Here is a 144,179-nt window from a genome sequence, read left to right as displayed (position 1 = left end):
ATCAAGTTTTCTCTTGCAGCCACATCCAGGGAGGTTGGCTAGTGGCATGGGCCTTAAACTTCCGGATAACATTGCGTACGGTGGACACGGGAACATCAAGGTCTCTGGAGATGGACTTGTAGCCTTGAGATTGTCCATGCTTGGCTCGAACAATCCTTCACTGCAATGTTCGATCAAGTTTTCTCTTGCAGCCACGTCCAGGGTGGTTGGCTAGTGCCATGGGCCTTAAACCTCTGGATAACATTGCGTACGGTGGACACAGGAACATCAAGGTCTCTGGAGATGGACTTGTATCCTTGAGATTGTCCATGCTTGGCTCCAATCTTATGTCTGACCTCCTCAGACAATTCTCTGGTTTCCTTTCTTTTCTCCATGCTCATTGCGGTACACACAGTGACACAAAACAGCAGAATGACTCATTTTCTCTATTCAAACTGGTTGAATGAGTGATTTTTCTTTTGCAGGCACCTGCAACTCACCACAGGTGGAGTTCAATTCCAAAGTAAAGGAGAATAACCTGTTTGAAATCTAATGATTTCTAACAACTTCTAAATTGTGCCAATAATATTGTCTGGGCCATTTTAGGATTTCTGTGTGGAATAAGCTAAGATTTAGTAATTTATTCAGCTTTTTTTGTTTTGTTCCACCGCAAACCAAAGAAATACATTGTGGACACCAAAAGATTTTTTAATTGCAACAATTTTCTGGAAGAAATGGTGCATTATTTGAAAAAAGTGCAAGGATGCCAATATTTTTGGCCACGACAGTATAAGCTTGAGAATGGGAAATAAGCAAGGAAAGTCGGGCCACGTTGGCCCCCCGATAAGGGAACTTGTGCTCGACAAATGTATGATAATTACGAGCCGGAATCTGGAAGTGATATTGGAAAATGGTGTAAGTGGATGAAAGGTGAGATAAAATTAAATTTTCCCGAAGATGGTACTTTTGATAAGGAGAGACTGTAAAATCTGAGAAAATAATTGGAAAGTAGAGAGCGGAATACGAAAACCGCCAAGGAGGTAAATTGGAAAGAATTTATAATGTGGATCGAGGAAAGTACGAGAAGTGAAAAATCAAAATTATCTCGGCTAAAACATCATCTCGACAAAGCAGAGAGTTTGATTAGTGATATTTCGACTCGAATGCCGCTGAAAATGGGGAAGACAAGAAAATTTGAAGAATTCCTTTCAAGGAAAAACTTGAAGGAAAGATTTTGAAGGAAAGACTTTAAGAAGTCCTTTCATCCAATCTTCTGGATCTCACAATTTACCATGATGTTTCCTGGGAAAGCCACATTTCCAAACTGGCATCCAAAGCCAGTCGCCGATTGGGAATCCTCCATCGTGCAAAGTCCTTCCTCGGCACACCTGAGATCCTGACCACATACAAAGCTTTCGTCTGCAGCCTAATGGAGTATTGCTCTCCCCTCTGGGCTGGTGCTCCCGCTTCTCACCTTTCTCGGCTTCACGCTATGGAAACCAAGGCATTTAAGATCATTGGTATCTCCTGTGATGAGGCTGAGTCTTTGGGTCTCTTACTCTCTAAACGCACAGGTCGGTGGTCTTTTTGTCTTCTACTGTCTCCGATATGGCTTCCCCCTCCCCTTGCTCTGTCTAAGATATGCCACCCCCCACCCCCATATTTCCGCAGGGTGCTCAAGGTCCGTCAGCAACCCCCTTCTGGTAAAACTCCCAAAATATAGAATCACTGCTCACCTTCACTCTTTCATTCCTCCTTTTTCCCACCTTTGGAACAAACTCCCACACTCTCTTCAATCCCACTCTTCCCTCCAAGTCTTCAAAACAGCTGTTCACCACCATCTCTTATCCAAAATCATGATCTTTTCTCCCCCTGCAAATCCACCCCAAACCCACTTCCTTCAAATTCCCTGCTTTCCTTCCTGAAAGCCCATGTCGTGTAAAGACCTGAAAGTTCCTGTTGTGTCCATTTTGTTTACCGTATACCCCGCCCCATCCCTCTCCCTTCGGGGCGTTCCACGTCAAGTGGACACATTTTTCAGCGAAATTTTGACACATCATCTCAGATTTCATTCTTTTTTGTGCAAATGTTTGTATCCACGGTAAAACATTATGTGTCAATTTTCAGACCTGGGGGCCAATCGGGCCCCATTTAAGGGGGCTATCAAAGGCATTGCAGAATCTATTTCGACAGATGAGGACGAGGAGGTTTTTGAGCGAGAAGCAGAAGTTGACCTATTAAACCAGTCGTTATGGATGATAGGCAAAAGCCCATTCGACAAACGAAAGGCGGAACGGAACCCAGGGTACGTTCCTGAAAAGCGAAGTAAAGTGGAAGATTCTGTGCGAATGAAATTACGCACGCTGAAGCACGCTGGCATGCGTCGTAGTACGCCGAGCTTGTCGACAAATTTTAAAATGCTCAAAATTTTTCGACGTATGCCAGTGTATGACTCACACATTCCGCATATGCTGGACATAAGTTGTAGGCACATTACGCGATCGTTGACACACGTTACTTGTAAGTTACTCATAAGTCGAAACACGTCGAGGTAACGTTTAGCGTACCCGAAACTTATTTCTAACCTATGAGTAACGTGCTTTGAACCTATGTGTAATGTATCTCCAACGCATATTGACGTATTTGACGTCTTCCAGACGACCACAGAACTTACTGAACGTGTTTCTAACTTACAGCTACCATATAATGGCGTATTGGCAGCGTTTCGGGGAATTGGTATATTAAAATGGGCTTCACAGGAGGAACCCGTCAGTGTTCCAGACTCCATGGTTTTTTTATTTATTTATTTTTTCTTCGGCATGACGGTGATGTTGACACTTCAATTTCTAGTGCAGTTATGATTTAAATTGTTGAGCGGCAGCGATTTAAATCGTTGAGCAGAAGCCTATGAATAGCCTACGCCACGTGATCATCGACGATACGCTGCCGCACGCTATGCATACGTTAGACTATCGTTGGGCATACGTTGTGAATGCCGCCAACACGCTAAGCATTCGTTGGTACAAGTTATCGAAACTTTCTGTGTACATTACTAATACGTTATGCATACGTCCAACTCGTTATGAATACGCCAAAAACTTTAAAAAATAAAAAAAAATCAATAGTTCAGCATATAAAAACATTAACAAAATAAAAAAGGCCGAAGAAAACTTCGAAGAATGCTGCAAAGAAGTCTCTTGGCCGTGGCTGTGGACGCAGACGCAAGGAGGATCCATCATCAGCCACACCCTCCCCATCACACTCACCTACTACGACTAGTAATGCCACGCTCACCTACTACTACTGATACTACTGACATGGACATGTACTCACCATGGAGTCTGAAACACTGGCGGGTTCCTCCTGTGAAGACCATTTTTATATACCAATTCCCCGAAACGCTGCCAATACGCCATTATATGGTAGCTGTAAGTTAGAAACACGTTCAGTAAGTTCTGTGGTCGTCCGGAAGACGTCAATCAAATACATCTACATACGTCAATATGCGTTGGAGATACGTTACACATAGGTTCAAAGCACGTTACTCATAGGTTAGAAATAAGTTTCGGGTACGCTAGACATTACCTCGACGTGTTTCGACGTATGAGTAACTTACAAGTAACGTGTGTCGACGTGTGTCAACGATCGCATAACGTGCCTACAACTTATGTCCAGCGTATGTGGAACGTGTGAGTCATATGCTGGCATACGTCGAAAAATTTTGAGCATGCTTAAAATTTGTCGACGTGCTCGGCGTACTACGACGTATGCCGCGTGCTTCAGCGTGCTCTTAACATATACCAAACTTACCCATAACGTATTCTACGTGTGCCAGCGTATTCGGCAAATTTTTCATACGTCGGCATACGCTGGCTAAAACGTCAAGGTGTGACGGCATGACGGTGATGTTGACACTTCGATGTCTAGTGCGGTTATGATTTGAATCGTCGAGCGGCAGCCTTTTAATAGGCTACGCCACGTGATCGTCGGCGATACGCTGCCACGCGCTATGCATACGTAAGACTATCGTTGGGCATACGTTGTGAACGCCGACAACACGCGAAGCATTCGTTGGTATAAGTTATCTATAAGTTATCGAAACGTTATCTGTGTGGTACTAATACGTTATGCATACGCCAAAAACTTTTTTAAAAAACATCAATAGTTCAGCGTACGCCAGCGTTTTACCTACATTTTGATACGTTGCCATACGCTGGCTAAAACGTCAAGGTGTAACAGCCCCTTTACGACAGTCAAATGATTTCTCCAAAAGATCTTTTCGCCTTTGCTGAAAATGGTTTGAATGAAATGAAGTTCGGCTATGGGATGCAAGAGGCGTATGACAAAGAAGAACGAAATCTGGAAGAAAGGTTAAAAATGGCCAAAACCATAGCTAGAACTCAAAAACTTCATGCTTTCATCCCTATTTCTGAAACTGCTCTTCAAGTAAGCGAATTCAGCCTTAGCGAGGAACACCGTATCGAGTCAGCTATTTCAAAATCGACACCAACTTTTAACAGGAAACTCTCAGGTTATGTCACAGTACACTATGATGGAAGATGGTGGCTTGCCTGCATCATGGAAGCCTTTCAGGACACTCATGAAGTGAAAGTGAATTTTCTTCATCCAAACGGGCCCGCAAATAGTTTATTTTTCTCTTGACATTGAAGATCACTGCATTTTAGACATTTCTGATATACTTCTTTCTGTAGAACCAAAAACTGCTACAGGTAGAACCTACACAATCAGTAAAAAAGAAACACAGTTGTCAAATAAAACATTGGTTGGCAAAAAATCTTGACTACAATGTGCTGGGAAAAACTCTTACTCATACTAGTATCGCTTCCAGTTCCTGCATGTGCATGTGGAAAATGTATGTACAATATACTGATATAGTGTATTGGAAATCTTGTGTTCAAATATTGTGCTATGTATTGTGGCGTATTGTGTGTCCAGCACCCGAGTCCCCAAACAATAAAACCATCATCACACTTGAACCCATTGAGATCCCATTTTCATTTATGCTGAGGTGTTGGAGTAAATGAAGGGGTATTCTCACACGAAAAAAATCGGGACCATCGGTTTGGCTGGGGAGCGGGGGCCCAAGGTCAAAGGGCGCCCCAAACTATAACTTTTTAATTACTGTTTCGGAGTGATTTTCCTTTACGCGATTCGAAAGATCTCGCTTTTGCGAGCATTTTGATTCCAAGATCAGCCAAATCGGACCACGACAACCTGTGATATGGCCTCTGGAAGATTGTGGGGCAGTCGGGGGCACCCAAATTTGGGGGGCCCCTAAAATGGGCCCACAGGTCTAAAAGTTGGTATTTTCAGTTTTTTCACCCAAGTGAATAAATGACCAACATATGGGGAGAAAATGAGGTATTAGTGTCGGGAGAGTGTGCACACTTGACATGGAATCCCCCCTTCCACAGATCTCACGTCTGTTACACACTATTTTTCCTTCCCTCTCCCTCCCCTCTTGTCTCTTGCTACCCTTGTTGTGTGTTTCTGTGTGTTAGCTCTCAAACGAGCCTCGACAGTGTATACATAAAAAAATTTAAAAAGCAAAAAGCCATAACGGTAGAGCAAATTAAGGAGGAAAATGCGAATGACGATTGGTCACCACCTCCACCACCTTATGTTCCAGTGGTAGTGAGTGCACCGCTACCACATGGAGCATCAGGTGCGGTCGTGTCAGAACCTCTGTATGGAGAAGTATCGGGACAATCAACAGAGTTGGACCAGGCATCGTCAAATGCCACTGCGGCAAAGGGACTAATTGAAAACCCTGTGACACTGGGGGTAACTACGAGGTCTAAGACTCGCGTCAAAAGGACATAGCCCAAGCATTATATGTAATTTTAGTGATGGTAGTGTGAAACAGATGCCGCAAAGAGAATTCCCAGGACAGGGTGGTGGATCAGTGTACGTGCACCAACCCTGGTCAGCACCCGAATTAAGGGAAATTGTGAGTTCCATGCCCTCCATTCGAGATGATCCCCACAAATTTCACAAAGCATCGTCAATTATAGTGCAATGTCATAAACGAGCATACATTGATATGAATGTCCTATTGAATATGATTATACTCGATGGGTTGTTATTGCAATTAAAACAGAAAGCTCAATGGCCAGAGCCTGAAACAGGACTGCAAATGGTATCAGAAGCGTTACAAGCGGTAATGCAGAGAATGCTTGCACTTGTACTTGACCAATAATTGATTGGGGCAAATTGCAGTCATGTAAACAAAAAAAATAGGTGAGGACCCAACGGACTATTCAGAAAAATTCCGGGAAGTGTTTAAAAGACACTCAGGTCTGAAGGAGGTCCAATTAGAAATGCCCCTTTCACAAGCTTTCATAAACAGGCAAAATGCGAAATTACAGTCTGATGTAAAAAAAATAATAACAATGAATAAATAAATAAATAAATAAATATGCATGGATTGGGAGATAAAAGATACAGTGGTTCTTTTGCCAACAGTTTCCCATTACTATCGACAAATGGAACAAAAAGGAGCTGACACCACTGCAATATTGATGTAGTGTTGAAGCTGCCACTAAGTTAATGCAATTGCAAGTACAATGCAAGGGAAAGGAGGTCGAGGATACCGCAACCAAGAGAAGTATGCGAGCAAATATGCAAAAGCAGGGCATTCAAATATGCAAGTCAAGGATTCAACAACAGACCATAGCCTCAATGTGGGCAGGAACACATGCCATGTATGCGGCCAAGCAGTGTCCAAACAAAGGTATGCCAATACAATGGGAAATCCAAAACCCAGATTTTAACCCATGGCCCCAAAATCAGGCTACATGGACCATGAAAGAATCATCGTCGCAACAACAATAGGGGGGCCTGGACAAAACATCAACAGCATAACCACGAATAAACTTCAAAACCTTCTGATGAACCGACCCTTACTATGGAGGTAGCAGGACAAGAAATCCCCTTCCTAATATACAGGTGCCACTCGCTCGACAATTCAGCACAGTGACTTTTCGAATGTTCTGCCATCACAAACAGGTATGAATGTAATCGGAGTATCAGAAATCCCAATATCAACTCCTATAACAAAATAATTGTGTGTGGAATTGGCACCATCATCTGGACAGCATGCATTTCTGTTTGCAGCAGAAACTCCTGTGAACTTGTTAGTCAGAGATTTGTTATGCAGACTAAATTTCACAGTGAAATGTTCTCCTGATGGGGTTTATTTTGAAATGCCCCAGGCATCATGTGAAACCATTTTAAATTTCCTGCGAGCAACCACTGAAACCCTTGTGTCTTGGTGGAATTTGGATGACAGTCTTTCTAGTACTCTGAAAGTTCATTTTGCAAATTTGACAGATTATGTGTCTCAAGTACAGGACTGGATAATTAATTCATAACCAGATAGATCTTTCACAGTAGAAACCTCATCTGCACTGTACAGCATACTATGATGCAAAGGGTGATGATGCAGCTTATGCAGACAAAGCATCTCTACATCTACAACAAAGGTATGATGCAACAGTGGGATGATTGTGGATAGGACAACAGGCAATAGGTATGGAGCTACACATGTCAAAATAAAAATTGGAACTATTTAATCAACCACCTGAGATAACACACGTTACTTTGGCTGTGGGTGAGGGATATCGAACCAAGGATATAGGTCCAATGATCACGAGGTTAAAGACAGCCTCACAGGCAACAGCTTTAGGAACTCTTCATGATGCCCAGCTCTGGCAAATAGGCTCCAACAGATTTCGATGGGAAAAAGTGAGAGATGACTTTTTTCACCTTTATGGTGATTGACATCCCACATGTAGCTGCCATGAATGCCTCTCTTGACCAAATAGATCAGGTTCCGAACTATGGATAACGCATCAAAATGATGTAGGGTGAATTAAGAGTATGCGACCAGTCAAAGTTAGGAATAAAGGCCTAAAGCATGGCCTCGTAAGCCACAATACCAACTACAACTGGAGGTGGAAGCTGGTATAGCCCCTGTTATTCAGTCTTTGCTAAAACAAGGAATTATTGTCCCAATTACGAGCCCATGTAATACATCAATCTTACCTATTAAGAAACCAGGAAAGACGACGTGGTGTTTTACACAAGACTTAAGGACTGTAAATGACGTGTCATGCCTGCGTATCCCATAGTTACAAACCCTGTCATCATACTGTCAAGCATTCCGAGCGATAAAGTGTAACTCAGTTGTGGAGCTTTGCTCTGCCTTCTTTTCTGTTCCGATTCACTCAGATTACCAATTCCTTTTTTGCATTTATTTATCGAAGAAAACAGTACATGTGGATGGTACTGCCTGAAGGATACACAGAAAGTCCTATTTTATTTTCCCAGGCACTCCAAAAAGACAAGTGAGGTCACTTTTCCCAGAGGTTCCACACTGATACAGTACATGGATGACTTGCTTGTGTTCTCTCCTTCAGAAGAAGCGTGCATACAGAACACTGTGGTTTTGTTCACGGCATCAGCAAACAAAGGACACAAAGCTTCAAAAGATAAACTGCAGTTTTGCCAAAAGAAGGTCAAATATCTTAAAAGAAAGTACTCGGCCTTTCTCCAGAACGTGTAGCCGCAATACTGGCACTGCCAAAACCAACAACTGTGAAACAAATGAAGTCTTTTTTGGGGAGCAGCAGGCTACTGTTGACAGTGGATCATTGACTATGCTCTTTTATCTCAACTATTGTTGGATATTAATTCTACGAGCAGCCCAGACTCTTTAGTTTGGACATCAGAAGCAGAAGAAGCATTTGTAGTGTGAAACGCACCCTTTCCTCTGCTCCCGCATTACGATTGCCAGACTACAGCAAGCCTTTATATCTGTACTCCCACGAAATGCATGGCTTTGCTCAAGCGGTACTCGCACAAAATAATGGAGATAAGATGTGTCCCATTGCTTACTCCAGCACAAAACTAGACCCCATGGCTTGAGGATTTCTGCCGTGTTTGAGGGCAGTAGCAGCAGCCTACTATGCAGTACAAACTACAGAATCTATCGTTTTAAGCACAACGTTAATCCTTCAGATGCCACATGCCGTGGCCACTGTCCTATTAAGAGCAAAAACACAGCATTTGTCGGCTTCAAGAGCTACCAAATATGAACTTGTGTTAATAGCTGTGACTGATATCACAATTCAGCAATGTCTGCCATTGAACCCTGCTTCTCTCTTGCCTACCACTGAAGATTGAGAACCGCATGACTGAGGAGGTAGTGACGCATATGCTTATGCCACGACCTGATTTGAGACATTCCACTCCAAAATTCTAATTTGGCGTTGTATAGTGATGGGTCATCTTCACGTGCACCTGATAGCGAACTGCTGTCAGGGTATTAGACCATGTGGAGGTACTCCCTATTACCTTCAGAAAATTATTTTCGTTGTGCAGATCACCAATCTGGATGAAATTTGGCATACTTAAATTTTAGACGCCGAGTCCAAATCCACTTGTTTCCACGTCGAGGATGTGATACAATTGGTCATTTTTGGCAATTAAAGATACACCGAACATTAAAGCACAATTTTGACACAGAAATGAAGAATCAAGGTTAGACTGATATGTACGTCAAAGAAAACTCTTGTGAGGTCTTAAAATGATACAATATGTTTATACAGAGCCCTATTCACTGTTATTGAAGATGTTTATAATTAAAGGTCGTAAACCGAAGCAGTTACATATTTTTACCGGCCGAAAACGTCTGGACCGACCAGACAGGCCTTCGAGTTGACCAAGGCAACTTTTTGTTTAAAAGGCAGCCACACTGGCTATTAAAGGTAGTTACATTGACTATTGAAGGCAGTTACAGGTCTATTAAAGACAGTTAGATTGGCTATTTCGGATTAAATCAAAGACAAAGAGACTGCGCGACTCAGCCTGATGAAAAGTAGAACCGCCACAAGAGGATTACTGTCTTAGAACTCCAGTATTTCTTGCTCTGAAGCGGTTGCTGAACTAAGCAGGACAGTCCTTTTGACCGGCAAGAACACTGGTTGGTCTCGCATTTCATCTTCTTGCAATTACATTTTGGCGCCTCTAACAGTTCCTTCGGCGCTGGTGGTTTGCTCAGCCAGTGAACAGTCAGTGCTCCGTTGCGTTCCATCCATCTGTGAAATGTAGGAGAAGGGGCTTCTATAAACCTCTCAGTCACGTGGTGGTGGATCGCAGACTGATAGTTCACTCTTTTGCAATGCAGCATCAGAGCGTCGCTTGTAGGCGGCAACTTCTGTTCTCCCAGCGACTGGCTGCAGAATAGCTTGTAGCAAGCCTCATCCACACTCTTCATGGTCGGCTGATTGTACATGACGCAGACGAATTGTTCCAGGTCGTGAATGATATTCTGATCTCGCGTGAATTCTCGACCAATTCTCCCGAAACAGGTGATGAGATGGGGACCCTTCATCATCAAGTCAAATGGCCTTGTTTTGCCCTTACCGTGGAATGCACTGGTGGTATCACTTCCCGTGAAATTGTGCAAACCTATCAACGCATCGCAGACAGAACTTTCCAGGGCATTACTCAGCTTCCTAATGTCAACGACGATAATGTCCTTGGGACTTCTTGTGACCAGATGGAAATTTCGCGCCCGAATCGACTTCGAGTGAGCCAATGCCAACACAAACACATCGGTGTCGAAACTCTCTATGCGCACCGACTCTTCATTCTGTCCCGTGTGAGCGGCATGTAGCAGGAGCTTCGTGTCAGCTTCCTCATGGTCACATTCAAGTTCAGGTACTGACGACACAGTCATGACACCATTCGACTCCTTGATTTTCTCACATTTGTCGGCATGACTGACGTACAACAGTATGTCACCCAGTTTTGATGGCGAGATATTTCTCGTCCACGATGAACTCTATCAACGCCTCCTTGTTGGCTCCGCTCAGGAGATAATTGGCCCACTGTTTTGGAAGGGCGTGATCACGTCCGTAGATGGTTCGCACCTGAAGATCGCCCACCCTGCCCGCTCGTCTGGCATGCTCCAGGCACTTGATGCTGATACTTGGGTAAGTATCAAACACCACGTCCAGTCTCGAAGATTGGTCATGTCGTGCTTTGGCCACTACGATGTTCAGCACCATCTCTTCCAGTTTGCCGAAAGTGTTAGGCAGTGAACCAGCCTTTATCGCCCAAATAACGGCCATTCTATCCACAATTGTTGCACCTTAGATAGGCCGACCTTCCACACGGCAATCGGGCCACAGTTTCAGTATATGGTTGCGGAGTTTGGCTTTGTCCGTCTAGGCAATCGAACCATCACCGGATGCCAGCGGGAAAGATATGTTCGCCAGTGGGTATGCGAGCAGATCGTGGAGTGTTACATTGCTTTTCTCGCCAATCCAACAGCAGTCGTGTGAAAAGACGACGTTTATTCGCAATTTCAACCTTCGGCGTCTGCTGGTGGGGAGTCGCCGACTTGCCTCGCGCCTTCGAGAAAGTTGCCAATTTGGCCTTCAAAATCGGACTGAAGAATGGGACCTCACCCAAGAGAAGCCGATCACGTATGAATTGCACAACAGCATTCTCTCCCTTGATATACGCGTTCATCAAGTCCGCGGAAGTGGCTGGCGGTGCGATGACACCTGAACTAATATTGACGAGTTCAAGGTGAGCGCCAGAGAAAGGGTTAATCATTTGAAGTACTGTGTCCATCACTTGTACCACCACTGCTTCGTTCTTCTTCGAGCTCGACACATCCAAATCCTTTCTCGTTCGGGGCTCGTCGTGGATACCCGCCATGGACTCGCATTTCCTTGCGATTTCCGCACGTGCTAGTTGGGACAGGATCCACTTCTTCACAGCTGTGCTTTTCTGAGTGTAACCATGATGCCTCCACTGGTCTTGCTGTCCTTATTTAAAGTCTGCTCTATGATCTGATCACACGCAACACTACTAAATCCATAACGAGTATGCTGTTGGGCAGTCCATTTGCCATCCATGAACGCTTGATAGGTGTCTGGGTGGGATTGCTCTCGCTCGGCCATTTCCAGCCAGTAAAGGGGTAAGTACCTTGCATAGTTTAAGTGATCGCACGCAAAGTACCAGGGCATTGACGCTCTCGTGATCACAATTCGCAAGGTGTTTTGGCCAGTTCGAAGTACGAGTTGCCCGTAAAAGCTCTAGTGCAAGCTCCACCATTTCCAAGTCGGGCCATGTAATGTCCACACTTTGGTGTTTGTTCAGGTCATCCCTCACCATGAGTGCTCCAGAGTATAGAACATGTAAATTGAGGCCCGAGTCACCCTGCCGTGGACCCTGGCTGGCTTCATCCTCTGTAGTTGACTCTGTTTCTGTTGTAGAGCAACTGTCTACAACAGCAGCCTGAACAATGGAACCAATATCAATGTCCTTCATGTACACCACTTCGCTCTCAGACATTTTTGGTGGACGATAGAAAATCATGTCTGGGTACCGTTCCTGCAGTCTTTTCTTCAGTCTTGTTGCCTGGTAGTTAGCCTTATCCTGACTTTCGCATACTCTGAGTAGGTCATTGAACATCTCACACAACTTCTTCATATGTATAGATTGCTTTCCATCAATGAGTCTTACCTGGATTACTTTATCACAGAAAATGTCAAATGTTGAGTCATAGTTCACTTTCTGAGTTTGGAGTTTACTTTGACTCTGTCTGTGGTACGTGTCATTCACATACTCGTAATAACATTTACGGTGATAACAAACTGCCAGCGCCACACAGTCTTTATTCTTTATCGTTGTCATTATTCTCACATCACGTTCATCTCTCCTCTGCTCAGCAGTTTCCCTCCGCTTTCCTCCATCCTGTGTTTCTGCCAGGGACAACTGATCACGTTGAGATTTTCCTTTGACACGGATGAATTTGTCTTTTTTCTGGCATATCACACAAATTCTTGGCAGTACACCAGCTGATTTGCCAGCCACCCTTTCTACAGAGGTTCTGAGGGATTTTCTACGTGTTTTGTGGTATGAGTGCCCCTCTTCTTCGAGTCCACCCATCACCTCACTGGCTCTAGCAGAAACTGCAGTAGTGCTGGCTTCTGATTTCCTTTTCCTGGCTTCAGCACGTTTTATATGATCCTTGTTACAAAACAATGCAAAGCAGAACCGGTGACGGCCGGCATCCGCAGGAGGATCAGTCATTGGCAGCAGTTTCATAATTTTATCAGCCAGCAAACGGCATTTGTTGATAGTGAAACTATCTGTGGCGTCGCACCAAGCCTTCGCACACTCGCATACCTTACGCCAGCTCTTATCCGTGAATTGCGTCACTTTCTCATCATCCTCCCCGCCCAAGTGTATGAAACAACGCATATTTGGTTGTTGAAAGACCAAAAATCACTCGAAATCACACGACAACCATGGGCGCCGCCATCTTGATTTGTTGTTTCCTGGTCATTTCCTCCGCGATTACAAGCATGCCACGTCCACTTCACTGCGGTAATTTCAAATGGTAATAACTGTCGGTGTGTCAACTTGTGCATATGGAAACAAGTAGAAATTTCAATGGTGTGTTCTCATGAATGTACAGGGTGAATTTCGTTTAGATTGGTGATCTGCACAACGAAACTGAATGAACCCACCCACCTACACATGACCTATATGCTGTGTACACTGAATTCAAAATTGTACAAAGTGGAAAGTTGCCAAAAAATGCTCAGCACAAGCGTAAGTTTTTGCTCCAACACGAGCGTATTGTCTGGCACAGGGACAAACTGTCACTGTTTATACTGATTCCCATTATGCGTATGGCGTTGTGCATGACTTTGGCACTCTGGCACGAACGAAGGTTCCTAACCTCTTCGGGTGCCCCGATAAAGAATGCTTACCTCATTGCTAACCGACTCAAAGTTATCCTGTGACCTTCCGCTATCACCGTAATTAAATGTGATGCGCATACTGGAGGGTCTGATGATGTTTCAAAGGAAAAGCAAAAGCACATGAAGCTACAAAAGCAGCAGCAATTTCTCCTAGCACCCGATTGGTGTCTCAATATGTTGCCACGCCAGCCGACAATACCCCTCCTTAAAGGATATGGCGGCTTCACAAGCAGTCGTTGATGTAAAAGAAAAGGTTCTGTGTGTAGTGTCGGGATGTAAATATGACAATAACTCTCAGCTATGGACTTCCCACGATGGCCGTGTGGTGGCTCTGCAAGCTTTGTTGCCATGGCTTGCCATGGAGTTAGCCATATGAGCAAAGGGGGGATGTGCGCATTAATTTCAGCACATTGCTATGCTCCTGGATTCACACCGAAAGCTAAACAATACTGTAAAACTTGCTAAATTTGTCAGGAGCATAACTCAGGTTAAGGCCCAAAGATGACCTTTGCAGCACATCCACCTCCAACGGGCCCTTTTGTTCATATACAAATGGATTTTGTTCAAATGCCAAAAATGTTGTGGATATGAATGTACACTCGTAGTAGTTGATATGTTCTCCAAATGGGTTGAGGCGTATCTATGTAGAAAGGCAGACACAACCATTGTAGCCAAAGTGCTAATGAAAGATTTCATATGCAGATTTGGGATACCTCGTAAAAGTTCAAGTGATCAGGGAACTCATTTCATGGGACAAGTGGTGCAGGAATTGTATGAAGCCTTACAGGTAAAACAACATTTCCAATGCTCCTACTATCCGCAATCGGCCTGAGCTGAAAAAAGACAAAATGGGATGCTAAAAAAAAAAAAAAAAACCAGCAAAGATTTGCAGCCAAACTGGTCTAAAATGGCCAGATGCCTTACCCATAGTGTTAATGGCAATGTGATCTATTGCAAACTGGAAAACGGATCCCCCCACTAAATTATTATGGGACATCCAATGAGAGTACCATAATCAGTCCCGTTAACTGTAAAAGAAATGGATATCCATCAGATGGATGATACAATGCTCGCCTTTTGCATTGCCTTAACAAATTCAGTCAAAGCTTTCCATTTGCAGGTGAAAGAAGCGCTGCCAGAAGCAGCCACTGCTGAATGCCACACCTTTCAACTCGGAGACTTTGTTTTCACAAAGACTCATAAAAGAAACAACGCTCTGCAGCCAAGGTGGACGGGTCCTCACCAAGTTTTTTTTTCTGACGACCCACACAGCAGTAAAATGGCAAGGCAAAACCACTTGGATCCACTCCTCCCAGTGCAAGAAAGTTCACAGCAACAAAGGAAACTGCAACTGAAAGCTATGAACTTTGTTTTGCAGTTGCTGTGACTACTTCTTTTTGGCTGTGGTGCCATGGTCCTTGCAGCAAGATTCCATGTTAATTCTATGCTTACTGGACCGGGGGGAAATTGTACTATAAATTTCAAGAGAGACACCACGTAGAATCAAACAAACCAAGAACACATACATTCCAACATCCACGCTCACATGCTGCTATCATTCACACTCACCCCACTCTTACATGCATCCATACATCTGTACATTGCAATGCACACACGTGCATCAATGCCCACATGCATATATTTGTCAGTCACACTCAACAGCCACATAAGTGGAGATGTAAAAAAACAAAAACAATAAGCTGCTAAGGAGAGAGCACATTCACATCCAGATAGCTTCCATGGGATTAACACTTATTTAGCTATCTTCTGACAGCATGTCAAAAACAAGAATACAAGTACATCAAGTCAGGGATGGGAGTATGCGCAGGAGCAGCATGTCGCTGCATCGACTTTCCGCCGGTACTCCAGGGGCCTCTGTCTGGCCATCCCACAGCAGATGCCTGGCCCATCCCCATCTCCTCAAGATGCCGATCAACCTGCTGCAACCACGAGGCACGTGGTCGGCCCGTTTGCCTCCTCCACTCACGAGGCTCCCTCCCCGAGAGAATCTGGTGAGCAGGATCGGCCTCAGGAAATCGAGCCACATGTCCATACAGCCGCAGCTGACACTCACGGACTGAGCTGACTGATGCTCATGATCATAAAAGCCTTGGCTTCCACAGCATGAAGTCGAGCTAAGTGTGGGGCAGGATCACCACCCCAGAGGGAGAAGCAGTACTGCATCAGACTGCAGATGAAAGTTTTGCACGTGGACAGGAGCTCAGGTAAGCCAAGGACAGATTGCACGATGTAAGATGTCCAGTCGGCGACTGGCTTTGGAGGCCAGCTTGGAGATGTGGCTTTCACAGGAAAGATTGTGGCAGACAGTGAGACCCAAAGGCTTGAATGACAGGACTGCTTCAAGAGGATTGTTGAGAAAGTAGAGAAGGGGGGTTTCCAGACAGTTCTTTCGGAGAGACATGGTGAGGGTGTGAGATTTGTCAGGATGGAAAGACATTTTCCAAGTGTTTGACCAGCTTGTGATTTTATCCAAGTCTGTAGAGAGTGAAGAGGCTGCCTGCTGATCAGAGGGATGACAAATGGTATAGCAGAGGGTGGAGTCATCAGCAAAGAGATAGAGGATTTTCCAGGGAATCTGAGAGATCATTGAGGAAAACCAGAAAAAGCACAGGACTAAGAATACTGCCTTGAGGAACTTCAGCATGGATGGGAAGAGTTGATGAGAGAATTCCATTAAGAGCTACGCATTGACTGTGACAGGAGTGGAAGTCCATGAGCCATGAGTGGAGATTGCCTTGGATACCATAAGAAGAGAGCTTGGTGAGCAGTGCGGATGCCAGACCATATCGAAAGCTCATGATATGTCGAGGGAGATGGCTCTGATCTCATGTTTGGCATTTAAGACAAGACCATCATCCATTGTTGGGAAAGCAGAAGTAACATGTCAAGGGTTGAGTGACCTGGTCGAAATCCAAATTTATGGTCAGAAATAAAGTCATTGAAGAAGAGGAAGGATTTGATGTCGGAAGCGATGATGGATTCCGTGACATTGCTGATGATTGGGAGAAGGCTGATTGGTCTGTATTTGCAGGGATCTGTTTTTGCACCTTTTTTATGCAGGGCAGTGATGTTTGCTGATTTCCAAGCAGATGGCAGATGACCTTGAGCAAATGAGAGGGTGAATAGAACAGAGAGAGGGTGAGCAAGAGCAGCAGAGCAGGTTTTTAGAACACGAGGTCTGATGCCATCTGGACCGGTTGCAGAATCTGAGTGAAGGTTTGGTAGCAAGCTCTCCACCTTGTCAGGAGAAAAAGACAGAGTCCAGGAACAGCTTGGTGCAACTGGGTAAAATGGGCACATAAAGCGATGGGTTTGGGACACAAGATTTAGAAGCAAACAGAGTTTAGGCATTTAGCCTTTTCACATGCAGTGTCAGCTGTGCAGCCAATTGAGGAAAGGGAGGGGATGAAGAGGGAACATACACCAGAAACGGACTTAACTAGACGCCACCAGGATTTGGAGGAGGGAGACAGGTTTGAGAGTTCAGACTTGAGATGAGAAAGATGTTGTTTCCTGGCTCTCCTCAAGGTAGACACAACGAAGTTCCAAGCTTTGTGGAAGAATCTGAGATTGCCTTCAGTTGGATTTGCCTTCCATGAGGTGAAGGCAAGTCGTTTCCGGACAACAGCCTCGCCACAAGCTTCAGTGTACCATGGGTGGGAAGAAGGGTACGACAACTGAAGGCGAGAGAGGATAAACCTGTGCATCAGAGAGAGCAAATTTCTTTAAAAGAATTCCCAGGATGAGTTGATGTTGGAGAAAGTAGAAATGGGAGACCAGACTAGAAGTTTGATGACTGCTTGAAGACCCTACCAGTCAGCCTGAGTGAAGTGCCAAAATCGTCAGCGCTGAGGTGGTTCTCTAATACCAACCAGAAAGATGACCGTTTTAACAAGCATATGATCAGATGAACCGAATGGAGCAGAAGAACAGCAGATATTTTCTGGGAAATTGGTCAAATTAAATCCAGAAGAGATGGAGTACCGTTGGCTGAGATCTGGGTCGGGAAGTTGACAGTCAGTCCCAATAAGTCGCTTGAAGTGCCATGACAGGTGAGAGAGGTACCCACACCTAGCCAATTGGCATGATGGCAATTTAATTCACCGCATATGAAGAAGAGAGAGTTTGGATGAGTGGATAGAAGTTGGTCCATGTTTTCGGTGAGCGTGATGTAAAATAATTCATCACTGTTTAGTGGACAGTACAACACAAATATACAAGAGGTGGGAGTGGAGGGGAAGCCATAGCCAGAGGTATTCCTGGGGGTGTGGAAGAGTGAGGGCAGTGCATGGAGAGTGAGGAAGAGTTTTTGATGAAGAGAGCGACTCCGCCTCCAGGATTAAGCTCAGGTCTATCATTCCGGAGGAGGGAGTCACCACGAAGAGAGCGAGGGGGGAGAATCGAGGGAGAAAGGTGTGGTGGTAGAAAGAGCTTTATCGCAACAATGCAAGCATTCTTAATCTTGTACACTAAAATATCTTCTTTTATTTAAACCCTATAAGCTTGGGATCCAGACCTTGCTCACTGAGCAGTTATAGTAGTAGTTGGTGGTACCTCAAGTTTTGAATTTTCATCTCCCAAACAACAATGTTTTTTTTTTGTGATCTATCGAGAATGTTAAAATATTTACTACAAAAGCAAAATACAGTATTATTTGAAGAATGCAACAAAACTTATTTTGTTAAAAAAAAGTGGTCTACAGCTCACGGATCAACCAGTTTGTTCACCAACCAACCTCTCCGACGACCAACTGAACTATACTATGCTCCAATGCCCTTCATGCCCCAGTGCCAGCACTTTCCATGTCTCAGACCAATCAGTGGCATGATCCATAGGTCTTTGTTGATCAGACCACTCAGCTTCATATAACGGTCCATTAGGAGGGAGTGGAAGAGTGGCCTTCTGGCAAGTTCTTGAAAATGAAAGTCACTTTTACAGTATACTTTGCAGAACTAGATTTCCATGGAAACTCATGAGAACTTGGGCTGGTGGGTTTTGACTTGGATCAAATTCCCTGTTTGTACTGGTGTGGCTTCCACATTCTTAGTTGCTGGTTCCAAGAACCTCACAATAAATCTTGCCGAACCAAACCACATGAACATTCTTAACCTTGTACATCGATGTGTATTGATACAAACAATGAATCAAAAATCCATTTCTACCAAACACAGCAAACAAATAACAACAATTTTTTTTTTCTTTTTAAAGAAAAGCACTTTTGGGAAAAAAATAGGATATTTGGAATTATCACCTGGGATCCCAGCATCATGAAGCAACATCCCTGGAAGTCTGTTCAAATCCATCCTTCATTCCAGGGCTTCAACATGGGTGTTAACATGTTCACTTCAGGTCACCACTCCCTCCTCCCCCCCCCCTATTCTTACTCAAAATATTTTCAAACCCTCATTCTCCCGTCCCTCCACCACGAGGTCTTTCATGAACTTAGAGTTCATATACAAAAATAAAAAGATGCTCGGATGTGAACATCAGAAAGGCCTGTTTTTGTTTTCATCACTCCCTCCTGTAAACAGATAAAATTCATCGTTTTCTCTCCAAAGAAGAATAAAAAGATATGCAGCCCAATTTCAACTACACAGTCGGTGTACTCTAACTATATGTGAGAATAAAGTATGGAAAATGTCTCATCATTCAGTGTGGCATGCTTAAAGAACAAAAAAAATAAATATTCAACCTCAGGTAAACACATATCTGTACATGATTATAAAATGTCATAGTTCACCAAATACTGGTATCACCTTGATTTCCATAAACAAGGGCATCGATACAAGTCGGTATCTTCTTCCTCCTCAAATATGTACACCCTTCTCTCTTTGTAATTTCATCCCATTAGGTGCAATACTCCAGGGAATGGCAGGGAACATCTGCTGGGTCTAGTGAGCCGTGAACAATGGGCACGCACCATTTCGCTCATTGCAGTCAATTAACTGATTCATGAATAGATGGTACACCTTTAGAATTATTACACCTCCCCGGCACCACCCATTCGCACCCCGACCCCCATTTGTTGGCGCACAAAGTAATAAAGCAAGTAGATGAGGCCAACGATCTAAACAACACCGTTGGTAAGAAAATGGGTAGTCCATTGGGTAAAAGTGGGTACTGAAGCCCCATTACATTAAACGGCAGTTCCAAACGAGATGTAATTATTCGGAAAAACTCGACAGCACTCACAATCGATGTTATTCTGCAGGACGCGAATGCACTGCTCATAAAGAGAAGTCATTTTGGGAAGAAACGCAGACTTCGAACCGGAATACACGGCCATCTTCTTGTTCAGCCTCTTTCCAGTGAATCCGCATTCGTTGTCGTCGGAGAGTGGCATTTGAGGCCCCAGAGAGGCTGGGAAGGGAGAACGAACCGACAACAATTGCGACGCGTGTCGTCGTAAATCACTTCATTTTCATCCAATCAATCAATCCACCAAATCCCATCACATAGCATCCCAAAAAAAAAACACAATACCTCTTTTCCTTTCCTGCAAAGCATCCACAAACTCGCTGGATGGCAGAGGCCTGTAATTGGGCTGAATGCTCGGAAGAGCCATATCTGGGAGAGTTGGCAAGACTTCACATCGGACCTGATAAATCAAACACCCATCGATTTCTTTGACCACAAAAATAAAATTAAAAACTCACGATAGGGATAACAAATCTTTATTTTGTTATTCCGTATGCAGCCTACGGCTGCTGGCTGCATCATTGCTGGGAGTGCGGCTATGCCGATGATGCAGTGCCCACTGTTCCCAGTGAGCTGCTACTCATTTTGCCGACCTTGGAAGGATGACAGGCTGAGTCAACCCACCTGGTGTAATTTAACGGTGAAAAGGGGGCTCAAACTCAAGACCCAAAGATCTTAAGGCAGCCACCTTAACTGTTAAGCCGACTCCAGGCTTACAAATCTGTTTAAAAAGGCAGATAATTTCATCATAGTTCACACCACTCAACAACCGTGATGACCACGAGCGCTACCTTTTGAGGATGCATGCTCGATGAAGAAGTGTTCAACGATTCTTGATCCGTGGACATTGTTTGTATGGAAGGAGAGACGTGTTTTTCACTGCCTTCCCTCGATGACGTGTCCCTGCGCTTTACATCCGGAACGTCCCGTTTGTCTTTCAAATGCTGCACAAGCATCTTGTTCTTATGCAATTTGGTCTTCTTCTTCTTCTTTTTCTGTGGTTGGTCGTAACTCAAGTACGATTCGAATGACATCATTGGGTTTTCAAATTCTTCATTTGTCTTTTTTGAACTTTCTTTTAATTTTACTTTCTTTTTTGGATGTTGTGATTTGCTGTGCAAGCTTGAATGGTAGCTGTCGTCTGAATTACCACCCTTTCGTTTTTCGCTCTTATTCTCATGCAAAGCAGTTGAGCTGGTGGGTAAATTATCGCCACCGTAGATTCGTTCGTCATCTTCATTTGTGTCCACCATACCACCGTTGTTGTGCTTTGCTGCAGTCCTCTCCTCCTTTGTATTGTCCAGCGAAGTTTCTGTTTTATACATGTGTTTGGGATGATGGTGTCCTTCCTTGTTGCTGGAAGAGTGTTTGTGATCTTGCGACGTCTTGTACCCATGCAATTGTGTTGGAAATGCAGACTTGCTTGCAACCTTGGAGCATTTAGGCAGCACATCCTGCTCCAGGGGCCTATAACACAAAAGAAATTATAACAAATCAACATCAGCAATATCTTGTGCCACATGATATCAACATCTTGGATATCTCGGGTTTCACAAAAAACACTCTCCAATATCATGTTGATTAAAATAAAACAGGCACAACCACTGAATGGGACCGAGTGCCGGAATGGTCTCTGGGGTGGGTGGAGGGAGAGTGGAGTGGGTGGAGGGCGGGGGGGAGAGTGGAGTGGGTGGAGGGGGGGAGAGTGGAGTGGGTGGAGGGGGGAGAGTGGAGTGGGTGGAGGGGGGAGAGTGGAGTGGGTGGAGGGGGGAGAGTGGAGTCGGTGGAGGGGGGAGAGTGGAGTGGGTGGAGGGGGGGAGAGTGGAGTGGGTGGAGGGGGGAGAGTGGAGTGGGTGGAGGGGGGAGAGTGGAGGGGGAGAGTGGAGGGGGGAGAGTGGAGGGGGGAGAGTGGAGGGGGAGAGTGGAGGGGGGAGAGTGGAGGGGGAGAGTGGAGGGGGAGAGAGGGAGAGTGGAGGGGGGAGAGTGGAGGGGGGAGAGTGGAGGGGGAGAGTGGAGGGGGAGAGTGGAGGGAGGGGAGAGTGGAGGGAGGGAGAGTGGAGGGAGGGGAGAGTGGAGGGAGGGGAGAGTGGAGGGGGGAGAGTGGAGGGGGAGAGTGGAGGGGGGAGAGTGGAGGGGGAGAGTGGAGGGGGAGAGTGGGGGGGAGAGTGGAGGGAGAGTGGAGGGGGGGTGGGGGGGAGAGTGGAGGGAGAGTGGAGGGGAAAGTGGAGGGGAGAGTGGAGAGAGAGTGGAGGGAGAGTGGAGGGGAGAGTGGAGTGGGTGGAGGGGGAGAGTGGAGTGGGTGGAGGGGGAGAGTGGAGTGCGTGGAGGGGGGAGAGTGGAGTGGGTGGAGGGGGAGAGTGGAGTGGGTGGAGGGGGAGAGTGGAGTGGGTGGAGGGGGAGAGTGGAGTGGGTGGAGGGGGGAGAGTGGAGTGGGTGGAGGGGGAGAGTGGAGTGGGTGGAGGGGGGAGAGTGGAGTGGGTGGAGGGGGAGAGTGGAGTGGGTGGAGGGGGAGAGTGGAGTGGGTGGAGGGGGAGAGTGGAGTGGGTGGAGGGGGAGAGTGGAGTGCGTGGAGGGGGGAGAGTGGAGTGGGTGGAGGGGGAGAGTGGAGTGGGTGGAGGGGGAGAGTGGAGTGGGTGGAGGGGGAGTGGAGTGGGTGGAGGGGGAGAGTGGAGTGGGTGGAGGGGGAGAGTGGAGTGGGTGGAGGGGGAGAGTGGAGTGGGTGGAGGGGGAGAGTGGAGTGGGTGGAGGGGGGAGTGGAGTGGGTGGGTGGAGGGGCGGGGGGGAGAGTGGAGTGGGTGGAGGGGGGGCGGGGGGGAGAGTGGAATGCGAGGACGAGCGGCAGAACGGGCAGGGGTTGACAGCCGAGCAGTCACGGGGCGGGGTCGGCAGCCGGAGCAGTCGCCGGGCGGGGTCGGCAGCCGGAGCAGTCGCCGGGCGGGGTCGGCAGCCGGAGCAGTCGCCGGGCGGGGTCGGCAGCCGGAGCAGTCGCCGGGCGGGGTCGGCAGCCGGAGCAGTCGCCGGGCGGGGTCGGCAGCCGGAGCAGTCGCCGGGCGGGGTCGGCAGCCGGAGCAGTCGCCGGGCGGGGTCGGCAGCCGGAGCAGTCGCCGGGCGGGGTCGGCAGCCGGAGCAGTCGCGGGGCGGGGGCGGCAGCCGGTCGTTGGAGCATCCGCCGGAGCAGTCGGCAGTCGCCGGAGCAGTCGGCAGTCGCCGGAGCAGTCGGCAGTCGCCGGAAGTCGGCAGTCGCCGGAGCTGTCGGCAGTCGCCGGTTGCCGGAGCAGTCTCCGGGTGGAGTATTTGGCATACAAATCCCAAATAAAGACCAATAGTTCTTTTTCAAATAAAAGCCTGGTGTTGGCGTAGTGGTTAGGGTTGTGGCTTGGGATCCAAAAGGTCCTTAATTCAAGCCCCGTGGGCCGCTTGAATTAATACACACCAGGAGGTTGACTCAGCCTGTCATCCTTCCGAGGTCGGCGAAGTGAGTACCAGTGTACTGGGCCGGTGTATACCCCGGTTAAAATAGGTGTAGCATATCCCTGTGTCGTAAGAGGCGACCAGGGTTGCGTCAGGAAGGGCATCTGGCGTAAAACCTGTGCCAAATCATTATGCGGATCATAACGGATGATCCGCTGTGGCGACCCCTAATGGAAGCAGCCCAAAGAAGAAGAAGAAGAAGAAGAAGAAGAAGAAGAAGAAGAAGAAGAAGAGTTCTCTTTCAAATAAGCTCAATACACATTCCCAATGAACATGTCGAGATGTACCCGTCTGCAGTGCTTTGGTCACAGCCTTCCTGCGGCACCAACTTCTTCCACTTCAACACAAGCTCTCGAGCAAATTCTCCAACAACCTCGTGCTTCCGTAACGAGTTCACCGTTTTACCAATGCCAGTTTCCTGAGAAAAGGGGGAGAGAAAAATAAACAGTCAAAACAACTTTCCTTGTTCTCCCCAAGTTTTGTGAATATCTCGCAGATGATAAAACAATCAGGATGTCTCACGACTTTACCGCCAAAATCTCCACGGTCATCGATAAAAAATGGAGCCTTTTCAGGATGGCCACGATCTACAAAAACAAGGAATAGTGCTCAACATAAAGAATGCAAGGTGCAAGGAAGCACCGATCAATGAACACCTGGACACAGGTACGCATTTTGCCCCGTCACACCCGCGTCATTTCCAAACACCCCCCCCCCCCCATTGTTGAAAAATCAACATTCACATGGATTTGTAATTCATTCCAATCTCTTGCCAAAAGGTTTGTGTCCGGTAGGTTCGACTTCGGGCAACATTTTGATAAAATGCCAAAAACCAGGATTATTTTACCCACAATTGCAGGGAAGACAGCCGGCTTAAGGGGTCTTGTTGGAAATGAAGATTCGGCTCGGTTGGACATCAATCACCCTCCGAGACACACTCGTGGTGTTTAATGTGCCCACAACGAAACAAAGCATGTGCTTTGTAAGGATTGTAATGAGCACGCACAGGGTGAAGGTACGGTTTAAACCGGACACCACGTGGTTTAAACCGGACACCACGTGGTTTAAACCGGACACCACGTGGTTTCATACGGAGCCGTCACAGGACTCGCACTGCATTCCTGTTAGCTCCTCACAAACATCAGTGACTCGACTCGACACGTACGTAGGTGTGGACCCCTCTGTACAAACCGGTTCGACCGAACTCAGACCGTGTCAGGTCGACGAGACCCACGGCCACAGACCCTTTAAACAAGCCCAGCATCGTCTGGTCGCGGACAACACGACGGGGACAATCGGTGAGTGTAAAGTTATGATTTAAATAAAAACCCAAGAAGCGCCGAGGAACCAAAAACAGAGAAAGCACCTTCGCGGGCTCCTTTTCGTGGGTCAGCTTACGCTGCAAAACGACCACCTCTCCGGATACCGAGCCCATAGCAGACGATGCAACAACGGACGTTCAACCATCCGGAAGTGCGTCACCGTCGCGTCGCCTGACTGGTCACTCGGCCGCTTTCGATGCCGAGAAAGCGGGTGAAATTTTTCAAATTTAAATAATTGTCTCGTGAAAATGCAATCGAAATGTCCTTCTCCTCGACACGTCGTGTTGTCGGTGACGTTTAATCGGCGATTTAAAAAAAAAACTCCGAATGTTGAAGCGCCCGACGAACCCGAACGGCTACACCGCCCAACGGCTGTGAACGTGCCAAACACGTACGACGGGACAGTTTACCTCAGAGTTGAGAAGAAATCTCGTTTTCTCCTTTCTCCAAACGCAATGCCACATAATAGTTGCGGTAATAATTTGCCCGAGTTTATTTCGTTGATTTATTAATTTCTTATTCAATGACAGATCGATTATTATTCCCCAGGTTTGAAGATCCATGTTTCAGGTGGGGGTGGGGGCAAAAAAATTATTTATAAATTCGTATTACAAACTGTGATGGAATAGATGACTGGATCTCCTGAAGAGAATGGGCGATAAGTTGAGGGAAATGGGAGAACGACACTCGTGGAGCGCAGGTACCTCCGCCAGGATGAACTCTTTACGTTTTACATCCCACTGATAGGCTCTGGATCCCGACCTGAACAAAAATCGAATCACCTTGTTCTCGTCACCGACCTAACTCATCCACCAAGTTTCGTCCGAAAACGTCCACAACGTTTTGATATATCTCTTACTCACAGACCGACAGACAAACAGGTGTTAACCTCTGTCCGTCTGTCCACCTTCGGGAACAAGTCAACAATGGCAAGCAAGGCCCCAATGTAAGAACAATGGCAAACAAACAAAGCCTCATTGTAAGAACAATGACGAACAAAGCCTCATTGTAAGAACAATGGCAAACAAACAAGATCCAAAGTAAAAACAATGGCAAACAAAGCCTCATTGTAAGAACAATGGCAAACAAAGCCTCATTGTAAGAACAATGGCAAACAAACAAGGCCCCAATGTAAGAACAATGGCAAACAAAGGCTCCTTGTAAGAACAATGGCAAACAAAGCCTCATTGTAAGAACAATGGCAAACAAAACCTCATTGTAAGAACAATGGCAAACAAAACCTCATTATAAGAACAATGGCAAACAAAACCTCATTGTAAGAACAATGGCAAACAAAACCTCATTATAAGAACATTGGCAAACAAACAAGACCAAATGTAAGAACAATGGCAAACAAGGCCCAAATGTAAGAACAATGGCAAACAAACAAGGCCCCAATGTAAGAACAATGGCAAACAAACAAGGCCCCAATGTAAGAACAATGGCAAACAAAGACTCATTGTAAGAACAATTGCAAACAAAGCCTTTTTGTAAGAACAATGGCAAACAAACAAATCCTCATTGTAAGAACAATGGCAAACGAACAAAGCCTCATTGCAAGAACAATGGCGAACAAAGCCTCATTGTAAAAACAATGGCAAACAAACAAGACCTAATGTAACAACAATGGCAAACAAAGCCTCATTGTAAGAACAATGGCAAACAAACAAGGCCCCAATGTAAGAACAATGGCAAACAAAGCGTCATTGTAAGAACAATGGCAAACACGAAAAACAGCAATCAGAGATTGTAGACCCTCACCAGGACTTGCTTTGTGTGGTGTTTGTATAGTTTTGTGTGGTGTTTCTGAACTGGTGTGTTACATAATTAATAAGACACAATTAGAACTGCCATTCACTTTATAACTGCTGGCAGTGTTGACCGTGTACCAAGACGTCCCGCTTTGATCGGACCCCTGACCCTGACCCATGATGTTTAATATTATTCAATTGAATTTAGAATATGCCTGGTGTTGGCTTAATGGTTAGGGTGGTGGGCTTGGAATCCAAGGATCCTGAGTTCGAATCCCACTTGGTTGTTGAATTAATACCAGGTGGGGTTGACTCTGTCTGTCATCCCTCCAGAGTCAGCAAAATGAGTGCCAGCTTGCTGGTATCCTGTGTCGGAGTAGTGACCCGTCCAGGATTGTACCTAATAGCCAAGGAGACTGCTTCGGCAGTACCAACGCCCTGCACAGAGTATGGTTCCCATGGATGGATGGAATTCAGAATGGGATTAAAATAAATTCAAATCAAATGGGCGACCAAGTAGGTATAGTCGTGGATTGGAGGATACAGAAGGAACCCAAAAAAGCAAAAAGCAAAGATGAAGTCATCAGGAGGAACCTGGATAGGATTCACATTTCAGCTGCTACTCCTCGACCCTCAAACCCATCCAGGCATAACCACGTGACCTTATTGAAAAAAACAAATCAAAAAGAATGCAGATCAAAAAATTAAATAATTCTGGCTGCCAGACGACGTGTCTGATCAAGTTGAAATTTAAAACGTATTCCCCATCACTACGAGATCATAATTGTGAAGCTTTATGTCAATCTTTATGCCTCCCACCTTTCTCGGCTTCACGCTGTCGAAACCAGGGCATTTAAGATCATCGGCATCTCCCGCAATGAAGCTGAGTCTTTGGGCCTCTCACTCAATCACCGCAGGTTGGTCGGTGGTCTTTCTGTCTTCTACCGACTCCTCTCCAGCCTTGCCCCCCTGCTCTCTCTGCGATTTGTCCCCACCACATTTCCACAGGGCGCTCAAGGTCCGCCAACAACCCCCTTCTGGTAAAACTACCAAAATCACGAATCACTGCTCATCTTCACTCTTTCATTCCTCTTTTTTCCCGCCTTTGGAATAAACTTCCTCACTCTATTCTCTTCCCATTCTTCCCTCCAGGCTTTCAAAACAGCTGTTCACCACCACCTCTTATCTTCCCCCATCCAAATCCTCGATCTTTTCTACCCCCGATAATCCACCCAAGCCCACTTCCTTCATTTCTCCTGCTTTCCTTCCTGAAAGTCCCTGAAATGTCCATCTTCTCTTCGCCATGTTCCCCGTCCCATCCCCATCCCTCTCCCTTCCACAGTTCACCAAATGTGTCTGTTCCCCACTGTTTTGTCCCTTCCACTCCCGCCCCTCTTGTCTCATGCCTCCTTGCTGTGAGTTGTGTGTTAGCTCTCATACGAGCCTCGACCAAGGTATACAAAAAATAAAAAAAATCGATTAAACAGTTCCAGAGAAAACATTACTTAATATTTTTCTTCAATCCAATACGGCTGCCAAACCATGTGGCCTATCAAGTATTCCTTAACAAACTTGTCCACCCAAGGCTTGGGGAACATTTTTGTGAAATTTCCCCTTGATCTGTCCAGCTGTTCTGACGAAGATTTTTTATAGGTTTTTGGGTAAATCTAATATGGCTGCCACACTATGTGACCTATGACATCATATGTGTGAACCTTTTGTTCCTCATGGATAGGTGGTCATACATGTAAAGTTTCTCTTTGATCTGTTCAGCCACTTCAGAGAAGATTTTTACAGCGCATGCGCTGGTATATAATTGCACCGAGTTTGAAATGTCCCCGGTGTCTACCATGTCTCCGGTGTCCCCCCCCCCCACCCATGCACCTCAAGTGACAGCCATTGATGGACGTCCGGTAGATGGCAGTGCGTAACCCAGATGGAAATGGCGACAACTGACGGAAACAATTGACAGTTATATCGTTAGTGTATGTACCCAGACAGGCCCCCACCCATTGTCTAGAGGGGAACAGGACAAATGTGTTGTGCGGGCTGTTTTAGGTCTTCTTCCTCCATTCCCCTCCTGTCCTTCCTTTATTTCGCCTTCAAATCCTCTTTTTTTCATGTCTCACATACGGTGGTTGTCATTTCATACATCACACAGCACAATTCTGCTCTCTGTCTCGATCTCTCTCTCAAATTATCATTTAACAATCCTCACTTATATATCAGGTGCAACCCGCTATTCATAAATTTTCTTTCTTGCATTTATTAGCTCTCTCTCATACAGCACCACACACACCCACATAAAAAGACACCGCATCACAAACAACCTCAAATTCAGATGACAAGGGGGAGAACAACGTTCCTACTTTCAAATCATTTGGGTAGGAAAGACCGCTGGATGGGAAACCCCGTTAAAAAAGAAGTACCGTTCACTCGGGAGGGGGGGGGAGGATCTCAACTCGAGGATGATTGACAGCCAAAGAAGGTGTTGCCTGATGAGCGCATCAATGGGAATGTGCTGTCACAGTTCAAAGAGCCTGGGGACCCGAGTAAGAAGCTGCCTGCCTGTGCGTGCCGAGGAGAAGTTGCCTGCCATGACCAATCACACTGGAGCTGGGATAAGCTGCGCTAAGACTGGGCGAAGTAGCGCTGGGCAGGCGGCATTGTGACAAGGCGTGCACAGGGCAGAGGCACGAGACCGGACAAGCCGGGAGGTCCCCAGTGTGGGAAGATAGCTCCATACTGACATACACTATCTGCCTCTTGCTGTCCTCTAAAGAATCCCTATTCGTCAACGTCGACTCACAAAGGGAATCACGATTCTAAAAATTTGCTTCTTGACCCTTTCAGTGTTTTGCCTGTTGACCTGTCCCGGCGAGGCTTTACATACGCACCTCACATTTTTTTTCCTCTTTCAGCATACATCGCTCACATTGCATTTACACCTTTCAGCTTTTCCTCATTCCTAACTCATTTCATGATTGGGACACGTCCGTCGACGTGCCATGGTGATTCAAAGGCCGAACCTGCACCTTTCTCTACCTCTATCTTCTGCTCTTCCTCTCCAAGTTTCCAGGGTATGATCCTAATGGTGCCATGTTGTGCGTACAACTGGTTAAGATAAGATTGTATGAGCGGAATAAGTGCTCAGGATAATTTATTTACTCATGCGTCTTTGCCTGCCTGTACTGTTTCACTATTATTTGATTATTGCTTGCATATACATGCCACTGATTACATTGATTGCTTGGTTGTGTTCACAAATTAATGTCCTTGTTGAACTGTAAACCGATTTCAACCTGCTCACTTTGTTCTGTCCTACAATGGCTCAATTTAGTGTGTAAAGACTAGATCGATGGTAATTTCTGCCCCAATGATTGGCTCCACAACTAGCCAGTGCGTACTCACAGTTCCGCTTGGCTGTATGAATAAATAGATGGGTACACACTGAGGGTCGGAACCTCAATTGGTTGGCCAAGTCAATGGACAGGTAAACGTTTAAATAAGGTGGTGGACCCTGCCAGGCTTGGCTGTTCTAATCGACATTCGTACTTACTTCACAACCCAACAGGCCACAGACTTATCCGCGACATTGTGGCCTGCAGGACCGGAGGGTGGGAAGAGTCCAAGAAGTCTCCCTCATGGTGCTTCCCGAGCCCCGGTTCTGCAACAATATGCTAACACCAAGTTTGGTCAAAATTGGGCTTGGGATCTTAGGGCCCTGCGTTCAAATCCTGCTCGTCCATTGAATTAATACCAGGTGGGCTTGATTGACTCAGCCTGTTATCCTTCCAAGGTCACCAAAAATGAGTACCAGTTTGCTGGGATGTTTGAGCCATTTGAGTATCCTGCGTCGGAGTGGCGACCCGTCCAGGATTGTACCCACTCGCCAAGGAGACTGCTTCGGCAGCACCGACGCTCTGGACAGAGTATGGTCCCAATGGATGGATGGTCAAAATCCCATCATCGGTTCACAAGTTAGCATGGCAAGAGAATTTTTTTTTTACCGAATGGAACCTCTGACCTTTGACCCCATAATGTAATCAGTTCATCCTTACATCATCATACAGACTTTTACCTAGTTTGACTTCGATCCCTTCAGCCGTTCTTCGGTTATCACAGCAACGCAAACCTATCACGGACGCATAGATGGATGGACAACCCAAAAACAAAATGCTTCTGGTGACTTCATCAGCGGAAGTTTGCCGCCATTGATGCAGCGTCTTTTACACCACTGTTTCTAACACATTATATTAGTTCTTCATGCCCATTGTTTTTGTCCTTTGTGACGTTCCTACTAACAGTAAGTTTCCTGTTTGGAATGACAATCAATTTTGTTTGACTGCCAGACAGGCAGACAGAGAATGTAAGCATCTCACTCCTCTCTGCGCATGCGTGATTGGGAAGAATTCAGAGCCAGAGTACTACTGCTTTGCAGGTTCGTTTTCCAATTTATATTCAATTTAAATTAAGTTATTCCTCGATCATAAACTGACGTTTGGAGATAGACCAACGGTCAGACAGACAGACAGAAGTGAACCATTTGTCTTAGCCCGCTTTTTGTTTCGCGTACATAGGGTAAATACAAATGGGGTGCAGGGATCGTATTTTGTCCCCTGAGTTGTCGGGAAAGCGTGGCTGACATGGACTTGATGGGCTTGGTGGCTTCTTCTTACGTCTGGATTTCCTTATGCAACATCACATGGAAAAAAAAGGAGTTCACAACCACGTGGAAACTGCAGAGCAACAAAAATGGAAAAAAGAACAAACAACCCAATAGTGGGGCAACTTAGCTCAATATAGCATAACAATTGTGCATTTTGTGAGGAAAGCACCAAATTTGGCACACTAGTAGCCTAACATATTATGAACAGATTTGGATATTGGTCCATCTCAAATTCAGCCGCTGATGGCTGTGGCAGCCATTTTCCACTGCCATCAAAAATTTTGAGATGGCCCAATATCCAAATCTGTTCATAATATGATAGGCTACTAGTGTGCCAAATTTGGTGCTTTCCTCACAAAATGCACAATTGTTATGCTAAGTTGCCCCACAATAAGGTTTTGTTCAACAAAAATATACATATCAGCCATCGAGAAGTCTTCATCGAGGGATAAAGCGGGGTCATGTGCATCCATGATGTGTGAAATTCTTTACCAGGGTAGAGGATCAACGTAGGTCTGCATATGGATCACGAAACCAGATTAACTGAACAAATACAGTGTTTACAAACACAAATAATATCCATGTATGGGAGAGTTTTTTCGCGTCATGTGGACCATAAACGTCGCAGACTGCGATTTATATGTAGTGCCGTTGTCAAAAAGAGCACAACCGAGGCAGAATGCAGGAAATTATTTTTTAAATCCATGATTTTGCTGAAAAATGATGTCAAAACATCGGCCCAAACTGACAAATGGTGCTTTTTAGATCTTCGTGGATGATCTCCAAGTCTTACTCACGTTGTTCTTCTTGTGGACTTTTTAGATCCTCGGGGAGGATCTCTAAGTCTTACTCACGTTGTTGTTCTTCATCATCTTCGTGTGGACTCTTTTGTTTCACAGCCTACAGTGTTCATCGAAACTTCCTGAAACTTGGCGTATTTATGTAAAAATTCCCTGCGCAGACAGTAACCATCTCAGATTTTGAAAATTCCTCCTAGAAAAAAAAGTTATGATGTCAAAATATCTCCGCTAATGGAAATCGCTGAAAAAATTATCTCCGAAACTAGGCAAGCTTTTTGAATTCTGTTTGTGGGAATTGAACGGGGCATTAGGAGAGATGAATGACCGCACATATGATACATCACTATGACGTCATATCAATTTTTTTATGACGTCATTGCTATTTTTTTTGACATTTTTTGTTTCACAACACAGAGTTTTCATCGGATCTTCGTGAAACTTGCCATGTATATGCATAAAGCCCGCGCGCAGACAGTAACCATCTCCGATTTTGGAAATTCTTCCTAGAAAAAAAAAGTTGACGTCATAATATCGCCGCTAATGGAATCGCCTTTTACCATTATCTCCGAAACTCGGCAAGCTGTTTGAATTTTGTTTGCGGGAATCAAGCTGGGAATTAGCACAGATCATTTATCGCAAACCTGATACATCACAATGACGTCATATTCGTTTTTATGACGTCATCATTAAGAGGACGAGGATCTTAGCTCATTTGAGCTTCTTTTTTTTTTTCGTAAGAGTCCGTTAAATTGAAAAGTTCCACAAATACCTCCCATCGTCTTCCCGAAGGCTTATGAAAGAAGTCCTGTGGAAGTTGATATGCAGGCTTCGAAAGTAATTTTTCATCAGACAATTCATCATGGCATGGCTGTACTACTAATACGACTACTACTACTACTACTACTATAGCCCCAATTATTCCCACCTTCTTGTGTGGCGGTTGGGAGGGGAACGTTTTTGGCCCAAGTCCTTTATGAAACAGCTTGTCAGGCCTGACCGGCTGAAAGCGATTTGGGGAGGAAGAATTTGTACATTATTCAGGGTGCCAGCAATAACTTGTCTGATTTTCACAAAAGACAATGTCAGGTCTTTAAAATCCACCAACTAATGTTAGCGGACGGCACACCGAGCTTATCGTCTATCCGAGGTGTGGCTCATACATTGCGGATGGATTGCGATGCATGCAAAAACACCAAGATGGCAAGTTTATACCTGGGTGAAGATTCAAACCTTGGTGGAGTGGAGATTCACCCATGCTCAGTCTTCGTCCTGGTATTGATTTGGCGAGACGAGGATTCAAACACAAACTACTAATGGAACACAGACTATTTAATGATGTTGTGTGCTATATTTTCAACAGTTAAGGCTCGTGGAGGATCTTGTACGTACATCAGATGTGGAACAAAGATATTAAGAGTCATCGTGTATTCTACAGGTATTACAGGTACATTAGGAGACAATTCAATGCAGTGAGTAGGATTTGTATCTCAAACTCTTTGCTCAGCATCGATGGACATGTACTCAGATGGGAACAGCAAATCAGCCAACCCAATATTATTGAACTGAACAGTATACAGCAAGAGGCTATCGACTTATTATATAGCAGAAATGGTGGATTATTTAGACTATCTACCCCCAAAGGCTCTATACAAGTCCCCTTCTCACTCCTATGTCCTCTAAACGTTCTTTCCCCTTTCTCCCCAATCCTCCCACACTCCTCCTTTCCTCCTCTCACCATCTTCTGTGTTCTCTTTCTTTTCTCAATTTTAATTCTCTTTAAAAAAAATTTTTCTCTTAATTATTTTAATTTAATTTTAATTCTCTTATCAAGCAAGGAAGCAGCACCTACCATTTTTTAAAGTCTTTCTGATGACTTGGCCAGGGTTCGAAGCACCAACCTCCTGGACTCGGAGCGGACACTCCAACCATCATACCACCATTTCTGGTATATAATATAAAGACAGTCCTCAACCTTTTTCAAACCGAATTACTAAACAGACTTGTGCAATCCATCGTCATCAACACAGGTGTTTCAGTTTAAAAGTAATAGCAATAATAATAATTATAATAATGATAAAAAGACACAACATGTATATTAACTCACAAGTTAACGTGTGAGGTTCCACCAGAACCTGTGCCTAAATAAGAACAAACAGACAATACTGAGACAATCCATTGTGGAGTCAAGTCAAGGTGCTTCTCCTTGTTAGAGCTTTGTACACATTTGTTAACCTGATGAGGCAGTAGAAGGCTTCTTCTTTTTAACTGCCAGAATTGTTCCCACGTTATTGTGGGGTTGGCCAGGGAAAAGTTTTTGGCCCAAGTCTTTCACGAACCGTCTGGCCAGGACTGATGCTCGACTCAGTCGTTATGGCAGGAATTTGTAATTTGTTGAGGGTGCTGGCCATAGCTCACTGACTCCACGGGAAGGAGGACACCATGGGAACTTTAACGTCCGGCGACTAACTCTGGCAGATGGGACTCGAGTTTAACGTCCATCGGATGGGACGACACACACATTGATGAATCACCCTATCTGTGAAAGACCAGGATGCCAATTTATAGCTGGGTCGGGATTTGAACCCAGGCGAGACATCTTCGAGGCGGGTGTGCGTACCTCCAGGCCACACTGTTAACCCAGTCAGCAGAATAGCAAGATGCACAAAGGCCGCGCTGTACACATGGTTACAATGTAAATTTTTATCACTTGTGCGGAAAGGAAACAACGGACGGAAGAATGTTTCCACCACGAAGTGCACTCTAAGCTGGAACACGACACCAACCATGACTTCACCACCTTGCTTTCGGTCCCCTGGTTTCCACGGTGCATCTTTGCACGGATGTTCTGTGTATGAACTGCATCACAATCACAACGTGAGGATGTTTTTCAACACTTTGCTTCCAATTAGCCCGTCCCCCGCTCAGCAGGAGACGGGGTTTTGCAATTGCTTCTGTGTGTGCGTGTGTCTGTCTGTCTGCCTGTCTGTCGGTGTGTCTGTCCGTGCCATAAAATTTTCAGCATTTGAACTTTTGTGATCAAATTTTCAACAAAGCCTTTTTCCTGAGAATATGGAGAAAACAAATTAATAATTTGGTCACAAGGTCAAAAGGTTTATGCCTGGTGTTGGCTTAATGGTTAGGGTGGCAGGCTTTGGATCCGAGGGTCCTGAGTTCAAATCCCGCTCAGCAGTTGAATTAATACCAGGTGGAGTTAACTCGGCCTGTCATCCTTCCAAGGTCTGCAAAATGAGTGCCAGCTTGCTGGTATCTTGTGTCGGAATGGCGACCCGTCCAGGTTGTTGATGTTCTAACAGCTTAGGCAGCACCAACTCTCCGCACAGAGTATGGTCCCAATCTCCTCCTACTCCTCAAAAGGTGAAAGGTCAGCGTTACATAAAATTGTCAATTTTCATTATGAGCTGTTTTTGTCATCTTTCACACACCCAGGAAGAAGAAGTCTGACTACAAAGGGGACGAAGACGAGCTTTGCATTTTCAGATGCTTTCTGGTTATCACTGTGAGGTCTCTTAAAGAGCTTCAGAGCCACGTTGATGCTCTTTGTGCATTTGAGTTAATGGGCTCCTTGTCTAGTTCTCAATAACGTACCCCATTCCCACTATTTAATGCTGCACTGCTGAGAAGTAGTTAAAATCCAGTGCAGATTTTTGGCCTGTCCGGCGCGAAGTTTGCGACTGCGAAGGACTCCAACGATTGCACAAGGTCGGAAAGATCAAGGCCATTTGGCACATGTTGCCTGCGCCATATCCACAACAAGCCAAACTCCTCCACCCGGCAACAACTACTTCCCTGCTCAACGGTACCTAGGAGGCAATACGTGTTTAACGAAAGGGAGATTGGAATGTTGTCTCTGCACTGGCTGTGTACACATCGTGAAGAATTCTACACCGATGTCATGTCAAAGCTTCCTTTCTGACAAAGCAAGTGTCGTCCGAATCCGTCGGGTGCCTTGTAAAGTAATGCAAGCATCCTTTTACGATCACACATACAAACTTAGGGGTACCTTGTACAAAAAAAAACAAATGGCCAGGTCTAAGTTCCTTCCTTAATGCTATTAGAGGAAGTGCATTTTAGCTTAAACGAATATGGTTGAGTTCAGTTGAAAGGGGGTGTGGGAGGTGGGGAAGGACCACCTTTTCTCAAAAAGTGAATCATGTATGTTATCACGCAGACACCTCCATAAAGGTACCGATATATTTACCCAAGTGTGTACTGCATAGGTTACAAGTTTGTACGTTAAAATTGTGAAGAAAAGTAAAACTTGTCCGCAGTTTCTGTTTGCAGATCTTCAGCATCCAATGGTTACCCAAGTGCGAGGGATTTCAATGAGTCCATCGACGTCGTCGCCTCTTTCCCACTCAAATGACCTGATGAGGAAGGCCGGTTGAATCGCTTGACGTCCCATGCAGTCGGTTTTTCAGAAAGTACGTGATAAGTTCTCCTTTGCCCTTCACAAATACTGGGCCACGACGCACAAAATTGAAGCCAAAGTCTTTGAGTCCCAAATACACGTCTTCCACCACCTGCGATACCGCACACACACAAACACACACACACACACACACACACACACACACAACAAACTATTCTTCACTAGGAACCTCAGGCTAAAGGAGGTACATGCTGTAGTGGGAAATATTATAGCATCACTCATTATATTGTGCAAACTGAGGTTAATTCTATGTTCTTATCAGAGGTATTTACTGTCATGAAAATATTTATGATTCGGCGAAATGCGCCCGGCGTTGCCCGGGTTCTTTTTGAATGAATGTAATTTTCTGTACATAGGTCTGACATGAGCCCAGTATCAGTTCCCTATTGGGCCACAGCAGTCATAGCCTAAGGGGGTTGGTTGGTGAGGGGGAGAAACACCCCCCCCCCAGCCGAGGGGCCTCGCCACCGAGCCTATAACCTTATGGGGGCCCGTCCCAACATTTTTGGTTTCAGAGGTTTCCTCCTATCTTTCACCGTTCAGGAGATTAGCGCGTGCAGACAAACAAACAAACAAATAAACAAAAACTTCAAATTATATAAATACAGGGTGAGTCAGAAGTAGCGCCCGATTTCTGTTAGTTGATTGTTTGTTTGCCATTTGTATTACAGTGTACAAGAAGGTAGAAATAAACGAATGACATGTTTATCTAACTAGTTATTCAATAAAAAAAAGTTATTACGGAACTGTACCAAGCTGTTTTACTTGCAATTTTCGAAGTGCCCTCCCTCGTGATCGATGCACAATTGAAGCCGAGCAGGCACAGAGCGGCACACACGTCTTCAGAGCTCGATATCAATTTCCTCAAACCTTGCAGTGATTTGAGCCTTCAATTCCTGAATGGTACGAGGCTTTTCACGATAAGCAAGGTCTTTCATGAGCCCCCAAAGAAAGAAATCTGGAGGTGTAAGGTCTGGGGAGCGTGTCGGCCACTCGATCGGACCGCGGCGGCCGATCCACTTTCTGGGAAAGTTTTCATCAAGCCACTGACGAACATAATGTGCATTATGAGGTGGAGCTCCATCATGCTCGAAATAACAGTCCTGATCTTGTACCCTGGGCCAAAAGAAAGTTTGCAGCATATCCAGGTAAATTTCTGCAGTGACAGATCCCTCAAAGGAAAAGGGTCCAATTATCCCTAATGGAGATATGGCTGCCCAAACTGTCACTCCAGGTAAATTTACCTCCTTCTCAACTGTCATTCTTGGGTTATTCGCAGCCCAGTAGTCACAATTGTGTCTGTTAATTGTGTCATTAAGCTTAAAACATGCCTCATCTGACCACCAGATGTTGTCTAGCATTGTGTCCTCTTCGTGAAGTTTAGCTCAGAACTCTTCGCAAAATTGAAGACGGCGGTCGTCATCTCCATCAGGAAGGGCATGCAGTAAGCGTGGAATGTAAGGTTTCCATTTTTTCTGGTGAAGGATATGGAAAGCACTTGATTGGCTCACTTCCAACTCTGCAGATAAACGGCGAGTTGACTTTTGCGGACTTCGTTCCAGTCTTCTGATGGCTTCTTCAGCCTTAGCTACATTCGTTGCCGTTTTCGGACGACCGGACTTCTTTGCAGTGGCTACCGACCGTGTTGCTTCAAATTTCTCGACAATCAATCGTATGTTTCTTCCCTGAGGTGGGTTAATATAGAATTCCTTTCCAAACGGCGTGCCGCCATCGTTGGTTGTTCATTACATTTGTAGTAATGTTTCACGACCACAATGCGTTGATTCATTGAAAGGTGATTCATGGTTCGATTTGGTGCAAATTCAGTAACTTTCCAAACTCTCAGCAATAACCTACAAAACAAAATAAAAAAGTAAATAAATTATGAAAATTAATAATCTGCAAGACAATTATTAACAACATGACTTCCCAGAAAGAATCTGACAGCCAAAAAAACAGAAATTGGGCGCTACTTTTGACTCACCCTATATATATATATATATATATATATATATATCTATATATATATATATATATATATATATATATATATATAATAAGAAAAGGGAGTAATACGTGGATTTTGCCTGATATAGTATTTTGTCTGATGCAATAATCTACCCAATGGGCAAGGAAGTGGAACTGGAAGCACAGAGAGTAAGCTGTAAGCGTTTCTTTGAGTGTAAATGAGCTTGGAACGAGGAAAGTTGCATTAGTAATGAAATTTCACCAGTCATGTGTGGCCCAATTCCTGAACAGGCACAAGGAAACCAGCAGGGTGCGGTGACAATTAATGGGGACGATGATGAAAGAGGCTGAAATACAAGCTCAGATAATGAAGCGTCAAAGAGTCAGAGCAGCATCATTTCCCCTCTTAAAATGGACCTGAAAGGATGACTGTGAACTTGGATGACATCCATTCTTGGACGACTGTGAATGACCTTGTTGATTGTGGTCTCTGTGCCCGTCGGCCTCAAAAGAATCTGCTTCTGAACGACAACATTAAAATGAGGATTGTGTGCCTGAAACGAGCTCCGGAGCAGGCAGTTTGGAGAGAAAATCAGTGTGTGTGTGTGTGTGTGTGTGTGTGTGTGTGTGTGTGTGTGTGTGTGTGTGTGTGTGTGTGTGTGTGTGTGAGTGTGTGTGTGTGAGTGATTCAGTTGTTTTCTCAGAGGAGTCCAAGTTCAACATGTAAGGCTCAGAATGATTGTACTTTGTTTGGAAATTCGTTGATGAATTCCATCCTGACGGAGTGAGAGGTATTGTCCGACATCCTCAGGGCCAGAATAGTGTGCGAGTGCAATTCCAGCCTGGTGTGGGTGACTGTCAACGTTATACTGGCACTGAAACCTCGAAACGACATCCAAGTCCTGGAAGATCAGTTAAAAAAAACAACAAAGCCGACTATCCGTGACCACTTCAGAGAGGCAAAAAAAATCTCCATTTTCAACCCGATTCTGCTCCCTGCCACACGATCAAACCGCTGGGTGTCACGGAAAGGATTTCAATCAAAACAATCTGGCAAAACAAAGTTTTATGTCATTTCAAACTATTCTTTCTCTTATAAAAACACCAATTTCCAACTTTATTGATGCACCTTCTCCCAATTATGGTGAACGACTACCAACATGATAATGGCCTTCATATCCTATCTTTGCCTGGAAACAGCCCTGATCTCAACCCCCTTGAAAACTAGAACGGCACTCAGTGCAGTACATACCTCCGCCAGGGTGAACAGTTTACGTTTTGTATTCCTCTGAGGTTATGTTTTCACCCAAGTTTGTCTGTCTGTCTGTCTGTCTGTCTGTCTGTGAGCCGGATATCTCAAAACGTAGTGGACGGATTTGGATGAAACTTTGTGTCCAGGTTGGGTGTGTGACAAGGACGAATTGATTGAAGATCTGAATCCGGATAGTGAAATTAAAAGTTTTTTTTTTTAAGTGATTCTTCACAATTGAGAGATGGGGCCGAAAATGATTATGCAGAACGATATTTCAAACCGTTGTGGATGGATAATGACAACACTTGGTGGATGAGATAGGTAAGTGACAAGAACAAGCCACTGATCGCAAACAAGAACATCACAACACCAACTTATTGATGAGTCACGTTCGTAAACACAGAGATAATCTTATTGAAATTGCAAGAAACATTCAAAAAAAAATAATAAAAAAATAAAGAGCAGGCAATGCAATAATTGGATTGTTACTACTGTATTTATTTTTCATGGAAGTCAGATGGAAATTTTGACTCGCAATTCATATTGTCATGAATATATGGTTCCGACCTGCCTTCTCCAGGCACACAAGGTCAAGTGTATTTGGTTGGCTGCAAGAAGAGTCAGTTCCTTGGACGACATAACCAAATATCCAATGACCTCCAATTAGTTGACCCCACTGATCATCTTCCCACAACCCCCCACCCCCCCCCCCCAACCACCCTCTTTCACTTTTCAGAGCTGCATAATCACCTCTGTGCTTCAATGTAGTCCCCTCCATCTCGGCCTTCATCCCTATTGCGCGGTTAAAATTTCGTTCGACCCTTCAACCCAGATCATTGATCAACTCACATGCAAAGGATAATACTAAGAGCTCACCTTTAATGGTTATCCGGTTTTTTTTTTCTTTATTCTTTAACTCTTGAAAGAAATATCAAAGGGCCTCTTAGTACTACAGCCTATTGTCTATCAAACCTCATAACCATCCACTGCAAAAATAAATAAATATGTTCAACAACAAAATAAACCTCAGGGTTATTCCAGATAATGTAGCTGAAAGACATTCACAGACAAACACACAGAAACACAAATCTTCAAACCAATTGAGTGACCCAGCTCCACACCACTTTATCAGTTTTGCTAATAAAGGCCTGACCTGAATGTTTCCAACCCTCCCTGTAGACTCCATCCTGCTGGCAACGTTCACAGAATTCCCCCAAATATCATAATGCGGTTTCCGCACTCCAATGACTCCCGCCAACAGAGAGCCTCTGTTGAGTCCTGCAGAACCAGTCAACCATTTCAACCAACACTGATCAAGTGTGTCTTACATCATGTTATTACGAGTACTCGGATGTAAGTAAATCGTGCAGCTAATGCATACCTATTCGTAATACGAAGCTGTTGAATGATTGGTTGTTGATGTTCATTAGGGCGATTTTCAAAGCCAGGCAAAAATCCGCCAGGTCCACAATGTGCTGCCAACGTGTTGCATTGTCCACGTCGGTCACCTGTACAGAGAGATGGATGAAGGAGGACAATGCTGAGCACATAATGAAGACCCCAGGTGAGAGGGAGGGGTCATCATGTGAAATACAGAATTTGAGAAGTAGTACAACACTCGGCAGAGCGCATACCTCCGCCAGGCTGAACAGTTTACGTTTTGTATCCCCCTGATAGGCCGGATCTGGATCCGGAGCTTCCTTCACCTCGGAGCGGTCACGCTGAACACCGCCCGGAGACACACCCCCCTGGTGGAGTACTTTAGAGGTTATTAGGGGAGAGTTGTTTCCAAAACCCAAACTCATTGCAGATGCTGCAGGGAATTTAATGGCAGACGAAGGAACAGGAGGTGGGAACTCATTGATTCCTTGCACCTCGTGTTTCACTCAGAGATTGGAGTATCATGTGTTCATTAACAACTGTGGAACTTGCTCTGAATCCACTTTCCATCCCATCCATCCCTTCCCTTCATCCATCCATCCCTTCCCTTCATCCACCCCTTTCCTCCTTCTTTCATTCCTTTGTTTGTCCTCTCAATCCCCACCCCTCCTTCCTCTCTCTTCCCTCTCTCGCCCGTCTTCCAACTTTCAAGAAGTGGTTGTGATAAGTTCCCACAGGTGGTTGTGTTGTGGTCTGGAGGTGCTTTTGTTGTGTTTTGAGCATGGAGTGTCGGGTCATGTGCTGGTTGGGCAGATGGGCAATTTTTTGGTGCTCGGGGCTACTGCTAGGTTCGATTCCGCAGTTTGAACTTTGGGATTTGGCTCGGGTTGAGAGATTCTAGGGCTTATTGCATTTTGGTTGCAAAACATGTGCTGAAATTAAATAAAGGCACGAACACTGGCGTCTCCGGCCATTTATAAGCATTACAGCTGGGGTGCAATGGGCTCTAGGGTCTCTTGGCTTGAGTTGGGTTTCGGGGTTTGGACTGCGGGATTGGGCTTGGCAGCAGATCCGGCTGCTGGAGTGGTGTTCCTTTTTCTGGTTCACGCGTTCTTTGGCACTCCAGGTTGTGTGTGACCCCCTCGGAGAGATCCAGTTCCAGAGTGAGTAAACAGGGAGGCAGCTGCAGTTCGAGTCACATACCTTAAGGAAAGCCCATGTTATAAACTCTGAAAATGGTACATTGTGTGAAAGTGATGGGCGGTTTTGCTATCCTATTTGAACGTGCTGTTTTAACATACCCAATTTCGTTCAATCATGTACTAATGCTGGCAGACGTCACCATCACCCCCCCCCGCCCCCAGTTTCCCTCATGTCTCCCTCCAAAATGCAAATCGAATCCCCCTTCTTTCAAGCCCCACTACCAAACACAAGTTCAGAACACCCCCTTCCCCTCTCCACATCTCCCCTCCTCACTCCGCCACCCTCCCTGCTCACTCCCCACCCCCTCCCACCTCCTCCCACCTCTCTCTCCCACCCCTCATACACCTCTCTCCTCTCTTTCTCTGTCCCCCTCTCTTAGTATTCCCATCAGCAAAGCGACTGGTGGGTATTTGCTAGTATAGTACAAGTATAAGATACAGTAAATAGTGTCCCTTTACAAGCATTGTTGCACAATTTGTGACCAAATTGGGTCATCTGCCACATGAACTCATTGTCTAATCTATTGCCTTACTTTAGCACCGTTAAAAGGACACAATTTTGCGGTTGAGAATAAAGATGATTATAATCCGTTCTCAAACCGACAGCAACACCGCGACGCACATCACCTTTACATTGTGCAATACTGCGACCCCTAAGGGACGTCTCACATGGTGTGAATCAAGCTTTATGGACGGTGGTTCAAAATGGCACAAGCAGAGAAAATATCATAGCAGCAGACATGTTTCACCCTTATTCGGGCTCCTCAGTGCAGCGTAAATGTGTAAAATCATCTGCAAGGGTATTACTGAGTGGTTTGCTATTTCCTTCCCAGCAGTTTGTCGGTGTTCTATCCGATTAAATGCTGAGTGTCAAGCAAGGAAGCAGCACATACCATGTTTAAGTCTTTGGTATGACTCGGCTGGAGTTTGAGCCACTGACCTCCCAGACTCAGAGCGGACGCTCCAACCCAGTGTTTCTCAACCTTTTTTTGTCCCACGCCCCACTTTGATTTTCAAAAAAAAATCGTACGCCCCACCATGATTGGAGACACTACAGTATATACTACATATTATGTATTCAAAAGGCTTTATTAAAACTTTATTGCAAATTTTATTCAATTGCTACTCACTTCAATGGGAGCTCTGCCCTTGACGCTGGCTGCAAATTTTTTTGATTCGAGGAACCAATTTTGTCAGTTTCAGCCTTAAATCAGCACGTTTCGTGATTTCCAGTCGATTTCTCTTCGCTTGCAGCAAATCGGTAACAACACTAAATCCACATTCGACTAAATAAGATGATGGAAAATTTATCAATACTTCCCTTGCCAAAGTAGTCGAGTTTGGGTATTTCTTTTCGCTCCTCCTCAGACAGCCACATCATGGTTCCTTTGATCTTGAAAAGAGTTTTCACATACTCATCTTGTCGCAGCTCGCATAACTCCTCTTAGTATTGCTATGGTACTTGAGATAAATCCACCAGAAATGGCTGAGTCAACCAAGAAGGGAACTCATAGTAAAGCTATGAAAGTGATCAGATATTGATTCATTAATTCTGAATCCTCATGTCCCACCAAAATATTCCCACACCCCACCTTGAGAAACACTGCTCTAACCGTTACACCACTTCGTCTCGTACCGCCAGACTAAATTGGCTTTATTGGACCTTGCTTTGAAGTTAAATAGAATTGGATGTGATAAATTTCCGAAGTTTTCCTGATGACAATGTAGGATAAATAATGACAAGAATGTGAATATATCAATGAATCCTTTTTCTTTGGAGAGCGTGGCTTAAAGGTCGCTTTACCCCTCCCCAGCAAAGGATTAGTTCATAAACTCTTTAAATCTACAGGTTTTATTGTTCAGTAATTCCAATAATTAATCAGTAATTGTATCTGTATGTGCTCCATCATTCTCCTTGCACCAGTGAATTCGTCGCCAAGTCCTCGAGGACATCTTGCGTCTCACTTGTGGAGTCACCTGTGCGAAAGCGACCATGACTGCAGCGCACAATTCTTCAATCATCCTATACTGGTTTGTCGGCACTTTCCCCTTGATGAAGTATCACAAAGTCGTTAGACCTGGACTACGTGATAGCCATGGTCGAGGAGCTGCTGACGTCGGTGATCTATATCCAATCCATTGTTGAAGGAACGTTTCATTGAGATAGTCCCGAACATGCAACCCATATCATCAGGTGTGGAGGATGATACTCCAATTCCAATGTGAATTTTCCTTAGACCGGTCTGCACTATATTTCATAGTGCATTCTGGTCTACACCCGTCTACACTCAGCATTCTGTTGGTATCATATCCTCTACTTATCATTATTATTAGCCCGTCCTCCGTGCAGCAGAACACAAGGTTTTGCAATCACTTCTGTTTGTCTGTCTGTGTGTCCGTCTGTCCTTGTGTCTGTCCGGGCCATAACTGTTTTATTTTTTTTTTTTACCGTTTGAGCTTTTCTCATCAAATTTTCAAAAAAGCTTTATTATGAGAATATGGAGAAAGCAAATTAATAATTCTGTGAAAATAATTTTCATTGTTGCTTCCTAACAAAGTTACAAAAACTCAAACAATACAATAAGCAGTTTCTTTATGGCAAAATGTGTTGATGTGTTTTGTTTTAGTTTGTGTATGTATCTATGTTTCACCATCAGTGTTATAGTTTGGAGATAAAGCATTGTGGTGAAAAAATATTATCAGCAAGAAACAAGGAAAATGCTATTTCCTGCTTTTATTTATTTTAGTAGTAGTAGTAGTAGTAGTAGGAGAAGGAGTATTATTATTATTATTATTATTATTATTATTATTATTATATCACAACCCCCTGTCATTCCAGACAAAGAAGCTACATAAAGCAACCAAGAAAATCTATCTAAGATAAGTCATTTGCTGTTTCAAACCCCACCGGGGTTAGGGTCTCCACCTCTACACTGCACTCTACAAGGTGAGTAATCAGCAGCAGTGTAGACAGAAATATGCTCCACCGAGGCTCCCGAGGATGTACCACACCGGACAGCTCTCAACTGCAGTTCATTTGTAGTACTGTCCCCAGGGATGGTTTTTAAGATCTCCTTGAGGTTCTTATTTATCATTCCCCTTGCTCCAATAATTAATCAATGGTAAAATTTCGGATCTCTTCAACTTCCAGGATCTTTTCACTTCATTTTTGAGATCTTGGTATTTGGTCATTTTATTTATTTCTGTGTTGTTTTAGCCAAAATTGCTGGGTAGTAACACCTCAATTAGCAATGCCTTCTTTTCCTTTTTGTACCTCAGTCCTATATCCAGTCACAATGTTTTCTTTTCTATATTCACGCTCAATGGGATCATTAGTTTGCATGTGAGCATTACTTCCTTGTTTACAGTGATTGCTTTTGGTTCATGTTTCCATGAGTTTTCTGGGACTGGGATATTGAACTTTTTACAGATATGCCAGTGGATTACTGTACATACTTTGGTGTGCTCTTCTTTGTACAGCTGTTCTGACATGAGTGTTTCTTTTACATCCCAACAGGGGTGACTTGTGCTTTTTGTTTATATCTTGCAGAAGCAACACTTCTCTAATTCACTCAGTCTTGCCATTTTCTTAAAGCCATCCGTGTGGTGTCCCTCGTCTTTGGCATTTATGATTCATTCTCCATCCTAGTTGAGCTGACCTCTTCTTAGCTATTCCAGAGTCTTCTTTGTCTCTGCTCAATCTGCCCAACTCTTTTTATACCTTCCTGCTCTTTTATTGTTCTCCCAGTTGTCGGTGTATATCTGTTGATATTTCACTTTATGATTTATGGTATTTTGCAGTCGTTGGGGCTGTATTTGTTGCCGTTTCATTTTCATGTGTGACATCTTCCATTCGCACCTGTCTTTGGAATTTTTTTTGCTAGGTGGGTTAGGGATACCTTCTCTAGTTTGTTGTCTTCGTGTTTGCATACAAATTGGATTTGGTAGTCTGTTGAACTTTTCACGTATTCAGCCAATCTTAGAGTTGTCATTCTGTACACTTGATTGAGTTCCATCAGGCCGCTACCTCCTTCTTTCCTTGGCAGGTACATTCTCGGGATGCACTGATTTTTGTCGAACATTTTGTGGCTATATTGAGGAGTTTCAATGTTTTGATATCTAGAGTGTTGATTTCAGCTTGTGACCAGTTTATTATCCCACAACTGTATTGGAACTCTGGTACTGCGAGTTGGGTTATTGCTTTGCAAACCCAAACAAACTGTTATTGCAAACTACAAATCCCCTCAAGATATATTTATGAAATTTGGTACACATATCAAGCAAGTGGTGAACTGGTGCCTTTTGATATTTTCTGATTGATAGGTCACTTGGTTTGGCAGCCATGTTGGATTCAATAAAATATTAAATAATGTTTTCTCTGGAATCACATAGCCTAACGAAGCGAAAATTTGCAACTATCATCTTCCATCATGTCTGCATACATAGTAAAAATTGTGACGTCACAAGTCACATGGTTTGGCGGCCATCTTGGATAGAAAAACACACCTCATCCGATTAACACGAAACTTCACACACGTATTCCACTGGAGGGTTGGAGGCAGAATGTAAATTTATGATGTTATAGGTCACATGGTTTGTCAGCCATCTTGGATTGAAAATTAATAAATTTTAAAAATCTTCTTCTCCAGAACGGCTGGACAGATTGAGGCAAAATTTCACATACACTTTCCCCAACACATCCTTTCAGAAGTTTGTTAATTTCTAATTGATAGGTCACATGGTTTGGCAGCCATATTGAATTTACCCTAAAACCATCAAACATCTTCTCCAGAACGGCTGGTCAGATCAAGGGGAAACTTCACATACTTATTGCACACGCTTAGGGAATACAAGTTTGTTAAACCTCATTTACTATGGCGGGGGATATCGAAGACTATGGCTTCAACGGATGCTAGTTACTTCTTTCCTTGTCTGCCAATTTCCGAGTTGTATCTCAGAACTGACTTAATTTTGCAGCAATAATGGGAATAAAAAGTATGCGTGGTTGACATTTAAAAAAAATTCACCTCGACCTAAGTTTAAGGTCATGACACAATTATGAACATTTTCACACTTTTCACTGTAACTCGACCAAGGTTGACCCAATCGGAACAAAATTGCCCTCCATAGATAGCCCAGAGCAAGGCGTATTTACGCTTGATTTACATCAATGTAAATCAAGCTTTACACCTATGGATTTACACCCTCCGTGTTAAAGGTCAAGGTCAAATGGCAGTCTGAAAAAAACCATTAATGCGTTTTTTTTGTCATCATTCAATTTTGCCAATGCGGAATATCAGACCGTCTGGCCTTCCAAGAAGTTCTTGTATCATAATACTGCAATGTACCTGCATTGAAGTTGTGCACCCGATATTTGATGAGTGCCCTTGACCTACTTTTTTGTGATTGTGACCTAATTAACTAAAAACACCATTTTCATCATAACTTCAATTTTGATGATGTTGAGTTTTATGGATAGATTGTAGATGGGGACACATTTTCTTAATTTACACTACACCTAAACGTTGAAGGTCAAGGTGATATGACGGTCCGACAAAAAATATGGCCGTCATTGGATCGTGTGCGCCAGGGGAGACTTACCCTTGGCGATTGCTTTGCGATCGAAGACATCTCGCTTCAGTTGTTCTGCCAATTCTTTTGTCATTCAGTGCAAATAGTTTAAAATCATCCATCTAGAATAGATGTGTCACCTTTACTGTCTCCGTATTTGGACATTCTTTTGTTGGATGTTGGGGTATATCCTTGTCCTTGCTCATTAATGAAGCTGCTCAGTGGGTTCAGGAGGGGCGAAAAAAAACAGTAGGTCCATACAAAACAGGAGAGGCTGTTGCCCTGGAATATCCTGCGTCACATCTTCACCCCTGGTATTTCGATGCTTTCTTCCGAGTGCTGTAATATCAATGTGGTGTTCCAAATCTCTAATACTTTTTCAATCAGTTTGATTATTTGTGGGTTGATCTTGTACTTTACCCCATCCATCCAACACATACAAGGTCTGCCTCTTCCTTTTCCTCCATGAACTACACCCAGCATGGTTGACTTCTCCAGGCTTTCCTTTTCTGCTCACAGAATGTGTCCAAACTCTCACTTTCTGATTTGGCATCAGTGTTTCTCATGTACATGGTGGTCTAATTTCTTCAAATGCAGTCCATGGAATTTTTAGCTGATCTGGAATTTAAATTTCACATAAGGTATTGTCATCATGCACCGTCCGTCCGTCCATCTCCTATTTTGACTATTCCGGCCAAACCGCTCCGCCGATCCGGCTGAAATTCGGTGGCAATGTTCCTCTCCTGACTGGTAACAGGAATTGCAAAGCTCATTCCAGTCACATGACTTTAAGTTGGTCAAAATGGCCGACTCAGTAAATTTCTTCAAAAATCTTCTTTTCCAGACTCACCAGTCAGAATGCTACGAAATTTGGGTTACAACATTAGGCCAGGGTAGGGATATTAAATCACCGAAGTCATGTTGATCACGTGACCAGAAGTGTGTCAAAATAGCGGACTTGGTAAATGTTTTGGAAAATTGTGTAAATTCCTTCAAAAACCTTCCTCTCCAGACCCACCAGTCAGAATGCCACCAAATTTGGGTTACAACATTAGACCAGGGCCCGGATAACCTGCAGATCCAATGGTCCTGCTTTTAACATCAGTCTCGAAAACCACATTTCAAAACTGTCGATCTTCTTCCTTTCTTTTTCACTCGCCAAGACTCAGCTTCATAAATTGAAACTGGAAATACCAGAGCATTCACAATCCTCCTCTTGCTTTGTTTTGTCACATCTTTGTCTTTCCAGATCTTTATAAATCCTAACATTGCTTTTCTCACCAACACTAACTCCGTCTGTTAATTTCTCCTGCACATTCTCCACTTACATCAGTCTTAGAACTCAGGAAGATGAAACTTTACATTATTCCCACATGATCGTCTCCTGATCTGAACACATCAACCTTCTCGCAGTTAACAAGATTTTAGTCTTTTTTTCGGTTTAAATAAAATCCAGCTTTTTCAATTTCCTTCTTCACTGTCTGCAGCAATTTCATCAAGCCCTCTTTTCTTTCTGCCAACAGAGTGGTATCATCAGCATACCTTAGATTGTAGATACATCTTCCTCCAATCCTGACTCCAAGCTGGAGTTTGATGTCCTCATGATGTACTCATGCTACAGATTGAACAAGTAAGGGGAGAGAATGCCCCCCCTGTCTAACCTGTTATCCAATTCTCTCTCTCTCTCTCTCTCTCTCTCTCTCTCTCTCTCTCTCTCTCTCTCTCTCTCTCTCTCTCTCTCTCTCTCTCTCTCTCTCTCTCTCTCTCTCTCTGTCTCTCTCTCTCTCTCTCTCTCTCTCTCTCTCTCCATACTCTGTTCTTACTGTAGCTTCTTGTTTTGTGTACAGGCCTCTTATCAGACACATTAGGTTCTCCGACATCCCCATTTCTCTCAGCATATTCCACATCAATTCATGATCAACACAATCAAAAGCTCTGCTGTAATCTATAAAACAGAGATACACCTTCCTTTGATATTCATTTTCTTTTTCCATGATCCACCTCAGAGTTGCGATTTGATCTCTAGTACCTCTCCCTCTTCTGAAACCTGCTTACTCCATGAGCATATATTGTCAGCTAGCTATCGTGTGCTGCCTGTGGCTGTCGGTTGCATCATTTTCTGGGGGTGCCACTGTGCCGCTGCTGCTCTGCCCTCCATTACCAGGACACTGGTACTCATTTCGCCGACTTCGGAAAGATGACAGGCTGAGTCAACCCCCACCTGGTGTGAATTCAATGGCCGACGACCTCAAACTCAAGACCCTAAGATCTCAAGCCAGCCACCTTCACCGATAAACCAACACCAGGATTAGCATTTATCTTTCAATGAAGTCTTCTATTCTGTGTTGAATGATCTTTAGTAATATTGTGCTGGAATGTGAAATCAAGGCAAGAGTTCAGTTATTTGAGCATTGTATTGCATCCTTTTCTTTGGCAATGGTATGTACTGTGTCCACTGACTGTTTCCACCTTTTAGGCCATGCAAAGCTGCTCAAGATCTGTGTCGAGATAGCTGTCAAACTATGGATTGCCTCCTCCACAACTACCTTAAAGAGTCATATTGGCATTTCATCGGTACCCGGTGCTTTTCCATTTGCCAGCTCTTTATTGGTTCTACGTACCTCTCACTCTATCACTATTGATTCTTGATCATCCTCTTTCTTCGAAGGTTGTCATCATATTGCTGTCTCATTTGTGTCGAGTTTCGGTATCGTCCTTCCATCTTTCTTTCACCTGTGTTTCTTCTGTCAGATCTTTTCCTCTTCGACTCTTGAGGACCCCATTGACCTAAACTCTCCTGTGATCTCTCTGAGATTTAAGAAAAATATATCATCTTTTTCTCACTGTGTCGTCACATTGCCTCCTTGACATACAGTCCATGAGTTAGACCTCAAAATTTCGGGTTTCATTACCAAAAAGGGGAACAGACCAGACCCCACCATGATTTTTGGTTAGCTTGATACCTCAAGTGTTTGAAATCAGTTGATGGACTTGCAAGGAAGGTAGCTTAATGACCTTTTGGCGGCCATCTTTAAAAATGCCCGCCGTTATTTCACCAAAATGGAGGAAATTGGAAAAATACCCACAACTCACCTCCAGAATGTCCTATGGACATGCGGTTTGGCTTAAAATGATTGTAAGAACATTCTACATCTGGCAATATATAGATTTAGATAGTTATTTGCTACGGTATGTTCCAAAATTCGAAATTTCTCCCCAAAAAGTGGCATTTTTGGGGGTTTTTTTTGCTATATGTTATCAGAAGTTTTCTGCCAATTATTGTTCAAATATATCTAAGCTCATTTTTTACCTTGGTCACCTAGAGTGGTTCATAAGGCATTCAAAGAAAGTCAAATATCAAGTTATCTGAACTTCACAGGATTGTACAGATACGTTTTGTGGCATGCTCCTATTTGCTGTTTTCGGCTTTTTGGGGTAGCGGTAAACTGATATCAATAAAACTTTTCACAACACTCCACATAACAGTTTTTTATCGGAATAAAATGCAGGAGTTCATGCTCATGAATTCCCCTGTATGAACTGTTAACAGTCACTCATAGCTGGCAGCCCCTTGGCCTGGATTTCGGATGATGGAAGCCGGGAAGGTCCCCCACCACTGAAGCCGACCAACCTTTCAATGCCTTTAATTGCAGCGACGGCAAGGGCTTCTCAACATAATTTAATGTGGGTTCCTGCTCGTCTACATGATGTCGCCAACCAATCGATCTGCTCATGGACTGGTTTTAATATCAAAACTGGAGACAACATTCCAGTCAAACAAGATAGGATTGGCTACTTACCAACCATCAATGCACTTGCTACAGAGCTGTCGACTGTGCACGAGATCCTTTCTAAATCAGTGTCAATTCAGGAGCAATTGAGCCTTGCAAAAATTGCAGTAGTTATGGACCAAGCTCTGTACGCAAAGGCAACGGAGGTAGCCTGGAAGCAGCAAATTAGGTTTGAGGGTATTGTGCTGATGCTGGGAAATTGCCATATAATCTGTAACTTGTTGTCAATCATCGGGAAAATGTTTCGTGATGCAGGACTTAGGGACCTCGGTGTTGAACTTGGAGTGATAGCTGAGGGGTCAGTTGAGAAAGTTTTAGATGGAAAGCAGTACAACCGTGGAGTCCGTCTCCACAAACTTGCATATGAAGCTCTGATGCGACTTGCTTGGGCAGGATTCTTTGAATGGTTGGAAAATAACCACAATTCAGACATGGGACATTTGAATGAAACATTAACAGTATTGCGGATATACATGAAAATACATGCGCAGCCACCCTTGAATTAAGTTTGAATGATGAATCATGCCAGAGGATTCTGTATCTGTTCGGGTCTTACCTCGATGTTCTGCGGCACGAAAGTGGCCAATTGGCATCCTTCTGGATGATGTATGTAGATATGGTCGAGATTATGCTTGGTCTGATACGTGCGGATCGCGAAGGTGACTGGCACTTGCATTTATCATGCATCAAGGACTTGATACCTTGGTGTTTTGCCATGGACAAGACAAACTATTCAAGATATCTGCCAGTGTACTCTGCGCAGATGACCCAATTGGAGAACACATGTCCAGACCTTCATGATCATTTTATCCATGGTGGCTTCTCAGTTCAACTTCACCAAGTGAACCCATTTGTCAAAATTGCAATTGATCAAACAGTTGAAGAGACCGTGAACAAGGATATCCAAAACATCCGGAGGTACAAGAGGCTTTAGTCTGAGACAAGGTGCCTTGTCAGGATTTTATCTAACCGCCGAGTACAGGGCAGAAGCTCTGAGGCAACTCCGAGAAATGGTATCAGTGAGTTCCTGTCTCGGTCATGCTGACCTACAAACCTCTAGAATCAAGAGTGACGAAAATTATGTGACATCAGTCGTTGATATGTTGTAAAACAATTGGACTAATCCGTTCTCAAACCAACCATCAGATCTTGTGAATTTAGCAACCGGTGCCGCAGCACCGCCAAATACGAGCACTGACTTATTGAAAGCCTGCGAAAAAGGGAAAGAAGCCTTCAAGTTACATCCACAGAAGTTAGAGGAGGGTTCAGGATTTTATGACCCAATAAAGAAACTTCAATTACAAACATTCAGTTCAATGCAGAAAGACACAGTTGTCAATGCTGGGACAAACAAAGAGATTGTTTTGAAGGCAGACAATGGTGTCTTTGGACATATGATTGGCATTGGCCAATGGTGACAGCACCCTAAAGAAAACAGGGAAAGCAACTTTGGGCAAACATATTGAAAAAGAAATTGCTAATGTTGAATTGTCCTCAGGTCCTTGGGCAACAATAGTTGATGCCATGGGGATAGTCCAAAAGATTCATGGCGAGAATCTGACATTTGAGGAACTCTCAGTGATAATTCTGAAGAAAGTCCTGAATGATTGCCAGGGAAGTGGACGAGTCGATGTTGTGTTTGACGTCTACAAAGACCTGTCGATTAAAGACGCAGAACGGTTGCATCGTGGTTCTCAACATGGAATTGTATTTAATCAGATAAAGCCAGGACACAGGACAAAGAACTGGAAAAGGATGTTGGTGAGTAAGGAAAGCAAGAACAAGCTTACAATGTTTCTCGCTGACAACTGGAAGGAAGAACGGAACAGAGACAAACTTGGTAACACAACAATGATAGTCACCTCTGGTGAAAAGTGTTTCCAGATTACGAAGGATAATGTGTCAGAGATTGCGGCACTTGCATCAACCCATGAAGAAGCCGACACGAGAATGCTGGTCCATTGCAAACATGCTGCCGTTACGTATCCAAAGGTTATGGTGATTTCAGAGGATACTGATGTATTTTGATCCTCCTTGACCTACATTCGGAATTCGGGACAAGTAGAATCCTGTTAAGATGCGGGGAAAAAACCAAATAAGACTTATTGACATCTCAAGGTTGGGCACAATACGAGGCAAGGATGTGTGTACGTCGTTGATAGGAGTCCATGCATGGACTGGCTGTGATTCAACTAGTTCATTCGCTGGTCAGGGTAAGGGAAAAGCAATCAATTTGATCCGCAAAAACCAGCATTTCAGAGAAGCGCTCATGAAACTTTGTCAAGAGTGGGTCGTCAGAGATGAAATGTTCGAAACGATACAGGCATTCACCTGTAGCATGTATTGCTCAAACACGAATGTCAAGGAGGTCAACATCCTCCGTTATGATTTGTTCTGTTCAAACAAAGGGGATGTTTCATCGGGACAGATTCCCCCGTGCAAGGATGCATTAAAACAACACATGCAGCGTGCGATCTACCAATCTGCCATTTGGAGGCGTAGTCTCCAGAACTTTCCTGAGATACCCAGTCCCACTGAAGGGCATGGTTGGATAATGGTAAAGGGAAACTTGGAAATATATTGGCTTACAATAGCCCCAGCCGCAGAGGCTGTTCTGGCACTAATGTCGTGCAAGTGCCCAAGAAGTTGCAATGATGACTGCCCCTGTGTCGTGAATGGTTTAGCTGCACACCAGCGTGCAGACTACAAAACTACAAATATGTGTGATGAGACAGAGGATGAAGACCAATTGCAAGACATGGATGATAGTGACAGTGACGAGGAAGACTAAATTAGATATATTTTTCAGTGGTTGAGTACATATTGAGAAACAGTGTATTTAAATTTGTGGACGAGTGCTGAAGTCAAGACGTCGGGAAAACCTTGCCAGGAAATTACTGGGGGGTACCGCGAGAACCGGTTTGGTCGGTTACTGTTAGTGGTTTTCACAAAACTTGTATTAAAAAGTAATTCACCAAATATTGCCCATATTTTTGGTGGTGAAGGCCCATATGGTGTCCAAGGTCTCCGAGAAATTATTGATATGTCTGCCAAAAAAGCGTTGAATCAAGTTCCTTTGGGTATATCTGACTCTGTACATGTACCCTAACTGGAGGGTACCATGAGAACCGGTTTGGTTGATCCAATAACTTCTGGCTATTTTCATACTTAGTAGTACAGTCGAAATGTCGGATGACGTCCCACAAATTGCAACAAAAGCAAACTCAATAGATTTTGATTCCTGGATATGTCCTCAGTCACAGAAAAAAGTCCTAAGGGATCCTCCGGGGGGAAAGTCCTGAAATCATGGAAATCCAATATGGCCGCCACCCGGCTTCGGGGAAAATGAGAAAATTGTAAAGATTGATATTTAATATGTAAATATATGTTTTTCTGCATTCTAATTGTTTCTAGTTATGGTCAGTATATTGATATACAATAATAATTATAAAAAAGTGAAATGTATTGAGGGTAAAATAAAAAATTATAGCTTTTTTGTCCAAAAATGTCAATTTTTTGTCCTGAAAAAAAATATATTTACCTGATACTGATTTTGGTTCCTGGACAAAAAAAAATAAGAAATGTTGAAGACATAAGATGAAATCAAGTCTATGGCAATACAATATAATTATGTAAATCATTGAAACATGACAAAATTCATAATTCCACTCGGGGCAATCACATCTGCCTGACGAAGGTTTCGAAATGAAAATGAAAATTCGCATTAAACTCAGAAACTACATCCATTATAAACTGACTATACATGTTGAGAAAAATCAAGCGTATTAAAGTTAGAACTCGACAATGTCGTCATCATCCTCATCATTGTCACATGGAGTGTTTGTGCAGCCAGAGCTCCTGCAGTTTCCACAAGCTGGAGTACACTCAATGTTGTGCTTCTTGCATGTGCATCTCATGGTGCGACATTCAGCCTGGCAGTTGCACCTAATGACACGTTACATCTTTTCAGGAGCTGGAGCTGTTGATGTCTGAAGTGGCACAAAACCCTCGTCACACTTCTGCCAACCCCAGTCTGTCGGAAGAAGTTCATCTGCACATCCCTTCCATTCTTGGACTTGCAGATACACGTGCAGGCTGTGATACTTTGCTGCTTCTGATGTTGGTGGTAACGTCTGTGGTTGCACGTGAGAGGAGCTCCAAGCCACCTTGTCCCAGTACCGCTGATACCGGAGGGTGTCCAGGGTGTCAGTTGACTTTCCGTTGTAGATTATCACCAATGTTTTTTTCTCCTGCATCTGCCACATCACATACGGAAGCTGGATATGTATCAAAAACCTTGGCCTGCTCACGGAATGTGTTGTTTGCTTTGAACTTTTTGAGGGAAGCTCCCTTTCCAATCCCATGAAGACGAGATGTCGTGTCGCACCCAAGAACTGCATGTAGAAACAGTATGTGCTTGCATATGTCTGTACCAATCATTTTCTTTGTAACCTTGATGTTCCAGATGCGAGGCTTCTTCGTGTTCTTCTTTGGCTCGGGACAAAAGAAGAGGTCATGGGATTCTAAGCTTGCATGGTAGCATAGGAGGACGAGGAGGTCTGTGTCATCACCAACTAACACAGTGTTGGTGACAGTAGCAGACTGCACGGCCTTCAGTACAATCAAGAGATCAGCATCCCCTGAGGCATGGTGTGTCTCACAGTTCTTCTTCTGAAGCTCTTGACTCAACATAAAAATGAGTCGCTGTTTATTCTGCCTATTTGCAGGAAACTGTTCCTTCTTCATTGTGAGATGCATGTCAGCTGTAAATGTCACAGTCGTGCCAGCATTCCCTTTGGACCATCTCTAGTGTGTCATGTCCTTCGTGTTGGTACTCTCATAACCATCAAACATGACTATGGCATCTCCGTACATCTTCGTTACATAATCAGTGTACTGGTGGCATATGTCTCTGTATGTAGATCCACGAGACCAGGGAATGTGTTGAACAAGTGCCCCGCCATCCAAAACATACTGTTGCCCATCATTGGAGATATCGGCTGGGACATCGGATCCAAGAAGATCCCAGATGGCATCAGCAAAGACTGGCTTGTGTGCTTCTCGGAGCTGAAGAGAGGAATCAGAGGGCTGGTGGATAGCTGCACAGTTCATATTTGAAGGCCGACTCCAGTTCTTTTGCTGTCTGTGCAACAGTGATCAGTCTCTGGAAGAGGAGTTGTGGATCAACTTGGACTTGCTCTCCATCAATCTTGACAGATGACTTCATGCCGAGGGTGACAACTTGGTCTTTCCTCTTAAATGTGTACTCTGCAGGTGTTTTCCCATCCATAGATTTCAATATTTTGGCTCCTACAGCATGTGCTGTATCGACGTTGACGGTGGGGTGTGCATGAACTCCAGTGGCAATGTTCCTCAGACGTGCATCACTACTGAACGGATCCCGTTCCTGTAAATACTGAAGAGCTGATAGTGTGTCCTTCCAGTCACGAGATTGTCTTGCATTGGTCATGTCCTTCTTCTGCTCTCCAGTGTTGTAGTTCACACCTGTGAGCTCCTGCATTGCCTGGTTTATTTCTGCACAGGCAGGCATTGATAGTAGCCATACCAGCCGTTGTTGCTCTGTCATTCCTCGCCCTTGTGTGAGCCCCCCGCTGGTCTTCAAACTTCTCATCAGAACTTGTTTGATGATCAGGTCAGATGAAAGACCTGCCCACAGGCGATCACTTCATTGAACCACATGGAACCCCTCATCAAAATGTTGTTGGACATTGGGATGTTGAATTTTGAGGTTGGACATCTGCTGCAGATACACCCTCACAGATTTGGCATGCAGGTTGTGGCCTGAGGCTGCCAGGTAAGGCAGCATTTCCTGGATGGCCTGTAGATGTCGTGCCCAGTTCCCAGTGCACTCTGCCCGGATATATTTGCGTAGAATGTCTAGCATGTCCATATTCTGAACCCAGAGCGCTGAAGTTCCAGAAGATATCTTTGCAGACTCGGCATGCTTCTGAAGGTGGTCTTTGATTCGTTTCAAGACGTCAGACTTGTATACTTCTTCCGATAGACTGGGGTTGGCAGAAGTGTGACGAGGGTTTTGTGCCACTTCAGACATCAATAGCTCCAGCTCCTGAAAAGATGTTACGTGTCATTAGGTGCAACTGCCAGGCTGAATGTCGCACCATGAGATGCACATGCAAGAAGCACAACATTGAGTGCACTCCAGCTTGTGGAAACTGCAGGGGCTCTGGCTGCACAGTCACTCCATGTGACAATGATGAGGATGATGACGACATTGTCGAGTTCTAAATTTAATATGCTTGATTTTTCTCAACATGTGTAGTAAGTTTATAATGGATGTAGTTTCTGAGTTTAATGCAAATTTTCATTTTCATTTAGAAACCTTCCTTAGGCAGATGTGATTGCCCCGAGTGGAATTGTGAATGTTGTCATGTTTCAATGATTTATATAATTATATTGTATTGCCATAGACTTGATTTCATCTTGTGTCTTCAACGTTTCTTTTTTATCTTTGTCCAGGAGCCAAAATCAGTATCAGGTAAATATATATATTTTTGGGGACAAAAAAATTGACATTTTTGGACAAAAAAGCTATAATTTTTTATTTTACCCTCAATACATTTCACTTTTTTATAATTATTCTTGATTATCAATATACTGACCATAACTAGAAACAATTAGAATGCAGAAAAACATATATTTACAAATTAAATATCAATCTTTACAATTTTCTCATTTTCCCCAAAGACGGGTGGTGGCCATATTGGATTTCCATGATTTCAGGACTTTCCTCCCGGAGGATCCCTTCGGACTTTTTTTCTGTCACTGAGGACATATCCAGGAATCAAAATCTGTTGAGTTTGCTTTTGTTGCAATTTGTGGGAGGTTGACCAAATATTTCTGCGAAAATGCCTGTACTATAGGTGATCCAGTAATGCAGTCTGTGTTCAAACTGCATCCCAATGCCCTGCCGAATTAAACTTTTACTGACAAATGAATGATCATTTCATGTAATTGCTAACTAATATCCAGATGTTGTTTAACTGGTAAGACATACAAATGTTGTTGATTTTGAAAACAACTACAACAACAGCAAACTACTGGTCCCTCTGCTGAGTACCTTGTACATTTTGGGGCTATAGATAGATGAATAGAAATTCAGAGTATTGTTCGCATTAATCACAATCTGTCATTGATGGGCTTTGTGCTCCTTCCCATGATAGGGCCGGAGATAGGGCCCCAGTTGGTGCACTAATACATGGGAAATGTACGCTGACCGGTACTCAACAGAGGGTCTAGTATATAATGAGCATATGTAAAATCTTATTTCAGTTATAAAAATGTCTATTAGATATTTTGAAACCCCAATGGTGGCATAGCATAGGTTTTTGAGATCGGGTGCCCCAAAAAAGGCCAAAAACTGACAAATAGATCATGTACGAAAACATATCTATAGAATCCTGTGAAGTTCAGATAACTTGATATTTGACTTTCTTTGAATGCTTTATGAACCACTCTAGGTGACCAAGGTAAAAAATGAGCTTAGATATATTTGAACATTAATTGGCAGAAAACTTCTGATAACATATAGCAAAAAAAAAACCTAAAAATGCCACTTTTTGGGGAGAAATTTCGAATTTTGGAACATACCGTAGCAAATAGCTATCCAAAACTATATATTGGCAGATGTAGAATGTTCTTACAATCATTTTAAGCCAAACCGCATGTCCATAGGACATTCTGGAGGTGAGTTGTGGGTATTTTTCCAATTTCCTCCGTTTTGGTGAAATAACAGCGGGCATTTTTTACGATGGCCGTCAAAAGGTCATTAAGCTACCTTCCTTGCAAGTCCACCAACTGATTTCGGACACTTGAGGTATCAAGTTAACCAAAAATCATGGTGGGGTCTGTTCCCCTTTTTGGTAATGAAATTCGGTCTGGCTCATGGACTAATATTTATATTTCTCTTTCGTCACTTGTCGTTGGAAATTGGCATTTAGCTGCTTAATGTCCTCTCTTGATGCACCTTTGGTTTTCATATCTTCTTCTTCTGTGTGCCATATTAATTGCCTCCTCTGACAGCCATTTAGCCTTCTTATTTTAACTTGCAATAGAAAACCAAAGGCACATCATCAAGAGAGGACATTAAGGGATGTTGTTTTTGAGCTCCTCTTTTGCCATGACAAGAATTATATAATAAGGAGAAATTGTCCAAATAGTCAAAATGAGCTGCCTACAAGCAAGCTCATCACCATTTCCAACCCAACTGGAACGGTTCACTGGCAAAAACATTGACACATGGCACATAACCATTCAACAACCAAGTTTAAAATAAATAAATAAATAAATAAACACCCCACCATGTGCAATGCCAAAAGCAAGACAGCCTCCTGCAACATAAATCTTAAAGGCCTCAATTGTCTTCTTATTTATTGGCCACAATAGTCAGGTTGACCAGAGAAAGTTAATTTCCAAAGCCTTTCATGAACCTGACATTCAACTGAGTAGGTTGGAGCAGGAAATTGGAACTTGGCCACGGTGTGTGGAAATTTAGCTCGTCTGCACTTCACAAAGGACACCGTGGGATCTTTAACGTCCACCAACAAATGCCAGCAGACAGGACTTTAAAGACCCAATTATAATGATTTATAATGTGGAAGGCAATCTTGCTTCTGGCACTGGACGTTGTCGGCTGTTTTCTCACTTCGTTGTTGCAAGGTTACGGTCTACCAACTTGCAGCGAAGCCGATCCGGTGGTTGAATGGTTGCACAACTTTTGAAATTCCAGAATTTGTGCCACATGTCAATATGTTTTCTTTCATTTGATCCAATTGGATTTGGTGAGAAATAGTGATGAGCTTGCTCGTATTACTCTTTTTGAGTCGTTGGGCAAATTAGTATGATAAATAAATAAATAAATATAATTCCAGCAACATCTTACAAAAGATCCTGTTCACTTTTCATGCTTCAAGCTACTCGAAGGTAAAATAAAAAGGTCTTTCCCTCATTTGTTGTCACGTGAGAGGAGGACAAACCTTTTTTCCACTGGAAGAAAGCTGATGAGCCAGGCTGTACTCATTAAGACCAGATGCAGCCATGTAAGTGCTGCCAATAGTCTTTATCTTGGTGATTCTACAGAACCTGGATTCATCCAGTAGCTGAGGATGAGAAGGATGAGAAAGGTGAGATAGGTCATTCAACAAACATATATCATGTATTTTAAGCTTAGGATAAGGTGCATGGCGTGTGCAATGACGTACAGAGTCAAAGTCGGAGATGATCTCGTTGAGGAAGCGTAGACATTCCAATCCACCTTTGTTGACACTATCCTCGTGGTAGAAATCAGAAAAGTTTGCAATGGAGGCAAACATGACACCTGCTTCTTCATACGTCTGGCTGTACAAATCCTGCACATACCATGATTTGCCACAAACATACAATTGATCATATACACAGATTATGATGTCACAAGTATGGCTTCTTAACTCAATATTACGAAGACAGAAAATAGCGGCGAAAGGACAAATGTTGACGAGTCAAAGAGGTGCGTCCATTCACATTGTGGTGCTGAAAAGCAAGGCCCTCCTTACGTGTTATTTGTTATGTATCCAGACAGTAATTCTGCAGTGAATAATAACAACACTCAAGCAGATCGATGGCTCGAGTATATGATCATAATAATAATCAGACGAGTTGCCGAACAAGGAACTTCGATGCAGGAGGCAAGGGAAGCCATTAGGCCCATCAAAGCCTGCCCGCCCTATCATTTCCAACTTATTGTTGTTTGTCCATGCTCTATCCTTCTAAATACTGAGCGTCAAGCAAGGAAGCAGCACGTATCACGTTGAAGCCTTTGGTATGACTCAATTACAAAAGACTTCAAACTTAGAATGTCTGTTTCCATTATTGCATATTCCAGTCTCTTCAAATTCATCACAACATGATCCATTCAAGGTCCTCCTACATGGATACCTTGTTTGAGGTACAGAGGGCCAAGTGTCGCATAATGGGGTTCAAATCACATATTTATGCCAAAAGACTCCATTCAAGACTTAGTGGGAACAATACTACCTGACTGGACCATGATGTCCATCAAAACACTTCAAGGACTCTAATAATGGTATCGACCATCCAGAACCTCCTGTGAAGACCGAAGCATCCACAGCATCCAAGAAGAAAAATAAATATTTTCTGAATCAGTCACTGTGATTGGACGAGCAATTCTAAACGCTCGAGTCGATTAGTTGTTGAATGCTTTGCAGTTGTTGTGAATACAAGTTAAGACCAAGATAACAAATTGATGAATCATGACAGCGCATGCGAAGACAGCTCACTTCCATCACATCTGAGTAGAACACATTCATATTGTGTGATACTTTGCTTTATTATCTATGTAGTACAATGGTGGAGAGAAAAGATCACACTGCTTTGGTCACCTAATAGTTCACCATTGAGCTAGCTGTCTCGTTTGGGCTTGAGTCTCATTGAGATCGGACGTACAACAAAATGATCGTACTGATGCAGTACCAGCATGAGCAGCATCTGAGCACACCGTCCTTCAAATGGGAACATGAAACCAGTTGTTCTGTCTGCCTTTAGGTTATGCACATTAAGATCAAAGGATTTCTATTCAAAACAGTACGTCATTGTGATTTTGCAGTGGGTAACCTGTCCAAATTCCATGCTTGGCATTGTTGTACCATTCGAATGCTGGCATGACGATTATAGAACAAGCATGTTGGGCCAAATAGCCTCCTTGTTTGTGCAAGTTTCCTCCAATACCCTGATATAATAGGAGGATGATATAATAGGCCATCGGGCAGCGAGATTATGCGGAATTGCCGCAATGACAGATAAGGTCAGGGAAGGGTTATCCCCCATCCGCAGACAGTGCGCAGATCAATAGTGGCCAAGCGGGAAGGGACTAAGTGAAACACGGCTGCCGGTGGGGGCTGAGGCTATATTAAGTGTCGTGTGTCGTGTGAAGAGGGGAAGAGACACCCACAGAGTAAACAGTAGAGCCTGTGTGGGAACTCCATTGAAGGTTTCTCCCAAAAACGAAGCCTTGCAGCGCAGCCTCCAGACATGCCCCTGACGCAGCAAGCCATGCCCACTGTTTCCTTCGTGCCAGCTCATGTCCGTGGCATGGAACCGTCTTGCCTGCCTGTGTCGCAACTTGGGACTCACGGTGTCCTGCCGAACACAGCCCGGGTACTTTGTCCTGTCTGACTCCATCTCTTATCTATCTGTGGAGGAGTGTCTGAGGCCTTAAGGCTTGGGTTATTTAAGGATCCCATCCATTCATTGGCTCAGGGCACGTATTGGGTAAGGGGGTTCAATCATTGCTTCCTTTTGTATTTCCACCCTGTTGTTTCAATACACTTTAAAACCACTTGGTCTCTGTATGACTGAGAATGTCTCTGATCGCTCGTAGAATTATATACATCCACGAAAGGACCGATTGGGTACGGGCGGACAGGACAGCGCCCTGTACGCGGAAAATGCCTGCATCCAGCGATTTAGCCCGGTCACTAATTAGTGTAAATGGAAGCACAGCACCAACCAACGTGATGCATCAATTGACTCGAAGTTTCATTGGACCGAGGTATCATGGCAAACAGACAGGCATATCATCCAGCTCGGAACCACTGAATCCGATGAATGAATCTGAATCCGCGGTGCATTGGGTTTCGGGACCAGGCAACTGGGCCGACCCGACAGCTACAACAGTATTTCTGAAATTGACAATGATAGAACCAGGAATAATAGCTTAATATTGGCTGATGAAATATTTCCAAAATATATTACATCCTCATCCTAATCTTGGCCCATCCTCTTCCTAAACTTCATCAATGATCTCTCTGACTATCTGGAAAATCCTGTTTATCCATTTGCTAATGACTTCAATCTCTGCCGTGACGCCTCTCATTCTTCATGCAGGAAAGCAACAGCCTCCTCCCTACATACCTTGATAAAATCACAACCTGGTCAAACACTTGGAATTGTCTTTCAATCCTGAAAAATCTCAATGTCTGTCTCTGTCTCTGTCTCTGTCTCTTTCACACACACACACACACACACACACACACACACACACACACACACACACACACACACACACACACACACACACACACACACACACACACACACACTCTCTTAACAATCCTCTAGAAGAGGTTCAATCACTCAAACTCCTGGGTCTCACCATCAGCCATGATCTTTCCTGGGCAAGCCATGATTCAAAGTTTGCCAACAAAGCATGCAAAGTCCGTCGTGCAAAGTCCTTCCTTGGTACACCTGAACCCTTATCCACCAAGAAGACCTTCATCTACAGCTCGATGGAATACTGCTCTCCCTTCTGGGATGGCGCTGCTGCCTCACACTTTTCTCAGCATGACGCCCTGAAATCCAAGACCTTCAAGATCATTGGAATCTCCCACGAAGAAGCTGAGTCGATGGGACTATCACTTTGTCACCACAGACAGGTCGATGGTCTGTCTTCTACCCCTCCTTCCTGGTCTTGCACCCTCTGCTCTTTCCGTGCTTTGTCCCCCCACCTCCCAGGTTTCTGCAGGACTCGCACAGTCCATCATCAACCCCCTTCTGGTGAAATTACCAAAATCCAAGATCACTGGTCACCTCCACTCATTCATTCCACTTTTTTTTTGACTGTGGAACCAACTTCCACTTTCTCTTCAATCTCATCCTTCCCTCCATGCCTTCAAGCCGGCTGTTCACCACCATCTCAGATCGTGCCCCATCCAAAACCATAATCGTCTCTACCCTCGTTAAACCACCCTTCCCCCCAGGATTGCCAGTTTTTCATACTGTCCACCCTTTGCATCCTCCTCTACCCCTCATCGTTACCCACATCCCTTGTTTGTGTGTCTCCGTCTATTTTCTCCCTCATCCTTGCCGTTGGCGTTTCCCCATTTCTATTTCTACTGTTCCTTTTGTTCTGTTGCCTCCTGATCAATTCCGTGTTCGAGCTCTTCCACAAACCTTGGGGTTGTATACAAAAAAAGAGATAGAGTCCATCGAACACCTTCCCCAGCAGTCTTGATAAAATGGACATCGGGAGGGCTTTTCAACTCTTGCTTTGTGTTTCCGAGCATGATCAAAATTTCCAAGCGCCAGCACGATTCCCGAGCACGAGTCATCATTTTTATCTGAATCCGCGCTGTTACTCCGACCTCAAAGCACGTGGCAAATTCTATTGGTCAAGATGGCGTAAAGTTGTGCCCAAATTCTATTGGTCAAGATGGCGTAAAGTTGTGCCCAAATTCTATTGGTCAAGATGGCGTAAAGTTGTGCCCAAATTCTATTGGTCAAGATGGCGTAAGGTTTTGCCCAAATTCTATTGAATTGAAGGTTTTTGGAAGTGCAAACATGGCGATTTATGCTCTACACTGTTCAAATATATCATATAATTGAAATAAAATAAAAGCTTTAATGGTGGGGCAACTGAGCTAAATATAGCATAACAATTGTGCATTTTGTGAGGAAAGCACCAAATTTGGCACACTAGTAGCCTATCATATTATGAACAGATTTGGATATTGGGCCATCTCAAAATTTTTGATGGCAGTGGAAAATGGCTGCCACAACCATGAGCGGCAGAATTTGAGATGGCCCAATATCGAAATCTGATCATAATATGTTAGGCTACTCGTGTGCCAAATTTGGTGCTTTCCTCACAAAATGCACAATTGTTATGCTAAGTTGCCCCACTAATAATGGCTGTGCAAAAGAAAAAAACAACCCAACTTTTCCAAAAGTTTACCGCCGCTGATCCGCCGACTTTTATTGAACGCATTGCGTCAGTTCTCCATGCCTGTTTGTGTCCTTTATGATGTCTAAAAACAGTACGTTTCCTGTTTGGAATGATTTTCAATTCAGTTTGACTGCCAGACAGACAGACAGACAGACAGACAGACGAAAAAAAAAATTACATTAATATTCTATGTGCGTGCGTGCTTGGGACAAGATTGCTACAATTTGCCAAATTCAGAGCAAAAGTAACTTCAGTTAAAAAGTTCAAAAGTTCAAAAGTAACTTCAGTTCAAAAGTTCAACTGCAGGTTTGTGTTCCGATTCATGTTCAAAATATAAAATTTAATTGAAATTAAATAATTCCTCGATCATCGACCCACGTCTGCGGACAGACAGACAGAGTGAACCAATTGCTTAACCCGCTTTGCGCTCCGCACACGGAGTGAAAATATCATCTTTCAAAAGAACTACAACGTCAAGGTGCTTTTCCTCTTGACGGGTTCGTTACGCTTCATCAGCATTTGATACCTGTGCACCTACCTGATTGGCAAGAACGTGCAATCGACGCCGATGAAAGAAAACCAAGTGTTTCTTTGAGTGAAGAGTGACTTCCATAAAAAGGTGAAATTTCATCGATCAACTGGCAAAAGTAAACAATCAGTGCAAAGTGACAAAGGGATGAGGATAACAGGGAGGCGATGAATGTTGAAGCTGCTGTGCCTCAAGGAAGGAGCACCATCATCAACCGATCTGCAGTGGGTCTGGGAGAAATCGAACCGTCGGGAAGGTCCGTGCGGACGTAGGTTTCCATGTCCGTATAAAGCCTCGCAAGGAGTCATGTCTGGTGACAAGCAAATAAAACGTTGATGACATGTCTGCAATGAGCTCTGGAGCATGACGATAGATGAAGGAGTTCAATGAGACTCAGTTATGTTCTCAGATGAGTCGAAGTTCCACTTGTATGGCTAAGAGTATTTTGTTCGGGAATGCCCTGGAGAAGAATTCCACCCGGACTGCGACATGTACCGTCCGACACCTGCAGGGGCAGATAGTGCGGGGATGCATTCCAGCCACGCGGCATTAATCTGTGTCGTTTTGTGACGCAAAAAAAAATCAACCATTCAAACGAAAAAAGAGCACGACCTTTGTTTGACTCACACATGGGAATAATCTTCAGAAATTGCAGGAAGGTTATCCAATAATATTTCCACTTCCGTAAATGTGCTGCTCCCAGACCGAATGTGGACCTCAACAAAGCTTGAGAAGCCCTTTCCTGGAACAAGTCTGATGCGGGATGACGGGGGTGTGCCACACTTGCGTATGAGCTGTGTAGCCTGGGTTCGATTCCCGACCTGGTGCGAACCGTCGGGTTAGTGCTTCGCAGACGGGACGTTTCATCACAAAGTGCGCCATCACATCACGAAGTTTCATCAAAAGCGAAAATACACTCTCCTGGATAAAAGCTTCAACCTTCGCACAATTCCTTCACAATTCCTCATTAGCAGCAGTCTGTGGGCCATTGGGCTGCATTAGGCCTGGTTATGGGACTTATTAATAGTCTGTGCCAATGGTTGAGAGCTAATCATGTCCAGTGGGGTTTGGGTAAGGATGAGTTTGGGCACGCATCTGTGGATGAGCTGCTGTTAGGAACCTACAATGTGTACTCACCACTTCAGCACACCAAGAAGAATCCAATCTCTCTTAGGCACCGCAGAACCACACAATACTTACCCGTCACTTGCTCGATATCCTTTTGTTAACTTTGTCCAATTTGCTGCACCATGTCTGACTCAAATTCGTTTGAGGAATCTGATATGCTGCACCATGTCTGACAATGGAATTGAAGCACCAGAGGCCTCAGCGAGCGTTTTATTTCTGTATTTCGTCTTCCTGAGAAACTTTGTCATGTTTTGAACTGTTACGTTAATTGAGGATCCCACGTGTGGAACATGTACTGATGCATCACAGGTATGAATGCATAATGATCTCAGATGTACAAATGGGACGTTTGTCCATGGATGAAAGAGAGTTGGAGAAGGGTGGGCATCAGAATGGTGAAAACATGGTTTGTATAGGGGAGGGGGGTTTGGGAGTTGGGGGGACAAAAATTCCACCATATTTCCCACACAATAAACAGATGTCCCAAAAGACAATTGATAAATATGGGCCTTCAATGTTGTACTTCCCAGTTTCTAGGATGATAATTTTAGGAAGATAAGGCATGACCACGATGGTACTTGCACGACACCGGGCCTTACCTCATCCCGTCGGGTTGCGTTCAGGAAGTATTTCGCCACATGGTCTGGAAGGATGTTCTTCACGAGAGCTTCATTCCAGCGGCGCGTATCGTTCACCTCCTCTTTCTGCTCGTCCAGGTCTCGCTTCCACAGGTATATAGTCCTTATGGTTTGCTCTGCCTGGAGTGCAAATCCAAAGTGAATGCGGTATATGAGCTTTTCCATGGAAACTCCATGACACTCACACTATCAGGGCTCATACTACCTGGAGATGTTGTCATGACAAATATACAAGGGGACTTTAAAATTTGATCTGGACTATTTATATTTATATTTTTACACTTATAACTAAGGTTGTGCTTATACTCGCACACTTACAATAACCAGAGATTTGGTGTCAAAGCCACCCAATGCTCGCCTGTTTATACATTTATCGTTTTTAAAAGACTCGTCTAATAATTAATATTTTTTACAGAGCATTGCAGTGAAGTCTGATCCAAATAATTTTTAAGCAATATATGTATTTGTATTTTGCAATCAGTAACAAGAGCGCAAGTGAGCACAATATACGCCTGAACAAGAAGGTATATACAGAATTGTGCTACTACATGGAAAACAGCATCCTGGTTGGCATGGCAACCACTTTAGATGACGAACGTATGTTACGACACACCGTCTCCATAGTCTGTACCTATGTACCAAAGATGAAACGTGAAAGTTGAAAACTTTGGGAGTTAGAGTGCGGCCAGACGGACAGACAGACAGACAGACAGACAGACGACCGGTATCACATAATACGCCGTGATATATATATATAAATATATATATATATATATATATATATATATATATATATATATATATATATATATATATATATATCGGGTGTATAATAATAGTGTGGTTGATAAAAACATTAGAAAGGAAAAAATAACTTGCACCAAAAACTAACATTTTCACGCTCACGCCGGGGGTATCGCTATAGCTCTCTGTTCTTCGAACAGGCGAGCTAAAAAGTAGAACCACGAGTCCTGAAGCCCACCTGGATCAGGAGCAACAGTCACTCAAACCCCCCACAAACCCCCTTAGACCAATTTTTTTTTTATGCCATGAACAAACTTTGGTATATCACAGTTGATGAAGGTTGTGATCAAGTTTTGTTGAAATCACGTGTGTAGTTTCAGAGAAGAGAGCAAGTACCCATTTTGAGGGGGGTCAATAAGCCCCCCATAGACCCCCTTAATGAGTGCAGATTTTGATGCGGTCAATACACCTTCATTAGGCATTAGATTATGAAGCTTGTGGCCAAGTTTCATCAAAATCGTTTGTTTGCTTCAAGCAATAATGACTGAAGTGTTGACGGACTGACCGACTGACTGACATACGGACACTGCTCAATCACATAAGCTCACCCAACTAAAGTCCAGGTGAGCTTAAAATGATACGGTTATGAGCTGGGAGGTGTGGCATTCCGAAGTGTACACTATGTATGTCAATCTTGGATTTTAGATTGTTTTATTTACATGACAGTAGTCTGCCATTTTGTCATTATATGACTGCTTTGTTGTTGAAGCCAAGCATCTCTGTCTTGTCGATTTTCTTGCTTATTCCATCCCTTGATAGTGCAAACACACCATTTTTTGTGGAACAAACCATATGAGAACTACCAAATTAGATTTGAACTCATCCCCCTGTGGCACCGAATGAAGCCGGGTAGAGACTCGATGCAGATCTTCTTAGCACTGGGTAAAGGCACATTAGCGTGATGCAAGGTTTGCAAGAGGGGGTGACCTTAAAATACTTCGTTCAACCACTGAGATGTGGAGCACGGATGTTGGGACAATGGGAAGATCATGCAAGAGTTGCCTCGGGACACACAGGGACAGGCCTCCTCATTATATTCATTATATAAAACCCAGTAGCTGGATCATCAATGACAAATAGCCAGTGCTACCGATTGGTCTGTTTTTGTAGTCGCTAATGGTCAATCTCACTGATTGTGAAACACTACAAGTAAAGTGCGAAGATTGAGTATTTAAGAGTGGTGTGCCATACAAAAGATGATAGGGAGAAGCACAAACAGTAGAGAGTGCTTAGCAATCAATAGGATGGGTGTTGCGCTGGATGTGGAGGCACAAGGCACGGTGCAGATGGAGTTCTCTTTGTGACTGAGGTCATTGCAGGAGAGCAACTATTGGTCCCTGGTTGTGCTCAAGCTCTGTCCGGCATCAGATCTGCGTCCCCTTTGCTCGCAAGTGCTGTTGGCTGTGGGGCTTGGTGGACAGGCTGGCTTGTTTCTGGCTTGATGCGCTTCAATGCTGCATTCCATGCAAACTGGGAGACAGAAAATCCAAACTTTCTTTCCCTCTTTCACACTCAGAAGCCTTTTGATCCATAAGGAAGGAAGCTACACTTCACATTTTCACTTTATCTGGATCCTCATTTAATTACATTTGTATTTCTTTGAAATTTGAATTAGAATGGTGGCATAATGGTTGGAGTATCTGCTCCGAGTCTGGGAGGTAAGAGGTTTGAACCCCAGCCGAGTCGTCCCAGAGACTCAACTATAAGGGCACACTTCGATGTCGTGGTGCTCTGCCCACATTATTACATCATAACACATACTGTTGCGAATTCGTGCCCACCGGCGTGCGAACGACCGCGTGTAGCCAAAAGCGGCCGCCTCGCCCACCGGAACAGACAATTCAGTCGTGACCCTCCGGGAACTACTGCCAGGAGCCAGTCACGGGTGGGGGTTTAACCTCACCACAACTCAGTCCGCATTCGACCTGCGCGAAATAGGGTCCGATCGCCGAATGGTCGATTTACCGAAGTACTCGCGCGAGTAGCGTCCCGAGGAGTTGTACCACGCCACAGGCCGACTCCGGACACGAACCGCTAAAGCGGTTCGTTCCGTATTACAGGGATAACCGAGCAGAGTTATCGTCGGCCTTGACGGTTCCGATTAATTACCGGGATGTTGAAACCCACTACGAATCCCTTACATGATGCAAGATGGAGATTCAATAAAAGGAAGGAGACGAAGCAAAGCGGGAAACAGTTCAACAAGCAATGCACATTTATTACGGAAACATGGAAGGCACGTATATTACAGTCAAGACAAGATGCAGCAAAAGCAAATGCAATATGACCGAATGAAAGGGCAATTATTTACAACACTTAAACAGTTCCACTTGTCGGGACTTGGCGCCACATCACTCACACAAAAAGCAAAGGAAAGAAAGCCACCCTCACAGGCAAGGAGGCAGACAGGTCCGTGGACCAAATGTACGTGGATGTCCTCGCAGCTGGATGGAAGCCGCAATGTTCGCGCAGCTGCGCCCCGACTCCGTGCCCCTGGCGTGGTCGGCGAACCCTCTCCGGCGTGCTCCGCGCAAGCAGTTTTGTTGGCACCATGTTTAGGGTGGGGGAGGAACGGGGCCCCCTGGCACTATCTCAGCGTGGATGGGGGGGGGAATTGCTGATGCTCAGGGAGAGGGGAATGGCTGGCTGGCTTGGACCCCGCGATGAGACGAGCGACCCCCACACCACAACCTCGTTGCCGACCGCCATCTTCACTTGACTCGAACTTGAACTCTTCACTTGCCCCGACCAGTTGCCTGCAACTGAACCGCGCGAACTCCTTGAGTCGCCTTATGCTCGCGTCTTTATAGGCCGCAGGAGGAGCCTATATGCAAATTTCAGGATCAAAACGCGATTGGAGGCGGGGCCATGCCACCCTCTTTTCAGCCATTGGTGCAGCACAAAGGGGGCGTGAACCTCTTTTGATTCGAATTCCTCTCGTAAAGAATCCACGTTCATTGCGCTTGGAGGCGGGGCCATACCGCCCGACGCTCGCCCATTGGACGGAGAAAAAGGGGGCGTGAAGCCTTCCTGATCCGAATTTCTCCCTCGGAAAGGATGCCATTCGCGCTCGCGGCTCCATGCGTTCGGCACCAATCGCCGAACGGGCCGTGGACAGCACGACGTTTGGTGTTGACTGGTGGTGTGGTCGATGGTTGGAGAAGGAGATAGGCGAAGGTGGTGGGGGGTTTGCTGTGGTGGTTTGGTGGTTGGCGGGCATCGTTGGGAATGGCGGTGAAGCGATGTTTGCGGGATGGCGTTGTGGAGGTAAAGGTAGTGGCTGTTTGCGTTGTTGGCGGCTTAATGGTCGAAAATAACAATAGAGAAAGAAAAATGGCTAACTCAAAGCATCGCAGCCCAGATGAATCACATATTCCCTCTATACAACGGGTTTGGGCTAACTACACATGTACTTACCGATATATCTCACCTGAGGACTCTTTATGGTGTAATGCGAATTTCCACAACCGTAACAATACTTTTACAAAGTTTGATTTAAATCCATGAATTTAAATTTAAATTTAATTAAATTTAAATCCATATATTCCCCATGACGACAAGAGACCATGTTTGTAAAGTTTCATGTTGATATATGCGGCGGTTCAAAAGAAATAAAAAATTTTAAGTTTGTCATTCAATCAAATATGGCTGACAGACCATTGTGAACACCATGGTGTTCCCAAAACTTGGGAATCATGTGTGTGAAGTTTCACCTCGATCTGTCCAGCCGTTCTGGAGATGTTTTTACAAAGATTTTAGGGTAAATCAAATATGGCTGCCAAACCATGTGACCTACGATGTCATAATTATCATTAAAATGTTCTACATGAGTAGTCACACCGATGGTGAAAATTTTGTGTCAATTGGATAAGCGGTTGCAGGGAAAACAGAAAATTCGCATGGATGGACGTACGGACGGACGGAGAACACGAAAACATAATGCCAACGGTGACTTCGTTCGCAGAGGCATAATAAATGATACGTGCTGCTTCCTTGCTTGACACTCAACCTTCAAAAGATGGAGCACGAAAAAAAAAAAACTCCCAAAGATTGGCATCCATGGGGAGGAGGAAATTCCTTCTGGATTACTCCGCTGACCGTGGAGAGAAAAGCGGTGTCATAAAGATGATGTCTGGTACCCAGTGTTCTGGGAAGTGACGTCACTCAACCAAATTTCAAAGGCTATGATTGTGTGAAAGTCAAGTCCGGGTATCGTCTCATGTAGCTGTCTCCATGTGCGGGTCATTTGTGTCTCTGCTCCTCCGCGAGCCTTAGAGAATGTAAACAAAAGAACAAGTTTCATTGTTGTACATTTGGTTCTCCCACTTCTTTGGAGTGCCAGACTAACTTTTTATCCATTTGTTTATTTCTTGAGTGGAACAATAAACCCAGGAATTCTACATTTTGTGGGAGCTGTGTTAAGGTGATTGCTTTCCCTCGAGTATTCCCCAAGTTATAATAACAGTCTTCAAACAAGTAACAATACCTTCAATCTCATCCATTCCTCCAGGTCTTCAAGACAGCTGTTCACCACCGTCCCCCAGATCATCCCCAATCCAAGACCATGATCTTTTCTACCCTCGATAACCCCACCCAAATCCCTCCTCCTTCCAATTTTCCAGTATTCCCTCCTTGGGGTTTCCTTCTGTATCCATATTGTCCACCCCATGCATGCGTGCTTTGTATCCTGTTTTTGTCTGTTATGTCCTGATCCGTTCAGTGTTTGAGCTCTTCCACGAGACTCAACTATGTATACAAAAAAATAAAAATAAAAAAACTTCATTACTATACATCATCTGCTAAACAGAAACTTACCTCCTTCAAGACGTCCCCTCGACGTCCCTGGTTACTCCCTCCTCCAATATGAAAGACCTGAGCCTCGTCCTGGTGGAGGAGTTGCTTTCTTCATCAAAGACTCCATTCCTCACTCTCCATGCATTGCCCTCTCTCCCTCACACCCCCAGGAATACCTCTGGCTACGGCTTCTCCTCCACTCCCACCTCATGTTTATATGTGTACTGTACCGTCCACCAAACAGTGATGACTCCATTTACATCTCACTGTCCGAAAACATGGACCAACTTCTATCCTCTCATCCCATCTCTCTTCCTCATCGGTGATGACTTCAATTATCACGCCAGTTGGCTAGGTGTGGGTACCTCTCTCACCTGTCATGGCACTTCAGCAAAAGATTTCTGCGACTCATTGGGACTGACTCAATCAGTTAACTTCCTGACCCGGATCTCAACCAACGGTACTCCATCTCTTCTGGATCTGATTTTGACAAATTTCCCTGAAAATATCTGCTGCTCTTCCTCCGCTCCAATCGGTTCTTCTGACCACGTCCTTGTCAAAGTAGACATTTCTCTGGCTGTTATTAGAGAACCACCTCAGTGCCGGCGAGTCTGGCATTTCACTCAAGCCGTCGGGCAGCGTCTCCAAGCAGCCATCAAACTTACAGACTGGTCTCCCATCTCGACTTCCTCCGACATCAACTTGTCCTGGGAATTCTTTCAAAGAAACTTGCTCTCCCTCATGCACAGATTTATCCCCTCTCATCTTCAGTTGTCCTACCCTTCCTTCCGCACTTGGTACACTGAAGCTTGTGGTGAGTCAGTTGTCCTGAAACAACTTGCCTTCGCCTCATGGAAGGCTAATCCAACTGAAGGCAATCTCAGTTCCTTCCTCAAAGCTCATAACAAGTGTGTATCCACCCTCAAGAGAGCCAGAAAACAACATATTTCCAATCTCAAGTCTAAACTCTCAAACCTGTCTACCTCCTCCTGGTGGCGTCCAGATAAGTCTGTTTCTGGTGTGCTCCCCCTCCATCCCCTCCTTTACCTCAAATGGTCACACAGCTAATACTGCACTTGAAAATGCTGAATGCCTAAATTCGGTGTTTGCTTCGAAATCTTGTGTCTCAAACCCATATCTTTGTGCACTCAACTTACCCAGTCACACCCAACTGTCCCTGGACTATGTGTCCTTTTCTCCTGTCAAGGTAGAGAGCTTGCTGTCAAACCTCGACTCAGATTCTGCAACCGGTTCAGACGGCATCAGCCCACGTGTCCTAAAAACTTGCTCCTCTGCTCTTGCCCAACCCCTCTCTGTTCTTTTCACCCTATCATTTGCTCAAGATGAATCCACAATCTGCCTGAAATCAGCAAACATTACCGCTCTGCATAACAAATGTGCAAAAACAGAGCCCTGCAACAATAGAACAATCAGCCTTCTCCCAATCATCAGCAAGGTTATGGAATCCATCATTGCCTCAGACATTAAATCCTTTCTCTTCTCCAATGGCTTGATGTCCGATCATCAATTTGGTTTCAGACCAGGTCACTCTACCCTGGAAATGTTGCTTCTGCTCTCCCAAAAATGGATGAAGATCCTCAATGCCAGACATAAAATCAGAGCCATCTCCCTCGACATATCACGTGCTTTTGATTTGGTCTGGCACCCTGCGCTGCTCACCAAACTCTCTTCCTTTGGTATTCAAGGCCATCTACACTCATGGCCCGCAGACTTCCTCTCCTGTTGCAGTCAACGTGTGACCCTTCATGGAGTTCTTTCATCCCCTCTTCCTGTCCAGGCTGGAGTTCCTCAAAGCAGTGTTCTGGGCCCTGTTCTTTTTGTGGTTTTCCTCAATGATCTCCCTGACTCTCTGTAAAATCCTCTTTATGTCTTTGCTGATGATTCCACCCTCTGCCGTACCATCTTTCATCCCTCAGATCGACAAGCAGCAGCCTCTTCACTTTCTGCAGATCTGGATAAAATCACAAGCTGGTCCAACACGTGGAACATGTCTTTCAATCCTGACAAATCTTACACCATCACCATGTCTCTCCGAAAGGATCGTCTGGAACCCAACCCCCTCCCCCCAATCTCCTTTCTCAACAATCCTCTTGAAGAAGTCCTTTCATTCAAGCGTCGAGGTCTCACTATCTGCCATGACCTTTCCTGGGAAAACCACATTTCTAAATTGGACTCCAAAGCCTGTCGCCGACTGGGCATCCTCCATCATACAAAGTCCTTCTTTTGCACACCCAAACTACTGACCACATACAAAGCTTTAGTCTGCAGCCTGATGGAATACTGCTCTCCCTTATGGGCTGGCACTCCCACCTCTCTCGGCTTCACACTGTGGAAACCAAGGCATTTGGGATCATTGGTATCTCCCGTGATGAGACTGAGTCTTTGGGTCTCTCACTCTCTCGCCGCAGGCAGGTCGGTGGTCTTTCTGTCTTCTACCGTCTCCTCTCTGGCATCGCCCCCCCTGCTCTGTCTGAGATATGTCCCCCCCCCCCATATTTCCGCAGGGCTCTCAATGCCTGCCAGCAACCCCCTTCTGGTAAAACTACCAAAATCACGAATCAATGCTCACCTTCACTCTTTCATTCCTCTTTTTTCCCACCTTTGGAACAAACTCCCACACTCTCTTCAATGCCACTCTTCCCTCCAGGTCTTCAAAACAGCTGTTCACCACCATCTCTTATCTTCTCCTATCCAAAACCACAATCTTTTCTACCCCCATTAATCCACTCCAAACGCACCTCCTTCAAATTCCTGATTTCCTTCCTGAAAGTTCCCTGTCGTGTGAGGTCCTGAAAGTCCCTGTGGTGCCCATCTTGTTTACCCTGTGTACCCCACCCCATCCCTGTCCCTTCTGCAGATGTCCTAATGTCTCTGTTCTCCACCGTTTTGTCCTTCCATCTCCTGCCCCTCTTGTCTCCTGCCCCCATTGTTGTGCGTTTTGTGTGTTAGCTCTCATATGACACATGGGTGGGTTTCAGAAGGTGGAATAGATTCCTCATGGCTGATGTTGGCTTCAAGGTTAGGGTGGTGGGCTTGGGATCCCAGGATCCTGAGTTCAATTCCCTCTTGGCTGTTGAATTGATACCAGGTGGAGTTGACTCTGCCTGTCTTCCTTCTGAGGTCAGCAAAATGAGTTCCAGTTTGCTGGTATCCTGTGTCGGAGTGGCGACCCATCCAGGATTGTGCCCAATTGCCAAGGAGACTGCTTAGGAAACACCAACGCTCTGCACAGAGTATGGTCACAGTGGATGGATGGATTCAGAATGAGAAACATGTGATTATGGGTATTCCACGTTAACAGTTTGACAGGATGGTGTAGAAGTGGCGAACTTTCCTTTGAGCCATGCACTCTTGGTTTGATTCTCGACCCAACTATAAACCGTCTGGTCGGTGCTTCGGTGTTGAATCACAAAGTGTGCCGCCCCTTGGATGGACAGGTGTCTCATCTGCTTGCGTTAGTTTGTGGATGATAGAGATCCCATGGTGCCTTTGGTGAATAATAGGTAATTGTCGTCACCGGCACCTTGAACACATCTGCCCTGTCATGCAGGGGCACTGCATCAGTGTAATGCTGCAACCAGCGGCCCCCTTTCGTTATTAAATCTTGGCCCGATAGCCGATATACATTCTTCATAAATGTTGCCAACATTATATGTTTGAAATTACGCGCTCCAGCTCTGGCTGAAGTCATTTGTAATTTACGAGATCATGCAGCCATGGTGTTAGCGTGTGGGCAATGAAAAAGACAAGCGCAGACAGCAAGCATCAGCATCTCCTTCTCGCGCGCCATTTTGAAGATCTTGTCCGCATGAGCTTTGTCTTGTGCACATGTGATATCTGCAGTGTCTTGTGTTGTTGTTTTTTTTTACATTTTTCGTGGTGTTGCACACCTTTGCCTAACAATACGTCAAGGTAAACATCCAGCTACATCCAAGGATCCCTCCAAACCCAAGAAGCCTAAATAGAGGCGAGCACGTGATTGAAGTTGGTTGCGAGCTTGGTTTAATCGAGAGCACCATCCTGACCATCAGAGAAAATTCACAGAGAAATTCAAGAAATTGCCAAAGCTGGGACCTCGATGAGTGCCAAGAAGATGTCTTGTGCAAGAAGTATGTTGATGGACCAGATGGACCGCGTGCTGAGGACCTGGATTGAAGACCAGAATCAACAAAATATCCCGGTCAGCATGCTTTTAATACAGGCCAAGTCTTGTTCCAGGTTCCATTAATGATGACAAGGATGTACATGTAGTATCTCGGGAGGAGAAGACGGCACCTGAGTTGAAGGCTTCAAATGATCAATGATGATCTGTCACTCGGCTCACTCTCGCTCGAGCATGGCAAGTGGCCTTAAAAATGCCAGTTTTGTGTTTGTTGATGATCTGTCACTCCGCCAATCCCTGTGCTCTTAAAGGATATGTGAAGGACAAGCTCTCTGTCCATTATTTTAATAATTCCAACGGATGAAGGACTGGCAGGATTTTCTGGGAATATTTTTCCAACAAAGTGCATGAAGAGATATGTGAATACTGCCGGAAGGAAAATCTTGACTTCAAGATTATCCTCATCCTTAACAATGCCTCCAGCCATCCACCATCCATTTGAGACCTGAGCGAGAACATCAATGTCCGTCTCCCTCCCAACACAACTTCTCTCATTCAACCAATGGATCGGGGGGTAAGAGTGACTTTCAAGACCTATTACCCTCGGAAAAGATTCACCGACCTCGTCAAAGCCACTAAAGACAACGATATGATGATGAAGGAATTTTGGAAGAAATTCACCAATTGGGAATCCATATTGATGGTTGGCACAGCATGAAATGACGTTACTCCCCCCCCCCCCTCTTGTTTCAATGGAATGTGGAAGAAGATGTGCCCATACTTCATTAACGACTTCCAAGGCTTCAGCGTCGATGGTGAAGTTTCACGGAACAATCGCTGAATCGTTGATATGGCCAAGGCAGTCGGCTTTGATGAGGTGGAAGTGGATGATGTGGTGGAGTTTCTTGAATCACACGACGACGATTTGACGATGGATGATCTGATCCAGCTTTGGAAGGAACTGCAGAAGGAAGAAAGCGGGCAAGATGATGAAGAGGTGGAGGAGGTGCGTTCCCTCACAAGCAAGAGATTGGCCAAGGTGTTCAGCCTCATCAAGGAAGCCATGGCTATTTTAGATGAGGATGATCCGAACAAGGAGCAGAGCTCAAAAAGTCGCCAGAGATATTTCTTCCACCATGCAGTGTTATCGGGAGATCCAAAAAGAGAAGATGATGAAAGCAACGCAATCCTCATTGCTTTCATTCTTCCGAAAGGCGGAAAAGAAGAAGGAACCTCATCCGTCCACGTCGAACGCGCCATCAACATCTCACCACGTAAGTGTTAAAAACCTTTCTTTTTCAATAAATTTATGTATTTTTTTTCCTTTCTTTAAAGAGGCTGTTAGTACATGTATGGTAGTGTATATTGTAATTATAATATGCATTGTTAACAGTGAAATATGCAGACAAAAGAATAAGGCTCGATAACATGCTCTCTCTCCCTCACCCCAACCATTTCCTTTATTTCCTTTGGGAAAATGGTGTTTAATTTTCGCGATTTTGAGTTATGTGCCGGTTTTCAAGAACACAACCCCCGCATAAAATGAGAGGTACCGGTACACGTAAACACCGCATAGCCTACCTGTCCCAGTCACCTGTATCTGTATATGTACATTTCTTCAGCTGGGAGGTATTTAACCAATTCCCTTTAAATTTGAACCACTGTCCTTGCCCCCTCACCCCCACCCTTCCCATCAGGGGGTGAAAAATCAGTGCAATACAAATTAATTCTGCATTCACTGCAATAGCGGGCACCTCCGCCCTCTGGGAAAGAGTACGTGTGTCGGCCCACCGAACACGGATGGCCACTTTGTGTCCCGGTGAGTCAAAGAAACGTAAAACTGTCAAGGACATCACCGCGATCAATGTAGTAATCACCAGGATGAGTCAAGACGTGAGGAAAGAGTGCGATAAAGAGCCCGCACTGGAAATCACCAATATTGTAATCACCGTTTGAGACGTGAGGAAAGCGTGTGATTTTTCTGCACCACAAAGACAGACTGTTGTTTGTTGATGTGCATAAAGATTCTGGGAAAAACGGGCATTCCCAATTGGTCACTGCCGTGACCAATCGACGAGTGAAGGGAAAAATGGGCAAACCCAATTGGTCACTACTATGATCAATCGACGAGTGAATATTGCTGACATAGCTACAGCCACACAACCTCGATTTATTATAGTAGATTGGAATGTGTTTGCAAAAAGCACAGTGTTTATTATAGGTACTGTCACACCTTGACGATTTAGCCAGCATATGCCGACTTATGAAAAATTTGTCTAAAACGCTGGCACACGTCGAATATGTTATAGGTAAGTTTTGTATACGTTAAGAGCACGCTAAAAAACACTGCCATACGTCGTCGTCTGCTGGCTTTCATCGGTGTACTTTGCGGTTGTCCTCAAATTTTACCATGCTTGAAATTTTACGACGTATGCCAGCGTATGACTCACAAATTCCGCTACGCTGGCCATAAGTTGTGGACACATTATGCAATCGTTGACACATGTCGACACGCGTTACTTGTAAGTTACTCATAAGTCGAAACACGTCGCGGTAATGATTAGCGTACCCAAAACTTATTTATAACCTATGAGTTACGTGTTGTAGGCACGTTACACGATCGTTGACACACGTCGAGGCACGTTATGCGATCGTTGAAACACGTCGACACACATTACTGTGGTGTAGAGGGCCTGCGGGGGCAGGGCATGATGTGGGGGAGCATGGTGGAGGAGTGGTCGGCGTGATCACGTGCATGCACGGGATATAGGAGTGCGCGCCGCCTGAGGCGTCGTAGTGGTTGCTGTAGCCGTTGTGGCCTGGGAGCCTGTAAGTCGTGTGGCTTGTAGAGTGCATCGAGTACGTAATAAAGGGGAGTTACGGGCAACGTACGCTCACGCTCTCGCTCGTGCAATAAAGCAGGGTTGAACTGTTCCCCGCTCGTGTCTGCCTTGGAGCACCACTACCACGACACCACAGTTTGGCGACGAGGCTGTTTGGATCGGCGTGTGCAGGGTGGTTGAGTTTGGATCGGCAGCGAGTAACTCAGCACACCCCGCGCGGTTCGAGGTCCCAGAGGAGCGCATCGCGAAGAGCGCGTCAGGTTCGTGCGCGCCGCACGCACAGGCTCCGGGGCCAGGTGTCTCACCAGCACGGCCGGCTCAGGCATGGCAGAAGGTCGGGGCACGGCGCACGGACGCGTGCCCGTCTTGGTGGGAGATGACTTCGAATTGTTTTCTGAACAGTTGGGCTGCTATTTCCACGGTCACGTTGAGTGGACAACGGCCGCGCTCGGAGTTTGTTTTATTAATGCTTGGCAAATCTCGGGAATGGTTTCTGCGAGGTCACGGCTAAAGAACGAGGACACGCGGTTCAGCTCGGACGCGGCGTCGGACGTCGCGCAAGCTCTGAGGAATGTCCGGGGTCTCGATGGTCGGTGCGCAGCAGATGATCCGGAGGTCAGCGCGGTGTTCCAGGCGCGCACGACCGCGCGCACGGTCTTCAGCGCGGGTCGTGGCCGAGCGTTGCAATGCAGTCAATCGGACGGCGGTCTGAGCACTCGGGGACGTCTGTGGTGTGGGTGCCGAGAGTCATCGGCCATCATAACGGTCATGGATGGCGGTGTACGAAGCGACCCTTGCGTCCCGGGTCGAGACCTACTGCCGGTACGGTGTTCGGTACATGGCATACACTTTAACGCCTCGGGTCGAGTCTTGCATCCTGGGTACAGAGATCCCAGCGACCCGGAACGGGGGATGCTGCCCGTGTTAAACCTGCCTTCAATTGGTCCGGAGGTGACAAGATCAATGGCAGGGGAGGTTGAGATGACCGGGGCACTGATGCTGCCCGTGTGGAACCTGCTTCCAATTGGTCCGACGGTGACAGGACCAATGCCAGTGGAGGTCGAGGTGATCGGGGCACTGATCGGGTGTCGAGTTGAGTCCACTCGTGCTGCCCTCGCATCGCACGCGTATGCCGGTGGAGCGCTGCCGGCGGTTGGCGGGGCACATGTCTCGGTTGCCCAGCGGGGTCAGCGGGTTGCGCTCCTGCGGTTCGTGGTGCGAGGGGAGGGGCTCACAGTTCCTGTTTCGGAGTTCGTACCTCCAGGTGCACCTGTGCCTCCCTCGGGGCACGTACCTCCGTGTGGGCCCGGGCCTCCCTCGAGACGCGAGGGTGAGGTTCCGGCGACGGGGGCCGTGACGATGCAACGTGAGCTGCCGTTCATTGCTTCCTGCAACGTTGATGTGCGGTTCGGGAGCAACGGGAGCCATGCCAGCCGCGATGAGCTCTCGCGCTTCGGCTGCACTCATGATGCAATGCGCGCCTGTGTCGTTCAGGCGATTTCAACGGGTAGTTGCGGCGAGCCCGTCGCGTTCAAGAAGTTCGCGGATCGCGACTGTCGACGACAAGCAGGTCATCGCAACGTCGCGACGACAACCGGGAGACGGACACGTGATGTGGTTCATGGGTTGCTGTTCATTGCGTATTTGATTTTCATTGCTCAAGTGATGCAGTTTAACGTTGTTGAAATAAATGCCGACAGTTCATGTGTGAGAATATGTTTGGCTGGGATCAATCAATGGGATTTTCGTTATAATCGATGTGATGTGAAGGCTTTGGGAGCGATCATGGCAAATAAAGAGGTTTTATTGGCCTCCCGCTGCCACGGGCCACGGGTTGTTACTTTGTCGTGTGCGGGGATTTTATCGGAAGGACGCGCTGTACGAAAAAAGGAGTTTGCAATTGCACAGATGATGTTCTTATTAATTTATGACAGGCCTGGGTTTGATGTGTGGTTTGTATGGAATTGCTACCGTCTAATTGCCGTGTGGGTCTCAGAGATCGACTCAGAGCCGGGGCTGGTTCGCTGTTCAGCGTTACCCCCACCTCTGGTTTCGGCAAGGTCAGACGTGCCTGGCGCCTGGGGCGCAACTCTCTGTTCTCACCCGAGGCCGTTTGGGCATACGTTGGAATCTCAGCTGATTGTAATGCGTGGGTTGTTATGGGGTGGTTGGTACACACAGCCGACGGCGCTGTTCAGCGTCCCCACCCAAGGTCAGTCGGGTTTGGCGTTGGCGCCACGGCTTCCAGACAGCGGGCTTCCGGCCTCGGAATGTTTATCTGCTTCGGGTCTGGCTGGGGGAGATGTTCCGCCTTGTCGGCCGGGGGGCGTTTGATGGTGCCGGGGGAGGTTTGCTCGGGAGGTCGCCACGACCTCGCTGGAGGGCGTGTAGGCATGAGCCGCCTGGCGGCGCTTCTGCTGCGTAGTGATGCTGTGTTTCTCACCTTGCTTCTTGATATCTGTAACGCGGTCAGGGTTTTTGTGGGTTCGTTGTGCAACTCGGTCTTCGGAGCCTGACCATTGCAGCTTCACTCGCTCGCGTCGACACGTGAAATGGTGTGATGACCTATGCTTTTTCTTTTTGGAGTTATTATAGTTTTTGTGCCTTCTCTGATTTTATATCATGATATCCTATGCTGATTATGCTTATTATGATGATGGTCATTTAATAATCATGGTTTTAGGAGGGAGGAGTGTGGTGTAGCTGGCCTGCGGGGGCAGGGCATGATGTGGGGGAGCGTGGTGGAGGAGTGGTCGGCGTGATCACGTGCGTGCACGGGATATAGGAGTGCGCGCCGCCTGAGGCGTCGTAGTGGTTGCTGTAGCCGTTGTGGCCTGGGAACCTGTAAGTCGTGTGGCTTGTAGAGTGCATCGAGTACGTAATAAAGGGGAGTTACGGGCAACGTACGCTCACTCTCTCGCTCGTGCAATAAAGCAGGGTTGAACTGTTCCCCCGCTCGTGTCTGCCTTGGAGCACCACTACCACGACACCACAGTTACTTGTAAGTTACTCATAAGTCGAAACATGTCGAGGTAATGCTTAACGTACCCAAAACTTCTTTCTAACCAATGAGGAACGTGCTTTGAATCTATGTGTAATGTACCTCCAGCTCATATTGACGTATGTAGACGTATTTGATTGACGTCTTCTGGACGACCACAGAACTTACTGAACGTGTTTCTAATTTACAGCTACCGTATAATGACGTATTGGCAGCGTTTAAAAAAAAACAAAAAAAAACAATAACTTCCGATATTTCGTCACTTGCCGTTATGTCACGTCCGATTGCCTCTTCAGTTTGCTCATGTCTTATTCTTAGTTCCTCCTCTGTGAATATTTTCTGTTTGAAGATATTGTCACATCGACGTCGAAACTTAAAAGCAAATGTCCGAATATATTTTAAAATTCGTGATAGACTAAAAAAAAACAAACAAACAAAAAAAAACAACAACAACAACAACAACAACTTCAGATATTTCGTCACATGCCTTCACGGAGCCAAGGAGAACAAAAGAAAATGTGCCTTGACGGACAAAATAAGCTTCGGTTCTGCTAAACATTACCTCGACGCGTTTCGACTAATGAGTAACTTACAAGGAACTTGTGTCGACGTGTGTCAACGATCGCATATCGTGCCTACAACTTATTCCCAGCGTAGCGGAACGTGTGAGCCATACGGCGAGTATGTCGTAAAATTTTCAGCATGCTTGAAATTTTATGACGTACTAGACGTACCACGAAATATGACAGCGTACTTCCTTGTTTTTCAGCGTGCTCGTAACGTATACACAACTTACCCATACCGTATTCGACGTGTGCCAGCGTTTTAGACACATTTTTCATAGGTCGGCATACGCTGGCTAAATCGTCAAGGTGTGACTGCGATGTTGACACTTCCAATTCTCAGGTGGTTATGATTTAAATCGGCGAGCGGCAGGTTTTTAACAGAGAACGCCACGAGTTCGTCGGCGATACGAGCAGCGCGCTATGCTGAAGTTAAACTATCGTTGGGCATAGGTTGTGAACGCCGACAACAGGCTAAGTATTCGTTGGTATAAGTTATCTATAAGACAACGAAACGTTCTGTGCCCGTTACTAATATGTTATGCATACGACCAACACATTATGAATACGACCAAAACTTTAAAAAAAAACATCAAAATTTCAGCGTACGCCAACGTTTTACATACATTTTTATACGTTGCCATTGCTGGCTAAATCGTCAAGGTGTGACAGCGCCTTATCTTGAATGTGTTATCCTGAAAATCAATGTAACTGGTTCACTGATCCTCCATTTCAATGATTCAGTTGCAAAACAATTGTCGTTTGCAAACCTATAATTTAAAGCTTTCTTTTGAAAGGGTTTTGAGGTGTGTGTAAAGCCTGTATCTCAATGGGCTGCGACAGCTCGCGACAAAATGCGAACGGGATTCCCCAAAATGTCTCGAAACGTTCGCGGTAGTTCTCAATTTCCTCGCGTGAGTCGCTGGAATTTTGAACATGTTCAAAAAATTCGTGCGACAAATTTTTTCTCAAAATAGTCGCATAGTCGTCGCGGTTGTCTCAAACCGGTCTCGAACCCTTCTCAACTTAGTTTCAGTGAGTCAGAAGGTGCGACAAATGTGAGACAACTTTGTGAGGGATTGGCGACCTATGAAACTAAATTGTGACTGATTGGAGAAAAAAAATGATAATGGGTCCTGGGACCCCTGAGAGTGCGACAAAACTGCGATTCAATGGAGAATATTTTCGGAAGAAATTAATCAGAAATTTACACAATGTATTGTCTACTCAATTTAATATATACATTGAAATCCACATATTATCCATGCAATGTAATGGAGATAGATTCACAATAGTTCAATCCAGATATGACTAAAAAAAACAAAAAAAAAAAAACTCATAGTCCATATTGTAAAATCAGCATTGTCTGTCCTCTTTCTCTCCTGTTCTGAGTAATGGCCTTCAATGCAAACTTTTCACTTTCCCATCATTCATAAATCACGTCACACATATTTTTACATAAATTAGGTCACACACAAAATATGGTCACACCCACAAGCCCCAATCAAGGCAGATGAACAATTGGGTCACACACAATGTTTGTGGGTGCAACGTTGACAAGTAACAGAACACTTTGAACAATCAGGCTTGGATGCGAGCATTCTCCTGTAATCCCACCATCCTGTTCTGCCAGGGCACAGCTCCCACACCATTGTAGTACTCAGTCAGGTACTCTCTTACTCGTTTCCCAACTCACAATATGATTGCTGGAAGGGAGAGGCCATATATATATATATATATATATATATATATATATATATATATATATATATAGTTCCGATTTCTCAATTGTCACGCACAGTTATCGTGCGACTGTTGCACGCCATTTGCACGATGGTCGCACGACCGTTGTGTGACCGTCGCGCGACAGTTGCATGTGCCAAAAAATTCTCAGTTTTGTCACCTGAACGTCGCGTGAATGTCGTGCGACGTGTATGCGAACTCCAGGCGAAGTTCATCCCAAATTTCGCCGGGTGTTCGTGGGACATTCGTGCGATATTCGTGAGACATACGCAAATGTGTTTTAGTATAAATTCAGTGCGATTCCAAGTGAAAATTATCGCTGTTTTATTGCAATTTGGTGTCTCAAACTAGTCGCGAGCTGTCGCAGCCTAGTGAGATACAGGCTTAAGGTGCTGCTTATCAAACGAGTTGGCATTTTAAGATACATTCTATAAGAACGTAAACGAGGCTCAAATGGATACATATATATATATATATATATATATATATATATATATATATATATATATATATATATATATATATATATATATATATATATATATATATGTCGCATGAAGTGAACCTCACCGAAAAAGAAGAGAACTGGAAGGGCACTTTGTGGAGCGCATGCCTCCTCCAGGTAATGCCTGATCCACCAGAACATATCGGGCCTGTTACATTTTTGAAATATCATGCTATACATCATTGTTGGCCCTATTTGTCAATATTTCAACACTTCCGGTTCCGGTTTTGAGCGGCAAGAGGTCTCCTTCGGGGCTCCCTGCTGACATTCTCAAAGTTAAGTTTCCGGTTGTTATTTGTCCCGTTTTAACTGTTTAATTTTCTCACCTACATGTTAATGTGTGTTCCTAGTTCGGTTTTGTTTCAAAAATCGTGCTATTTTGTGAGTATTTATGTCGACGTTCTTACTTGGTGTTTGAGGCCTAGTCCTAGGTTTGAGGCCTACCGGTTCCACTCGGTGTTCGATCGTTTTTTTTTTGTTTGTTTTTTCTCCCCATTACCTTCAATTTCTATCCTCCCCATTACCTTCAATTTTCATCCTTCCCACTTTCCAAACATCCCCCATTCTCCCAACTAATCTCTTTCTTATCTCAAAAAAAAAAAAAAAAATATATATATATATATATATATATATATATATATACCCAACAACAACAACAACAACACGCTCACCTTCTCCCGATTCTGCTACTTCTTCTTCCTCTTAACTTCCTCCTCGTCTTCCTCGATTTCTTTTTTTTTTACACTTCCATGACCTAATCTGTTGAACTCTCTCATACATTAATATTAACAACAAAAACGATCTTATAATGCTTCATCTTCCTCTCTCACACATGTGGTACTCTTTACTGTTTCACAATGCACTTCTCTTCTGCTATTTTAACAGACTGCTCTCATTTCGACCTCTCCTTCATTCCTTGCCTAAAAATCCAACTATTACAGCGCTTCTTCTCTCCATGCTCTGAATTCGCCTTCATTGCATCCATCAAGAATTGTGTTAAATCGCATCTCTGACCTAAAACTTTTAAAAACCACAGTTTGCCATGGATGCTCGCTTTCCATCAACCATTCTTTTTTCCAACTTCAGTGCCAACTCACCCCCTCACCCCTCACTCTCACTCTCAAAGCAACCATCCCACTCTTCTCCCTCCAAGCCTCCCTCTCACCTCTTTCAAAAATTCCCCCTCACCTTTCTCCCACCTTTCATCCCCCTCACTCTTCCTTCTCTAAGTTGCCCCCCTCTCATCCACCAACCTGCCTCCCTCCACTGCCCTCTCACCTCCCTCTCTTCACTCCACCTCCTCAAATCCTCAACTGCCATCTTCCTTGTCTCTTGTCCCCCCTCTCTCCCAGCACCACAGAGCCTTCTCTCCTCCTCATTCGGCCCCCTCCCCTCGCTATTCTGCAATACCCCACACTCCTTCAGCAACCCTCCTTACCTCCCCCGCTCGTCCCTCGTCCTACCCTCCCCCGCCCCTCCACCTCCTGCACCCAAAGCCTCCTCCCCTACCTCTTCATTAAAAGTGTGGACCTCAAATATCCGGGGCCTTCGCTCAAACCTTTCAGATCTTTCCATACAGGTTGCCACTGACAAACCAGACATCATCTGCCTAACAGAAACTTTCCTCTCCCAAGACGTGTCTGACTCCCAAGTATCACTCCCTGGTTACTCCCTCTTACGGTATGACAGACCTGAGCCTCGTCCTGGTGGAGGTGTTGCTCTCTTCATCAAAGACTCTATTCCTCACTCTCCCTGCACTGCTCTCACTCCCCCACACCCCCAGGAATACCTCTGGCTTCGGCTTCCCCTCCACTCCCACCTCATGTTTATATGTGTACTGTACCGTCCACCGAACAGTGATGACTCCATCTACACCTCACTCTCCGAAAACATGGACCATCTTCTATCTTCTCATCCAAACTCTCTCTTCCTCTTATGTGGCGACTTCAATTGTCATCACGCCAGTTGGCTAGGTGTGGGTACCTCTCTCACCTGCCATGGGACATCAGCAAAAGCTTTCTGTGACTCATTGGGACTGACTCAATCGGTCAACTTCCCGACCCGGATCTCAACCAATGGTACTCCATCTCTTCTGGATCTGATTTTGACAAATTTCCCTGACAATATCTGCTGCTCTTCCTTCGCTCCAATTGGTTCTTCTGACCACGTCCTTGTCAAAGTGGACATCTCTCTGGCTGTTATCAGAGAACCACCTCACCGCCGTCGAGTCTGGCATTTCACTCAAGCCGACTGGCAGGGTCTCCGAGCAGCCATCAAACTTACAGACTGGTCTCCTATCACTACTTTCTCAAACATCAACTCATCCTGGGAATTCTTTCAAAGAAACTTGCTCTCCCTCATGCACAGATTTATCCCCTCTCGTGTTCAGTTGTCCTACCCTTCCTCCCGCCCTTGGTTTACTGAAGCTTGTGGTGAGGCAGTTGTCCTGAAACAACTTGCCTTTGTCTCATGGAAAGCAAACCCAACTGAGGGCAATCTCAGTTCTTTCCACAAAGCTCGGAACAAGTGTGTATCTACCCTCAGGAGAGCCAGAAAACAACATCTTTCTCATCTCAAGTCTGAACTCTCAAACCTCTCTCCCTCCTCAAAATCCTGGTGGCGTTTAATCAAATCTGTTTCTGGTGTATGTTCCCCCTCCATCCCCTCCCTTACCTCAAATGGCCGCACTGCTGATTCCACACGTGATAAAGCTGAATGTCTAAACTCGGTGTTTGCAGCTAAATCTTGTGTCCTAAACCCATCACTATCTCTACCCACTTTACCCAGTCGCACCCAACTGTCCCTGGACTCTGTATCCTTTTCTCCTGACAAGGTGGAGAGCTTGCTTTCAAACCTCGAGTCAGATTCTGCAACCGGTCCAGACGGCATCAGCCCACGTGTCCTCAAAGCCTGCTCTTCTGCTCTTGCTCACCCTCTCTCTGTTCTATTCACCCTCTCATTTTCCCAAGGTCATCTGCCATCTGCTTGGAAATCTGCTAACATCACTGCCCTGCATAAAAAAGGTGCAAAAACAGATCCCTGTAACTACAGACCAATCAGCCTTCTCCCAATCATCAGCAAGGTTATGGAATCCATCATTGCTTCAGTCATGAAATCCTTCCTCTTCTCCAATGGCTTGATTTCCAATCATCAATTTGGTTTCAGACCAGGTCACTCTACCCTGGATATGCTGCTACTGCTCTCCCATCAATGGATGGAGGTCCTCAATGCCAGACAGGAAATCCGAGCCGTATCCCTGGACATATCACGTGCTTTTGACACAGTCTGGCACCCTGCCCTACTCACCAAACTCTCTTCCCATGGTATTCAAGGCCATCTCCACTCATGGCTCGCAGACTTCCTCTCCTGTCGCAGTCAACGTGTGGCCCTAAATGGAGTTCTTTCATCCCCTCTTCCTGTGCAGGCTGGAGTTCCTCAAGGTAGCGTTCTGGGCCCTGTTCTTTTTCTGGTTTTCATCAATGATCTCTCGGACTCTCTGGAAAATCCTCTATTTCTCTTTGCCGACGACTCCACCCTCTGCCGTACCATCTGTCATCCCTCAGACCGGCAAGCAGCAGCTTCTTCGCTCACTGCAGATCTGGATAAAATCACAAACTGGTCCAACACGTGGAACATGTCTTTCAATCCACACAAATCTCACACTCTCACTATGTCTCTTCGAAAGGACCGTTTACAAACCCCCCCCCATCCACTTTCTCAACAATCCTCTGGAAGAAGTCTTTTCTTTCAAGCTTCTGGGTCTCACTATCTGCCATGACCTTTCCTGGGAAAGTCACATTTCCAACCTTGCCTCAAAAGCCAGTCGCCGACTGGGAATCCTCCGTCGTGCAAAGTCCTTCCTCGGCCCTCTTGAGCTCCTGACCACTTACAAAGCTTTTGTCCGTAGCCTGATGGAGTACTGCTCTCCCCTCTGGGCTGGTGCTCCTGCCTCCCACCTTTCTCGACTTCACGCTGTCGAAACCAGGGCTTTTAAGTTCATTGGCATCTCCCGCAATGAAGCTGAGTCTTTGGGCCTCTCACTCAATCACCGCAGGTTGGTCGGTGGTCTTTCTGTCTTCTACCGACTCCTCTCCAGCCTTGCCTCCCCTGCTCTCTCTGCGATTTGTCCCAACCACATTTCCACAGGGCGCTCAAGGTCCGCCAACAACCCCCTTCTGGTAAAACTACCAAAATCACGAATCACTGCTCATCTTCACTCTTTCATTCCTCTTTTTTCCCGCCTTTGGAATAAACTTCCTCACTCTATTCTTTCCCATTCTTCCCTCCAGGCTTTCAAAACAGCTGTTCACCACCACCTCTTATCTTCCCCCATCCAAATCCTCGATCTTTTCTACCCCCGATAATCCACCCAAGCCCACTTCCTTCAATTCTCCTGCTTTCCTTCCTGAAAGTCCCTGTAATGTCCATCTTCTCCTCGCCATGTTCCCCGTCCCATCCCCATCCCTCTCCCTTCCACAGTTCACCTGTGTCTGTTCCCCAATGTTTTGTCCCTTCCACTCCCACCCCTCTTGTCTCATGCCTCCTTGCTGTGAGTTGTGTGTTAGCTCTCATACGAGCCTCGACCAAGGTATACAAAAAAAAAAAAAAAAAATAAAAATGGTGAAGAATCACTTTGAAAATTAAATAATCCTCGTATCCAGATCCAGATTCGGATCTTAACCAAAATCAAATCAGTTCATCTTTGTCACACACCCAACCTGCCCACCGAATTTAATCCGGATCCGTCCACAACTGTTTGAGATACCTTGCACACAAACAAACAAACAAACAAGCCGGTATGCGGCGATGGGTCGCCGAGTATGGAAACTAAAAGATATAGAGTAAAATGGAAGTCATATAGTGGATAGGGAATCACCTTAAGATTATGCATATCAAATCTCATCCAGTTCCATCTTCTGATAACTACTCGGTATCCATTTGAATGAAAAATACCGAAAATGCGGTTTGAAATCGGAAATCCCCAAAGTTCGAGGGGGTGCTGTGGGTGAACAAAGATCTAAATCGAAAATCCAGCTCGATCGTTTGTGCACAATGTATTCCAGACGATTAGTGTGAATTTTCATGACCATCCGACCATAACCATAGGAGGAGTAGCATTTGGCGCAAAGGCACCTCCAGCTTTCGCATATTATCGATTTTTGCACTAATTGACCTTTGACCCCTGACCAAAGCGAAATCGGTCAATATGTCCTGAGGCAAAGTTGTAGTACTCATTGAGCACCATGAACCTGCAAAGTTTCATTCGTATCGATGCACTCACTTGGGGGTTCGCTAGGGGGCCTTCAATTTTCGCCAATTTTCGCGCATACCCTAATTGTAAGGGGCGCTGCGGGTAAAGTATTCCATATATCACAAAAACCGGAATATATTTGATAGAGCATCACTTGTAGATCATTCGTGCCAAATTTCATAACCCTACGTGGGATAATGGCTTTCACAATTGATTTCGCGTGAACGGTACCGCTTTTGAAGGCTTTTCGGTTGTTGCTAGGGAACCAAAGTGTCCCTAGCAACCATCACAATTTCCAACACACTAGGTCATAAGATGTACCGACCACCCGAGTTTGGTCAAAATCCGCCCACGTTTACGACCAATTATGCTGATGACAAACGAACAAACATCCAAACAAACAGACAGAATTACTGACAATAAGGGTCACCTATTTCAGTGACCCAACAGACAGAGAGAGATGGGTGAAAACATAACCTCCTTCAGCTTCGGTGGTGGAGGTAATGAGGTGATTTCCACCCCCACTTCTCCTGTTGGTTGTTATTTCCATTTGGGTTTCAGGAGGTGGGAAGGAGTTCTCCGAGAACTCAAAATCTCCATCTCCTTTTTGGTAAAGGATCACGATTCATATCGGACTCCTGGGATCATTATTTCTTGAATGAAAAAAAAATTATGCATGCAAAGAGGAAGAAGAAGAAGAGGCAAGGTGCCAATTCAAGACAAATGTAGATTGGTATCATTAAATGAAGGAGGGGTTAACGCATTGATCAAGTTAAGTTTGACGTTTCACGATTGTGATGTTTTCCCATCTCAGGTAAGTCGGTCACAAACAGCAGTGATGTGCGAATTCCCATAATTCCATGGCAACCAAATATATTTTACCTGTTTTAAAAGAATCCTCATCACAAACACTAAGCTGTACCCACATTCGAACAATCAGGATCGGAATGGAGAGAGAGACAGAGACAGAGACAGAGACAGAGACAGAGACAGAGACAGAGACAGAGACAGAGACAGAGACAGAGACAGAGACAGAGACAGAGACAGAGAGAGAGAGAGAGAGAGAGAGAGAGAGAGAGAGAGAGAGAGAGAGAGAGAGAGAGAGAGACAGAGAGAAAGACAGAGAGAAAGACAGAGAGACAGACAGAGAGACAGAGAGACAGAGAGACAGAGAGACAGAGAGACAGAGAGACAGAGAGACAGAGAGACAGAGAGACAGAGAGACAGAGAGACAGAGAGAGAGAGAGAGAGAGAGAGAGAGAGAGAGAGAGAGAGAGAGAGAGAGAGAGAGTAAAGGGCTGCTGCGATGGATTAGTGAAGTCTTTCCTGAAACTAAAGAGTCGACTCACCGAGGAAATTCAGAAAACGAATCAAAGAAAGATCCCTTTGGTGTCCTGTGTCTGGGCAAGTGGAACTCACGTGTCTGTTGAACAAGTGAAAGCACATGATGATGAGGAAAAGAGTCAGGGATGCAGAGATTTTGGATGGAACAATGTTGGAGCTGAAAAAAAAACACAAATGAAAACCGATAAACGGACAGCGATGGACAATGACACAAAGTGTGAGATACATGGCTCGTTCTGCAGAGCTGCTGTGTGAGAAATGTTCCTTCAAGGGAGCTGAGCCACCCATCCGTTGTAACTACAAGGTGCTTCGGGTTTCCAGTTGATGACAGACCTTCATCTGTTAGTTCAGTGATAACAGTACAGTGGGCTTTGTGTTGGTTAACAATAAAGCAATGTTAACACCTGGTGAATTTCTGTCTCCAGGTGAAACCGGTGGCGGGGGAGGAGCGGCGTTATGGTGAAGGTATTTTTGGTTTGCTCCAACGTCACACGTCAAGAAATAGCAGGACGAGACGGGGACTATCCTCCACGGCAAATGCCCTCCACATTTACTCCAACTAACTTTTTGAATTTGAAGTTTGGTCAAAACTTTGGGTGAACTCTTTGGCAGTCCCATCTGAGCTCGAGGCTCATGAAGCTGAGATCCAGGTTCGAATCCCACGTATGCTGTGACGGTTTATCTATCGTATCCAAATGTCATAATTCATCTTGAAGTATACATGCATCGACGCCTCTGTGAGTCGAAGATCAGTGTAAAAAGGGAATCACATTGTTCTTTGGTCATTGTTAAGACCATCTTAGTGGTCAATACAGCGGTGGGTGGGTATGAGAAGCATGGGACATACTGGCGGTGAGGGTACTGACCTACATCCCAGAGGTTAGGGGTTTAAATCCGACTGAAGGAAGCATGAGCATCAAGTTTCTTGAAGTCGAACGAGTCACAGAGCTGCTGAATTACCACTGGATTGTTGACGGGAATCAAGCTGGCTCATTAACAACCGTCATGCTCGACCCACTTGGGAATGATAAGCTTGACCCTCTTAGTCTGGTCTCCATTTAATTCTTCAGTCCACTTATGATGGTTGACTCTTATTGTCTTTCCTTGTGGCTGTAGCTCTTGCCCTTTTCTGTACTTTATGAAAAAAAACCCAACTCTGTGCATCACTGGAATAGTAATCATAAAGAGTCAATGCACAGAGTTTACAAAAACTAGTGTGAAAACTAGAAAACATTTCTCACCTAAGAAGCTAGTACGGTTTACCTGAGTTTTTCTACTTCTTCCGTGTGCAGCATACGGCTGCAAGTCGCATCGTTGGCTGAGTGGGGCACGGCTGTGCTGCTGATGCGGCAGGAATTTGTAATTTGTTCAGGGTGCTGGCGATAGCTCGCCTACATTTCACGAAGGACGCTGTGGGATCTTTGATGTCCGCCAACTAATACTAGCCGATGGGATGCCGTTTATCTGAGTGTGTGAGCTTCTGTACAAGCAGACAGGTGTCTCGACATTAAACCTACACATGCAGTATGTAGTGCAGACGGTCGTAATGGTCGAACACGGGTCCCCACGCGGCCAGGTGGAGGGCGGCCCAGGCACCTGTGATGGTCAGCATCACGGCTAACTTCACCAAGTGGCTGAGTTGTGAGAGAAGCGTGCTGGCTGCGAGGATGACGACCCCACAAGTCGCGTGTAGTGCTGGCCATTCGGCACAGCCACCTTCACCCTGCGTCTTGTTCAAGTCTCCTGTCCCAGGGAAACATGAAACCTGCAGAAAGATAGGTCGACCGTACTCCGGGACAAAAAAAAAACAACAAATAAAACATTTATATCATTGGATGTCCAAAAGATGCAATTCTCTAATTTTGTACTGTGATCGCCGAGATGACATAACCTCGTGAGACCCAAAACACCTGCACAGTACAGTAGCAAAGCAGATTTTCCATTAGTGCTATGGCTGTTACAGGTCCACCGAGACCATTGTCTTGGTGATTTCCTGCCCACTAAGTACAATCTAGACCAATATGGGAATAGCAAATCTAAAAGTGAACATTTCGGTCATAGCACCTCGTAAGACTCCTTTGTTATAGAACAACACACGTCAGAGCAAAGAAGCGATTTGCTTTTCCATCCAGGTTCAGGGGGGCATCCTTCAAACAATCGTTTCACACCACGATGACCTGAGCTCTCAGCTGTAGCCAATACTTAAATGAGAAACGTCGTTTACATCATAAATAAGCCACTTATTTATTCTGAAGGTGACAAAGACATCAAGGAAATGTAAGCACCATCGAAGAAAAGAAAAAAAAAGAAGACCTTCAGAGGCCTGATTCAGAGTTGTGATTGAATGGACCCACCATGATGGATACCTCGAGAATCACTGGCAGCATTGCCCCAAACACAGCACAAACAGCAGGACCCAGACGCGATGCATCCAACCGGAAGGCCAGGTTCACCAATACAGTGGGGAAATACTGCGAGGGGAAAACATAACTGAACATAACTGAAATGCAGAAGCGACGTCAGCAGCTGGAGGGAGAACAGCAAAGACTTGAGCCATGGTAGCATGGTTGTTACCTTTGGATAAACTCCAGCAAACTGGCATGCCAGGAGGAGCAGGAGGAGACATTCTTCAATGATGAATGACACGTAGACTGCAACCAATCTATGGAGAAGAATATCATGGATCCGCACCTCGGGGGGTATATACATTTTAATATACACACAAGGGTGGGGGAGGCAGTTCAGGCTGGTACTTGTGCTTTGAGTAAATTGGGGGGGGGTGGATGGGGTCAAAACTCCACCATTGTTATTGGGCCTCTAAACAATTTTGTTGATGGAAATATAAATATTACATACTTAAGTAGGAGAAAGGTGTTGGGTGGGGGTGGGGGCTAATAAAATGTTTAAGTCAAGGAAAGTAGGGGCATCGAGGGCAGAAAACAATTATAGGAGTAATAACAAGATGTTGATTTATTATCTTGATACCATGGGGGAATTCCAGGGGATGTGGCGAGAAAGAAAACATTGGGAGAGAATGGGAGTATGGAGGGTTGAGGGATGGAGGGAGGGGGAGAGGAATATATGATGTCCGTGAGGATGGTCTCCGCGCTGACACGATGGCTCTCAGGTATGCACACTGGCGTCGAACCTGTCTAACCTGGGTTTGAATCTCGACCCATGCAGGGCAAAGCATAAAGCTTCCCCTGCACGGTCACCTGCACCCTGTCCAATCTGGCAATTTGTTCTTGGCATCTTACAATTCCGCTTCGCTTCCTTAGCTCAGACTTTGAGCAGGATGTTCTTCAAAATAAAAAAAATACAATTACTCCATATTACCCACCAGCGTCGGTGGTGTTATGGTTCGAGCGGCTGCGCTGAGGCTGGCAGGCTGGTGGTTTGAACCCCAGCCGAATCATTCCAAAGACTTTGAAATGGTACTAACACTTACCATGTAAGATAAGATCAACATTTCAAAAAAAACTAATAACAGCACAGCCAAACAACCACAAGTTGGTAACAATAGTGCAGGCTTTGATGGGCCTAATGGCTTCTCCTGCTCGAAGTTCCTTCTAAGGGAATATTTATTAATATCACTAGCATATGAGACCTGTCGCTTCACTGATGGGAATAACAATCTTTGCTGCGATGGCCAATCTATGGGGCAAGAACAAAAAAGGATTCCTGCGAGATCCTGCCCTCCGTGCGGGGATCACCAGCGTCGCAAGTTGGCAAGTTGGCATTTACCGTTTTGCCACGTGTGCCCACGAACCCATCCATGTGCAAACCGACCTCTATTAGTCCCCTCCCGGTTTCACTGTCACTGAATTCGTGAATTTTCACATCGGGTCACCGAATTCAACCACCAATTGTTTTCGAGGTCCACATCGGCCAAAAGGTCAACATGGGCCGAATTTCTAAAATTGTCAATTTTCATCCGATTGACTTGAAATTTGAAGAGGATTTATATTTCAAGTCACTCATCCAATTATTTTGGAGGTCAACATGGACCAAAAGGTCAACGTAGGCCGAATTTCTAAAATCCTCAATTTTCATCCCATTGACCTGAAATTTGAAGATTTCAAAAATTTCAAAAACATTCCAACATTTCAAAAATGTAATGGGCCCCGATATGTTCTCGTGGATCAGGAATTGCACGGCGGAGGTATGCGCTCTTCCGAGTGCCTTTGTAGTTTTGATAAGTTACAGAACAAGTTCGAGTTTCAGGGTGTTTCGTCAATTTTTCACAGTTATGCCCCTTTTGGACATATAAAAAAAAATATCATATCGGTCGGGGACATGGATTGCAAAGCAATTGTCGCTCTTGTTTACTTGATGTTTAAAAAAAAAATTTTTTGCATCACAAACCTTCCCGGGAGTTCCCTGAATTCACCGTCATTGGGTTTATTGAAATCAATTCTCAAGTGATAACATGAAAAAGAAACAAACAGACAGACAGACATGGCTCTTTATATAATAATAATAATAATAATAATAATAATAATAATAATATAGATAATTAGCATTATGACCCCCGAAGTAAATAATCTGAGCATTAAGCCATTGTTTGCAATTGCAGTTGTCCTTGTATTTACATGTTTTATCTATATATATTTTTTTAGACCAGCATCACTGCCCGATAGTGCTTTTCACTTCTCACCTTGGTGAAAGTAGGACGTGGGCCATGAAAATGAACAAAACCACCAATGTGTAACAAGCAACAGATGCTCCATTTTGTTTCTCCTTCACCGATGAGAAGGAGGCTTCCAGTTGTGGATCCAAAAAGTGCAGTGTGACGACGTGTGTCTGACGTCCCACCACGCTGCACATGGCAGACGACAATGTTCAGCAAGATTTAGTTTTGCTAGTAATGTTGCAATGAGGCATCATTTGTGCTCCCTAGACATTTTTTCAGTCGAGGATTCTCCTCCTTGTCCTCGTCCTCCTCCCCCTTCCCCTTCCATTATACTCCTCGATACCTCCGTTTTCCCGACATCCCACCATCTCGGTGAGTTTTTCATATATTTATTTGATGAGCAAATTGGAAAGAGATGAAAATATGAAGGAAAGCTTCCTCCCAATCTCACATTTTGGCGGTTTGCCTTGCCCTCAGAGCCACGTCCAGCTGCTGGTTGAGGTCGGTTGCAATGGATTGCCCGTTGTTGAGTGCAACGGGCTGAAAGGCCTGCTGGGAAAAAGACAACGGGTCAGGGGGTCTTCATTTTCAAGGGAACCTATCCATAGAGCTTTCTAAACCACCATTACTCGACCTGTTTCCATGGGTTTTCCAAGTTGTGTGACAAAGTGAGCACAATATTAGAAACTAGAAGGGCACTCGGTGGAGCGCATACCTCAAGCGGACAACCCAAAACAACCCATGACTCTCGGAGAGGTCTCCGCACAGTAACACGACAATTACTTTCAACAACCGTATAAAACGAATCTTGAAGGAAATGATACAAAGGAAGGTAGAAAAAAAAATTTTTTAAATGTGAATCTCAGAAAAACAAAATCATTATAATTACTGACAAGCTGAGATTTTGGGTAATGACCAGCCGTACATTTTTTATACAAGCACGTCTTACCTGAGCTCCTACCTTTGCACGCAGGCCTTGAGGGGCATGCGTACCCACCTCTGCTTCCCGCGTGTTTATCAGCTTGTCAGGATTTCCCAAAATGGCTGGCGGCTTTAAAAATAGCAAATGGGGAGGAAAAAAAAATAATATTAGAATTGTCAATATTATGAAACGTTGCTCCATCTCCGATTAAAGCGGTAATAATGTGTTGCACATTTTTCGTATCTTGATAGCATAGTTAAAAGTATTGAACCTTTTCTGTGGTATTTTCCTTCGATTGTTCTGGAGGGATAACTAGGTAAGTCTGGATGCCTTTGTCTTTGATGTAATCGTTCCTCTCGCCGCCGTAGCCCGGTTCCACGTCAAACTCTCCGTGGAGGCAACCGTACGTGGCTTGGGAGATATGCACTCGTCTGTTTCACATCCGGGGACACGTTTGTGTGTTTGAGTGTGCAAACTCATACGATTGAGAAACAGGGCCTATTAACCATTAAAACAAGCCATAACTTGACCAGCAGCAAGACGTGACCACTTTAAAGGGACTCCTGGCCGCATAAAAGCAGCCATAGCACACTCATGACCAGATACAGCACGTCATGGCTGGAGATACCGACCCGGCGATGCCTCCGGACTCCATCTTGTTTGCCAAAGAGACGTCGATTGACCACACATCAAACTGCCAGTTCTTCTGCCCAAGCACACCACCCAGAACTGCACCCGTATGGATGCCCACACGCATGTTCACATCCGTCTGTGTCGCTTTCTGCACAGATCTGTGACACATAAGGAAGCGTTTCTCCACTTGATGTTACACATCCAAACTTTTGCACGTCAAACACAGTATCTGTATTCTGAGAAAATAGGGCATTATAATCATTGGAAATCATATGACAAAGGATATAGCCTGGTGATGGGGCTTAGTGGTTAGGGTGGCTAACTTGGGATCCTAGGGTCCTGAGTTCGAGACCCGTTGGCCACTGAATTAATACCAGGTGGGGTTGACTAAGCCTGTCATCCTTCCAAGGTCGGCAAAATGAGTTCCAGTGTACTGGTAATTGGGACACTGCAGCAGAGGCAGAGCCACGTCTCCAACCAATTATGCAACCAGCAGCCATAAGGCTGCACTCGAAAGTAAGAGAATATGATAAAGGAAGAAAAGCAACTATTATCTTAATCTAGTTGACAATGATAAACTGGAACGGCACTCGGTAGAGCACATACCTCCTCCAGGCTGAACATTTTAAGTTTTGTATCCTACTAATAGGCCGGATCTGCATCCGGACCTGGACCAAAATCGAATCGGCTTTATTGTAAACGAACCAACTCATCCACCAAGTTTTGTCATAATCTGTCCACAACTTTTTGAAATATCATGCCATGTATCAATTTTTTGCCCCAGCTCTCAATGGTGAAGAATATAATCACTTAAAACTTTTATAAAATTCTCATATCCGGATCTGGATCTTCACCAAAATCGAATGAATTCGGCTTTGTCACACACCCAACCTGTCCACCAAGTTTTGTCTGAATCCGTCCGCAACTTTTGGAGATACCCTGCTAACAGACAGACAGACAAGGTGAAAACTTAACCTCCATCTTCCTTTGGTGGCAAAGGTAACAAGAAAAAGAGCGATCAGAGATTGCAGACCCTTGCCAGGACTTGTTTTGTGTGGTTATTTTGTGTGGTGTTTATGTATTGGTGCATTACATAATTAATAAGAGACATAATTAGAACTGCCACTTTATAACTGCTGGCAGCGATGACCGAGTGTGAAGACGTCCCGCTTTGATCAGACACCTGACCCTGACCCATGACATTAAAAAAAAATACTTTCAATTTAATTTATAATGGGATTAAAATATACTCAATTAAAATCAAATTGAAGACCAAATCGGTACAGTCCTGCATTGGAGTCATCAGAAGGAACCCAAACAAGGAAAAAGCAAAGATTAAGTCATCAGGAGGAACCTGGATAGGATTTGCATTTCAGCTGCTACTCATCTACCTTCAAACCGATGCAGGCACAACCAAGTGAGCCTTATTAAAAAAATTAATTAATTGATTAAGAAAGCAAAAAGAATCCAAATCAAAAATGTAAATCATTCTGGTTGCCAGAGGATGTGAGGGAAGAACAAGTTGAAATTTAAAACATCTATTCCCCATCACTACGAGATCCTAACGGTGAAGTTTCACATCGATAAATTAAACGGTTCCAGAGAAAACAATATTTAATATTTTCTTCAATCCATGATGGCTGCCAAACCATGTGATCTATCAATTATTCCTTAACAAAATTGGACACCCATGGCTTGGGGAACATTTGTGTGAAGTTTCCCCTCGATCTGTCGATCTGTTCTGGAGAAGATTTTTTTATCGGTTTGAAGGTTAAATCCAATATGACTGCCAAACCATGTGACCTATGACATCATACGTGTTAATACGTTTTGTTCCTCATAGATAGGCCTCATAGACCATACATGTAAAGTTTTACCTCGATCTGTTGAGCCACTTCACTGAAGAAGATCTTTGAAAGTTTTTTTTTTTTAAACAATAACATGGCTGCCGAATCACGTGACCAATGATGTAATCAATTTTTTTTTCCTTTCGCTGGACCATCTTATCCCTCAATGACCCTCAACATTTTTCCTACTGATCGGATGCAGCGTTCTACATATGTAATTATGATGTCATAACGAAGGTACATATGACGTCATCAAAAAAAAAATCACACTTATTCCCCATGAGGAATACTTGCGATGTGCGGTTTCAATTTTTTCCTTGGTGCGGTTTTGAGGATACAGAGGTCCATGGTATTTCCTTTTTTCCAACATGCCTGCCACATCACGTGACCTATGATGTCATAATCATGATTAAAACATTCCGCATGATTCGTCGAACCTATGAGGAAAATTTCGCCTCAATCTGACAAGCGGTTGAGGAGAAGAATACGAACGTTCTGTGCAGACAAACAAACAAACAAACGGACTCCTTCGGCGAGGGTAATAACAAACAAATTAAACAAGCTGTTGCGCTAAAATGTAATAATCCTGTTTGGATAACTTGTAAGGATTTGTGATGGCCTATGACTTGAAGACCAGACTTGGTGGCATATTGGTGACACGAGAGCATCCGTTCAGAGGCTGCGATGTCGGTGGTTCACAACCAGGTAGAGCATGTCAAGGCTGGAGATACCGACCCGGCGATGCCTGTTTTCGACTCCATCTTCGGACGAACCCCGTCCGAGTCATACCAACAAGCTCAAATGAGTGAAGATCCTCGTCCTCTTCATGATGACGTCATAAAAACGAATATGACGTCATTGTCATGTGTTAGGTTTGCGATAAATTATCTGTGCTAATGCCTGGCTTGATTCTCGCAAACAAAATTCAAAAAGCTTGCCTAGTTTCGGAGATAATGGTATAGGCGATTTCCAGTATCAGAGATATTTTGACGTCATAACTTTTTTTTCTCGGAGGAATTTTCAAAATCGGAGATGGTTACTGTCTGCGCAGGGTATTTTTACATATATACGCCAAGTTTCAGGAAGTATCGATGAAAACTGTAGGCTGTGAAACAAAAAAAGTCCACAAGAACAACAACGTGAGTAAGACTTAGAGATCCTCCACGAGGATCTTTAAAAAAAATATCTTGAAGATCAAAAGGCAAAGTTACCTTTGGGAAACATCAATCGGGAGTCTTGTAAAGACAAAGGGTCATCATGGTCCTGCTGCGCTTTCTCTACAAAAATCAACCTCTATTTGTTTTTACAATTCCGACCATCAACCACTCACATGATTGCCGTTACCATATCCAAGCCCATGTTGATGCTGCACGCCGCATGATCGTCCCGATATTCAGGAAGGCCACATATGCAGTAGTAGCAGTCTCCCAATATCTTAATCCTCAGCTGATGGTTGTTCTGTTCAGGTCAAGATCAAGTTAGTGAAACCAACACTCATATCAACAGGATATTCGACTCGTACACCAAACCCTCGCTCAGCTGGAAGCTCAGGAAGCAGTGACAACATTTCAAGGTACTCATTAACAGTTTTGATTTGCTCAGCTAACCCACATTCTCAAACCTCCAGGCACGAGCTCTTTGAAAAATCTTAACATGCGGCGTATCAATAGTCATCTATGATGTCACAATGAACCTGTGACATCACAGAGAGCGAGATAACATGGTGCAGCTGCTGTGCTAACTGCGCTGGTACTGCGTCCAGCCTGTGAAACACCAAGCTCCTGCGCTATCGAACTCCCACCACCCGTGTGGGGAAACAGCGGGTGTGCAAGGGGGCACTTGCTTCTGCGAGTCCGTCGAACCGTGCAAACAGCTCATTTAGCAGACGGACCAGCTCTTGTGCACTGCACGTCGACGCCAGTTGTGTGAAACCCACGATGTCCGCAAACAGGATGCTGCACACACAGTTACAACAAGTACTCAGACACAAAAGGGTTTTAATCAATGGATAAAGCATGAATCACATTTGCTCTACGGCTAAGATACGGCGGCCATACCCCCCCCCCCTTTTGAATTGACAGAAACGTGCGGCGGCCACAGAGTTTCTGAGGTGGCCTCAGGGTGGCCCTACGCCGTATGGCTATCTTTTACAGGCCGTAGGGGTCTCCGTGGAATTAAAGTGCGGAGTTATAACTTTTTTCATTTCGAGGTTGGCCGTGGCAATTCGACAAGCCGTAGCCATGACGTAGATGTGTTCCACGTCGACCGTGCGTTGGGCGTACGGTGGGCTTGCGTTATTTGTGCGTTTTCCGTAGGCTCTTATCAATGAAAAATGAATTTTGCCAATCCCCCAAAAATTACAGCGGCCGCACTATTTCCACGTTCGCCTTATGGGCCCCCCTGCGGTCGCCTTGCAGGCACCTTGAGGCTACCTTACGTCTGCCTTGAAAATTATATGGCTGCCACAGGGACGCCCTAAGGTCACCATGCGACATCAAATCAAAGAGCGTACGGCACCCCCACGTTTTCGGTCTCCACAATTTATAAATACACCGTGCGGCTACCCAAAAAATAAAAACACATGTGACTGCTACATTGTGTGACCGTGGAAATACTGCGGCCGCCCTATAATTGCTAGTGGCCGTAGATTTTTTAGACCCTACGGCCGCCGAGCCAAATGTGACTGAAGCATTACAGGAATTTAAACAAAACTCTTTCACTCATCTCTGCCTGATACCTCCTGAGAAAGCACACGAGTACTCCAACACCTACATTTGGTTTACTAAAGAACACGGACGTGATGTTTGCACATCATGAGGGCTGTACGAGTGACCCAACCTTTTCACCTCAACCTCGGAGCATCTCACCGAGAGAGGGAAGATATCATGCTCATTCATTTGGTGGAATGCTTGCCATAAAATACCTTATTACCTCCACCACCGAAGGTGAAGGTGGTGATGTCTTCACCACTCTCTGTTTGTTTAAAATCTTGCTAAATCAAAAAATTTTCAAGTGTAGTGGTCAGTCCATTTTGTTATTCTGTCCGTCTGTCTGTCAATCGCCTTCAGGTCACAATTTTTGAACCGATCTTCATGAAACTTCACCACATCGTGGAGCTTGTCATGAGGAAGAAACCCATTGTTTTTTGGTTTTGTTTTTTTAGCTCAAAAGGACAACATAGGCCCAAGGTCAACAACTAAGGTAGTATGTCTAAAATTGTCAATTTTCATCCGATTGACTTGAAATTTGAAGAGGATTTATATTTCAAGTCACTGAATTAAACCAATTATTTTTGAGGTCAACATCGACCAAAAGGACAACAACATAGGCCCAAGGTCAACAACTAAGTTAGTATTTCTAAAATTCTCAATTTTCATCCCATTGACTTGAAATTTGAAGAGTCGTTGCATATTCGGTCATTGAATTCAACCATCAATTAATTTCGACGTGAAATTTGTTTCATGCATTTTGAAAGTGTCGTGCGCTGCACGACGTCATCTTCTTCGTTGTTTGTCTGTTTGTGTGCAGGATATCTCAAAACGTTCTGGACGGATTCGGACGAAACTTGGTGGACAGGTTGGGTGTGTGACCACGATGAATTGATTCGATTTTGGTGAAGATCCGAGTCCAGATCTGGATACGAGAGTTATTTAATTTTTTAAGTGATTCTTCACCTTTGAGAGACAGGACCAAAAACTATATAAAGCATGATATTTCAAAAATGTTTTGAGCCAGATATGTTCTCGTGGGTCAGGCATTACGTGGCGGAGGTATGCGTTCCACCGAGTGCCCTTCTAGTTGCTAATACTGTGCTCACTCCCCAGGAATTTTGAATGACGATAAACCATCATCTTGGTGAAGAACTTTCTCCAGTGCAGATATTAACATCCCAAAAGCATGAGGGATGTGATGAACAACTAAATTCTTGTCGAAGCATCGCTGGGCACTCAAGACAACCAGTGAACATTTCCGTGGCTAAACTCATCCTGGAGGGATCACCAATCGATTGCAGGGTACAAATAATTTCCCTCTGAGAAACCATGTCAGAGGGCAATGCAATGATGCTTTACCCAGGCCAGAGTTTCAAATCGAATTTCAAATCTCTGACATCAAACTCTTTATTTGAATTAACATCTCACGTATCATCATCACCTGCATACGTAGTCCAACTTCACTTTGCGGAGGGTATATACTGAGCACCTGGAACACGGTGCCCTCACATTAATGGACAGAGACAACTCGGTGGTCCAAACGTCAGATATGATATGCATGAGTCTTGCCTTTTGGGAAGCTATCTACTAAAGTTGGGTTTTACCTGACGTTCTCGTGTCGGTTCATGTACATCGTGTTAAATCTCTGTTGCTCCTGGCTCTTGTCCCTCCGGATGTCCTGCAGCATTTCATCTGCAATGTGTCTTGGCAGGATGGACAGCAGAAGGCGTTCCTAGACATACACGACAACTTCACAAAGAATTACTCACACTGAAGACGTTTAAATGAGTCTAAATTGCTTTATATACGACATGCTTGCACACACGACGCATCACGGAGGATCGATGAAACAATCACTTTGTCTTGAGACCAAGGGCGTTGACCGCTATTGAAAGGCAGGAGGGCCATGCAAGAGCATGTCATGAAGCCAATATGGCATACAGTCCAAAAAAGAAGGAATAGGAACAAAACCACAAAAAAAAAATAAATCGAAGTAAGAAAGGAACAGGAACAACAGCTAAATGACCTAAAATCTGATGAAGTGAGCAAGTGGTGAAAACAGCAGCTGAACGTTACAAACGACTCTCCAAGCTGACAACATTTTACCAAGACGGAATAAAACAAATAAAATATCGGAATTCCTCCGGACCTTTTGCAATCGAGTCCAAAGCAACATAAAAGACTGAAACTAATGTCTGAAAATGTAAAAAAAAAAAATCAAGGTGGAAACGATTGAGATAGAAGACCTGCCATCATACACTCTCCCACCAGGAGCAGCGCCACATTGAGAATTTGCCTCGACCACCTCCCCCAATCGGAACACCCAAGGGGGAGGTCAACCAAAGTAGCTACAACCATGTCTTATGAGCTATGACGGACCCTTAGCCCTCTTGGCAAGTGTGGTTGAGATTGGATAACTAACGACCAAATGCATCAACCGAAGACAGACATAAAATTGCGCATGATGATGATGATGATGATGATGATGATGATGATGATGATGATAGAAAAGCCCTCAAATGCTAGGGCGACTGGTTTAAGATCTTTGGGTCTTGAATTGAAGCCACTGTCATCAGTTGAATTAACACCAGGCAGGTTGACTCAGTCTGCCATCCTTCCGCGGTCGGTGAAATGAGTACCAGCATGCTGGTAACAGGAGGCATTGCATCAGCAGCACAGCTGCACCACCAGAAAATGATGCAGCCATGCAACCACAGGCTGCATACGAAGAAGTAAATAACCCTCAAGTGCCAGTACGTGAGTGCGTGCTACGGAGCGGTACACGATGTGGAGAGTTCGAGGCCGAAGATAATTATGTTCAGGTCATTCGGCATTCAGGTAAACAATGTTCCCACAAAGCATAGAATCTATTAACATTCCACTCACTAGGTAAATAATCGCTCATTTAAACTTTTCATAAATTCTATTAAACCAATTGCAAGGAAACCTGAACCTGCTTCATAGTCATTTGTGAGTGGAATACACAATTTTAGTTTTTCAACCAAAATGTGTGGGAAAAGAGAGGGGCATGGGTCAATCAATATGCCATCCCACCCCCCCCCCCAACCCCAGCCCCCCACTTTGTTGAACTTTGATCAGGCCAGCCCAAGGAATAAAATGTTACTCAGGCCTAATGTGCAAGATTTTCTGAAACCGGTGTCCCAAAAGGAAATGGTTTTCCACCTGAAAGTGGTTTAATTACACAGACCGGCTCGCAATGCCTCCAACCTGCTGTTCCTTCTGCTCCTCCAGGCTCAGTTTGACCTCCAGCGACTGCTTTGCCTCCAGGAAGGCAGCACGTTGTCTGCGGTCAGTCAGGCCATAGGCCCAGCAACCAGCAATTCCAGCAGCCAGCATGAGAGCAACATCAGCGAGGAGCTAACATGAGGAGCACACATCCAGACCGGCGATTTGCACATGGTCATGAAGTAGGAAGATGCACATGGATGTGTTTATATTTCTAGATGGAAGTTAAATGTTCAAGCAAGCCTCATTTTCTGCAGGTTCCATCGAGATGAAACCTTCCTCAATCTATTCAATCCCAGTATTCTCTCAAGGGCTTCAAGTTGACAGTCACACCATCACACGTCATCCTCGACCCCTATTGATCTATTCTCATTAACCATCCCTTAACTCTCCCTTCTACTTGTAGGTTGTTATATTCCTTTCTCCCTCTCTCCTCTTGACCACCTGTTCATTCATCTTCTTGTTGCATCTCCATGTTGTTCCGCTGTCCTACTATCAGTCCGTTGATATCTTCCCTCTGTCACCCCACTCTTCCATGAGTCTATAGATGATGTTTACAAAATAATTAATGGGTCTAATTGACCCAAATCTATGGTTATGAAATGTTATGCACAATTGAACATGCGTCCAGTTTTTATTTTATTTTATATCCACCCAAAGGAACTCTCCCCGTGTCAACGTGTCACAGCCATACCTCGTTAAGACCTCGTGAAGATGTAACAAAAAGGTGGAATTCATGATGGCATCATGGTCAAATATGAGTTTTATCAGAATTAATGGTTCAGATAGATAGATGTATTTATATATTGTCCCCAATGAAAACTCGATGGTGGCCATGGGTATCCAGTACAATAATATGATTAGAACCAGATTATAATTGGCAATTAAAACAAACAAACAAACAAACAAAAAAAAACTTCTCATCAAAAATGGTGTTTCGCAGGCAGGGAGATTCATTCATGTGTGTGCCGTCCCTCGGATGGACGTTGGACTGGGTGTCCCGTCTGTCGGCATAAGCTGGTGAGTGTTCAAGATCCCACGGTGTCCTGGGAGAACAAGGACAAAAGCACAAGAAGGAGGAGAAGGAGAAAGGAGGAAGAGGAAGAGGAGGAGAAGAAGGAGAAGAAGGAGGAGAAGAAGAAAGAGAATAAGAAGGGGGAGGAGGAGGAGAAGAAGGACAAGAGGAAGGAGAAGAAGGAGAAGAAAGAGAATAAGAAGGGGGAGGAGGAGGAGAAGAAGGACAAGAGGAAGGAGAAGAAGGAGGAGAAGTCAGAGGAGAAGAAGGAGGAGGAGAAGAAGACCATCGTTCTCCCTGTCCGCCAATACAGAATGACACGGTGCTTCACAATTCAGACTTGTTTTCCACTCCACATGATGCCACTGGATCCGGGACGAGTAATGATGGGATATCTCTGAATAGATGTTCAAAATATGAGATGAATCTCCTCCATTACACAGAAGTTTGTTGTCCATGTTGAAACATGGATCCACAATTTTGACGTCGAATCCAAACGATGAAAATGTCCCAGAAGCACGCAGATCGTGTTCCACTCAACAAATTGGCCGACAAGTTGGCACACTCGCCACGAAGCTGTCCAGCCTGGGTTTGAATCCCGACCCAGCTATAAACTGTCATCTCGGTGTTTCACAGGCAGGATGGTTCATCAATGTGTGTGCCGTCCCTCGGATGGACGTTAAACTGGACGTCTCGTCTGACAGAATTAGTTAGTGGACCTTAAAGATCTCCATGGTGGCCCTCACGAAGAGGAGGCGAGCTATCGCCGACACCATGAATAAATTACAAATCCCGCCCGAACTCCTGCTGGGAAGGCATTGGCAAACCACATAGTGTGTCCCTTGCTCGGGAAGTCGTTGCGGTGGCACCGACGCTCCATGAAGACTTTGGTCCATCAGGGAGAGACTTCCAACGATGTCATGGCTCAAAACCGCAAAACATCCACAGACGCATCCGTTGAGGGTGTCCACACAGTCATGCATGTTGTGGAGGAATCTTTTGAGGACCAGGATCATTTTAAAAGCTTTTATCAAGCAATTCGCTTAAACACGTGAAGGAAACTTTGAAGGAAGTTCGTAAATTTTAAAGGTCATTATATTGTAAGATCATCGGCCTATATCAATTTAACCTTACATTTCAACCACAGCACAGGCTCAAAACTTCGTTGTTTAACCATCATTATCAACAGGGGTTTACATGACTGGCATTCAGGTGCTCATGCATCGTAAAAACAACAAACTTAAAAAAAACTAAAAAAGAACTAAAAAAACAACAAACTTAAAAAAAACTTTCAAAATATAAATAAAAATAAAAAAACAACAAACTAAAAAACAACAACGAACAAAAAAAACAACTAAAAAAAACAAACAACAAACTAAAAAAAAAACAACATATTAAAGAAAATATATATATATATTAAAAAATATAAATAAAAAAAACAACAAACTAAAAAACAACAAACTAAAAAACAAACTAAAAAAAACCAAAAAAAACACCAAACTAAAAACAAACTAAAAAACAACAAACTAAAAAAAAATAAAAAAATAAAAAAAACAACAAACTAAAAACAAACAAAAAAAAACAACTAAAAAAACAAACAAAAACTAACTAAAAAAACAACAAACTAAAAACAAAACAACAAAAAATCTACAACAACAAAGAACTAACAAAAAACAAAAACAAATGAACAAACTAAAAAAAAAACAACAAACTTAAAAAAACAACTAACTAAAAAACAAACAAAAAAAACAAACTAAAAACAAATGAACAGCAAACTAAAAAAAAAAAAACAACAAACTAAAGAAAAAAAATAAAAAAAACAACTAAAAAAAAAAAACATTTTTAAAAAACAATGTATCTTGCCAAAAGGTGACCACGTGTGACTTCTTTAAGGTCACACTGAGGTGAACAGAGCTGCTATCCACCAGGAGCGACTCCTTGAGGAATATCTGCCTACGAGAGATTCCGACGAGAATCGTTGTACAGAGAAACCATGAAAAAAATCCGTTTTTTCGTCATGACGTCATCAAATGATGTCATAGCGTCAAACTTTTGACAGATCTGGAAAGCACTTATCAAGCGCTTTCATATGAGGTATTACTCGATATGGTATCTAAGATTTCAAAATTTGACCTTGGGGTCAAAAAAAAACAAAAAAACTTTCGACCTCCAGTGCTAACCATGAAGGTCAAGGCCAATCGCCATCAAAAATTAATCAGCTGAGCGCCAGACCATGAACTATATTCCCATGAAGTTTGAAGACGATCCGATCAAAATTACTCAAAAAATAAGGGTTTCGTCGACTCCCCTGATTTGCGACAAAGTGACCTTGACCTTTGACCTTGACCTTGAAAATTTTATGCGCTGAAAGGGACCTCTATAGGACTCTGATATGCGAAGTTACAAAAATTTCCAATGATGACTGTGCTCTGCAGAGTAATTTATACGTGATGACAGACAAACAAAATTAAAAATTAAAAATAATAAAAAAAAACAAATAAACATACAAGCTGACTATCATATCTTGCAAAAACTTCGTTTTGGCAAGATAATAACAATGTTTACTTCAAAGATGCTCAGAAATCTCAGAAGCGTCTCGGCACAACAGAGCTTTTTGATGGAGGGTTTTCTTAGCTCCGTGATAATTCAAAATTTAAGTGTACAAAATCAAATTTATTAATGATAAGGTTATAAGTGATATTAATATGGAATAGGCAAAGCCGAGAAGCGAACGTAGAATTCTTCTAACATTCGCTTCTGACTTTACATAAAACTTGTTCACAACTGTATAGTTGCCAACGATACCGTGGTACATGTGAGCGCCGCACAGCTGATGATTTTGACGCAATTTCCGGTTACTTCGGCCTGGATTCGGGATCAGCGATCAAATAATGTAAATCACGATAAAAAAAATATTTTTGATGATGCGGGAGATATCTTTATTAAAATTAACTTTGGGGAAAAAATTATTGAATAAATAAATAAATAAACGATCACTTCTGGTCAAGAATAAAATAAATTAAAATTTCCGGAAAGAGATTCAAAATCACTCCCGGTAATGTTAAATACAAAATAAATACTTCCTGTCATGAAAAAAATCACTTTCGGAAGTATAAAATTAACTTTGGGGAAAAATAATTGAATAAATAAATAAACACTTCCGGTCATTATCTCCCGGCATGCATCATTCCCCATGAAAAAAACCGGAAACAAAAAAACACCAGAACCAAAATAAAAAAAACGGAAGCAAAGTGGTCATAGCCAACGACACAGATTCACAATTGCCAGGGTATTGTGTTGTTTTTGTTGTTTCCTATTCTCTCAGTTGCACGTGTTCAGTAATATTCACAAGGTAGAAATAAAACCCAATCGTGTTTATACACCGTACAGCGTTTAACAACAATTGGAAGCAAAAGGTCATGGCTGATGATACGGATTCCAAATAGCCAGGGGTGTTTGTTGTTGTTGTTGTTGTTTCCTATTCTTTCACGTGCACGCGTTAAGTATGAAGCTCACTGCGTTCGCTATAACTTGTAACTTATAACATTAAAAAAAAGAAGATCGATCTGAGGAGAACACGGTGGCGTTGTAGAAGAAGAAGAAGAAGAAGAAATAGGAGGAGAAGAAAAAGAAGGAGGAGAAGGAGAAGGAGAAGGAGAAGGAGAAGGAGAAGGAGAAGGAGAAGGAGAAGGAGAAGGAGAAGGAGAAAAAGTAGAAAAAGTAGGAGAAGAAGAAGAAGAAGTAGGATAAGAAGAAGAAGAAGAAGAAAAAGAAGAAGAAAAAAAGAAGAAGAAAAAAAAAAGAAGAATAAAAAAAAGAAGAAGAAAAAAAAGAAGAAGAATAAAAAAAAGAAGAAGAAGAAGAAGAAGAAGGTGTTTTCTCAGCTTGTGTCATTAAGATTTTTCTGTGATCATTCTGATAATTAATTGATTTACAGTGATTTCAAAATATAAATGTACAAAAATTTTAGAAATTATAACAAGATAACTTGTAAGCTATATTGTAAGTTTATAACTTTTAAGATCAAAAAAAAAATAATCCAAGGAAAACACACGAGATAAAAAGAAGACGATTTGAAGATGAAAAAGAAGAAGAAGAAGGAGGAGGAGGAGGAGGAGGGGAAGGAGGAGGAGGAGGAGGGGAAGGAGGAGGAGGAGAAAGAGAAGGAGGGGAAGGAGGAGGAGGAGGAGGAGGGGAAGGAGGAGGAGGAGGGGAAGGAGGAGGAGGAGGAGGAAGGAGGAGGAGGAGGAGGAGGAGGAGGGAAGGAGGAGGAGGAGGAGGAGGAGGGGAAGGAGGAGGAGGAGGAGGAGGAGGGGAAGGAGGAGGAGGAGGAGGGGAAGGAGGAGGAGGAGGAGGGAAGGAGGAGGAGGAGGGGAAGGAGGAGGAGGAGGGGAAGGAGGAGGAGGAGGGGAAGGAGGAGGAGGGGAAGGAGGAGGAGGGGAAGGAGGAGGAGGGGAAGGAGGAGGAGGAGGAGAAGGAGGAGGGGGAGAAGGAGGAAGGAGGAGGGAAGGAGGAGGAGGAGGAGGGGAAGGAGGAGGAGGAGGAGGAGGGGAAGGAGGAGGAGGAGGAGGAGGGAAGGAGGAGGAGGAGGAGGGGAAGGAGGAGGAGGAGGGGAAGGAGGAGGAGGAGGGGAAGGAGGAGGAGGAGGAGGGAAGGAGGAGGAGGAGGAGGGGAAGGAGGAGGAGGAGGAGGGAAGGAGGAGGAGGAGGAGGAAGGAGGAGGAGGAAGGAGGAGGAGGAGGAGGGGAAGGAGGAGGAGGAGGAGGGGAAGGAGGAGGAGGAGGAGGAGGCGGCTCAGGAGCGTCCAGAAATAAAACAAGTTGGAATTGTGAACATACCCCGTGGGAGTTCATTCGTACAACTCTCAGGTTAGCGAGAGCACGGACTAGAGAACATTGTACTTTACGGTAATTCTACATATCGACGGTTCCCTGTGCCAGTGCGCATGCGCAGCCTGACCCGGAGCCAGGGATGTTGTGGGTGTTTCAACCTGTTCAATACTTGTTTGATTATTGTCGTTCCACGCTAATAAAGTGGTCGAACAAATTGAACTCTGTTCTTATTTATAATCAAACAACTTGATGCAGTCGAGTAAAGATCGTCGGTGCTGAGGAGGACGCGACTGGGTGAAAACGGACCACGAGAACGTCGACAGTGAGTTTGGATTTCTCGGGTTCTGTACCCAATCTTCGCCCCCAGGACACTGTACACACGTGTGCATCACCGAACATAGAACGTTTACTCCAGAATAACTGTTCCTATGGCGCCGGTGGAAGCAGAGTGCCCGATCGAGGGTTGTGACTATATGGCTACACACGCAGAGGCGGCAGTGGTGGCCGCCATGTTGAGTATACACGCCACCAGTGCACGTCGCCGCCCCCAGGGCGGCGAGCTTGAATGCCAAGATGGAGAAACTCAAGCGTCCCTCCATAGCACTGGCCGGAACGGGCGAGGCCTGGTCGTACTTCATAACCCGCTGGGGCGAATACAAACAGGTACTAAGCTTGTCGGACCTGACATAGTCGCGCAGCTACTGGAGTGCTGTGAGGAGGAGCTGAGAAAGGACCTCACTCGCGCGGCGGGTCGGAGCCTCGTGGGCAGCGATGAAGAAGACGTCCTCGCCGCCATGAAGGCGCTCGCCGTCCGGACGGAGAACACGATGGTAGCTCGAGTGGCCCTGTCTACCATGCGGCAGGGACCGGGGGAGCCCGTCCGGTCGTTCCACGCCCGCATCAAGGGGCAGGCGGACACGTGCAAGTATGAAATGAAGTGCACCAAGGCGGGGTGCGATCAGGTCAACGACTTCACGGAAGAGATATTGCGCAACGTGGTTGCCCGTGGCATCGCGGACCAAGCAATACAACTTGACCTACTCGGTGAGAAGAACCAGGACATGCCATTAAAGGACATGATAGAGTATATATCGAGGCCAAAGAGTCTGGAAAACGCTTCGCATCGCGCCTGCTTGACACTCAGAGCACGGACGCGATCAGTAGTTCGTATCGGCGGGGAAAGCGACAGGACGTCCACGCCAGAGTAGGAGCCAGGCCGGAAAACGGAAGGCCAAGCCCGAAGGAGTATGCATCTACTGCGGCGAGGTGGGCCACGCCAAACCCCTCAATGGCGCGCCAGACGCGCCGAGTGCCCCGGATACGGTAAAAAGTGCCGGAAGTGTGACCGCCAGAATCACCTCGACAAGGCGTGCCTGGGCGGCCGATCGGCAAGACCCCCATCTAAGGAGACCGACGGGATGTACGACGAGCAGACGGCAGCCTTCGTCGAGCTATGCACGGTCACCATGGCCAGCACAGAGGACGAAATGCGCACGCTTCCCCTCGCTCACCACCTGTACGATGATATGTGCGATAAGTGGATGAAACGCATATCCGACCCGCAGCCATACGTCAACCTCACTCTCACCAACAAGCGCGAGGATTACAAAGCGCTGGGTTTTAACCTCCTGAAACACACCCGCGCGGTAACCCTACCCGCTATGGCAGACACGGGTGCCAGAGCTGCCTGATCGGCATTAAAGTCGTCCAACAAATGGGCCTGAGTACCGAGGACCTCATACCTGTATCCATGACCATGAAGGCCGCAAACAACAGAGGAATTCGTATCCTCGGAGCCGTGGTAGTCAGATTCGCCGGTAACAGTGACGACGCTCGGAGATTGGAGACGCGCCAAATCGCGTATGTGACGGACTCTTCAGACCGCATATTCCTCTCCCGCGCGGCCTGCATGGACCTGGGAATGATCTCGGACAGATTCCCGACACTCGGAGAGGTGAATCTGACGACCTCGGAATTGTGCGACTGCCCGCGACGCGCGGAGCCGCCGACCAAGCCGACCGCACTCCCCATGCCAGCGACCGAGGCCAACAGAGAGGCACTACAGTCACATTTACTCAGGATGTATGCTCAGAGCACATTCAACACGTGCCCACACCAGCCACTACCGAGAATGACCGGCCCGCCACTACGTCTTCTGCTCAGTGAGAACGCGACACCGGTTGCCCATCACACTCCCATCTCCGTGGCCATACATTGGCAAGATGAGGTAAAAGCAGGCCTCGACCAGGACGTTCGGCTCGGCGTGTTGGAGGAAGTACCCGTGCTGGCACGCCGGTGACATGGTGTCACCGCATGGTAATTTGCGCGAAAAAGAATGGCAAGCCGCGACGCACCGTCGACTTTCAGGCCTTGAACAAGCATGCGTTCCGCGAGACCCACCACACCCAATCCCCGTTCCACCAGGCGAGACGCGTACCTAACGGGAAGCGCAAGACAGTATTCGACGCATGGAACGGTTACCATAGCGTCCGCCTACACGAGGACGACCGCCACAAGACGACCTTCATCACTCCATGGGGGCGCTACCGGTACCTATCTGCCCCACAAGGGTATATGGCATCGGGGGACGGTTACTCACGACGATACGATGAGATCGTCGCGGACATTGGTAACAAGACCAAGTGCGTAGATGACACGCTCCTATGGTCAGACACGATTGAGGGGAGCTACTTCCAGGCGGTCCAATGGCTGGATATATGCGGCCGGAATGGAATCATCCTCAACCCGGAGAAGTTTGTCTTCAGCGCACCCACGGTGGACTTCGCGGGCTTCACCATCACCATGACCGACGTGCGACCGTGCAGCCGCTACCTGGAAGCAATCCACGATTTCCCACAACCGCGTAACATCACCGACGCCAGATCGTGGTTCGGGCTTGTCAACCAGGTGGCATACGCCGTTAGTATGGCCGAACGAATGCAGCCATTCCGGAAGCTCCTGAAAAGTGGAGAACGCTTCCAGTGGTCCATGGAGTTAGAGGACATATTCCGCGAGTCGAAAGACGTGATCGTACAAGAAATCGAACACGGTGTCCGCATATTTGACAAAACTAAGCCAACATGCATCGCCACGGACTGGTCGAAGGAGGGAATCGGATTCTGGTTGCTTCAAAAGCACTGCCGATGCGTGCCAGTTAGACCATTCTGCTGCACTGATGGATGGAAAATAACCCTGGTCGGCAGCAGATTTACACACGCGGCAGAATCCAGATACGCGCCCATAGAGGGCGAGGCTCTCGCAGTCGCGGACGCCTTGGACAAAGCGCGCTACTTCGTACTGGGCTGCGAGAACCTGATCGTTGCGGTAGACCACAAACCACTGCTGAAACTCCTTTCGGACAGAGCACTTGACGACATACCCAACCCCCCCCTCAGGAACCTCAAGGAGAAGACCCTGCGTTATCGCTTCCGCATCATACATATCCCGGGAATGAAGAACAAGGCGGCAGATGCCATGTCGCGCAGGCCAGCTGGCACCACGCGACCTCCACTCATGAACCTTCCAGATGACAATGCCACCATAGCGACCCACCTCCAACCAAGCACGCACACCGACGTCCTGTCCCTCCTACGCCAAACTGAGCCGGAGTATGACGACGACGTCGAGGACAACCTGGCATGGTGTGCCGCGGGCCTCGAATCATTGCGATCAGTAACATGGGATCGCGTCAGGGAAGCCACCAGCAGCGATGGCGATATGCACATATTGGAGGGAATGACAATGAACGGCATCCCCGACTCAAAAATCGAGATGCCAGAGACAATTCGCGACTATCACCAGTACCGCGAGAACATTACATCGACAGATGGAGTGATCCTATACAAGGACCGAGTAGTCATACCACCCTCACTCCGCGGCGATGTGCTGAGCGCCCTACACGCTGCCCACCAGGGCGTATCAATGATGACCGCCCGCGCAGAATCCTCTGTATTCTGGCCAGGCATGTCGGCCGACATCAGCGCCACTCGGAAAAACTGCGAACACTGCCACCGGATGGCACCATCACAGCCTGGAGCGCCACCAACTCCACCTATTCCGGTCGTTTACCCCTTTCAGGCAGTGTGCTCGGACTTCTTTGTACACAGGGGTGCACACTACCTTGTGACAGTGGACAGATACTCGAACTGGCCGATCATCTCAAAGTCGACGGGTGGCGCCGCCGGACTCATAAACCACTTACGTCGCGCCTTCGTGACGTACGGGACACCAGAAGAGCTCGCGTCGGATGGGGGACCGGAGTTCACCTCCACCGAGACCAGGTCATTCCTGCACAGATGGGGCGTACACCACCGCTTGTCATCGGTGGCCTTCCCTCACAGCAACTGTCGCGCGGAGATTGGAGTTAAGACAATGAAACGACTTATCACGGACAACACCAGCCCGCAGGGAGAACTTGACACTGACGCTGTGCAGAGAGCGATACTACAATATCGTAACACGCCTGACCCTGACACGAAGATCTCCCGGCAATGTGTGTCTTCGGCCGCCCGATACGCGATTTCATCCCAATTATCCCCGGGAAGTACAGACCGCACGACACTTGGCATGAGACCCTGAAAGCGAGGGAGGAGGCCCTCCGCAAACGTCATATCCGCACAGCCGACACCTGGGCAGAACACACCAAACGCCTTCTGCCACTTGCTGTAGGGGACCAAGTCCGCGTACAGAATCAGACAGGATTCCACCCAAAAAAATGGGACAAGACAGGCAGTATCGTGGAGGTACGCCAACACGACCAATACGTGATCAAGATCGATGGCTCGGGCAGAGTCACACTTCGGAACAGGAAATTCCTGCGCAAGTTTAGCCCAGTTCGCAATGACCAGCTGCCACCCCGGTCTATCTATGATGATCTAGCAACCCGAATCACTGTACCTGCACCCGTTGTAACACCGCAACTGCCTGACCTCGACAGCGAACCCGTGACATCTGCGACGCCAACGGGGCCCACGCCGGCACTGACGTCAGTATGCACACCCCGGCGCAAGACGACACCCGTTTTAGACACGCCAGCAGCACCAGGACGAGGCACACCGAGGCGCGCGATCCTTCAGACGCCACCATCGGCCCCTGAAACCCCGAGAGCCCCATCCCCACTGGGGCCCGATGTGACACCACCAGCACCAGCGATAGGTCAACGCCGATCCACCAGAGCGACCAGCGTGCCTGCCTGGCACAAGGACTACTCCATGGAATAGTCACACGATGGGCGATATAAACTTTTGTTCATTCATTAAACTTAATATTTTCTCAGCCTTTATCTATTAACATAATAAAGACTCGGAGGGAGATAGAGAACATTGTACTTTACGGTAATTCTACATATCGACGGTTCCCTGTGCCAGTGCGCATGCGCAGCCTGACCCGGAGCCAGGGATGTTGTGGGTGTTTCAACCTGTTCAATACTTGTTTGATTATTGTCGTTCCACGCTAATAAAGTGGTCGAACAAGTTGAACTCTGTTCTTATTTACGGACGACGGATTTGGTAAGATTTTCATCGCATCAGAAAAAGAAACCAGAACACCTCACAAGAGTGAGGTCGTTTCATATTATCAGTTGTGACCTAATTTTGCGTTGGACATCGCCTAGCGCATTTAAAAAAAATTTTTTAATAACAATTTAAAGAAAATGGGCCGAAAGGGCCGGGATCGCACTTTGGGCCCAGTTAATACCTGCGCATATGTGTCTGGTATATACCTGTCAATTTTCATGGAATTCTGTTCACGAATAATGGAGAAATGGACGTTCAAATGAACCGTACACAAGAAAAGAGGGAACGGGACGGCGCTTCGACTCCGTGTGGTAAAAAGGGCGGTTTGTGAGCGTCTCGTCTGGCGTGAACGTTCTGAGAGACTCATTAAAAATTGGAGTGGGAAACTCGACGAGTGCGCTCGAAGCTGACAAGTTTTTTTTTTTTTCATGAGTTCCAAACCATTTCTGCTGGTACTCACTGAATAACCTAATTTAAAAAAATTGTGTGAAGCCCTGATTATAATAGTCATTTTACAATAACTAGTTCACCCGTTTCCATCGTGAGCGGCAGGAAAAAAAAAACAAGAAAACACAAGGAAGGATCAGCTGTGGCGTATATAGATTGCAGTAGATCTAAGCTCGGGTCCGGGTCCGTTCGTGTGTGGGGGATTAGATAAGCGTGTAATTCCTCAAGAACGTCGGGTTTCCTCCCTTTCATTTTGGTGTCAAACGGCAGTAATGACTTAAAAAAGGAAATGGAACGTGTCTTGTGGTTTATAGTATTTTTTACTCCTGGTAGTTGTGTCCCACGAAACACCATGGTAATTACATACTTATACACGTTAACACGGTGTTTGTCCCAGGAGGAAAAAAAAAACCCCTCGGGGGTGGAAGAGGATATTAATGTTAGTATTGATGTTGTTTTGTAATAACATGAATATGATGACATTATCATTACGTCACACTCTCGAAGCAATGAAACAATTGGTTCATGTCCATTCGTCCATCTGTTTAATCAGTTAATGGTGTCAGTTTCTGATCGATGAGCAGGTTATTTAAATCGAACGGTGTATTTTGAACACGAATCGGAATGTGAGGAGGAAGACAAGTTTTGCTGTTTTACGGTACTTTGGCTCTGATTTTGTCACACACACACACACACACACACACACACACACACACACACACACACACACACACACACACACACACACACACACACACACACACACACACACACACACACACACACACACACACACACACACACACACACACACACACGGTAATATTTGACTCTGTCTGTCTGTCTGTCTGTCGAACAAAAATGAAAATCATTCAAAACAGGAAACCGTGCTGTTTTTAGGGACATCATAAATGAAACAAACAACATGAACGAAGAACTAATGCAACGTGACAGACGGGGCGGTGTAATAGGCACTGGGGAAAGTGGCGGTAAAACCGAATCATTTATTTATTTATGACTTTTCCTTTAATATATTATTTAAATCAAAAGATATCGTAGAAGAATGGAGAACAAATCACCTTCTTAATACTTCCAAGAACCTCCAGTATTACAGTGCAGTACGTACTTCAATCGGTGCAGTACGTACTTAGTAAACATTCAATGTGGTGGTGTGTGAGGGTTCTGTGTGAGGGATGTTAGTAAGGGTGGTGTGTGAGGGTTGTGTTCAAGGGTGGTGAGTGAGCGTTGTAAGGGTTGTGTGTGTCGTGGTGAGTAAGGGTTGTGAATAAAGGTGGTGTGTTAGGGTTGTGAGTAGGTGTGTAATGGTTGTGTCGGGATAAATAGAGAAGATGGTAAAACACAGAAAGCGCTTCATGATCAGGGAGACATTTCCATTGTGTGGAATCATTTGGAGTGAATTCCTGTGATTTCATCGATACCTGAAGCTCGTGGCAATGAAAGTGCTGAGCACGGCACGGCTCGGCTCAAGTGGATTCGCTCACCTGGCGCGCAAGCGCTGCTCCGGTGACGGACCCGCCCCACGAGGGCAGAGCGACCGCCAGTCCCAGGAAGAGAAGGTGCAGAGCAGCAGGTGCAGCGGTCAACGTGCCGAGTACAGGAAGAGGGAACGGCAGCGCCGCGAGCACCGCGAAGATGAAGAAGGCGCGCCACGACACCGAATCGCTGGGACGCGCGCCGCTCGTCGCGTGCAGTCCCAGGTGCGCGTACTGCAACAGCTCGCTCAACAGCACGGCTAGGTAGGCACAGGTCTGGTCAGGTAGCCGACCCCGCCAGCACAGCACCCCGAGGAGCACGGAGAGCGGCGCACCAAGCGCTCCCAGCACGAGTGAGGGCAGCTCACGCAAGTCGTACTGCGGAGCGGCCAGCACCACGAGGTAGGAGGCGAAGAGTGCCTCACTCGCCACATACGCCAGGAGCGTGCCGTGCTTCTGCCGCCTCAAGAACGCCTGGTAGACTTTCTCGAGTTCGGGCGACGAGAACGCGAGACGCGGGAGGCGAGTCGGCCCCGATTCCCCGGACTCTGCATCCCCATCTTCGACCAGGAGAGATTTTTCCCGTGACATTCTTGGCGGGTCCTGTGTGCCGCGATGCCCTCTCCACGTGCTCCTTTCAGTGCAACATCGGAATCGTGTGCCAGAAGGTCGTGGCCGCGTTTCACGCACTTTTCCAACTTGCTTGGTGTGATGTGTTTCGGGTCCAAAGAGACGCGTGCGCGCGCTCAGTAATAATCCCGTAATGACCCGTTAACATGGTCTCTGCAAGGAGCTCGGATGCGTCAGCATGACCCACGGGAACCACTTAGTACACAGCTTCCGCCGCCTTGGCTTCACTTCCGCAGAGGTATCTTTTGGGACCATTGTGCAGCAACTGGCACAGCAGGTGCACAGACCAGGGTGTACCACCCGCCCCCCCCCCCCCCACTGACAAACAGACCTTTCCCTCTTTAACACACACGTGTTGATAATATCGCCTGGACCAATGCTCGAGAGGCTGCATCATTTATTTTACCTGATATCCATTGATTTGGTGATGAATAATTTAACTCGAAGATGAAAAATGAAGTCTCGATGTGAAGGTGCCAAAGACACTGTGGGATCTTTAACATCTACCAACGAATGGTGGGAGACAGGACGTCCAGTTTGACATCCATCCGAGGGACGGCACAAACATTGATGCATCAACCTGCCTGTAAAACACCAGGATGACTGTTTATAGCTGGGTCAGGATTCAAACCCAGGTTGGATAGCTTGGAGGCAAGTGTGCGTACCTCCAGGCCATCCTATCAGCCCCAATCAAATGCCTTCCCATCTCGATTTGTCCACGACCACGCAACTTGAGATTGACGATAGATTCCAATTTTCTTTTCCTCCACCATCTAATTGGGCTAATAGACAAGCTTTCACATGTATATACAGGAAGTACAAGGAGACATTAGCAGACGATGAGGGACATTTCCACGATTTACAATGATGTTCGGAGAAAACGGACATTTACATGAATTACAAGGACGTTCAAAGACAATTGACAATTTAAAAAGTTGGAGAGCCTGTAAGTGATTTAAACTTCGTCAGGTGAGGTCAGGTAGCGGAGCAGCCCTTTGCCACTTCTACTTTCCGCCGGTACTCCAGGGGCCTCCATATGGCCATCCCCCAGGCAGATACCTGGCCCATCCCCATCTCCTTGAGATGCTAATCAACCTGCTGCCACCACAAGGCACCTGGTCGGCCCATTGGCCTCCTCCACTCACGAGGCTCCCTCGCTGAGAGAATCTGCTCAGCAGAATCAGCGTCTGGAAACGAGCCACATGTCCATACAGGTAACAAATGTCATCTGAGTCTTGCTCAGCAAGCGCTCATTGGACACAAAGTCCGACCAGCGATAGACAATAATTCTCTGAAGAGACTTGGTACCGAAGAAGTTAAGTCTCCGTTTCAAATCCCTGGTCAATGTCCAAGTCTCACATCCATAGAGCAAGACTGGAAGCACAAAGGACTTAAAGACAGACTTGCGTTGTCCTGCACAGGTACAGACAGTGCCACACCCCATGATCCAGTGAATCAATGACTCCCCGGGCCTGACCCAGATTTCTATTGACCTCTGGCTCACAACATGTGGAGACACGAATATCACTGCCAAGGTAAGTGAATCTCTCCACGGCCTCAACATCCTCACCGCAAACAGGTACAGACAAGATATCAGCATCCCAGATGTCATTGAAAGCGTGGATGTTAGTTTTGACCCAAGAAACCTGTTATCCCAGTGGCTCTGACTCTTCATTCAGCACCTCGAGGGCCCCCAAAAGGATATCCAGTCTCCGCAAAGATGACTGCATCATGTGTAAAATCAAGGTCGGAGATCTTGACATTCCCAAACAATGCACCGCAGGCTTGATCTCTCAGACATCCTCCTTGGAATCCAGTCCATGCAAGTGCTGAAAAATGTGGGGGCCAGTACACACCCCTGACGAACTCCAGTAACAACTTGAAATAAGTCAGAGATGGTACCACTACATCTCACAGTACTCTCAGTACCAGAGTATAGTTCAGACATCAGATCGATCAGTTTTGGTGGTACCCCCACAAAGATTAACAATCCTCCAGAGGGCATCTCAGTTCACTGAATCAAACACTTTACAGTGATCTACATCGGCTGAAAGCAGCTCCTGCCGAAACTCTCGTCTGCGTTCGGTGAAGACCCAAAGAGCAAGGATACGGTCAATCGTTGACCTCTTTGATGTAAAGCCTGACTGCTCTGGGTGCTAATTGTCAAGCAGATGGTGATGAACCTCCATTAAGAATTATCCGAGCATCAACCTTGCCCGGCACTGAGAGCAGCGTCCCTGTTCGATAGTTATTGCAGTCCTGGTAATCACCCTTCCTTTTCCAAAGAGGGCCAACAAGGCTCCTCTTCCAGTTGGTGAGGATGATGCCTGTGTTCCAAACAGAGCACAGACCTGCATGCAATGACACGAGTATAGCATTTCCACTAACCTTGAGAAGCTCAGCATGGATGCCACAGATCCCAGAAGCTTTATGCCATTTCACTGCAGCTTGTGTTTCCACAAACGAAGGTGAACCACAGTTGATTGGAGAATCAGCAATAGGGATAGTAACACCCCTGACATCCAACTCAACAGCTGGTGGATCAGCCTGGTACAGCCGCTCAAAGTAACCTGCCTAGCGGGCCTTCACTTCAGATTACTCTATCAAGATCCCACCACCTTCCGCTCTAAGTGCAGTACACCGAGGAATGGGCTTGGAGGAACGCAATGCGCGGATTCCTCTGTAAGCAGACGAGAATCACTTGACCACCGGTGATGCTCTACCTCATCACAAATTACTTGCACATCGGCCTCCTTATCCACCCTCATGGAACATACAGTTTTAAGCCTCAACTCCCTGAACAGCTCAGCTCTGCCATCAAGACTGGCCCTGCGACTCTGGTCAATGAATCTGGGGAAGGTGCTCAAGTGGAACGCTAAATATCCGAAATATCGGTCAAGTTCTGAAGAGCTTGACCGAAGGAGAGATTGCTGCTGTGGTTTTGCTCATTCTTAATCGATCATCAGGTCCATTTTTCCACGTTAATTATTATTCGAATGAGACGTCATATGAGTGGAAGTGGAAAACATTTAAAAGTTCCTGGGTGCAGCAGGTGCAAGCAATGGTGGAGGTGCAGTGGGTGCAAGCAGTGGTGGATGTGCAGTGGGTGCAGGCAGTGGTGGATGTGCAGCGAGTGCAGGCAGTGGTGGAGGGGCAGCGGGTGTAGGCAGTGGTGGAGGGGCAGCGGGTGGAGGTAGTGGTGAGGGTACAGCAATATAAATTGGTTGAAATGAGGTGTGGGAGACGTTTTTGTGGGTGATGAGATTCTTAAATATGTAGATTCTTCATTCTGCAAGAAGGATTGTAGACATAGAATTCAGTGTAGTTTTGAAGGAGCGGGAGTTAGGGACATTGAAGGAAGGATAAACGATATTGTATCAGGTCATGGTAGGAAGAAGTTGGTTGTGGTACACCAAGGTGGGAATGATGAAGGGAAAGTTTACTCAGAGGTTTTAAAAAATAGATCCAGGATATTGGGTAAGCGGCTGAAAACAAAGGGTTGTGAGGTCATGTTTTCTGGGATTCTCCCATTATTAGGAAAGACAGAGAAATTATGAACAGAGCAATAGATGTCAACCAATGGCTGGAAGAATGGTGTAGGGAGGAAGGTTTTACATTTAAGAAGCAGTGGGAATCATTTAGGAGACAAAGGGAGTGTTTCCGGAATGATGGCCGCATGTTAAATAGAAAAAGGGGGCAGCAAGGTTTGCAGTGGGAATTGAGGAAGGAATTCAGGCTTTTATTCGATCAGTGGAGGGTGGAGAAGGTATTGAGGAAGGAACTGATGATGTTATTGTGATTAGTAAGGCCAGGCAGAAAAATAGAATTTCAGGATGGGAAAAGTTTAACATATTCTCTACCAATACCAGGAGTTTAAATAATAAGATGGAAGAGCTTGAAGCCAAAGTAGATAGTGAGGAGTACGATGTAGTTGCAGTGAGTGAGACATGGTTTCAGGAGGAGAGTAACTGGAGGACAGGATTAGAAGGCTGCATGGTATATCAGTGTGATAGGAAGGAGAGAATAGGAGTAACAATCTGGGTAAAGGACAGCATTGCATCAAGAGAAAGGGGTGATATTAAGGAGGTAATTAATGTGGAGGGTTCTGTATGGGTGGAGATTAGAGATTGTAAAAACAAGTGTGGGCCCATTGAGGAATATCACTGGGAGAGTGGTTTGTGATGCAAGTAAGATGGCAGGCTTGTTAAACAGGTATTTTGCTTCAACTTTTACACAAGAACAGTCAGGAGAATTGTCAATAGCTGAGAGTATCGATCGAGGAGGTGAAGAAGGGTTTTTTTTATTTATTTATACAGAAGATCCACTTTAGAGTGGAGGAAGTAAAGGAACAGCTCGGTAATCTAAGAGCATATAAGGCTTCGGGTCCAGATAATATACACCCGAGAGTATTGGGGGAGGTGGCTGAGCAGGTAAGCGAGATATTAACGGATATTTTCAATGGTTCACTGGAGTCAGGACAGGTACCGGAGGATCGGAGAGTAGTAAATGTAACACCATTACTTAAGAAAGGATCCAGAGAATAATTGGGAAACTACAGACCTGTAAGTTTGACTTCAGTTGTGGGGAAGGTGATGGAGACATTAATTAAGGACCAGATGAGGAACCATTTAAACAAACTCAAACTAATTAAAGGTAGTCAGCAGAGGTTTACCAAAGGTAGTTCCTGTTTAACAAATCTTTTGGAGTTCTATGAAGCAGTGTGTGATTGGGTGGATGAGGGGAAAGGCAGTGGACATAGTATATCTAGACTTTAAGAAGGCACTTGATAAGGTACGACATCGGAGGTTGTAAGCCAAAGTGAGGGCTTGTGGAGTGGCTGGTCAGGAAGCTAATTAGATTGCAAACTGGCTTCGTGGTAGGAAGCAAAGAGTGGCTGTGAGTGGAAGGATGTAAGTAGTGGGGTACCTCAGGGATCATTACTCAGGCCATTACTATTCATGATTTACATCAATGATTTGGATAGTGGGGTGAAGAGTGTGGTTTCCAAATTTGCAGATGACACAAAGCTTGGAGGTGAGGTGGATAGCAGAGGGGGTGGTGATCAGATTCAGGAAAGTATTGATACTTGTATAGATTGGGCAAAAGATTGGCAGATGTAATTTAACCTGAACAAGTGTAAGGTGTTAGGGATGGGACAGAACAATGAACATAGAGATTACAGGATGTAAGGGGTAATTTTGGAGCGTGTCACACAGGAGAAGGATCTGGGGGTGGTAATACATACGGGAGGTAAGCAGGAAGCACAATGCCAGGCAGCTATCGGTAAAGCAAATAGGGTTTGAGGTTGTATTTGGAGGGGGGGGGGTCAAATATAAATCAAAAGAGGTGGTGTTAACATTATACAGGAAGTTAGTGAGGGCCACATCGAGCATATTGTGTGCAGTTTTGTCACCACAACTCAGGAAGAACATAGATGCCAGAGAGAGGGTTCAGCACAGGGTTTCTAGATTAATTCTGGGCCGAGCTCGACTCAGCTATGAGGAGCGGCTGAAGGAGACAGGGCTTTATACACAAGAAAGGAGATGGTTCGGAGGAGATATGATGGAGATGTTTAAGATAATGAAAGGTAGAGATAAAATAAGTGAAGATTAATTATTTAACAGAGTCGACAGTGATAGGACCAGGGGCCATAGCCTGAGAGTAAAGAGGAGGAGAGTTCAGATGGTAGCTCGGGAGGGGACTTTCACTCAGAGATTAGTTAATGCATGGAATGGCCTCCCTGGAAAGGTAGTGGCAGCAGAAACAGTAGATAAGTTTAAATTCGAATTCGATAGGCACCTGGAAGTTACGGAGATAGAGGGGTATATGGATGTTGGCAGCACTTGAACGTAGTTTGAGCATTGATTGGTGATTGTGTGCATGTGTACGGAGTGCTGATGGTGGGGGTCTCGTTAAGGGATGTTGTGTGTTTTTAACGAAGCCCATGCACCCTCCCCTGAGAAAAAATAAATAAATACAAAAACTACCCAAAATATATTTTTTTGCATTTTCTTGTGTTGATAAATTAGTGTAATGTGGTGTTGTAGCACAGGCATGATGGGTTGAATTGCCTCCACCCGTGTCTTGTTTCGTTGTGTTTCTTTGCGTTTCCAACATATATTTTCCTAACCCAAGGGTTGGGTGAAGTTGCCAGCAGAGCTTTTTCCATCAGAAGTTCGTGTCCGGAATGACGTCATAAGTTTGTAAATTTGACATCAAATGAAAACACGAGTTAAAGGGTTTCAAATAGCCTCAGATGCGGCTGTGTGGACATTTGGCTCGTTTTCCTGACGCTGATCCTGCTCACCAGATTCTCTCAGCGATGGAACCTCGTGAGTGCAGGAGGGCAACGGGGCGACCATGTGCCTCGTGGTTGCAGCAGGTTGATCAGCATCTCGAGGAGATGGGGATGGGCCAGGCATCTGTCTGGGGGATGGTCAGACGGAGGCCCCTGGAGTACCGGCGGAAAGTGGACGCAGCAACGCGCTTCTTTGGCACATGCTCCCATACCTGACCTGAAATGGCAGAAGAATGCTCGGACTTCGACTCTTCAAATGTTAAACAATCGCAATGGTGTCAGTTTTGGCGAAAGCTGGTCTTTTTGAGCAGAAACATCTGATCACCTGCGACACAAATACAATACAATACCACACGCTACAATTTACCCCAATTTATTTTACATCGTTTTTATTATGCAAGATGTGAATGGAAAACTGAGACGATTATAGAAGTAAACAAAATGGTCATCCAAGCCGTACCCCGAGCGGAGAGTACCAGAATCCTGCCGGGCCGATTGCACGATTTTGGCAGCAATGAGGCCTCCGAGTTCCCATTCGCAGCGCGGCAAACCAATGATAGAAACATAGAAACGAGCTGGAACATTTAACAACAGGGGAATTTATTTACAATAGGGGGAAGGGAACACACAAACAGCAGAGCTCTCACGACTACAAGAAATGCGAATTTACACACAAGCACTTATACAATCCTACTTGAAGACGGGCCCACACACAGAAATGGACTCCGTCGGGTCTTTATTGAAGGCTTTCAGCTCGAGGAAAGGAGAGCTGGAGACTAGAGCCTGTGCTTGGACCTATCCACTGAGTGTGGTCTTTGACGATCCAGCTCTGCGGGACTCGAACCCACAACACGATGCCGCTCCAAGCACCAGGTACTGCACTCTCCAACCGGCCACGCACCAATCGACCAAGACCAAGTAGATCATCAGAGGCGACGATGATCCAGGACCAGACGAACCAGCCAGCCGGTGGGACTCAAACCCGCAACACGATGATGACGACCACCATGACCACGACCACGACCACCACGACGACGACCACCATGACCACGACCACCACGACCATGACGACCACGACCACCACCACCCAGCCTGGTGTTCCTTTTTATTCCTTTTTCCTCTGGGGTGAGCAAATTGCCGTCTGAGGCGCTCTCCACCCTCATTGGACGGGGCGTCATGGGAAAGTCGCTCTCTGTGGCAATCTCGACCCCATTGGCCGGGGTGCCGTGGGAAAGTCGCTCTCTGTGGCAATCTCAACCCCATTGGCCGCGGTGTCGTGGGAAAGTCGCCCTCTGTGGCGTGATCGGACAAGGGGCACACCCCCGCCTTCCTGGGTGGAGTCCCGGTCTGAGGCAATGGAAATCTCCACCCACGTTCGTGGCCGAACGCACGTGGGCAATGGTGTTGGTGTGTGAAGTGAAGTGAAGGAGATTTGTTGTAAACGAAACTCCGCAGCGCACACATGTAATTCCCGTTAGACACAGGTAGGGGGCCCTAACTATAAACACACACTTAGGCCTAAGTCACATTTGCCACGACGGCCGTGGGGTCTTCAAAATCTATGGCCACGAGCAATTATACGGCGGCCGCAGTATTTCCATGGTCACACAATGTAGCAGTCACATATGTTTTTATTTTTTGGGTAGCCGCACGGCGTATTTATAAATTGTGGAGACCGAAAACGTGGGGGTGCCGTACGGTCTTTGATTTGATGTCGCACGGTGACCTTAGGGCGTCCCTGCAGCGGCCATATAATTTTCAAGGCAGACGCAAGGTCGCCTCAAGGTGCCTGCAAGATGACCGCAGGGGGGCCCATAAGGCGAACGTGCGGCCAGACGGATGGTAACGAGTGGGTTCTTTTATTTTTTTTTAAACCAGTTTTTTGTTTCGGCTTGTCAAATTGCTACGGCGAACGTAGAAATGAAAAAAGTTATAACTCCGCGTTATAATTCCACGGCGACCTTATGACCTGTAAAATATAGCCAAACGGCGTAGGGGCAACCTGAGGCCACCGCAGAAACTCTGCGGCCGCCGCACGTTTGTCAATTCAGAGGGCGTACGGCCGCCGTATCCTCGCCGTAGAGCAAATGTGACTTAGGTCTTACCGATATAACTGTTCTATAAGGACCTGAATGTTGAGTACTCATGGCTGCCAGATTTGCAACAATATTTCCCTCCTCGGAGCCATATAGGATTCACCACACTACAATGATATTGTTACGAATCTGGAAGTTTACTGCACTCAACATACAGGACCTATCGCTCAGTTATATCGATAAGTAAATGTGGATAGATAGCTCCCTTGTCCCATGTCTAGTGGGTGATTAATTGTACATGCGCTGCGAAGTTATTTTGATAGTCAGGGTTTCCTTTTATTTTTACAACAACAACGAAAACACTCTGCTCCCGGCATTCTCCGCGCGCTTGCTTGGGTACTCCAAGTCATGGACTACGACATGCCCCACCCACCGATTCGCTTGGCGGCACGCCAAGTAGGGGAAAGGTCAGGCCCCACCCACGGCGAACAGGCCACGCCTGAGCGAGCCACGCCCAAGAGGTATAAAAAGGGAACGGAGAGCACAGAAAGGAGTTGGTGGTTGTTTGGTTGAATCTACTCGAGCGGATTGCGAAGGATCGGCGCCTCCTCTTCACCAGCGAGTGTTCTGGAGCGCGAGAATCTGCCGGAGCTCGGGAGGCTGATCGCGGCTCGCCGGTGTCGGGATTCGGCTCACCTCTCGCTGGTGCCCGGTTCGAATCAGCTCGAAGACCACACGAGGTGGACAGGTCCAAGGCAGAATCTGGTCTTCAGCTCGCTTTCCCTCCGAGCTGGAGGCCGCAATAAAGACCACTTAGGGTCCGTTTCGTGTGTGTGTGTGTGTGTGCGTGTGTGTGTGTGTGTGTGTGTGTGTGTGTGTGTGTGTGTGTGTGTGTGTGTGTGTGTGTGTGTGTGTGTGTGTGTGTGTGTGTGTGTGTGTGTGTGTGTGTGTGTGTGTGTGTGTGTGTGTGTGTGTGTGTGTGTGTGTGTGTGTGTGTGTGTGTGTGTGTGTGTGTGTGTGTGTGTGTGTGTGTGTGTGTGTGTGGTGCCAGTCCATTAAGTCGCCATTGTTAAATGCCTTGCTCTACATTATTTGCTTTGCATTCTCCATAGTCGGATAACTCTGCTTCTTATGTGCTCCCCTGCCCCATTATAAATAAACCCATGTGTTAAATGTATCAGTTCGTTTTGTGTTTCTTTTATTGGTTTAACATGGTGCGTGTTGGAGAAGTAGCCAGGCTGTTGGCGCTGTAGAGGGGACATTTGGACCGACGGAAGCTCGGCGACCGTCCGCTCGGGTCGCACATGGTTCGAGTACGCTAGCGGCTCGTTCCGTACGGGTGCCGTCGAGGGTGTGAATACGCGGTAACTTTCCACGTGGATCTCTAGGTATTTTGAAGATTGGCAAATAACCCTGTACCACGTGGCAGAAATATTGACGATTCACGGTCCGATAAGGCAGTGGTTCTCAACCTTTTGGAGCCGCGACCCCCCCAAAAAATTTAAGTTGGGGTGCGCGACCCTCCTCCCGACTCACACTTGAAACACACTGCAGTGACTTCACAGAGCGCATTAAAAAAAAATCCACAGTGCCTGGAGCACATTGGTCAACGCCAAGGTACTGCCAGCTGTTAAAACTAAACAGAACTAAACTAAACTAAACTAAACTGGCATCACAAATTGATAATTTACACGCTGATTTATAATACAGTAAAAACAGCTAGCCACATTCATAAAAAAAGGCTTCTGTAATTGCAAAGAGCGGGTATGTAGCCTATTTATGCACGGGACACAGACTGGAAGATTGAGCGACCCTCTGCTGCAGACAGAGGTTACTATCACATGACAACTACCAGACGTAGACAAACCTTGCATTACTGACCAAAAAATGTACAAAAAACAAAACAAAAACTACCAAAACTACCACTTCCAAAGCTTTAGCTTTCAGTCCCCTTCTTGTCCCCTGCATGGCGCCAGCTCCATCTGTACACACAGAGATGCAATTTTCCCAACTTAGTCCCTCCTCGCACATTTTACTGTCCAGTTTGTTAAAAAATGTCACGACCAGGGCAAATTCTTTCAAGTGTCGAGCAAAACAACATATCCTTGTACATTTTTCCCTCGTAGCTGTATCTTGCAAAAACAAGTAACTGTGCATCACTGGAAACATCCGTTGCTTCGTCAATTTGGATGGAAAATCTTCCACTTTTCTTCACTCGGTCAATGAGCTGCTCTTTAATGTCGTTGGCCATTTCACCAATGTGCCTCACCATTGTGTCATAGTCTCAAGTGTGCTAGCTGTTTTTTCACCATGCATAGCTCTGGTCATTGCAATTGCTGCTGGGCGGATCAGGCTCTCTGCAATAGTATGGGGCTTTTTGGATTGAGCAACCAGGTATGCTACTTCATATGAAGCCAACAGGGCTTTATCAGGGATTGTAGAGTGCTCACGTACAGTCGTATTTTGGCTCTGTAGTTCTCCCTCATTACGACAAAAAAAATCTAATGGTTTGGCAATGTCGGATGGGTCTTTGGTTTGTAAATGTCTCTTCAATTTCACTGGCTTCAAGCTTTCGTGAGCAAGCACTTCTGAACACAGAACACACTGTGGATATTCCACTTCATTTTTGGCTAGGCATGCGATTCCGTACTGCAGAAAGTCAGTCTGATATTTCCGTCGCTTGTTGGAGGCCAAATCTGCCGCCAGTGCTTTAAGCCGCTGTCATACCTTGACGATTTAGCCAGCGTATGCCGATTTATGAAAAATTTGTCTAAAACGCTGGCACACGTCGAATACGTTATGGGTACGTTTTGTATACATGAAGACCACGCTGAAAAACACTGCCATAAGTCGTAGTACGCTGGCTTTAAACGTTGCACTTTTGGGTTGTCCTCAAATTTTTGCATGCTTGAAATTTTACGACATATGCCGACGTATGACTCACGCGTTCCGCTATGCTGGCCATAAGTTGTTGGCACGTTATGCGATTGTTGAAACACGTCGACACGCGTTACTTGAAAGTTACTCATAAGTCGAAACACGTCGAGGTAATGTTTTTAGCGTACCCGAAACTTATTTCTAACCTATGAGTAACGTTTTGTAAGCACGCTCTACGAACGTTGTTCACACTTCGCAACACGTTACTTGAAAAAGACGTCGACGTATTTGACGTCTTCAGGGCGACCACAGAACTTAATGAACGCGTTTCTAACTTACAGATACCGAATAATGGCGTATTGGCAGCAATTAGGGGAATTGGTATATAAAAAGCGGCTTCGCAGGAGGAACCCGTATTTTTTTAGACTTCGTGGTGAGTACATGTCCATGTCATTCCGAGAGATGGAGGAAACGGCAAGGCTGAGACGACAATACCTACCTGTCCTCGAACATCAACATGACCTCATCGAGTTGACACTGCACCAGTTGCGTGCCAATAGAGCCGGGAAAAGAAGACATGAACGGAGAAGAAGGAACTGGGTGAGACCATGGATCGGGAGGCGACGCCATTACGGCATATATGACCAGCTCATGGTGGAACTCCGGAACGAGGACCATGCATCCTTCATCAACTTCCTGCGAATGCCCCCAGCGATGTTCGACGAGCTGCTAGCCAGAGTGGGTCCAAGGATAACCAAGCATTATTATTAAATCATTTTAATAGTCCAGTGGAAGCGATTTAACTCGTTCAATGGAAACAATTTCAATTGCCGAGCACGAGCGTCCAAAAACAATAGGCGAATGACAGCCATTTATTAAAATTGAAGTTGCAGCCTATGTATACAAAACCTCACATAATCGTCGACGATACGCTGCCACGCTATGCATACGTTAGACTATCGTTGGGCATAGGTTGTGGACGCCCAAAACACGCTAATCAATCGTTGGTATAACTTGTGTATAAGTCATGGAAGTGTTCTGTGTTCATTACCAGTACATTATGCATTTGGCCAAGTCGTTTTGAATACTTTAAAAACTTAAACAAAAAAATAGTTCATCGTGTGAATGAGAAAAAAAATTAGCCAAAAAGAACATTGAACAATGGTGCAAAGTAGTCTCCTATTCGTGGACGCAACGAGGATCCATCATCACCCACACCCTCCCCATCATGCTCACCTACTACTACTGACATGGACATACTACTACTACTACTACTGACACTCTCACCTACTACTACTCGTACTACTACTACTGACACGCTCACCTACTACTACTAGTACTACTACTACTACTACTACTACTGACACGCTCACCTACTACTACTACTAGTACTACTACTACTGACACGCTCACCTACTACTACTACTACTACTACTACTACTACTGATACTACTGGCATTGACATCTACTTAACATGGAGTCTGGAACACTGACGGGTTCCTCTTGTGAAGCCCATTTGTATATACCAATTCCCCTAAACGCTGCCAATACGCCATTACACGGTAAATGTAAGTTAGAAACATGTTCAGTAAGTTCTGTGGTCGTCCGGAAGACGTCAATCAAATTCGTCGACATACAACAATGTGCGTTTGAGATACGTCACTCATAGGTTCAAAGCACGCTATTCATAGGTTCAAAGCACGTTACTCATAGGTCAAAAATTAAGTTTCGGTATGCTAAACATTACCTCCACGTGTTTCGACTTATGAGTAACTTACAAGTAACGTGTGTCTGACGTGTGTCAACGATCGTGGAGCGTGCAGAGAACTTATGCCAGCGTATGCGGAACTTGTGAGCCATACGTCGAGAATGTCGTAAAATTTTCAGCATGCTTGAAATTTCACGACGTACTAGACGTACCACGGAATATGACAGCGTACTTCCTCGTTTTTCACCATGCTCCTAACGTATACACAACTTATCCATCCCGTATTCGACGTGTGCCAGCGTTTTACACACATTTTTCATAGGTCGGCATACGCTGGCTAAATCGTCAAGGTGTGACTGCGATGTTGACACTTCCAATTTTCAGGCGGTTATGATTTAAATCGGCGAGCGGCAGGTTTTTTTACAGAGAACGCCACGAGTTCGTCGGCGATACGTGCAGCGCGCTATGCCTAAGTTATACTATCGTTGGGCATAGGTTGTGAACGCCGACAACAGGCTAATCATTCGTTGGTACAAGTTATCTATCACACAACGAAACGTTCTGTGCCCGTTACTAATATGTTATGCATACGACCAACACGTTATGAATACGACCAAAACCTTAAAAAAAATATCAAAACTTCAGCGTACGCCAACGTTTTACATACATTTTTATACGTTGCCATTGCTGGCTAAAACGTCAAGGTGTGACAGCGCCTTTACATTTTTCAGTTGAACTCTTAAGAGTTGGCCCACCTTCACATGTGTCGTCTTGGTCCGCATCTTGAGCTGGCAGACGTTTTTCGACAAGCCACCGATCCATATTCAGCCACCTTTCAGTAGTTGACTCGCGCTAACATTGACTTTCAGCACCCGCCACTGTGCTGCACACGCGCTCGCGCTCTCGCGCTCTCGCACTCACACACACACACACACACACACACACACACACACACACATACACACACACACACACACACACATTTCACTTGCTGCTCAAATCTGTTTCATAATGACTACATATAACATTGGTATGGTAGATTTAATTGAAAAATCATTTTCAAAAAATATTTATGAATTTCTTTATTAAATATTTGTTTGTTTATTTGTTTTGACAACCTTCCCGCGACCCCCAAAACAATCCCGCGACCCCCAGGTTGAGAACCATTGCGATAAGGGACCCATACTTTCCGGAGTTTTCTGAAAAGGTACGATCTAAATTTCGGGTGATCGGTGGAGCCGACTCTACTGCTCCATCTAGCGGTCGTGCACGTCACCGATACCCGGCCCCGCAACAATATCACCATCTGTACTTCACAATCTTTCATCAAGTGTAGTACAACCTGACCATTGGCCGGGGTGCCGTGGGACAGGTTATTACATCAATGCACGACAACCATGAAGTATTTCAATTTTACACACCAGGTGCGATTCCAGATCAGTTCATCCTCCGTTTCCTTTATTACCCTCGCCAAAGGAGAGGGTATTGCATTTTGGTCCGTTTGGTTGTCCGCACAGAAGTTTTGTGTTTTTCTCCGCAACTGCTTATCAGATTGAGACAATTTTTTCACCATATGTGTGACTACACATGTAAAATGTTTTAATCACAATTATGACATCATAGATCATGTGATATGGCAGCCACATTGGAAAAACAGTGAAACTTTGGACCTCTATCTCTGAAACCACACAAAGGGAAAAAAATGAAACTTGGCACATGGCAAGTACTCGTGGGGAATAAGTGTGATTTTTTAATGATGTTATAAGTACCTTCATTATGACATCATAATTACATATGTAGAACGCTTCAGCTATTCAATCTGAAAAATGTTGAGGGTCATCTCAGGATAAAATGGTCCACAGAAAAAAAATTGATGGTGTCATCGGTCACGTGCTTTTGCAGCCATATTGTTTTTGTTTTTTTAATGTTCAAAAATCTTCTCTGAGGTGGCTGAACAGATTGAGGAGAAACTTTACACATATGACCACCTATCCATGAGGAACAAAAGGTTCACACATATGACATCATAGGTCACATGGTTTGGCAGCCATATTGGATTTACCCTAAAACCTATAAAAATCCTCCTCCAGAACGGCTGGACAAAGAGGGGAAACTTCACACAAATGTTTCCCAAGCCATGGGTGTGCAAGTTTGTTTCGGAATAATTGATAGGGCACATGGTTTGGCAGCCATATTGGATTGAAGAAAAATATTAAATAATGTTTTTTCTCTGGAACTGCTTAATCAGTTGATGTGAAACTTCAGATTTATGATTATAGTCGTGATGGGGAATACATGTTTTAAATTTCAACTTGATTGGATGCATTGTTGGGCAGCCAGAATTATTAATTTTTTGATGCAGGTTCTTTTTCTTTTCAAAAAAAAAAAATTTGTTTTTTTTAATAAGTCTCACTTGGCTGTGCCTGGATGGGTTTGAGGGAAGAGGAGCAGCAGCTGAAATGTGAATCCTATCCAGGTTCCTCCTGATGACTTCCTCTGATTTTTGCTTGTTTGGGTTCCTTCTGATTACTCCAATGCAGGACTATACCAATTGATCTTCCATTTGATTTGAATTGAATGTTTTAATCCCATTCTAAATTTAATTGCATAATGAATAATAATTTTTGAAAAACGTCATGGGTCAGAGTCAGGTGTCCAATCAAAGCAGGACATTTTGGTACCTGGTCATCACTGCCAGCAGTTATAAAGTGGCAGTTCTAATTCTTTCATTAGTTACTTAACACAACAGTATACAAAAGAAGTCCTGGCGAGGGTCTGCAATATCTGATTGCTCTTTTTCTTGTGACGAGAATATAAGACCTGTCACTTCCAGAGAAAATAAGTAAAAATTAACTTTCAACCTTGAAAATTTGTGCGAATAAATTGAGTAATAGCTGCTTTTTTGTTTATATCCTTTTCTCACCAGTGTTGCAAAGAGAGCGACCTGCTTTGTAATGCTGCAAAGAGCGGTGTATAATCAGAAATGCTGTTTGATAAGATGAGATGAATAAAATGGAAATGTTGAAAAAAAACAAAATTAAATATAGATAGCATTTAATCGATATGAGAAACAGGATTGAATAAGGCTCACCATTATTATAAGTGAAGATGAAGAATCACTGCCCTGCATAAAAAAGGTGCAAAAACAGATCCCTGAAACTACAGACCAATCAGCCTTCTCCCAATCATCAGCAAGGTTATGGAATCCATCATCGCTTCAGACATTAAATCCTTCCTCTTCTCCAATGGCTTGATTTCCGATCATCAATTTGGCTTCAGACCAGGTCACTCAACCCTGGATATGATGCTTCTGCTCTCCCAACAATGGATGGAGGTCCTCAAAGCGGGACATGAAATCAAAGCCGTATCCCGACACATATCGCATGCTTTTGACATGGTCTGGCACCCTGCCCTGCTCAACAAACTCTCTTCCTATGGTATCCAAGGCCATCTCCACTCATGGCTCGCAAACTTCCTCTCCTGTCACAGTCAACGTGTGACCCTAAATAGAGTTCTTTCATCCCATCTTCCTGTCCAGGCTGGAGTTCAAGGCAGCGTTTTGGGCCCTGTTCTTTTTCTCGTTTTCATCAATGATCTCTCCGACTCTCTGGAAAATCCTCTTTATCGCTTTGCTGATTACTCCTCCCTCTGCCATACCATCGGGCATCCCTCCGACCGGCAAGCAGCAGCTTCTTCGCTCTCCTCAGATCTGGATAAAATCACAAACTGATCCAACACGTGGAACATGTCTTTCAATCCAGACAAATCTCACACTCTCACAATGTCTCTCAGAAAGGACCGTTTGGGACCCCCCGCCCCCCCCATCCACTTTCTCAACAATCCTCTGGAAGAAGTCCTTTCTTTCAAGATTCTGGGTCTCATCATCTGCCATGATCTTTCCTGGGAAAGCCAAACATCCAACATGGCCTTCAAAGCCAGTCGCCGACTGGGAATCCTCCGTCGTGCAAAGTCCTTTATCAGCCCACCTGAGCTCCTGGCCACATACAAAGTTTTCATCCGCAGCCTGATGGAGTACTGCTCTCCCCTCTGGGCTAGTGCTCCTGCCTCCCACCTTTCTCGGCTTCACGCTGTGGAAACCAAGGCATTTGGGATCATTGGCATCTCCTGCGATGAGGCTGAGTCTTTACGTCTCTCACTCTCTCACCGCAGGCAGGTCGGTGGTCTTTCTCTCTACTACCGTCGCCTCTCCGGTCTCACCCCCCCCCCCCCGCTGTGTCTGCGACTTGTCCCCACAATATTTCCCCATGGCCCTCAAGGTCCGCCAACAACCCTCTTCTGGTCAAACTACCAACATCACAAATCACTGCTCACCTTCACTCTTTCATTCCTCTTTTTTCCCGCCTTTGGAATAAACTCCCTCACTCTATTCAATCCCATTCTTCCCTCCAGGCCTTTAAAACAGCTGTTCACCACCACCTCTAATCACCCCCCATCCAAAGGTCAGGTCAGGTATGGGAGCATGTGCCAGAACAGCACGTCGCTGCGTCCACTTTCCGCCGGTACTCCAGGGGCCTCCGTCTGGCCATCCCCCAGGCAGATGCCAGGCCCATCCCCATCTCCTTGAGATGATGGTCAACCTGTTGCAACCATGAGGCACGTGGTCGACCCAATGGCCTCCTCCACTCATGAGACTCCCTCGCTGAGAGAATCTGGTGAGCAGGATCAGAGTCAGGAAAACGAGCCACATGTCCATACAGCCGCAACTGCCGCTCACGGACTATGCAGGTAACAAATCTCATTCGAGTCTCTCTCAGCAACCGCTCGTTGGACACAAAATCCGACCAGCAATAGCCAAGGATTCTCCGAAGAGACCTGGTACCAAAGGAATTAAGTCTCCGTCTCAGATCCTTCGTCAGAGTCCAAGTCTCGCACCCATAGAGCAAGACTGGAAGTACCAAGGACCTGAAGACTCGGACTTTCGTCCTCCCGCACAGGTACCGGCAGCGCCACACCCCATGATCCAGTGAATCCATGACTCCCCAGGCCCGACCCAGACGTCTATTGACCTCTGACTCACAGCCAGCAGAGACATGAATATCACTGCCAAGGTAAGTGAATCTCTCCACGACCTCAACATCCTCACCACAAACAGACACAGACAGGACAGCAGCATCCAAGATGTCACCGAAAGCCTGGATCTTAGTTTTTACCCAAGAAACCCGTCATCCCAACGGCTCCGACTCCTCATTCAGCACCTCGAGGGCCCCCAAGAGGATGTCTAAAGTCTCCGCAAAGATGACTGCATCATCTGCAAAGTCACGGTCCGAGATCTTGACATTCCCAAATGACGCACCGCAACTTGATCTCTCCGACATCCTCCCTAGAATCCAGTCCATACAAGTGCTGAAAAGTGTGGGGGCAAGTACACATCCCTGACGAACTCCAGTAACAACTGGAAATAAGTCAGAGATGGTACCACCACACTTCACAGCACTCTCAGTACCAGAGTAGAGTTCAGACATCAGATCGATCAGTTTTGGTGGCACCCCACGAAGACCAAGAATCCTCCAGAGGACATCCCGATTCACTGAATCGAACGCTTTACAGAGATCAACATAGGCTGCAAGCAGCCCCTGCCGAAACTCTCGTCTGCGTTCGGTGAGGACACGAAGTGCAAGGATACGGTCAATCGTTGACCTCTTTGGTGTAAAGCCTGACTGCTCTGGACGCTGGTGCTCAAGCAGATGGTGGCGAACCCTATCGAGAATTATCCGAGCAAAGACCTTGCCCGGCACTGAGAGCAGCGTCACCCCTCGGGAGTTGTTGCAGTCTTGGCGATCACCCTTCCCTTTCCAGAGAGGGACAACAAGGCCCCTCTTCCAGTCAGTTGGGATGATGCCTGTGTTCCAGGCAGAGCACAAAACTGCATGCAACGACACGAGTGCAGCATTTCCACCAGCCTTGAGAAGTTCGGCATGGATGCCACAGATCCCTGGAGCTTTGCCCCGTTTCAACTGGTTCACCGCAGCCCGTGTTTCCACAAGCGTAGGTGGACCACAGTTGATTCCAGGGTCAGCAACAGGGATTGTAACACCCTTGACGTCCAACTCGACAGTTGGGGGATCAGCCTGGTACAACCACTCAAAGTAACCGGCCCAGCGGGCCTTCACTTCAGACTCCTCTGTCAAGAGCCTACCACTCTCTGCTCGAACTGTAGTGCTCCGAAGGATGGGCTTGGATGAACGTAATGCGCGAATTCCCCTGTAAGCGGGACGAGAATCACCTGTCCATAGGTGATGCTCTACTCCCTCACAGATTCCTCGCACATAGGCCTCCTTGTCCACCCTCAGTGCACGTACAGTTTTACGCCTCAGCTCCCTGAACAGCTCAGCTCTGCCATTCAGCCTGGCCCTGTGACTCTGGTCAATGGTATCCAGTGTCCCTTGAGAGACAAAATTCTTCTTTGCCCTGCGGTGAGCTCCAAGGCATCCACCGGCAACATCAAGGACGGTGGTCTTGAAGGCGCTCCACAACTCTTCAGGACACCCAAAGCACCCAGACCCCCCAAGTGTCCACTCAGCCTGTTCGCAAACTCCTCAGCTACTCTCTCATCCCTGAGCTTGGCAACATCCAGCCTCGGCTGGGATGGTACCATTCTCCAGGATTTAAGGTGCAGCTTTAGAGTTGCTACAACAAGCCTGTGGTCAGTATTCAGGAACTGAGCACTCCGGTAGACCCTGCAGTTCAGGATCATCCTCCAATGACCGTCAATGAGGACATGGTCAATCTCCTTTGCCACACCGCCAGCGTTGGAATACCAAGTCCAGCGATAAGCTTGTGGGCGCTGAAACCATGAACCAGCCACCCTAAGTCCATGACTTCTTGCAAAGTCAAGGAACTTAGTGCCATTCTGGTTCATAGTTCCTGACCCATGGGGACCAACACACACCTCATAACCGTCCCTATCAGTTCCAGTCGATGCATTGAAATCCCCCAAGACTAGAAGTGTATCTCGTCTGGGGCACTGATCAACCACAGACTCGAGTGTGGCGTAGAATGCATCCTTCACGGTGAGATCACTCGCCTCAGTCGGAGCATAAACAGAGACCAGGGAAATGACACCTCAGGAGTGATGAATCCTTAATCTCATAATACGCTCGTTGACCAGTGTTACCTCAATTATCATTGGGGTCAGCTTATTGGACACAGCTACAGCAACTCCTTGGGTATGGTAACCATCAGAGCGACCAGACCAATAGTAGGTGTAACCGCCCACCATTATCTCGCCGCAATCCGGTCTCCGAACCTCAGAGAGAGCTGCAATCCCAATGTCCAAACGCTTAAGCTCAGATGATAACAGACAGGTGATCATCCTCTCTTAGGGATAGGACATTCCAGGCACCCACCCGAAGGGACCGCCTCAGGTTAACCCAAGGAAACCGCCGTCTGGTGGACGACACCTCAGCACCACTCCAACACACTCTCCCGCAATCTGACCCAGGGATGTTACCCCGTGGTTTCCCTCCTATCAAAGATTGGGGATCCCGAAGGCTTTGCCCCAATCCCGTCATCCGGAGAGCTGCCCTGCGAAGGGAAGCTGCACAGGAGGTACTCCCACGGAGTGGGTTTTCAGATTTTTTTTTGCGTTTTTGCGTTTTGCGGAATGAAGGGTTTTACGGTGGCCGGAGTGCAAATCCTGCCACCAACCTCCTAATAAGAAGTGACCCAACTGCAGGAGGACGTCCGCAGACTCAGTTGGGCACTAGATATGGATGGCCGTTGGCTCACAAGGAGCTCCTCCGCCCTTTGACAGGTTTTGTTTTTAATCCTGCTGGGTGTCCATATCCAAACACCCTCCTCACCAAAAAACCTGGTGGGGGAGACGGTTTAGTCGCTGACAACCCGACCATGCAACAGGTTAGTACAGGTTTACATGGTACCTGTAGCAGGTCACAGATCGAACCTGACCTGACACCATCCAAATCCTCGATCTTTTCCACCCCCGTTAATCCACCTCAAACCCACCTCCTTCAAATTCCCTGCTTTCCTTCCTGAAAGTCCCTGTAATGCCAATCTTGTATTCTCCATGTTCCCCACCCCTTCCCTCTCCCTTCCACAGATATAACTGTCTCTGTTCCCCACTGTTTTGTTTTTCCCACTCCTGCCCCTCTTGTCTCATGCCCCCCCCCATTGCTGTGCGTTGTATGTTAGCTCTCATATGAGCCTCGACAAGGTACACAAAAAATAAAAAGAAGGAAGAGTTTTTGTTTTAATGTACTACTTTTGAACCTAGTGTTGGCTTAGCGGTTAGGGTGGTGGCTTGGGATCCTGGGGTCCTGAGTTCGTCTAATTGGCTGTTGAATCAACACCAAGGGGTTGACTCAGCCTGTTATCCTTCTCAGGTTGGCGAAATGAGTACCAGTGTAGCAGCCAAAAGGCTGCACATGAAGGGAAAGGGTATTGACGGATTTATTAAATCTTGTGTTGGTGTGGTGCAGGCATGATGGGCCGAATGGCCTCCTCCTGCACATAAATTCCTTGTAATGTCAATTGAAACACCCCATCTATCCTGACCTTACTCAACTATATCACACTTTCTCAAACTGGCCCCTCTATCCCTACCTTACTCAGCTATAACATCATACTGTTTGCAGATTGGGCTTGATGAGTGGTATCTTATTAATGGACGGACGCAGGCAGGCACGCCAACACAGAGCTCCTTTTATATTATAAATTATTATAGATTTCCAACGATAGAGTTCATAGAACACTTTACCCAATGCTGTCTTAAGAGCCAAGGACATGGGTGGGGTCTACGAGCAGCAAATTTCGTCGAGATGATTTTAAAATGCCGTAATATTTTGTCTTAGTACTGCTAAACAGAAGGGTTTTGAAAATGCTAAAAAGACGATTTGTATTCCACAGTGTTTTATTTCGTTGAAATAAAATGGAGATTGTAAAGGTTGTAGGAAAAAAATTTGTTTGTTGTTTGCGGGCCGGGTATCGGCGATGAGCACGACCGCTAGATGGAGCAGTAGAGTCGGCTCCACCGAACACCTGGAATTTAGATCGCACCTTTCGGAAAACTCCGAAAAGTACGGGTCCCTTAATGGACTGTGAATCGTCAATAATTACACCACGTGGTACAGGGGTATTTGCCAATCTTCAAAATACCTAGAGCTCCACGTGGCGAGTTTACCGAGTATTAACACCCTCAACGGCGCTCTTACGGAACGAGCCGCTAGCGTGTTCGAACCACGCGGATGATCACCGAGATCAGTCGGTCCAATTGTCCCCTTAGGGCGGCAACAACGGCCTTGCTAATTCTCCAACACACGTCATGCCAAGCCAATGGAAGGAAACACAGCAACAAACTGATACATTTAACACATGGGTTTATTCATAATTGGGGAGGGGGAGGAGGGAAGCAGGTAAGAATTCAGAGTTATCCGACTAAAGAGATGCACGTATGTGCAGCAAGGCACTTAACAATTCCTACTTACTAGACTGGCAGCGCACGCACGCACACGCACACACACACACACACACACACACACACACACACACACACACACACACACACACGAAAGAAACGGTGGCTACAGCCTTTATTGAGGCCTCCAGCTCGGAGGGAAAGGCGAGCTGAAGACCAGAGCCTGCCTCGGACCTGTCCACCTCGTGTGGTCTTCGAGCGGATTCAAACCGGGCACCAGCGAGAGTCAGCCGAATCCAGACACCAGTGAGCCGCGAGCGGCCTCCCGAGCTCCAGCGGATCCTCACGCGCTCCACCAGTTTCTCTCGCTCGCACAGATTTTGACACTTCCGCAGATTCCCTCGCTCCTCCGATCTCTCCCCGTTCGAGCTCCACGTCCCTTTTATCGCTCTCGGGCGCGGTTCGCTAAAGCGTGGCTTGCTCTCAGGTGCGGTCCAAGCGAACCGATTAATGTGCATATTTGGGAATGGGATTAATCCCCGAACGCATTCCGAACACGCCCGCATACCAGCGAGCGTGCGGAGAATGCCAGGAGCAGAGGGTTTTCGCTGCTGTTGTATTTGAAGCTGTAGTAGCCGTCGTTGTATTTGGAGCTGTAGTAGCCGTAGTTGTTGTATTTGGAGTTGTAGTTGCCGTCGTTGTATTTGGAGCTGTTGTAGCCGTAGTTGTTGTTGTATTTGAAGTTGTAGTAGCCGTAATTGTTGTATTTGATGTAGAAATCCTAACTATTAAAGTAACTCGCAGCGCATGTACATTTATTCACCCATTAGACTAGGGAAAGGGAGCTATCTATCCACATTCACTTATCGAAATAACTGAGCTATACGACCTTAATGTTGTGTGCTCATGGCTTCCAGATTCGCAACACTAGGCCACGTGGTGTGGCAGCCATATTGGAAAAATGGAAAAACTTTGGAACTCTATCTCTGAAACTGCAAAGGAAAAAAAAATTAAACTTGGCACATAGCAAGTACTCCTCATGGGGAATGAGTGATTTTTTTCATGGCATCATATGTGCTTTCGTTATGACGTCATAAATGCATATGTAGAACACTACATCCGATCAGTATGAACATTTTTGAGGGTCAGCTAGGGATAAAATGTCCACCCCAAAAAAATTGATGACATAATTGGTCACGTGATTCAGTAGCCACATTGTTTGTTTTTTTTAAACCTTCAAAATCTTCTTCTCTGAAATGGCTGAACAGATCGAGACTAAACTTTACA

The 144,179-nt window shown here is 45.5% G+C and overlaps 2 protein-coding genes across 7 annotated transcripts in view; both read right to left on the bottom strand.

Moving 5' to 3' along the window:
• ELOA (elongin A) overlaps window positions 1-25,001 on the bottom strand; it is a 46,093-nt gene extending 21,092 nt beyond the window's left edge. The window contains exons 1-6 of one of the 3 annotated variants that reach the window (XM_085880587.1): window positions 24,847-25,001; window positions 24,011-24,067; window positions 23,768-23,898; window positions 20,801-21,476; window positions 20,295-20,409; window positions 20,004-20,171 (exon numbers count right to left, since the gene is read on the bottom strand). In XM_085880587.1, the coding sequence (XP_085736713.1) occupies window positions 20,004-20,171; window positions 20,295-20,409; window positions 20,801-21,476; window positions 23,768-23,898; window positions 24,011-24,067; window positions 24,847-24,915 (1,216 nt within the window). In that variant the 5' untranslated portion in view covers window positions 24,916-25,001. The remainder of the gene's footprint in view (window positions 1-20,003; window positions 20,172-20,294; window positions 20,410-20,800; window positions 21,477-23,767; window positions 23,899-24,010; window positions 24,068-24,846) is intronic. The other 2 variants (XM_085880588.1, XM_085880589.1) reach the window with 2 other exon arrangements.
• Window positions 25,002-33,340: 8,339 nt separating this feature from the next.
• LOC147025785 (adenylate cyclase type 3-like) lies at window positions 33,341-137,736 on the bottom strand. 4 transcript variants are annotated; one of them, XM_085880586.1, is made up of 20 exons: window positions 134,254-137,736; window positions 106,633-106,782; window positions 105,009-105,136; window positions 102,537-102,648; window positions 102,024-102,151; window positions 98,846-99,004; window positions 98,485-98,644; window positions 98,241-98,342; window positions 97,743-97,840; window positions 97,316-97,477; window positions 95,233-95,320; window positions 95,013-95,129; window positions 94,176-94,423; window positions 92,734-92,815; window positions 67,649-67,807; window positions 60,876-61,022; window positions 60,651-60,773; window positions 41,074-41,200; window positions 40,846-40,970; window positions 33,341-36,563 (listed from the first exon to the last, which is right to left on the bottom strand). In XM_085880586.1, the coding sequence occupies exons 1-20, from the start codon at window positions 134,278-134,280 to the stop codon at window positions 36,399-36,401; spliced, it is 2,607 nt and encodes an 868-aa protein (XP_085736712.1). In that variant the 5' UTR covers window positions 134,281-137,736; the 3' UTR covers window positions 33,341-36,398. The 4 variants fall into 4 exon arrangements, with proteins under 4 accessions (XP_085736712.1, XP_085736710.1, XP_085736711.1 ...); XM_085880584.1 differs by lacking the exon at window positions 134,254-137,736 and adding an exon at window positions 119,959-120,804 and having other exon boundaries at window positions 97,743-97,843; window positions 98,253-98,342; XM_085880585.1 differs by lacking the exon at window positions 134,254-137,736 and adding an exon at window positions 119,959-120,803 and having other exon boundaries at window positions 98,253-98,342.
• Between the last annotated feature and the right edge of the window lie 6,443 nt (window positions 137,737-144,179).

Source organism: Eptatretus burgeri, chromosome 5 (assembly GCF_056783735.1).
Source record: "Eptatretus burgeri isolate ZD-2024b chromosome 5, Ebu_testis_v1, whole genome shotgun sequence".
Lineage (NCBI taxonomy): Eukaryota > Metazoa > Chordata > Myxini > Myxiniformes > Myxinidae > Eptatretus > Eptatretus burgeri.
Note: the sequence above shows the minus strand (reverse complement) of the source record. Positions and strands in the feature narration are given on the sequence as shown.

What these genes read in the sequence shown, in the direction of transcription:
- LOC147025785 (XM_085880583.1), bottom strand. Translation starts at nt 120,540, where the DNA reads ATGTCACGGGAAAAATCTCTCCTGGTCGAAGATGGGGATGCAGAGTCC. An exon ending in CTGCACTACATACTGCATGT is followed by an intron (nt 92,816 to 94,175) that starts GTAGGTTTAATG and finishes TTTTTTTTTCAG; the next exon opens with CTCCAACATTGTTCCATCCA. An exon ending in TTCACTTGTTCAACAGACAC is followed by an intron (nt 67,808 to 92,733) that starts GTGAGTTCCACT and finishes TTTGCACTCCAG; the next exon opens with GCAGAGCAAACCATAAGGAC.